Source organism: Oryzias latipes, chromosome 17 (assembly GCF_002234675.1).
Source record: "Oryzias latipes chromosome 17, ASM223467v1".
Classification (NCBI taxonomy): domain Eukaryota; kingdom Metazoa; phylum Chordata; class Actinopteri; order Beloniformes; family Adrianichthyidae; genus Oryzias; species Oryzias latipes.
In genome coordinates this window covers 29,837,268-29,974,925 of record NC_019875.2, presented here as the reverse complement: position 1 = coordinate 29,974,925, position 137,658 = coordinate 29,837,268, and the positions used below count along the sequence as shown (strand labels likewise).

At 44.0% G+C, this 137,658-nt stretch overlaps 6 protein-coding genes and 2 long non-coding RNA genes across 16 annotated transcripts; 5 read left to right on the top strand and 3 right to left on the bottom strand.

The window, feature by feature from the left end:
- The first annotated feature begins 9,298 nt into the window (after positions 1-9,298).
- Positions 9,299-11,930, top strand: LOC110016933. Its single transcript, XR_002292251.2, has 2 exons — positions 9,299-10,066; positions 11,617-11,930. It is a non-coding gene; the product is annotated as an uncharacterized LOC110016933 (long non-coding RNA).
- Positions 11,931-12,158: 228 nt separating this feature from the next.
- On the top strand, positions 12,159-22,375 carry LOC105357957. Its single transcript, XM_023965139.1, has 2 exons — positions 12,159-19,789; positions 21,356-22,375. The coding sequence occupies exon 1, from the start codon at positions 12,641-12,643 to the stop codon at positions 19,784-19,786; it is 7,146 nt and encodes a 2,381-aa protein (XP_023820907.1). The 5' UTR covers positions 12,159-12,640; the 3' UTR covers positions 19,787-19,789; positions 21,356-22,375.
- A 19,544-nt stretch (positions 22,376-41,919) lies between these two features.
- On the top strand, positions 41,920-59,308 carry LOC101164255 (rab effector MyRIP). Of its 7 annotated transcripts, none has more exons than XM_020711239.2 (17): positions 41,922-42,042; positions 42,613-42,751; positions 43,282-43,503; positions 45,253-45,389; positions 48,366-48,446; positions 49,488-49,585; positions 49,794-49,874; positions 49,989-50,126; positions 50,267-50,393; positions 55,022-55,312; positions 55,442-55,683; positions 55,830-57,209; positions 57,691-57,867; positions 58,102-58,263; positions 58,386-58,484; positions 58,562-58,622; positions 59,104-59,308. In XM_020711239.2, exons 2-17 carry the CDS (start codon positions 42,642-42,644, stop codon positions 59,118-59,120), a joined length of 3,423 nt encoding a protein of 1,140 aa, XP_020566898.1. In that variant the 5' UTR covers positions 41,922-42,042; positions 42,613-42,641; the 3' UTR covers positions 59,121-59,308. The 7 variants fall into 7 exon arrangements, with proteins under 7 accessions (XP_020566895.1, XP_020566898.1, XP_020566897.1 ...); XM_020711238.2 differs by having other exon boundaries at positions 58,559-58,622; XM_020711236.2 differs by lacking the exon at positions 59,104-59,308 and having other exon boundaries at positions 41,920-42,042; positions 42,581-42,751; positions 58,559-58,715.
- Positions 58,623-68,778, bottom strand: LOC101164006 (plexin domain-containing protein 2-like). 3 transcript variants are annotated; one of them, XR_002875055.1, is made up of 15 exons: positions 68,594-68,778; positions 66,794-66,948; positions 66,587-66,721; positions 64,038-64,107; positions 63,468-63,590; positions 63,279-63,397; positions 63,108-63,207; positions 62,943-63,038; positions 62,794-62,875; positions 61,341-61,401; positions 61,074-61,272; positions 60,728-60,763; positions 60,319-60,473; positions 59,845-60,121; positions 58,623-58,728 (listed from the first exon to the last, which is right to left on the bottom strand). XR_002875055.1 is itself a non-coding variant. In XM_023964858.1 (14 exons), exons 1-14 carry the CDS (start codon positions 68,661-68,663, stop codon positions 59,906-59,908), a joined length of 1,617 nt encoding a protein of 538 aa, XP_023820626.1. In that variant the 5' UTR covers positions 68,664-68,778; the 3' UTR covers positions 59,327-59,905. The 3 variants fall into 3 exon arrangements, 2 of the variants coding, with proteins under 2 accessions (XP_023820626.1, XP_023820627.1); XM_023964858.1 differs by lacking the exon at positions 58,623-58,728 and having other exon boundaries at positions 59,327-60,121; XM_023964859.1 differs by lacking the exon at positions 58,623-58,728 and having other exon boundaries at positions 59,327-60,121; positions 66,794-66,945.
- On the top strand, positions 68,679-71,680 carry LOC110016932. Its single transcript, XR_002292250.2, has 2 exons — positions 68,679-68,796; positions 70,630-71,680. It is a non-coding gene; the product is annotated as an uncharacterized LOC110016932 (long non-coding RNA).
- On the bottom strand, positions 71,272-73,873 carry LOC101166420 (peptidyl-prolyl cis-trans isomerase FKBP1A). The gene is made up of 4 exons (XM_004079451.4): positions 73,753-73,873; positions 73,630-73,677; positions 72,776-72,888; positions 71,272-72,107 (listed from the first exon to the last, which is right to left on the bottom strand). Exons 1-4 carry the CDS (start codon positions 73,787-73,789, stop codon positions 71,982-71,984), a joined length of 324 nt encoding a protein of 107 aa, XP_004079499.1. The 5' UTR covers positions 73,790-73,873; the 3' UTR covers positions 71,272-71,981.
- A 5,894-nt stretch (positions 73,874-79,767) lies between these two features.
- On the bottom strand, positions 79,768-108,914 carry LOC105358331 (MAM and LDL-receptor class A domain-containing protein 2). Its single transcript, XM_023965415.1, has 51 exons — positions 108,735-108,914; positions 108,477-108,605; positions 107,890-108,018; positions 107,707-107,809; positions 107,465-107,636; positions 106,021-106,234; positions 105,811-105,942; positions 105,587-105,711; positions 104,984-105,221; positions 104,634-104,902; positions 104,009-104,099; positions 103,792-103,932; positions 103,556-103,693; positions 102,607-102,740; positions 102,350-102,521; positions 102,120-102,239; positions 99,810-99,964; positions 99,635-99,730; positions 99,258-99,348; positions 99,060-99,179; positions 98,613-98,715; positions 98,384-98,534; positions 98,055-98,274; positions 96,635-96,749; positions 95,909-96,038; positions 95,752-95,830; positions 95,522-95,677; positions 94,539-94,664; positions 94,254-94,466; positions 94,060-94,179; positions 93,750-93,902; positions 93,581-93,672; positions 90,340-90,507; positions 90,079-90,255; positions 89,903-90,011; positions 89,498-89,620; positions 89,325-89,424; positions 89,000-89,159; positions 88,011-88,125; positions 87,742-87,885; positions 87,208-87,395; positions 86,754-86,919; positions 86,281-86,499; positions 85,234-85,412; positions 81,086-81,323; positions 80,849-81,008; positions 80,650-80,764; positions 80,441-80,558; positions 80,203-80,299; positions 80,053-80,119; positions 79,768-79,980 (listed from the first exon to the last, which is right to left on the bottom strand). The coding sequence occupies exons 1-51, from the start codon at positions 108,760-108,762 to the stop codon at positions 79,900-79,902; spliced, it is 7,179 nt and encodes a 2,392-aa protein (XP_023821183.1). The 5' UTR covers positions 108,763-108,914; the 3' UTR covers positions 79,768-79,899.
- Positions 108,915-110,933: 2,019 nt separating this feature from the next.
- LOC101163769 (macrophage mannose receptor 1) lies at positions 110,934-136,564 on the top strand. The gene is made up of 31 exons (XM_023965118.1): positions 110,934-111,068; positions 111,341-111,697; positions 112,574-112,744; positions 112,864-113,019; positions 113,546-113,656; positions 114,684-114,821; positions 114,896-115,072; positions 115,417-115,568; positions 118,327-118,440; positions 118,892-119,007; positions 119,093-119,241; positions 119,322-119,521; positions 120,142-120,257; positions 120,585-120,657; positions 120,756-120,909; positions 121,069-121,107; positions 122,809-122,972; positions 123,055-123,116; positions 123,801-123,901; positions 123,975-124,117; positions 125,145-125,250; positions 125,346-125,473; positions 127,098-127,142; positions 127,265-127,367; positions 127,589-127,821; positions 127,964-128,129; positions 129,455-129,619; positions 130,365-130,481; positions 130,586-130,741; positions 135,887-135,913; positions 136,025-136,564. Exons 1-31 carry the CDS (start codon positions 110,990-110,992, stop codon positions 136,267-136,269), a joined length of 4,263 nt encoding a protein of 1,420 aa, XP_023820886.1. The 5' UTR covers positions 110,934-110,989; the 3' UTR covers positions 136,270-136,564.
- Positions 136,565-137,658: the final 1,094 nt, after the last annotated feature.

Below are 137,658 nucleotides of genomic sequence, written 5' to 3'. Positions count from 1 at the left end.
AATACAGCCCGACATTGTCTCCAAGACTTAAGACTGTTGTCTATATAAAGAGCCACCCCCCCACCTTGCTTATTTTTCCTGTACTTAGTGAAAGTCATAGCTCTCCAGCTGGAAGCACTTTTAGCCAGGTTTATGAAATTGCAATTATTTTGAAAGGTTTGTTAAATTGCTGTAAGTATTCTTCAATGGTTTAGGCTTCTGCTGTTGAAATGTATGATTGAGAGTTCGTGATTAGGATTTGTGTTTCTATTGTATTCTTCTTCTGTGTAATAACTGCAGTGGTTATTCACAAAGTCAAAGAAATTGGCATCTGGGTCAATGTCTACGTTCATAGTTGTGTATTATTTTTTATTCGTGTCAAAGAGGACTGTACTTTTGCCGTTTTCTATCAAAATTGATCCAGTTCATCCATTTCTCTGATTGCACTTACTTTTGCCTGTTCAGGTGGGCCGTTTAGTTTAATGAAAAATTTACAGTCTGTTGTCCACGTTGATTGTATTTTCTTTTCTTTTCTGAGAAACCGTGCTTTCCGTGCGATGTCAGCATTTTTCTTGGTTAGATGTTCATTCATGTTCATTTGTTCCTTGTAGTTTTTTTTCCTTGCTTTAGGAGGGCATTTTTATGCTTTCTATTTGAAAATGGCATTATTATTGCTGGGGGGGTATTTTTCGTTTTCCTAGGTAGGGGATGGCAGGCTTCAAAGTTAACACTTTATATTAAGATTCCTTAACAAGCTTTAACTCATTAACAAGCATTATTCATGAGTTTATAGGATATCAGTAAGACATTTATTAGTACAATAAGTCTAATAAGGTTTATTATATGACTAAGTTAACACATTTAAAAGGATTATTAGGATATTTATAAGATGCTATAGATGAATTTTGTTCAAATAATCTTAATAAATAATCTTTTTTAATCTTAATCTTAAAAAAGGTGAAAGAAAATCTTCTTTAAAAAAACTTGCCATTTATCAACAAGCTGACTGAGAAGCAGATGCTTTAGTGGGAGGCAGCGTTTTTAGAGAGACTCCAAAAACTTCTCACTCTTTTTAAAGAACATAATTAGAACATCCAGCAAGAATATTACAGAACTATTTTCCATCTTTTAAGGTTTTTGTCAATTCAATTTTTAAAAAAATGAAGTGTAACCTTTAAAGGAAACATACATAATCCCATTATTACTTTAGAAGTTTAAGAATAAATGTATCACTTCTTATCTGTTCCTTGCTATTTTTTGCATGATTTCCACAAAAGTTTAATAAAATTAGATTTTTAACGTTTGTTGTGACGTATGTTACTTTGATAAACTACTATCTACTGTATTTTTTCCTTTAGTAAATCATTGACCCTTAATCATACATTACCAGTCAGCCCAGGTAATTTCTGTGAAAGTATGAAAAATTATATCTTATCTGAAGTCTCTTTGTATGCGTCACTTCTAAGGAAATTTGGAAGCTTGCATGTATATTTTATGAGTGTAATGCCTCATAAAAGATACCTTTGAATTTACTATGCAAGTGAATAATATGTAACCCGCAGATTGAGTCAGTTTACTTATTACAGTAAATCTGATATTTTCTGAGTAGAACAGCTTGGGGGATTTATTTTACCAAGTGTGATGCATCATCAGAGTTCCACCACATTGAACTTGATAAATAAAGCACCAATCTTCCTATGTAGCCTTTGCTGGTTCACAACTAGCAGAAGGAAATGCAGTTAGTATGGATTTATTCATTTTAGCATAAAAAAAACCTTATTGTGAACTACTATTCCAACTATTTAAAAGTTGCACTTATTTCTGACACAGCAATAACACAGATGACGAGCTGATCAGGTAGTTTCAGCAAGTGACCTCTAGCCTGCTGTTCCCACAGTCAAAGCAGTTTTGTTGAAAAGGTTGTCCAGTTTGTGAATAGACTGCTGGAGAAACCAGCACAAGCCGCAGATGATCCCTGTTTGGCCCTGCTGAAAAACTGTTTCTCCCATGGAGTTCTTCTGTACGCTGTGGTGTGCTGGTGCGGCACAAGCAAGAGAAACCTGACCCGACTAAACAAGATCATCAGGAGGGCTAGCTCTGTTGTGGAACTGAAGTTAGCCACAGTGGAGGAAGTGGCTGAACAACGAACATTGTCCAGACTTCAGGCAATTATGGACAATGTTACACACCCTCTGCATGACGCCTTCAGTGAAAGGAAGAGCAGCTTCAGCAGCAGATTTTTATCACAACGCTGCACCACGGACAGACTTAGAAAGTCCTTTGTCCCACGAGCCATCAGACTGCACAACACTCTGTGTTGAGAGCTCTTACTCTTGCTTCTGATTTTGATTAAGCTGAATTTCTGGGAAACTTGACACGTTTTTAGGAATTGTTTATACTTGCTTTTATTCTTTTTATCCTTTTATATTTTTATCTATTTATTGTGTTTTTATCTGTTTTAGGAATGATTGTGTTTTTAAGTATGGGCAGCTGGCCACTTATCTATCTATCTATCTATCTATCTATCTATCTATCTATCTATCTATCTATCTATCTATCTATCTATCTATCTATCTATCTATCTATCTATCTATCTATCTATCTATCTATCTATCTATCTATCTATCTATCTATCTATCTATCTATCTATCTATCTATCTATCTATCTATCTCTCTATCTCTCTATCTCTCTATCGAACATATAATTAGGAAACAGCTGCTCTTAGCTGGACCTTTGGACATCTCAATAAATGCTCTTTAAAATGGCAGCAAGTGTGTGTGCCATTCATACAACAAGGTTACAATTAATTTCTTGTGTTGTTGCACAGACAAGGTCTTGAACGCACTGTCGGAAAATGTTCTCACATGAAAACACAGAAAGGCACAGGCATGTACAAAACTGCTGTCTTAGACATTTTTCACAATCATGCACTGATATGCCAAGGCTTGTTTTCAACTGATATCTGAAAAAGAGCTCCTTACTGGAAAACATTATTCTGTGCCTTCCGCAAATATTTAGCAGTTAAACAGCATCAAGTGGCCTGTGTTTTTTTTTTTTTTTTTTTTTTTGTTTTTTTTTCTTTTAACTTGTCCTGTCCAACAGCTAGGCAAACAGATGAGAGCTGAGGGCCTCTTGTGTTGGACATATTTTATTTTAACAAGAGGGGTTATTCATCTTCAGACAAACCAAAGGTATGTCTGAATAAACCCCTTTTGTAATTGAGGCCAAAATTTATTAATTTCAATCATGTTTGAAAATCTTTGGTGTTGGACCGGACGGAAAAGGAAAGAGGGGAAGAAGAGAGAGGGACGTTAGAGAGAGGGGGGGGGTAGGAGGGTGATAATAGGAGGGGAAGGGGGGTAAGACCATGAAGCAGCATAGAGCAGACAGGTTTACTGGTTGTTTATCGTTACGGTACGGTTCAAATGTAGTACAAAAAGGGCGGGGCCTGTTCACACACACTCAAATATTATCAACACACCTGCTAGCCGCAAAAATGTCCACATGTCAACATGCACACAAAACAGATAGTGTTCAGGAACGCATACCTATGCCTTTAAACCAACCAGTGTGAAATCTTTCATTCATTCAATCATGCAAACTATTAGTGCAAAGGTGAGCTAACACCAGTGCTCAGGTGAGTGTTTATGTTCTTCTAAAATGGATGGTGGAATGTGAAAAGAAGGAGGAGGAGGAAAGTGGCCTGTGTTTTTATGTTGTTTTTGTTATCGGCTACCATGTGTTGCATCTTAACGTTTTACAGCAGTGAATCAGATAACAAGCCATCCTCAAAACTCCCCATCACCAGCGATTAGAAGACAGTAAGCTATAGACAAGAAATTGTGGAAATAAAGGGCTGTTTTTTCCCCACATTACTTACTGTAGCTTCTCCAGTTTTTTTAGGCCGTTCAGGAGCCTGAATGGTGCTTCAAAAAAAAGAGGGGGGGGGGGGGGGACACTAATTCTTTCCAGAAACAATAAAGTGTTATGATGAAGCAACGTGGCAGGGTGGAGGAAAGTTGCTTTAACCCTTGTGCTATCCAAGGCACTTTAACATTGGGAGTTGGGTCATCTAGACCCACTAGACATGCGCTGAACCTTTTTTCTTCAATGGTGATGAAATCTTTCCACCCTTATCCACCTTTGTCATGGTAGGGAGAACACGTCAATGTAAGGGGGGTCATCTAAGATAGCACAAGGGTTAATGTGGCTAATAGGGGTGTAACGGTACATGTAGTTGGACCGAACCATTTGGGGATGGCAATTTCAGTTCACGTTTGTACCGTTTTGCTTTTTTGTTTGTTTATTTTATCCCCCAAATGTATTAACTTTGCGCCGAGGCGGAACTATTGTTATTTGCGGTATTCCACCAAGACTCTCAATGGTGGCACTCGTGCGTCTGTAGGAAGAAGGGGGGGGGGGGGGGGGCAGAGTGTGGGAGCGCGCAACGCAAGAGTGTTTGTGTGAGCGCGCGTTCAGTTTGTGTTACTCACTTACGGAGAACAGCAATAAAAAGGTTTTCTCCAAAGAAACAGAGGCTGGCTCTATTATTAATCCGCTTTGGAGGCTCTGAGGGTCAGTACGGGGAAGTAAACTCTGTGAAGAGTTTTGATGTGGATTACCTGCAAGTTTGGACTTTTTGTCAGTCTAAAGGTGTGTAGACAAAGTTCTGGCCAGAAGCTTTCATCTGTGCTGATGCTCAAATCTGCATCCCATTTTGTTATTGGAAGTGAAATATTATTATCTAGGTTACATAAAAGTTTGTATATTTTGGAGAGAGTTTTATTCATTGAGAAATTAATCAGAGAGGTAACTACATCTGGTAGCTTTAAATCGTTGTCTCTGTATTTAAACTTTTTAGTAATAATTGATTTAAGTTGCTGATATTCCAAGAAGTTATTTATTCCATGTTTGTCTTGAAGTTCCTGGGGTGTAATGAATCTTCTGTCAATAATTAGGTGCTTTAGTACTGTTACGCCCCCTGCTTGCCAAGATGGGAAGTGTAACATTTTTTTATTTATAAGGATGTCCGGGTTGTTCCAGATGGGTGTCATTTAGCACGGTTGAAATTGACGATTTTGATATTTTGAGAAATTCCCACCAGCCTGTTAAAGTGGCGTTTATATTAATACTTTGGAAACAATCCTGTTTTTTAACTGTTTGGCTGATAAACAGTAGATCTGACAGGTTTATCTTTTCACATAACGCCTGTTCCAAGTCTAACCATGAGTTGGTTTCTGGATTATTTTTTAACCATTTTAAGATGTATTGTAATCTATTTGCAAGAAAGTACTTGTTGAAGTTAGGTAACTCTAAGACTCCACAGCTTTTTGCAGATTTTAAAGTTTTTAGACTAATTCTTGCAGGTTTATTGTTCCATAAAAAGTTTGATATGGATGAGTCTGTTTTGAACCATTTTAGTGGCGGTTGTGTGGGAATCATTGAAAAGAGATAATTAACTTTGGGTAAGATTTTCATTTTAACCGTGGCTACTTTGCCCATAAGGGACAGAGGCAGGTTGACCCAGCGTGTTAGATCGTCCCGTTTGCATTTCAGTAATGGGGTGTGGTTTAGCTGCACCAGTTCTGATAATTTAGGGGAAAAATAAATACCTAGATATTTGATATTGCCTGATTTGACTGGTATTGTGAGTCTTTGCTCCGCATTGCTGTTCAGTGATAATAAAACAGATTATGATGGCTGTGTTTTACTTAATTTCCTTTAATGCTCTCATTATGTCTTATTGCTGCAGCTAGAGCAGGGGTCGGGAACCTATGGCTCGCGAGCCATATATGGCTCTTTTGATGGTCACATGTGGCTCGCAGACAAATCTTTATTTATACTTTTTTTTTTTTTCATTAGACCAGTCATTCTCGTGCGCGATGGGATGCCAGAGGCGCGCAGCAGTATCGGTGCTTGGGGAGAAAAATCTGCACCGTATATCAGTTTACTATTATCTAATTTTTCTCAGAGTTTGTACCAGCTGGAAACCTGTGAATTGCCATGCCTAATACTGCGCGCTCTTTCAGTTGCGGGGACGGGAGGTGTGAAGAAGAAAGCAGAGGGTGGGGGTGAGGGGTTGTGGGGACCGGCAGCAGGTGAATTGCGCAGGGATTGTAATAACGTAAATCCCGCTGCCCGTCACTCACTGCAGCGTGTGGGTGTGTGTTTGGCTCCACGTCTGCATGTGATCAGTCTGTCTCACATCTAAAGTACATTCATACTAACCTAAGATCACGTTTAAAGTCTCAACGCATGCATGAAGCAGAAACTCACCACGTATCAACCAGACTAGACCATCAGCAAAACTACCACGAGAAATACTCATCATTTATTAGCAACAGCATAACGATGTTATTAAAAATAATCCACACACTTATTGTACTTTAAAAATGTTGAAATTACATCAAATTCACACATTCATTTGTATATTTACTTTTAAACATATTGTCGCGGACTGAGTTGGGCTGGGTGGCTGTTGGGCCGCGTTATAAGTTCTGGAGTTCATTTAACGCATCAAGCAGAGATCTGATTGGCTCTCAGTTCTGTCGCTCAGCCTGTTGTTAGGTAGTTTGGACCAATGGGGTTCAGCTATGGGCCGAATAAGGGAAATGGGAGGGCTGACGCGGCAGTGAGGGAATATAAAGTTGGGAGAAGCGCTCTTTTTCGTCTCAGCGGGAGAGATTCAGGAGTTGCTGAATTAATTTTATGGCGTTTGTTGCGGTGTGCAGTAACCAGAATAAAGAACCTTAAAAGAGGTTAAGTCTCCGTGCCTCAGTGTGGGAAAGAGACACCACATTATTGTATGGCTCTTTCAAAATTACAATTAAAAATATGTGGCGTTTATGGCTCTCTTGGCCAAAAAGGTTCCCGACCCCTGAGCTAGAGGCTCAATAAAAATAGCAAAAAGAGAGGGGGAGATTGGGTAACCCTGTCTGGTTCCTCTTCCGAGAAAAAAAAACCTGTTGGAAGTCTGTTTGTTAGTTCTGACTGATGCATTGGGGTTGTGATATAATATTTTAATCCAATTGATGAATGATTATCCAAACCAGGTGCTTCAGGTGCGTCCACGCTTGGAGGAGGGGGTGGTGGTCTTGGTTTTCCCCATGACGCAGGTATTGTAACACTTGTCAATGAATTTCTCCAGGTCCTCCAGGCTGAAAAAAGCTTAATAATCTTATCAGGTTTACAGTTTACTGGAATTATTTTAACATGGCGGAATAATGAAACAAGGTCGAAAATGTTTGTTCAACTTCTTACGCACCGCCAAGTTGACTCACCACACTCATCTCGTTGGGTCTCACGATACTACAGCATCAGTGCTCCATTTTATGTTTTGGTCGCCTGGGGATGACGAATAGATCGTCAGTTTCAGACGAATCGGAAAAAACCTTTTGTTGTCCTTCGCAACAGTATTTTTATGCTAACCAAGCCCACATTCCTTATATGTCCATATCCAGTGTTTTTCATTATGTTCAGTTCCTGACATCGATAAATGCATTAAATTTTTACTGTATTCCATTGAAAGTCATGGGTGTTATAACTGTGCGCCACTTTGCTAGCTTGCCACACGCACGCCGTTAAAAATCTACAACTTTTAATTCCAACATTTCTTTCACAGTAGCTTGCCATTGTTGCCCAAAAAGTTTCAAGTTGATCGATGGAAAATTTCCCGATCTCAAAGGTCGACGAAACTTGTCGACCTTTGTCGACCTAAACTTGTGATTGTAGACCAACTATAGGGAAGCGTGAGTCAAATTTCATGAAAATGGCTCGAAAAAAAGTTAATTTTTCCATATTGTGTAAAAATGCAAAAATCTCAAAATGGTCAATTTTGGCACAAAATGGCTACCAAACCGTAAGTTGTGTTGCCATCATGTTTTGATTTCAAAACTTCGTTTGGATATACCCCACAAAGTTATGTTGGTTACGTTAGCCGATTAATAAAAAAAAAATCCAAAATCTTCTTTTTTAGCCGAGTCAGCACTTTTTTTCTACAGTTTTTTGCTTACCACACCCACATTCCTTTATCCATCTTGTTGTATGTGACATCGTTTTGTTCAGTGTGGGCCAGGGAATGGCATATTTAATTGTCACGACATTCCGATAAGAAATGTGCGAGCTAGCTAAAATCGTAACAGTTGCAAATTCGCCATGTGCACGCCTTTCAAAATCTACAACTTCTAATTCCAACATTTTGTCCACAGTAGCTTGCCATTGATGCCCAAGAAGTTTCAAGAAGATCGCTAAAAATCCCTAGGACGAGGTTTCGTTTGTATCTGGTACTAAAGGTGCTTTCTTTTGAAAATTCAAGATGGCCGCCTCTTCCCAAGGTTAAAGGTCAACGAAACTTCTTTGGTTATTGTAGAATGAAGCTGGCGGCATGTGTGTGCAATTTCATGAAAATCGCTCAAACATAAGTGTTGTTTTCCCATATTGTCAAAAAACATAAAAATGATAATTTCTCTGAGTTTGCCACAAAATGGCCGCCAAGCCGTAGGTCGTGTGGCCATCCCATAATGATTTTAAAACTCCTTTGGGATATCTCCAACAAGCGTGTTTTGGTTTTGTAACAGTTTTTTGATATTTTAGCCCCATAAGTTATCTTCGGCCCATTCATTTTTATTTTTACGGGAACGCTCGCCGTGATGTCATCGTTGTGGGGGGGTGACGTTATCTTTGCCGATTTATCCTTGGTGCGTGCCAATTTTGGTGACTTTTCAGGTATGTGGCGGAGGTCAAATTTGATCTCAAAGTGAGCTCAAATTTGAAACGAAGCAGAAACAATAAGAAGTTTTTGTGGTCAGTTGGCCTATGTATTTCATTGCGGCTTGTCTTTTACTATAGGCTGGGCATGTCTTTTGGGCTTTATACCCTTCCTTTGAGGGCTTTTTGGGGCTTTTTTGTGTTTTTGTCGTCATGTTTGCGATTACAATTTAGACGTTTTTGCCGTGATGTTGTGCGTGTGTGTGTATTTTGTTGCGTTACACAATTGTCATGTCGTTGTGCTTTGGGCGACGTTTGACCTGATTTTTTTTTTGACGTTTTGAACCTTTTTGAGTGTTCGGCCCTCGTAGCAGTTTGTGACTGCTGCTGCGGGCCATAATTAAACAATAAAAGCAACAAAAACAATAAAAGAATATAATTAATAGAATTAACAAGCTGACCCTCTAAATCTGCTCACTGGAGTTAAAAGCCTGAGTAAAAAGATTATTATTTTTTATAAGTGTTTTAAAAATTACTGACGGTTCTGGTAGACCTCGCAGAAAAGGGGAGAACATTATAGTGGTTCTGTTGAAATTCTGTTTTTTCCTAAACATTTATAAAACTTACCAGTTTTTCAGAAAAACATTGAACAATAGTTTTTCTGAACACAAAAAGCTCTTACTTCCTCTGCTGAATTAAAGCCCTTGTCCCCTGGAGTGTTATTACTATTGGTTTCTTACATTTTTGCACAAGTAAGCACAGACATGTTCTTGAATGTATTGGCTACTGCCTCTGCTAAATTACAGCCCTTATCCCCTGGAGTGTTATTACTGTTGCCCTAATAAGCACAGACATGCTCTTGAATGTATTGGCTAAAAAATTACTTGCATTCATGCACAGCATCCGCAGGTACATTCTTACTGTTCTTAAACTTCTAAGGGAGGGTTCAAAAGTCTTAACTGTCCCATACAAATAACTGGATTCAGATTCTTCTTTTCCGGTATGTAAAACCATTTATCATCATACACTGCATGATACATTGAATGGGCGCACTCAGGGGCTTAGAGAATTCTGTCAAGAATGCTCCTGTGCAACAAGACAAGTCATGAAACTGCCAAGCTGCTAACTATTCCACTGTGCTTTTGCCAGAGACTGATTGAGTGTTTAAGTCATACCCAATGAACCACATCAACTGATTCTTGGAGCCATGAATGTTGAGCAATATGAACTGAGAGCAGGTCAAGAGATGCTGAAGAGAAACCACATGACGCCAGAGGAGGGTCCACCTACCTAACCCGATCCTTAAAAAGCCAGAGCCTCACTTGAAGTTCAGACACTGAGGCAAGAGGTCGTTTTCGTCACGTGCACTTACAGATGAAGGTAAAGTAATTTGAATGTACTTGTCACACAAAAAGAATGTAGTGATATTTCTATGGTTGTTAATGCAGGTGTGGTATAAAGTGTATTCTATTGTGTTATTGTAACAAAAGCCTATTCAACACCAGTAATTCTATTTATTTTATTATTTTTTTTGCATTCTTGCATAAATGTAAGATTTACCAATTCATTTATAAGATGATTTTTTTAACAAAGGCATATCTTGATAAAGGAAAAGCTGTTTCTTAGGTTTAGAATCTTTTAGTGAAAAGGAAGCTTAACAAGTAAATACGTTATTTTCATTTGAAATAAATAAAGAAATCTTTTGTCTAAGCTACGGTCAGATACACAACTACCACTGTATGATGGGGAGGCATGGGCAGAATCTTGAACATTAGTTGCTGCCACCGCCCAAGTTCTCTAAAATCGTTTGCATGGTCATGAAGGCAGACGGCGGCAGTCCAGCCTCAGTCAGTCAAGTGGGGATGATGTCATTGCAAAAGCGGGCAACAGCTGAGCGATCACAGCCGAATCTTCAGCCGCAGCAGCTTTGACTGGTCAATGTTTAAATGTCTGCGGACTGCAGTCGCCCAGTAGCCCGGGGCACTGTTCCCTGTGCACTGCTCGCACATTTTCAATACACAAGAAAATATGTGCAGCGCCCAAATAGAGGTACATACTACTCGCACACACAATAGTGCTATTTACGTAAAAAACTATATTATAAACACACCTTCATTAGAGATGTGGCATTCATGAACGAACTGAACAGATTAGGGCTTATTAAATATGGGCTATATAAATAAAATTGAATTGCATGCACAGACACATTACAAATTAGTGGTAACATTCCTGCCACCAGATTAACATCACACTACCGTCAAATGTGCAGTGGCTGACTGATGTCAACAAATTTATGGATAGTTTCTTTTTAAACTTAAAAAAAAACACTGCACTGTTTTAAAGTCAAGAGATGTGCTATTGTTTTCACTTTGTTTTGTGTCATAAATAATAAGGTCATAAAGATTTAATTTAAAAATACCAAATCTATCCATAAACATGAGTGTGTGATCCTGCAACAGAAAGGCAAGCTGTCCATGATGTACCCGCCCTCACACCACAGTAGCTGTAACCTTGAACTGGATAAAGCAGGTTAGGAAAATGGATGGATGGAGACGAAAGAAAACGTTTTTTTAACAGTAAAACATAAAGAAGATTACTCAAGCTTTTTTTAATGTGAGTTACTGTTTCAAAAGTTCACCTTCATTCTAATGGAAGACAAGATGCTGTTGAGATTTTTAATATTGATTGTATAAAGCCAGTTGGAATTAATATAAATAAATAAAAACACATTCAACTCCATTTTGATCTAGTTTAGTTAAGACAGCCTTACATTACCAACTTTAAGTACAACTGAAAAGGACACGCGGTCATACTAAAAATAATTAACGGTAATAGTTTTAAAATAAATATACAGAAGATAAGTAGTAATAGATTTTACGTTACCATTAACTGTATTCTATATTGAAAATTGTAATTGCCTTTTTTTTCAGGAAAGCTCAAATTTCAACCTTGCGACTGAAAAACTCAGTAAAAATGGGAAATGTACCATCAGAATGTCACATGGGAGACAGCCTGAGATGCCGCATTTGTAACAAAGTTCTCCCTCCATGCACATCCTTTGATCATTTAGGCAAAGATACGGTTCGTGGACAGTACGTCTATATTTTCAATGGAGGAGAATACTACAGACCAGTTGGCTATGATAATATGTACAAGTGCAACTACTGCTTTAACAAGGAAATCAATGACCAAGAAAACCTAAGGAGAGAAGAGGAGAGAAGAAGAGAGGAAGAGCAGCGGAGAAGAGAAGAGGAGAGAAAAAGAGAGGAAGAGCGGCAGAGAAGAGAAGAGGAGAAAAAAAGAGAGGAAGAGCGACAGAGAAGAGAAGAAGAGAGAAAGAGAGAGGAAGAGCGGCAGAGAAGAGAAGAGGAGAGAAAAAGAGAGGAAGAGCGGCAGAGAAGAGAAGAGGAGAAAAAAAGAGAGGAAGAGCGACAGAGAAGAGAAGAGGAGAGAAGAAGAGAGGAAGAGCAGCGGAGAAGAGAAGAGGAGAGAAAAAGAGAGGAAGAGCGACAGAGAAGAGAAGAGGAGAGAAAAAGAGAGGAAGAGCGGCAGAGAAGAGAAGAAGAGCTAAATCAAAGACTGGAAGAATCACAGCACCAAGCTAAGGAACAGTATGAACAACATCTGAGAACCAACTTATCAGAACAGGAATCCAAAAGAAAAGTTCTGAAAGGACATTTGGATGAATTTGAGTCAGACGGTGACAGTGATGACCTTTTAGAGATTCTCTCACTGAAATGTGGATTTGAGGTTGCAGATCTCAGTCTGGATGAACTTTCCTCTGATCAGCTGGGAAAAGTTGTGTCAGCTTTGGACAAACTCCTCTTTGAGGAATGGGTTCATGCTCTTCCATCCCTCACCACACTGAAGCACACCCAAGTCTACATCACAGAACTATGTGTGCTGTCTGTGGAAAAACTAGAGGAAGAGTCCTCACAAAGGCTTTGTGACCACATGCAGTTCCTCATAGGATCTATCAGCAAATCAGCAGGCAGTGCAGCTGACAGTTTCCTGTTGACCCAAGCTCTGTATCTAACCATGATGCACTTCTACAGTGACAGCAACAGCTCGGACACAGATGCAGTCCTCATAGCCAAACAATGGGCGGAAGATGAGCTCTCGACTGATCTTCTTTTCCCTGCAGAATTCCTGAGCATCCTCTTATCATCAATGCAGAATGCTGTTGAAAGAGAGTCTGTGTTCATTTTAAAGATGGAAATCAAATGCCTGAAGCTGCTGTTGTCCACGCTCACTGATCTACACACCAAGGAAACACACTCAGAGTCCACTGAAATGATCTTAAGACTTGTGCAAGAAAACCAGTGGACTCCAATGGAAGCACTAAATCTGCTTAAAGGACTGTCACAGAAATGTGCAGAGGAAGCTTCAATAACTAAATTACTGATACTGGTCAAAGTGTATGATGTATCCCCAGACTGGAGAGATGACTATGGACGGACCTTCACTGAAGCTATTGACTTTGCTGCAAACATCTCTGAAGATTTCCCCAAAATTCTCAGAAAAAGTGATGAAAAAAATCTCCTTAAAGCCCTTGCAGAGTTAAAATCGTCTCAAAATCTAGATGATTCCTTGATTGAAATGATAAAAAACATTACAATTGGTGTCTTAGTCTACTCTGAACAGCCACAAAAACAGTCAACATGCATGAGAGATTCAATAAAAAGTGGATCTTTGAGCACAGATGACCTACAGAGCTGTCTATCTCTGCTGTGCAAAGCAGTTTTTGACTCAAAAGGCTGGTGGCCTTCAGTGAAGCACATGTTACAATGGTGTGCCATGCTGCTGAAGGAGAACACCCAAGTACCACAACTGGTTGGTACTGAAGAAGACCCATGCGTGTTAGCTATGTATGCAGCTATACAAGTCTGCAAAGGAAACAAACTGGACATTGTTCTGAACTCTGATATTGAATCAGATCAGCAGATGAAAGAGTGGTCTGGCTTTTATAACTCCCTTGGAATCTCCTTTAACACAAACAAGACAACAGGAACTTCATTTAAGGATGTTTACGAAGCTGACATTGTGTACGGCACATTGAGTGACTTTGTGTCCGACTACATTCAGCATGCAAAAGAGGTTATGGAAAACCGGGTTCCTCCACTTCCTCGTGGATTTTTTATTGAAGAACAAAGTCTTGATTCTTTGGAGAATCTTGAATTTTTAAAGCTAAAAGGCAACAGTCCACTGGAGTTTGCTGCTCAAACTCTGCAAAACATCATGCAAAGATGTAAAAGTCTTGAAATGGAACCAAAAAGATGGTTTGTGAAAGCTTTGTTTCAAAACCTTAACAATAACATGAACAAAGGTTTGAACACCAAAAGTCCAATCATCATCGACATCTTGAAAAAGATTTCAGGACAGACGCTGCAGTTTAACGAGATCTTTATCCTGACAATTCTGGAGAATCTGGTTCGAGTCGTTTGTAGCGAAGCAGAAGCTGAGAAAGAAACGGCAGCACAAGCTGGCAGATGGTGTTTGGAGGCTCTGCTTAGCTGTGCAGGGCAATCCCAAGATTTAAATGAAGAAACCAAACAGATTTTGGAAATGGTTTTAAATTTCAGCAGACATGCTTGGTCACCAGTTGAATTATTAAACCTGCTTGGAGCATTAACTCAGCACCATTCCACTGAGGGCTGCACTTCCATCATGAAGATTTTACACCTGTTGGAAACATACCAGGTTTCTTCCACATGGACAGATGACAGCAATCAAACTCTTCTTGACCTTTTAGGTTCTTATAAAACTGAGAACCTTATCCAGCACTTGGACAAGAGCCTGAAAGATGAAAAAGGCAAAACCATTGACATGCTTTTTGAGGAACTGCGTCAGATGAAAGATATTGATGAGCAAACACTGACCAAGTCTTACAGTATTGTAACTCATGTCACAAACTTGATACAAAGTGGTGAAATTAAAAAGTACAAAGATATAACGCAGGCAAAAACTCTGAGTCAGAATATGGACAAAGAGAACCTTCAAGAGATCCTTGCATTCTTATGCAATGCTGTTCATCAGCAAGTAGCTGATGAAAAGTGGTGGCCCAGAGCCACTCAGATGATTAGCTGGTGCCTCTTGGCCTTGTCTGACACTGGGAAGCTCCTGGAAATGGGCACTGGGGAGGGAAAGTCTTGTGTCATTGCAATGTTTGCAGTGCTTCGTGTGTTGAGGGGAGAAAAAGTGGATGTAGTCTCCAGCTCGTCAGTGTTGTGTCAAAGAGACGCAGAAGAATGGGGTAAATTCTTTGAGCACTTTGGCATTACAGTTGACACAAACACAAACAAGACTGAGGACAGTGAAAGAAAAGAATGCTACCAGAAAGATGTGATCTATGGAACTATCGAAACCTTTGCTGCAGATCATCTTCGTCAGATATTTGAGATGAAGGATGTGAGGCCTGATCGTAAATATCAGTGCATCATCATTGATGAAGTGGACTCTCTGCTGCTTGACCAAGGGGTGCAGCTGACCTACTTGTCCAGTCCCATGGTTTGCATGCAGCACCTCAACACTGTTCTTGCCATGATCTGGGCTCATGTCCGTCAGTATGGCTATGTCTCTTCACCATATCAGTCATTTGTGCGAGGCCCTCCAGCTTCATTTTTCAAGGCCATTTATGACTCAATCGACACAAAAGAAACTGAAATAACAGACCCAATTGATATTTTACGTATTGCTGAAGAAACCAACACTGTACCCATGGGGTTTGCTGAAGAAATCTACAATAGTAAACCAGATGAACTTCGTGACAAACTGAAAACTGTGAGTAAAGAAACAGCAGTTAACTTCTTTAAAGAACTGGAAAACTATGTTCCCTATGGCTTTACTGTCTATACTTTGAATGAGAAAGGATTGCTTTCTCTTGAGAAACTCAGCCCTTATGATAAAAACTCAATTCCAGAACTAACATTTCTGGCCATGGAGGAAGGGTTTTGTTGTTCTCTTTACGACTCTGATGAAATTCTAGTTCAGCCAATAGCTGATACGATCTCCGAGAAAATTCAGTACACCCCATGCACAAACAACAAAGATGAAATCCGCATTCCTGGATTCTTGAAGAACTTGATTGGTGAAAAAATGTCCGTGTGGACTCAGAATGCATTTCTGGCTTTGCAACTAAGAGAGGGACGAGATTACGTTGTAGAAAACAATCATGTTTGTCCAGTGGATTTCAGATCCACAGGGATCGTGGAACTAAATAAGAAATGGGGAGATGGTCTCCAGCAGTTTGTTGAGATCAAACACCAAATCAAACTCAGCACAATTTCAACTGTGACAAACTACATTTCCAACGTTGCATTCTTTGAAAAGTACCAGGGGAAAATCTATGGAACGACAGGAACTCTTGGCAGTGAAAAAGACATTCTGTTTCTGAAGAACCTTTACCCAAACCTGACTGCCTGCAAAATGCCAGCATTCAACAGAAAGAAGTTATTTGAAGTCAAAGGAAAAGTGACAACCTCATCTGAAGAGTGGAAATCGGAAATAAAGCATGTGGTGATGGCTCAGGTCTCCAAAAATTCCTACAGGGATGGAAGAGCGGCTCTGATAATCTGTGAAACAATCAACAAAGCCAAAGAGATCTATGACGATCTAAAAAGCTGTGTCTCAGGTGATATCATTCTCTACTGCCGAAGCGACAATGACAGCTTGAGCAAAATAGAAAAAACACTTCTTCCTGGAGATGTTATAGTTGCCACCAACCTTGCCGGACGAGGAACAGACATAAAGGTTTCCAAAGACGTGAACAATAACGGGGGGTTATTTGTGATCCTCTCGTTCCTTTCAGACAACACAAGAGTGGAACTTCAGGCCTTTGGTCGAACGGCTCGCAAAGGCAAACCTGGATCTGCCCAGATCATCATGTCCACTGAACACCTTCAGCGAGGTTTCAAGACAGGGACCTCTCTAGAAGAAGTTAAGATTACAAGAGACACACTTGCAGAAGAAAGAATACGTTGCATGATGGATGATGTCCATGAAATGAAATTAAGGGAGGAACTTTTCTCAGACTACTGCAAAACTCTTCAAGAAGTTCACAAGATTTCAGATGAAGATGAAAAACGAGTTATGGTAGATATCATGAATGAGTTCTGGGGCATTTGGCTGCAAATTAAATCAGAAGACATTGACCAGTTGAAAAGGGAGGAACTGAAACAAAGTCTGAAGGCTGATTTGGCAGAGGCAAGAGATCAGTCTCAAAAGCAGGAATCCCCATGTTCAAGCATTTATCACTTTATAAAGTTTGGAAATGTTGCACTTGATGATAAGAAATGGGACCTTGGAGCCAGTCTCTTTCAGAAAGCCATGGACCAGGATAAAAGCTGGGCAGCAATTGCTTCTTACAATCATGCTTACTGTACTATTATGCAGAGGAAGAATAACTATCTAAAAAATGCCAGAGAAGATCTGAAGAAAGCAGAGGAGTCCTTACAGTGCCTTAGTGAGGAGTCTATGATCTGTTTGCAGTTTGTGAAGATGGGTTCTGTTGAATCAACCAAGAATGAACAAACAAGTCTGGAAAAACAATTGACAACTAGATGCAACATGTATGAAACTTGGGGTAAAAACATATCTGAGGCCATTACGAAGTTAGATGAGATCATAGAGAAGGATAAAAATGCTGTGGCCAAGAAATCTCCAGTTTTCTCATTGATTTCAAGTGCTGATGAAGAACTCCAAGTTGAAGCTTACAGCCTCTACAAAGGTGGTCTGCAGTATGCATTTGCTGTTGAACAAGAGCCCTCCATTTGGGAAGCTATTTTGGTGTTTTTTCTTGGAGTCTTACAGATTGTTGCTGGAGTTCTGCTTGCTGTCTTCACTTGTGGAGCACTAGCTCAAGTTGGCTTTGGACTCATTTCTGAAGGAGTGTCAGACTGCATCTATGGCATCGAGGCCCTAGTGACAGGAGAGTTCAGCTGGAAAGACTGGGCTATACAGAAAGCCATTTCCGTCGGTGTGTCACTCATTACATTCGGAGTTGGAAAGTTGGTTTCTAAAGGCTTAAAAGCTTGCAAAATGGCATTGAAACACTTAGGCAAAAAACTGAAGGCACTTCCAAAGCTAATCTCCAAACATGCTAAAGACAGTATGAGTGCTGTCACAAAGACAAACCTAAAAAATGCAGTAAAAGAGGCCAGTAAAAAAATAGGGAAAGAAATATTTTTCCAAGGGCTTGGAAAGGCAGAGGAAGAAATAATGAAACAGATATTAAAAAGTATAAAAAATGATCTGACCAAGACAATCACAAATGGGGTTGAATCCAACTTAGAGAAAGACCCACTGAGTTCTTTAGTAGATTCTACCATTGTCCTACACCTGGTAGATAAGGAACAACTTAAAGAGCTCCTCAATGATGAAAAGAGAAAAGCTAATCTCCTTGAAGTTTTCAAGAAGTTAAGCAAAACTGCACTGCAGCCATTCTATGCAGACCTTAGTTGGCAGAACAAGCTCAACTCATCCATTATCAAAGTGATAGACAGAGCTAAAGAAGAGGCCAAAGGAAAAGTCAAAGTATTTTTTCAAGTCATTCAAGTTGCACATCTTTCGATACTAGCAGCTGATGCTGTTGCGGCAGTATCAACTATCTCCACAAAATTCTTCTCAAATCTTCAAAAGGAGCTAGAATCATTCAAACAAAATACAAATATTACAGAAAAAGTGAAAGAAAATGAGCTTTCAGCTTCAGACTCAGAGATTTTGAAATCACTCAAGCAAGATATAGCCAATGCTATTTCTGAATTACTGGCTGATGCTATGGTGGAGGTTTTTAACCAGAAGTTCTCCAGTCACATTGTTTCTAAAGTACAAGATAAGGTGAATGGGGCCCTTGGAGAATACATTAAAAAAGGCTTCAAGAGAGCAGAAGACAAGCTTAAAGCTGCACGCAGTTCAACTGCAGACATGACTGTTAATCCAGATTCTCATCTCTCAAGGTCTTATGCAGAGAAGATCAAAAGCCCTGGCAGTGGGGGGACCATCCTTGATGTGAGAGTTCTGTCAGAGGCTACAGGAACTAAAGTTGTCATCCTAACTGAGAATAAACATGGAAGTCTTACTAAAATGCAGGAAGTAAACCCACGCAGCAAAACCTCTGATCAGACAGTAACACTGATCTACAGACCAAAGAGTGACAAACATCCTGATGGTCATTTTGACACTTACATTGATAACAAGATAGTGATCACCAACAGCAATGGAAAGAGCAGCCTGTTTTTGGCTTTGGCAAGAGCCAGAAAACCAACAGCCAATGAAGTAGAGATCTCACAAGAAGCTGATTACTTACGATCTGCGGAGGCCAAGACTTTACTTCAACGTCCCAGTCAGTGGGGATCTTTCATCAAGCACAAGCAGTGGGTTGAAAGACTCAGAGGTAGTGACTGGTACATCCCAGAGGGAAGTAGACCAAAACAGATCATGAATAAAATCCAGACAAGTCTTAATACACAAGTTGGAGAAATAAATTACTACATAAAATGGCAAAAACACTACCCTCAAAATCCAAAAATGACACAAATCTTTAACACAGATCACCAACCTCCACCCAATAGTATCCTGGAAGCTAGTCAAGTTAACCAGAACAGCAGACTGGCCAAGGCCATGCTTGAGGTAGGACCAAAACCCTCAACCTTTGACAGTGTGGATGTAAATGCTGATGTGGAGAAACATCATGGCCTACAACTTCAGAACGCTGGTGCACTTCAAGGAAAAAATCAGAACTTTCCAGCAGGAACATCTGAAAAATTCACAACATTACTCACCACTGCCATCAGCAGGGATGATGTTGAGAGCACCTTCAAACTGATGGTCATTGGTGCAGCAGTGGACTATGGTCATGTCAGCGGTGGCAGCAACTTCAAGAGTTCTCAGAACCTGAAGAAGAGTAAAACCAGGCTTTCTAGCTTTGAAAAGAGAGTTCAAGAAAACAGCAGAGATATGGTGGAGAAGTGGTTTGGCCTGCTTCAAGGTAAAGATGCCATGACCCAAGAACAGCTTAACACCATCACTGCTTGGATCAAAGATGAGGGATACAAGAACAAGAATGATCCTCAGAGGAGCCAGTTGTTCAGTTCTCTACAGTAAAAGGTAAGATTGTATTTTATCTTCAAGTCAGATCTGCACAATACATCGCAAAATTATCGTTATCGTGATTTCTAACTGTGCAATATTTATATTGCAAAAGTCTGCTGAACATGTCTATGAAGACTGTCATTCATCCAGGTTGGTTCCATTGTAGTAGGTTTAGGGGATGTCATCTGGACTTGGTTTTAAAGTTAGAAGACGTTTCAACTCTTATCCAAGAGGCTTTGTCAATTCTGAATTAGCTGGTCAAAGAGCTGGTATATATGCGCTCATGGGGGAGGAGTCGGACCTGAAACTGGATGGTTTTGTCCACTTAGCCTGCATGGTTTCGGGTCGTTAAGAGTCCTTTGTCCTCAGCTGGGGGTTGGGGAGCCAGTGACTCCCTCCCCAAACTGGTCCTCTCTTTCAGCTGTTAACGACCCAGGTGGAACTGGTTTGGTTTGTTTAGGTTTCAAAACACTGCCGTAGATGGATGGAAGAATAAACCTGAGACCACCATTCTTATTAAGAGAAGGTTTATCCTTCTTGACAAAGATGCCTTCTTTCACTCGTCGTTAAAATCATCCTTTCTCTCTGGCTAGAATTTGGACTTCACTGTCCTCGAACGAGTGGTTCGTGGCCTTCAGGTGGAGGTTTCTGCAGACTCAGGTCCACTTGGGTTGGCTCTGCGATGTTGGTAAAGCCGCTTGTGTAGAGGTTGTTTGGTTTCTCCTATATACTGTTTGTTGCAGTTCTCTTTGCAGTGGATAGAGTACACAACATTACTCTGTTTGTAGCTGGGAATTTTGTCCTTTGGATGAACCAGTTTTTGTCTGAGAGTATTAACTGGTTTGAGATGAACTGGGATGTTATGTTGTCTGAAAATCCTTTTAAGTTTTTCAGACAGGCCTGAGATATACGGAATTGAAATACTGTTCCATTTCGGCTCTATACCAGATCTTCGACCAGCTAATTCAGAATTGACAAAGCCTCTTGGATAAGAGTTGAAACGTCTTCTTACTTTAAAACCAAGTCCAGATGACATCCCCTAAACCTACTACAAAGTCTGCTGAAATCGTGATAAATGGTAATCCTTTAGTGTGCTAAAACAATCTTATCAAAGCGAATCAAATAAATCCCTTTTTGCTTTTGACCAATCAGATTGAGCTTTTATGTTAGATGTTGGCCTCCTCTGTAGACGAGGGTCATTTGAAGTATAGTTTAAGGTATTTTAACTCTTAATTGAAATTAAACTGTTGCAGTGAAATGGAAATGTGTTTGGATGTTTTGCTATTTGTTTATTTATTATGATTCTTTTTTTTTTCTTTCCTTTTTTTATTGAGATTCTTAATCTCAATGGGACATTTCCTGGGTAAATGAAGGTTAAATAAAATAAAAATAATTTCAAGTTATATCGTCATCGCAATATTGATCACTAATTTCGCAAATCATGAGTTTTACTCATATCATGCAACCCTACTTCAAGTCTAGAAAAACAAAAATTTTTGTTACTTACATTGAATGAGAATAAAACTTTTCGTTAAATAAAAAGTAATTCCATGATAAAGTGGTCTTGTGTTTACTTTACAGTGAGAACATCAGAGAGTGTCTTCATTGAAAGAGAAGAATGGGAGCAGAGATTTTCTACAAAGAACTTCTCTGGATCAGCATTTGAATCATTTCTTTCTGTCTGAGTAAATTAGACTAAATCTTGCTTTTAGTGTTGGATTTTTTGTAATCTGTTTTTTTCTGTTTTGTGTAAAACATTTAAGATATCAGAACTTCAATTGTTGTATTTGAGTAACTATCAACACAATATTAATTTCTTTAAGGAATGAAAATGTGCAATTGGAAGACTTTATTAAAAAAATATCATGTTATTTTTTTTATCCCTGCTATTTGATTAACAATAAGATATGATGATTAAATATCCTATCAAAATTCATTCTCTTTGATAATGATATTTGTTTGAATTAAAAAAAATACTTAAGACTTAAAATAAAATTCAGTTTCTCTTACTGTTAAGTTTTAAAGTGACCAAAACATTTTTATTGTGTAATTATGATTGTGCATTTTGTCTTTGTAAGCCGGTTTGCATTTAAAGGATGATCAGATAATTTCATAGTTTTGATAGTTAAAATTGTTTTAGTTCTTTTCTCTCTGAAATTTCTTATTTTGTCTTTTTCTTCATCAATTTTTCAGGTATATTATTTTATGTTGTGTTTAGAGGGTGTTCTCATTCATCTGTCAGAAAAGTAACAATAGGATTTTCTCTTGTTTTATTACTTTAAGTACTTGTTTTTGTGTAGTTGTAGATTACTTTCTTGGGTTATGTTCTTTGGGGATTTTTCTCAATTTGGTCTTTCTTGAGTTTTATTGGGGAAATGTTTAAGCATTTTTATTTTCAACATGACAGCATTTAGTATAAAACATACTGTAATAGTAAAACAAGAAAACTTCAAATAGAAAATTTAGGTATTGCTTTTAATCCTTTGGGGTTCATGAAAATGAAAACATGCAATGTTTTCTACAAACTGTTCTATAGTTGCCATTCAGTACATGTATTTTACGTGGGAAGGTTGATGGGAAAATAAATGTGACTTAATCACATGCAGTTGTCTGTGTTTTTTTTTAATCAAGAACATGATAAAAACTCTTTATGGCTTCTTTTAATGCATTTTAAGTTTGTCTCTTTAGTCACTTTAACCCTCGTGCTATCTTAGATGACCCCACCCTTCCATTGACGTGTTCTCCCCACCATGACAAAGGTGGATAAAGGTGGAAAGATTTCATGTAATCCATGGACACCAGTGAAGATCACAAATCATTGAAGAAAAAAGGTTCAGAGCACTGTCTAGTGGGTCTAGATGACCCAACTCCCAACGTTAAAGTGCCTAGGATAGTACAAGGGTTACAATTCCATGCGATTCATAGATAGATAGATAAATAACTTTATTTATCTCACGATGGGGAAATTGTTATCGGCGGTAGCAAAAAAAACATCCAAGAAATATAGCAGCAAAAGTGACATTCACTAAAAAATAAGGTGACCTTCAGTGAATCTACAGACACAATATTATAAACAAAACAGAAAACACCTGCAACCTGTGAAATAATGTTTACGGCAAGTAACTTAAATTTAAACAAAAATAAATTTGTAAAAAAAATATACACCAAAAGAAACAACCGTTAAGGAACAACACCAACTGAAAACAACAACTGCAACAATAAGTAAACAAATAAATGAGTGATTGAAAAACCCCTTTGGGTTTGTGGAGTGTCACTGTTACACGGTGTTGTACAGTCTGGTGGCTGTGGGGAGGAAGGACCTGCGGTGGCGCTCCTTGCACTGAAGGTGCAACAGTGTCGTGCTGAGAGAGCATATAACAGACAAAAACTACAGAAAAATAGCCAGCCAAGATTTTCCAGTGCACCTACTTTTCCCAGAAAGTTAACATCACAGAACGGAACTATGAGGTGGGGGACCAGGCGCTGCTGGCCAAGAAGGAGGTGTTCGCTGAATAGAGACATTGGCTTGAAGGGTCGGCTCAGCTTTTCCTGGTTCTCACTGACCTCAAGAACCAGGAGTATATAAAGTCCGCCAAACTGTTGAAGTCACTGCAGGCATGTTGGTTCCTGTTTTTTTCACACTTTCACTTCCAGATCACAAATCGCTCAGGCTCCAAGAACGGAAAGACTGTGCCCTGTCTTATTTATATGACACCTCTGCTGAAGGACCTGTTGCACCAGAACTCGTTGTACCCTCATCACTGATATAATGACGAAGTCGTCTGAACTCAATGCCACTGAGGCTCCACCGCTGGCCTACCCGGGTGATAGGGTGTACGTCCCCTTACCGACAGCTCCCAGCCGGCCTCCTGCATCCACTGCCCATACCTCGACGTCCCTGGTTGCGCATCACAGTGTATTTCATCACAGATCCACCCCATTGATGAGTTGTTCCACTATTCAGTGGAAAAGCTCATCAATCATGTGTTCCGGCACTATTGTCTTCCGGAGGACATTGTGTTGGACGGTGGCCCCCAGCGTGAAATGTGCCAAGGTCTGGGCATCAACGTGAGTCTGACCTCCGGCTACCATCCTCAGTCCAATGGCCGATTGGAATGAACCAGGAAATGATGCTTTTCCTCCCCATCTAGAGGACTAGAGTCCGTTCCTGGTTCTTGGTTTAAGGAATGAAACAAAGAAATACTCTTATAACTAGGGCTGGGAATCACTGGGTACCTCACGATACGATACGATTTGCGATACATTGCTCTCGATAACGATACTATCACGATATGGCGACAATGTGATAATCGATATATCTCGTCTCTAACAACTCACGATTTATCAAATTTTAAGAAAGAAGAACTTGAAAAACAGTTTTTTGGAAAATATTTCTGTGAAGGTTCACAATTAGTCAATGGACAAAAATAGGGGTTTCTTGCAAGATCTTTTAATATGTTTTTTTTTTTGTAGTTTTTTTCTTTGTAAAGGAAGATAAAAAGGTACAAAAACAGAATAGTTTCAAAACTAAAGTAATTTGGGCCCAACTGAAACCATAACTAAATGAAACAAAACAAGTGGGACTAAACTGAACAGGCCTGACCAGACTTAGCCCTTAAACTGACACACTGGGGAAGCTTTATAGTCGGGGACAAACCATACTGGACACATGAGGGAGAGGAAACTGTCAGGGTTCTGACTTTTTCCTTAATAAAGAGAAGAACCACACAGGAGATGAGAACTTTTGCTAGACTTCTGCAGAAGGAGAATCGGTCTGTGACAGCGCGAACTGTCGCAGAGGAGTTCCGCCATCCTAGTGCATGGAGCCTTATTTTATTGAAAACTGAAGGTTGCAGACATGAATGTGGGTCATTTAATCAGAAACAACAAGAACATCATATTCTCGTATAATCACAACTTTTCAGGTCATTGTTTTCTTACTGACAGATAGAAATGAGACAATCATATTATGGAGATATAGTGTGCAAGCAAATGATAATTATTTAACTCTAACATCCCTCCCTTTTTATCATTTCAAACATGTCATAAGTAAACACCATAAGGGGAAGGTACAAACGTGAAACATGGTTTTTAATCATAAGAACAGGGCATCACAACATCATTTCACCACTTGCTTTTGCACTTTCAGTGTGAGAGATTCATACGATGCCTCTGGAGTAGGAGCATTCACGTGGGGAGGGGTCATTTTCAGCTTGTTGGACAAGCTGGTAACGAATGAAAGTCTGCATGGTGGCCTTTGCGATCATGAACATGACACAAGGCAGAGCGCAGGTTGTAAAAAGACATGCACAAAACGATGAGTATAGGGGTCAATAATTTCAGCAGGAGGTGCCACCATGGGCCTGATGTAAGCCAGGACCAGATTTCACTGGTGGGACTGGCACCAGGAGTCGCAGACTTAACGTAGGCATGCAGCTCCGTTAAGTCATGCAGTGCGATAGAAATTTCCTGTCCATCACTGGTGCTGTCAGGGATGAAAGTGCAGCAGGTGTCTCCAACCATTTTGCACACACCTCCTGATGATGCAGTTAGAAGGTCGAGCACGAGTCGATTTTGCAGAACCATAGATCTTATGGCCGACATCTCTGCTGCTGATACATTGGAAAACTTGTAGGTGGTGTTAAGGAGTCTCAGCAATGCATACCTGTTGATCTCGATGTGGACTCTTACTTCTGCCACTCCGATCCATGGAAGGAGTGATTGTCCGAATTTTGCTCCTCCACCCCAGATGCGGAACTCCCATGGGACTCAAGTAGTGGTAGTCATTTGTAGGGCGTTCATGTGGAACTCTGGTGCAGCCAGTTTCCGTCGTGTGGGGTGAAGGTTAGGGACAGTTATTCATGAAGATGCGTCTCCGTTAGATCGGTAGTAGCCAGGATGTGTGCTGAGTTCATGCAGGCAATCTTGTCTCCTGGTTGTTGTCTGGGTGGAGGCCTGTATTGGGTGAGGCATACAGCATGAAGGTGCATACACAACAGCTAGTGATGTTGCTGTCGTGTGCAGTTCTGTTCATCAGTTGCCACCAGTGATTGGTACTGTAGGAATGATGGTGGGTGGCAATATTGAGGTGAGTTGTCTTTTCATACAGATCCCATGAGCGGTGGACGAGGTTGATACCGCCTTCTCCTGGTCTCTCCATTGCTAGGAAAGTCAGTGCGACTAGAAGACATGCTACAGTCACAGCGCAGCTCCGCGCCCACCTGCTGCGGTCTCCCAGCAGTGGGCCTTCCATGCTGCTAGGTTGCAGAGTCACTTCAAAGATCCAAGTTCTAATGGATGTTGGGTTCGGCTGGTTTCTTCGCTGACGATTGAGACGAACCGCCACTAAAAGACGGAACCCCTTTGTAGTCAGACTTCACCACAACAGCCTCCTTTAGGCCTCTGGTGCACGCTGCAACTTACAGTGACTGAGATGTATCCAGCTGGGGCGTTCAGCTATTGTCATTGCCGTGGGTGTTGTTAGGAGGACTTGGTATGGTCCCTCCCACCATGGGCTGGTCCAGTTCTTCCTCTTTTGGACCTTGATGAACACCCATTCGCCTGGTTTCACTGGTGAGCTTTCCTGTGGAGATAAAGAGTCAGATGGCAGTAAATTTGCATTGGACACCTCCTTCTGGTTTATCATTATTATGATCAAATCTGCTACTGTTTGTTCTTCATTTGCTTTTTGTAAGTCTGTGGCTACTATAGGTAACCTATAGGGCCTACCATAGACTATTTCAAAGGGTGTCAGGCCATCTGATGTAGGTGTGATTCTCATGTATAGTTTTACTAGATCTAAACACTCTGGCCATGGTCTTCCTGTTGTTTCCATGCATTTTTTGAGTCTGCTTTTTACTCTTCCAGTTGTGCGTTCCACAAGTCCTGCACTTTGTGGGTGGTATGCACAGTGATTTTTCAATGTCATTTTTTGGCTGGCGGCCATATTTTGGATGATGGTGTTAACAAAATGGGCTCCATTATCACTATATATAATTTCTGGTATTCCATAACTGGGAATGATGGTTTTACAGATACCTTTTGCTACTGATATCGCGTCTGCTTTTTTTTTTGGTAGGGATTATTTCTACCCACTTTGAGAATGCGTCTATTAGCACAAGGCAGTACTTATAGGGGCCACTTGCAGTTAGTTCAATGAAATCCATGTGTAATACCTGGAAAGGGTAGGATGGCTTAGGAAAAGCTCCCCGCTTTGGTCGCATGTTACCCTGTGGGTTTTCCGTATACAGGTAGGGCATGTTGTACAAACCCTTTTTAAGTACGATTGTAGGCCAAATGCTGTAAAATAATTTTGTATGAGCACTGTCATTCCTCCTGTCGACACATGGCATGGCCCATGTGTCGCAACTGCTGCTGCTTTGAACAATGATTTCAGGAGTACAGGTTCACCATGCAGTTCATAAATTTGTTTTTCAGTTATTTCTGCTCCTTTTGATAACCACAATTTATTTTCCTGCAGTGGAGCTGAGCTTTGCATGTCATGCAAGATGCTAGTGTCTATGAGTTGTGTGTTTTCTGTTTCTGCAGAGTATGTTTCTGTGTTGTGGTGTCCTGCTGCAGCTTGTTTTGCAATTTTATCAGCAAGCCTGTTCCCTATTGAGATTGTGTCTGTGTTTGCAGTGTGTGCAGCACATTTACAAACTGCTAACCTTGATGGGGCCTTTATGGCTTGTAATAGGTTAAGTAAAAGTTGTGCGTGGGTGATGCGTTTGCCTGTGGAAGTTTTCATTTCTCCGCGTTTCCATTGTTTGGCAATAAATAAATAAATAAATAAATAAAAAATGTTGAGAAAGTGTACTGGCTGTCTGTGTACTGTAAGGTCTTTTCCTTTGGCTAATTCACATGCTCTGGTTAACGCTATACTTTCAGCTGCTTGTGCTGACATGCTAGGAGGGAGCTGAGCTGCTTCAATGATTGTTTTAGGTAACTGGACAACGGCCTAATCAGTTTGCCTGTACACATGGTGGTAGAGATTGGGCAACAGGATCAAGCTTTTTGGAGTAAAATGTAAGGGGCTGTCATATGGCTCTGTGTTTTTGCATTAATTTAATCTTAAATTAAAATTAATCTTATTTCTATAGCACCTAATTACATACACAAAACAAACAAAAATAAAAGAGAAATGAATATAAAATCTTAATGAAGAGAAGTGATAAGTAAAAGAGCTAAAATATAAAAAACAGCTAATATATGAAAATATAAATTAAAATAAATTAATGCTAAAAAGTGCATAAAAATGTCTAAAACACCTAAAGTATAAATTGGAACAAGGTAAGACATAAATAGTACAACATTAGCATTAAACAACTACTGTAAATATGTGATAAATTATAATATAACATTTAATGTTTTTATTTTTATTTTTTTAAAACCTCAACAGTGGGTGAGGCCCTTACATCTTCAGGCAGGCTGTTCCACAGACGAGGTCTGTAGTATCTAAACAAGGCCTATTCATGGATTTTAGTTCTGACCTTCAGCAGGCCCGCGCCTGAGGACCTAAGGGCTCTGGGGGGTTCAAAAGCTAAAAGCAAGTCTTAAATAAAAGGATCAAGAACATGAACACTTTTATAAACTATCTAAAAGATCTTAAAATTGATCCTAAAGCTGAGGGGGAGCCAGTGCAGTTATTCTAAGATTGGTGGAATGTGCTCCCTCTTCCTGGTTCTCGTTAAAAGGCGTGCAGCAGAGTTCTGGACTAGCTGCATGTGATAAGAGGGGTTTTCTTTACACCAAAAAGGAGGGCATTACAGTAATCTATTCTTGATGTGAAAAAAGCATGAATTAAGATTTTAGCACTGGTCAAAGCTAAGGTCAGCATCTAAGATCAAACCAAGGTTCCTTACTATCACATACAGTTGGTTGACAGATAATAAAAATACCTTATCTCTCTCTGCTTTAGAACCGATAACCAAGACTTCTGTTTTGTCATCTGTTTTGTTTCTGAGCTACAAAAGGTTCTCTCCAATTCATATTTTAATGTCTGAATTACAGTTTAAAAGCACAGGCTAACACAAAAAATTACTTTTAACAGTTCTCTCCAAACTAAAAGAAAAGCAAAAAATACACAACACAACAACTAATGGTATATTAACACTTAGCAAAATAAACCATTTCACTGAAATGAATCTTTTAATGTAAGACTAGTCATGTTTTCCTTATTTTATTTGAATTCCTCTTTTCTCTCTCTCTCATGGTCACACACACACACACACACACACACACACACACACACACACACACACAACACACACACACAAACACACACGCACGTCTGCGCGCCTACAGCGACAGCAGAATTTCACTCAGGCGCACGCGCAGCTGCATTATCTCACTCATACTGTTTCTAGTTAAACAAATATTTCTTTTCATTCTTTTATTTTTAGCTGTCCTTTCACACCATACTTTATCTTTTATTTTAACATATATTGTAGGCTGTTAGGGTGTTGTTGCGCCATTTTTTTTTTTTTTTTTTTTTTTTTTTTTTTTTTTTTTGTCCCCCTGTAAAGGAGCCCCGTCAGGGGATTTACTCAAGTTACTACCCACAGTCACAACTGTAGGCCGATTAATTTACACACAAATCAATTTTAATTTTCCGCAGTCCACACTTGAGGTTGTTGAAAAGATGCAAAAAAACTCCGAGATTACTTTGGTGACCTTGACCAACCAGGAGGTATGGCACGCTATGTCCCGAGTTCCTGGTCCAGGGAGATCGAACTAGCTCAAATCTCCGACACCAAGGTCACTTTGATATTTATGCGGTAAGGAAGAGAAAAAATAAATAAAATGGAAATAAAATGCATCTATAAATATGAGTGTGTATATAATAATACAATTTTATATTTTTTTCACTTTTAAAATTTTTATTTTTATTTTTTAATGTTCCCTGCCACCTGTACTGCCTTTTTACAGGAGTACTACAGAGAGGGTCTCTAAAATACCTCTCCTTCTTTTTTACTTTTGCATGCTGGGACTGGTTACCCGTTTTAGCCAGAAACCTTTTCTGCTATTTTTTCTTAGCGCTTGGGACTGGTTACCCTTTTTAGCCAGAAACCTTTTCTGCTATTTTATTCTTTGCGCTGTGATCGTAAGCAAAACTCACTCAGTCCTGTGGTTCGTCACTTCCGGTCGGATCTCGTCAAGCCACCGCTGGCAGATGAGGGTTAGACCTATGACGCTGGCCCGGCAAAGAATTCACCTCCCGGGACTTTCTTCCGGACAGCCTATAATGTCCGGGCGTGCGCACGGCTTCAGCGCGTCATCCTCAGTCCACCACCGGTGGGTATGTTGAGATCCGGGTCACGGCACCAAGATGTCAGGGTTCTGACTTTTTCCTTAATAAAGAGAAGAACCACACAGGAGATGAGAACTTTTGCTAGACTTCTGCAGAAGGAGAATCGGTCTGTGACAGCGCGAACTGTCGCAGAGGAGTTCCGCCATCCTAGTGCATGGAGCCTTATTTTATTGAAAACTGAAGGTTGCAGACATGAATGTGGGTCATTTAATCAGAAACAACAAGAACATCATATTCTCGTATAATCACAACTTTTCAGGTCATTGTTTTCTTACTGACAGATAGAAATGAGACAATCATATTATGGAGATATAGTGTGCAAGCAAATGATAATTATTTAACTCTAACAGAAACCAACTAATGAAACATTCAAACTAATTAATCTGATTACAAAACAGAGAAACAGAAACCAAACAAAATTCATATGATACAAAAGTAGTCTTCAACAAAAAGTGGACTAAATCATTTCATTTAAATATCAAAAGTCCATGAGGAGAGTTGGCAACCCCTGCAGTTCCCCAATCTCCTCTGCTGATTACTATGGATGGCTCACCTGAGATGGACTCAGAAAACAAAAGTGAATAAACTACTTTTTCTCACTTAAAACAAATTAATCAAATGTGTGCACCCATTGTTAATTTATTTTAAGTAAACAAAGTAAAAATTAATGTTTTAATTTAAAGAAAAATAAAGAAATACTAACACCTATGTGGTGGTTTGAGGTTGAACCACCACAATTTCCCCATTTATTTTCCAGTTTTTAAACACAATATAATAATAAACAACTTGTGTTATTTGGTGTAATAATAACAGACTTTTGTGTAACATTGCTGAAATCAGTAATACTCTGTCTTTGACAAACAATGACAATTTTCATTTGGAAATATCTGTAAAAGTCGGTTTAAACAATAGTGAACATGAACAGCAGCCATTATTTAGTACAGAATTGCTGTAAACGGGATCAAAAATGAATAAGCCAGGCACATTGGTATTAACTTTTGAAAAACAAAGCCATAGATATCGCATTATTTAAAAAATATCTGTAAATCAGATATTAATTATGTGAAGAAATTCTAGTGTCTTTGTTAAAAATAAATGACACCATTAAGTGCAAATGTGGTGGAAACAAAAATAAAATTCTCCCAGGAAAATAAAATCAAGTAGTTAGAAACTTTCCTTTAAGTTATTTAAGACATAAACTGCTTTCAAAATAAATGACCAGAGATAAAATACATCAAGAACTTAAAGTGCATCTAAAAGTAAACATCTTTGTGAACAAAACGTTTGGGGAAAAGGGTCATGCGATTTATGTTTAAATGTTCATGTTTTTCTGGAGAACCACAGGCTTTTTAGCGTCAAGTCGGCGCTCGTCTACCTTTTGAGGAGAAGGGGGGTCTAAGAGCGGGAATGCCACTCTTTCTGCTGTTTCCATCTCAACCATAGCTCTGGTCTGGGCGTACAGCGCAGGGATCATTGTTTCAGTATTTCCTAGAGGGAATGTCAAAGTGCGGCTCTAATGCATTCAATAACAGCCGAAATCTCTCGTTCTCCACCTCGCTGCAGGGACGGAGCCAGTTTCCCGTTTGTTTTTGTCTCTGCTCTTGCAGAAGACGGTGGTAGCTTCGCCTGGAAAAAGGTATCCGCGTCGGGCTGAGTCGGCTTCAGACCAGCAGCAGCCACGGCTTTCTCACACAACTCCGGGTGATGCAGCTTCAATGCTGCCGGCGCATCTTTTAAGTTGCTGCTCTCGCTTATTCTCCTTGTTTACAGGGTCTTTAAACATAAATAAAAGGTCGATACTTGATGAAGACGCATCGAGAATCAATCACGGGACTAAATATCGCGATATATCCCCATATCGATATTTTGGCACACCCCCACAACATCTCTTTGTTGTGCACTGTGGCACAAAAGCTGCTGACCAGAACCTTTTTTTCTGTGCATCATTTGTAATTTTGTGAAGAGTTTGACTAAATACAAGTTTACACTTTTTCCCTTTTTCAGAATGCAGCCGTATGATTGGAGGAAAAGACGGAAAATGTGGTTTTGTTATTATTTTTAAGTACAACTGTAATTTACTAGAATGTTTTTTGCGTAGGATTTGCGTCAGAAGTGGCGTACGGATGAAACATAGGACGTGCGCACGCACAGAAATATTCGGATTTATAAAACCGTGCGCACGCACATTCTACGCATCTTTCCCTTAATAAATCACAACCAATTCTAAATGCAGCGCAGCTTTTGCGGCTTCATGACACGCCCATAGTTGCCCATAAATAGTCTGTGAAACGCCCACAAATGAATATTCATTGATTGCGAAATCATGACAAACACCGAGAGGAAATAAAAAAAACGTAACTTCACTCAATGTGAAGTAGAAGTTATCGTTGGCGAGGTGGAAAAGAGGAGAAAAGTGTTGTTTGGAGGGCACAGTGTGGGCATTACTAACGCCAAAAAGGCACTTGAGTGGCAGACGGTGGCAAACGCCGTTAATGCTGTAGCCTCACAACCTCGGACCGTGACCTAAGTAGAAAAGAAATGGTCGGACATCAAAGTTGAGGCGAAAAGACGTCTAGCGCCGCATCGCCAGAGTGTCTCTGCCACGGGTGGGGGAAAGGGGACACCGGAGCTGACCCCTCTTGATGAGAGACTGGCGGCTATTATTGGGGAATCCCTTTTAAGTGGAGTGGAGACTGAGGCGGGGGGGACGCCGACGCGCCAGATGCACCGGGTGACACAGGTAAGAGAAATAATTAAAATGAATGCAGTCAAGTCACATGTATGCAGGCTACACAATTACAGTTTATTAATATAGAACAATTTTATTTTAGCTGCTGGGTTTTCCAGCGGGGCCAGTGGTTACGATGCTGCAGCTGAGCAGCCGTCTGGACCCAGCGTCTCCACGGCACGCGGCTCTCAACCCTCCAGCAGTGGACGTGTCCTCACTGATGCAGTCCTTGAAATGCAGAGGGAAGTCATTAGTTCAGAGAGGTTGTGAAGGAGTTGGGCGAAATCAAGACTGACTGAACTAAACTGCACGATGAGGGAATTCTTGAATAAATAATATTTTCCACACCTCTTGTTGTTCTTTACAAGCGACGCATCACTTCCAAACGCTGGCGCACAGCAGCAGCATTTGGCTCAAATGCGTGGGGATGAGGTTCAGGGTCGGGGTCAACACAGCAATCGGCGCCAGGGGGTAGAGGCACGTTTTTAAGCTGTGCCACATTGTGTAGCACAACACATGCCGGCACGATTTGGCACACACTGTCACTTTCACGTGTTTCTTCCATCTGCCGACGGCGTCGCCGTTTCTCATTTCACCCGTTTTTGTGCGTACGCCTGGGTCAGAGCTTGCGTGAAGGACTGCAAATATTCCCGTCAAGTTTGCTTTTTATAAATATCAACTATTGCGTAGAGAGTAGCGTACGCCTTCTTTTGTGCGTACGCAACGTTTATAAGTGAGGCCCCTGGAGATTGTTTTGAGTAGTAAACTTTATTATTATGTCTCTGGAGAACCAAATGGAGTTGATGGAGTGCTGGCAATGTTTTATGCATTATATATTATTAATGAATTAATTGAATTATTCAATTGTTTATTTTGAAGTAACTATTACCAAGGTGGGGTTAAGGTTATGGTTAGGTTAAAATAATGCAGTTATGTGTATCTTCAATATAAATTTCCATCCTTTTTTTTTCTTGGTTGCACATAAATACGTCCGAAATAACATCAGCCTTATTTATTTGTTCGTTTGTTTTTTTGGGCTGTTATGTGAATAAACACAAACCAACTCTCGATAAATCATTCAAAATTGTGAAGAATAGTTAGAAACTGCCTTTAACTTTTATTACACTAATGGTTTAAACTTAATTCACTGAGCATGTATTGTCATCTCAAAATTATATTACATTTGAAGAAAGCACAGCCAAACTATTGTTTTCACAGTTTTTCTCATCCCCCCTTTTTTCTGTGCATGTGTTTTCTGCTGAGCAGGCCTCAGACTTATCTTCACTTTAGGCTTGGAGCTTCTCTCCAGCAGTAACCTGTGGGCGTGATTTTCACACGAGGTCCATCGGACGATCTTCTGAATATGCAAATGCAGGGTTTTTATACCAAAGCCCGTCCCTGAGCTCGTTGGTTCGGACTTTGAATGTACCATGTTCATGTCTGTCCCCTTCGTGTTTGTGCGAAGTAAAACCTCCACAAAAGCTAAGTAACTGTTTCTGAGTCATTATTCATTATTTCTGTGTGCAAGAAACTGACGGGGTTACGAACTAATACAATACAGTCCTTTCTAGAAAATCCAGTTTCTTCACAAAAATCATGAAGACGGATGTGAAGAATGCTTTGATGGACAGCAGATACATTAAAATTTCTGCCACGGCACTAGCGCTCATCATCATCTATCAAAGGAGACGTCTTCTTCAGGCCGTGGAGCGGCAACCTCCGTACATGTGGGAGGAGCTACTGATGAAGCCATTTGGGGAAATAGTGGTTGGTGATTTTCCAGAGGAGCTGTGGATCCAACAATTCCACATGACGCTCAACTATTGATGAGCTGTGTGAGGTTGTGAGACCTCTGGTGGCGCCCGCTGTGCAGCGCTCAAGGCCGCCAGTTCCAGTAACCCTTGTGCTATTGTAGGCACTTTAGGCAAGGCAAGGCAAGTTTATTTGTATAGCACAATTCGTACACAAAGTAATTCAAGGTGCTTCACAAAACAGAAAAATGCATTAAAATCACAATACATCATTGAAATCAACGTAAAATTTACTTTAAAAGAAAAGAAAAAATTTGAAAAATGATTTAAAAATAAAAGAAGGAAAGGAAAGAAAGGTGCAGATAGGACCTTTCAGTCATATACACGGCTGAACAGAAATGTTTTAAGTCTAGATTTGAACATGAACACAGAAGAGGCCTGTCTTACGCCTTCAGGGAGGCTGTTCCAGATTTTAGCTGCAGAATATTGAAACGCTGATTCCCCTTGTTTAGTTCTGACTCTGGGAATCAACAGGAGGCCGGTCCCTGAGGTCCTCAGAGTACGAGATGGTTCATATGGCACTAACATGTCAGAGATGTACTTTGGTGCGCCGCCATGGAGAGACTTGTACACAAGCAGAGCTGCTTTGAAGTCTATTCTTTGAGGTACAGGGAGCCAGTGCAGAGACCTGAGCACAGGACTAATGTGATCATACTTCCTGGTTCTGGTCAGGACTCGAGCAGCAGCATTCTGGATGTACTGAAGCTGTTTTACAGCTCGTTTGGACAGGCCGGTGAGCCGGCCGTTACAGTAGTCTAACCTGCTGGAGACAAATGCATGAATAAGTATCTCCAGGTCTGGCTTTGACACTATGTTTTTGATTTTGACAATGTTTTTCAGATGGTAAAATGCCGCTGATGTTACTGACTTGATATGGCTGTTAAAGTTCAGGTCAGAGTCCATGATTACCCCTAGGTTTCTGACTTGATTTGAGGGTTTAAGAGAGTTGGGAGTTGGGTCATCTAGACCCACTAGACAGTGCGCTGAACCTTTTTTCTTCAATGATTTGTGATCTTCACTGGTGTCCATGGATTACATGAAATCTTTCCACCTTTATCCACCTTTGTCATGGTAGGGAGAACATGTCAATGTAAGGGGGGGGGGTCATAGGATGGCACAAGGGATAAAGAAGCGCGTCACCATCAGGTTGTTGGTCATGTGACTCATTTAGTTTGAAAAAAGTGTTTCCGTTACAGTTTTGCCAAATATGTCAATTTTGATATGCCTGAAAAACCACCTCCTCCAAACTTTTTTTCCATAAATGTGAGATGTTTTTTTCTCAGAATTGTCATGTGTCTATGACAGAGTTTTAGGGACACTTTACAGAATCTTTTTTTTTTTTTAATTATGACTTTTAAGTCGTAAATTTACTAGAAAAAAATCTCGCAAATTTACGATAAAAAAAGTCATAGAATGACTAAGAAAAAGCACCAAAGTTTTCCATTTATCGGAGCCTAGCTTGAAGCTGAAACATGTGGAGCCTTTTGTGAAGCTTTATTTAGGTTTAAAAAACAAGGAGATTCTGAACCTTTTGGCGACTCAAAATCAGATTATTGTCAGTGGAGCCGGCTTTCTGGGGTTCGGTGTCGGTAAAGCGGAGTTTCATCTGTAAAATAAGGAGCTCAGAGACACGTTTGGGTGTAGAGAACCGCTGCAGCCTTTATTCTCGTTTTCATTCACAAACCCTGAAGTTCATCTGTCACATTATGTCATGAACATGTCATCCCAACACCAATGCTGAAGTAAACAGTGTTCCATACGCCCCCTGCTGCAGACGAAACGTCCCGTTTCAACATAAAACAATAAAGAGGAATGAAAATAGTCTGTCATTCTGCTGCTGCGCGGCGTTCACCTGCTGCTCTGCATGCTCACTTCCACTAAAATCTCGTAAATTAACGAGTTTTTTTCTCAGAAATTAAGGACATTTTTTCTAGTAAATTTTAAATGACTTAAAATTCGCAAGTTTTTTTTTTGGTGGCCCTAAATTTCCGTCGTATGTTTACATCAAGCAAAAGAAATATTAACTTAGCAAAGTTTGTGTCATGGAAAATCTGACCGCTGCTGTTCAGAAGAACGTAGATGTTTGATGAAGAGAAAAAATATTTGCATTATGGAGTTGAAGTAAGAGTTAATGATCGACAAAGTTTCTATTATCAGAAACTGACACGTGAAGTGAAAGTCTGATCCCTCTGACGCGAAGTGGAGTGTGCTAATGCTGATAATCCACACTTCAAAGGTCATTAACCCGCTTATAGCATGGTCAGTTACAAAATAAAAAATAAATATTCAAACAGTTTTTAGTTCTTTATTCTTGTTATTCCAAATCATGGAGGAAAACACTCTCCCTCGGGGAGACGTTTGGACTCTGATCACAGTCAAATAATCTCACTTCCCATCTCTGCTCCACCCAAACTGCCCCCGCCAGCCCACATTTCCTCTGGGGGGCCAGCAGCTTCTTTTCAGCATCTGGGCTGGATTTCACATCACCGACAAAAACCCCGTCTGCACTCGACTGAACCAGTTTGTTCAGATTCTGTTCAAAGCTCTGGTTTTGATCAGTAAACATGCTTCTGCTGCTCCTTCTTTGTTGGCGTCACAGACAAAGCAGGACTTCAGTTCCTTTACATTAATGTATTTTCTGACATGTATGATGAATAATGACACCTGATAAACATCAGAGAATGAACACATTTGATTGTCAAAATGGATGAAACAGAAGAATCTTCTCTCCATCCTCCTCATGCAGCTGCAGTGAAGTTTGATTCTCCTTTTTCAGGACAATCAGAAAAAAGTTGGGATTATTGGGATTTTGGGACAACAACAATATTTTTGTGTTATATGGTGAGGAAAAGGTCAACTCAAGGGTTCTGGCTGCTGCTCTACCATAGAAGTCCATCTGCTCCACCTTGTGTTTGTTTAGTGGAATCTGCAGGGAAAAAGGAAGTTTTCTACAGTTCTGAAACCATGAAGATGCAGACTTTGTCTCTTCTCTTTACATTTCTGTGAACATGTAATCTATTTACCCATCTGTTCTGAGACAACATCTAGATGTTTATCAAATAATTCACTTTCAGGTATCAACATAGGTTTGGAAAATAATGATTAACCATAATATTTAAATATTATTCTTTTAGTTTACTTTTGTAGTATTTTGCCCCCCCCCCCCCCCCAAGGTGCACCGCAGGCTAAACCCCCCACCCCCTCACCCTATTATGAGATTATATGAGGAAGGGTGTATTTTGGCAATATTTTTTAATCCGGCAGGCAATTTAGCATTTTACCATCTTTTGTCTGTGTTCTGTCTGGCAACCGCTTCTACCCACAGAGGGAGAAAAACTCAAGAACGTCATATGATTGTAAATATTACGTTTATTTAATGTCAGCTGCGCTTATACAGACCCCCCCCCCCCCCCAAAAAAAATAAAACTCACATCAATTACGTTTATCCCTTGTGCTATCTTAGATGCCCCCCCCTTCCATTGAGGTGTTCTCCCTACCATGACAAAGGTGGATAAAGGTGGAAAGATTTCATGTAATCCATGGACACCAGTGAAGATCACAAATCATTGAAGAAAAAAGGTTCAGAGCACTGTCTAGTGGGTCTAGATGACCCAACGTTAAAGTGTCTAGGATAGCACAAGGGTTACTACAACTTAAAAAAAAAAAGTACACACGCGTTTGTGTGTGAGGACTATTTTATTGGGAACTGCATCACACCAGTCTACCTCCGTGCCGCCCCGTTTCCGTTTAGCTTAGGCGGAGATGCTGCTACGTAGTCCTGAGAAGCTGTGTACAGTCATCAGGGGGGCACAAACGTCACAAAGCCCTCTCCTCTGCCGCGAACACAAAACTGCTCCTAGACATGTCTGTGTCTCTTAGCAGCCGGACACACGGAGACGCACTGACGTCATCGCCCCGCCTCCCCTCTGGAAATGCTAAGTGGAATTGAATTATGAGACACTTTTCGCAGGAATGGATGTGACAACGCAAATGCAATCCCCTCTTTGCATTTTCGTTTTAATTATGACACAGAATAAGTGGTTTAAAAGTATAAAATGAAAAAGTATTTTGGTGGATTGCTTTTTCATTTTAATTTTGAGTCAAAAAATGCAGCTTCATTTTGAAAATGAAAAAGCATTTCTGGTTTTGACTTTATTTTTAGTTATGCTACAGAATCGCTTCCATACCAACCAGGGTTGCCCACTCTTCCCTTCTCTTTTTGTTATATTTATTGAGCCTCTATAAAAAGACGGCATGAGAGCAGTAACAGGAATTAAAAGCAAACACAACCATCATAAAATCAGTCTCTATGCAGATGACTTATTACGGTAAAGTGTTACCAAATGATCAAGAATGGAGAGAAATAGATGAGAGTAGAGAATAGATGCACAGCAATACAAGTTAGACACCGTGAATGTAAGCAAGTTTTTCAAGAAAGTAAGTCTTCCTCACTGCTCACACAATGAGTTAGTTCCAGCTAACAGCAGGAAGTCCCATGTAAATAATGAACTAGGTGCTCCTCATTTTGATCAATACAAACCTGACTATAACACCAAGTTAAATGCTTTGATTCTTTCTCTTGTTTTAGCTCAGAAAAGTCTATGTGCTCATTAAGGCATGGCTATCATCGATGGAAATAATAATAATTCACTAATAATAACCACTCCTTCATCCCTGTTAATCTAAAGGAGTCAGGGCAAAGGGGTACTGGGGTGGGTCAAGGATTTCACCGAATGCTCTTTTGTGATGCAGAAAGTCTAATTAGAATTTCATGGAACTTAATATGGATTTGAAACACTTCCATCATGCTGCAGCATATAAAACAGGGGTGGGCAAAAGACAGCCTAGGGGGCATATGTTAAATTATTTAATCTGGCCTGCCAAACTGGGATTAATTGTTTTATTTTCCATGCACTTCTGGTGTCTCCCTGTAGATGATGCACTAGATAAATGGACCTTTGTGTAGGCGCAGAATGACTTTCTGCATTCTGGTGGTGTTGGAAGATTTGTTGTTTTCCAAGTCGGACAGTCGTTTTCCCATCATTCCACCACATGAACCCAGCACTGTACTTTCTATGAGGGACATCAACCCATTGGTGCAACTGTCACTAAAATTCTCTGCCACCTGTTTGCACCAGGAAGAGCTCCACAGGACAGCGACCAGTGAAGAACTGTTGGTTGTAAAACTCAAGCATTATTTACAGCACTATAGGCTATATATCATTTTTATTATTTTTTGTTTGTGTTTATATTATAAAGTATATTATGCTGTTTACATTTTCTTTTTACTCCGATGTATGAAAGTTACTTTATGTGTGTGAATGATAATGGTTAGAATTTCCTTGGCAGTATGAGTGCAATGTGTGCTGTTAAACCTAAGAAGCTACTCTCACCCTAAGATCCTTTTTTCCCCCAGTTTTATACAAAATTGTATTCTGTTAGCTACACAAAAACAGTACAGTTACCATTGTCAATAAAGGACTGAGCTAAGACTGAGAGATGGACATTTCAATGGTCCTCTGCTATAGTGACAAAACATCGAATCATTTTGACTTGCAGTGCCTACACAAATGAAGTTGTTCTGCATTATGCTCATAACTGCACCTTTGTACAATGGGGGGGGGGGGGGGTCTTCTTTCACGTCCTCTCCTCTCTCCATATCGTTCTCATGCTGTTCTCTCCTAGATCCTCTTTACTGAAGTCACACATTAGGGCCACTCTGTGTACATTTTGGAGAAAATATAAAACTTTCACCTTATGGTTGTGAAAGTTCTGTATTTAGAAACCATGCAAAAAGGCAGAGAGCTGCATCAAGAGCCTGTTAGCGCCCCCCCCCCTCTGAAAAATGAAAGTCCCGCCCCTCTGCCTCACCCATAAGACATGCAAATTTCGGCCAATCAGATCAACCAGAAAGGTTCCTGCCCCACAAGTGACAAAAACGCCCCCTTAGCACTGAGCGTAAATTCAGGTGAGCGCAAAAAGGATCTGACCCAGCCAGATCAATGCTCAGTTAGGATTGCAGCCGTGCAATTGTGAAATACGGGGTCGCTGAGTTAGAATTGTGCCAGCGCGGTTGTAAGGTTCACTCACTCAGTTCCTGAATACGCCCGCTCAGTTGTCTTTACGCCCTTTCAATTAATGGCAGAAATGTAATCCCACAGTTTTGCCAAAGGATCTTAGAATTTTCTGAATGTAATTTCTGTTTCAAGAAATGAGCCAAACCAATGGAGAAAAACTGAAATGCTGTTGTAACTGTGGTTGTTACTGAAAACAATGAAAAGATGTGAAGAGTGTGTGGCACTCAACAGTCATGTGTGGTAATGGACGCTGCCATCCGTTAACTAACAATCAAACAGTTAGCTTTGGTTTGGAGGACTCTACAATTATAAACGGTAAAATCAGCAGTTAAAAATACATGCAGGCTGCAAAATAACTGAGCAGATGTTTGGTTCAAGTCCCGGCTGGGGGACATGAAAAATACATCAATCGGGGACCTTTCTGTGTGGAGTTTGCATGTTCTCCCCGTGCATGCGTGGGTTTTCTCCGGGATCTCCGGCTTCCTCCCACCGTCCAAAAACATGCGACATAGGTTGATTGGTAACTCTAAATTGTCCATAGGTGTGAGTGTGAGAGTGGATGTGTGATTGAGGATATTCTACCCTGCGACAGACTGGCGACCAGTCCAGGGTATCCCTTGCCTACGCCCAAGTGGCCGGGATAGGCTCCGGCAACCCCGTGACCCCGAAAGGGAATAAACGGTTAAGAAAATGAATGAATGAATGAATGAATGTTTGTTTCTCTAATGCAGGAAAAAACTTAAATGGTTTAAATCATTAATAAAATACTGCAGAGTTGATCTTGTGTGTACATTCAAAAAAATGCACATAAATGGTGTGTCTATAAACAGATGCATATATTTCCAAATCTTTTGTTCGCCTATTTTTCTAACCCATCGCCTCTCTTCTGTGTGGTTATGTTTTTCAACACAGTCTTTCATATTACTGATGACAAAGGATGCCCACAATGTGCTCAGTTACGTCAGTCTGTAGTTCTCCTGTTGACCACTAGATGTCCTCAGACATCCAACTGCTTTGGATCTCCTTTTAAATGACCACTTTCTCAGTTTTATTATACTTTTCTTTATTGTATGTTACCATCTCTAAAAAAACTTTGACTTCAGGGAATTTTATATATATGTAAATTCTTAATGTATCCAGTTTTCCTTTCACAAATGGGTGTGGTCACTTCACATGTTTGCTGGAAAATGAGGCTTACTCCGGCTTTGTGCTGGTTTCCCCTCACTCACCGGATGATTGCAGGAGCCAAAGGAGAAACAGAAGTTTGCTTCATTTGTGTTGTGAACGCACAGCGACAACAGTAAACAGGCAACACTTTTATGCCCAACACAAACCAACAGGTGAGTTGTTTTTAAAGTCATCTTACTTCAGATTGAGACATTCAGGGGGGGAAAAAGTCACATAAGCTGTGAGATTTCATTTAAAATGCCTAATAATTCATCAAACAGTTTTATTTTGATTAAACTAATATAGTTTTCTGAATCTGATCTGATGTTTAAGTTAAGATTTCTTATAAATTTTTTCTTCACCCCAGACAGAAAATAATTGACTCTGTGGTGCTCCTAAAAGTCTGTGCTGATATTTCAGCTGTTACTGCTTTACTGCAGATAAAACCCAACTTTTTTGTTTAATTTACTTCCAGTTAATGTTTAGTATCTATTAGTTTGTGTGTTCTCTGACATTGAGAATTCCCTTCAGAAATGTTGTTTAAGTTAATGTGTCCACTGTGATATGTAATGATGTCTGAAAATAAACCTTTTTTTTCTCAGAATTTAGAAACGAGAAAATCGATTCCTGAACTGATCTGAATGTTCTAATGATCGTATGTGCAGTCAGACGTTTGGTCCAGGTACCTGTCATGTTTATGTCTCTGCTTAGATCGAATGCACACGGGCTGTTTGTGATCTTAGGGGTCCAGTGTCATTGAGGGGGGACCGTGATGGGTCGGAAGCTGGACCTGACGGGCCTGACGGAGGGGGAGGCGGCTCACGTGCTGCAGGTGGTGCAAAGAGACATGAAGCTTCGTAAGAAGGATGAGGAGCGTCTCAGGTTAGCTCTGAACATTTAAGGGTCTGATTTAGTCCAGGAAAAGCTGAGGGAAGGCGCAAAAACAAAACAGAACATGTCTGCCGCAGACACGCAGCCCGTCTGCCGCAGACACGCAGCCCGTCTGCCGCAGGCACGCAGCCCGTCTGCCGCAGGCACGCAGCCCGTCTGCCGCAGACCTGCAGCCTGCCTGCCTGCAAAAGTCTATAAATATAAAGACAGCAATAAGCAAAAGATGAACATAAATGACCATTTCCCCCTACATACAGCCCATATCCCCCAGTAAGGGTAGCTGGGACAACAAGAGCTAACAGATGAAGACTGATTTGAAAAAAATGTACAGATATTTGCACTTTTATTCAACATGTTTGAAAGTTATGGGATCAAATGTGTATTCTAGGTATTTAATGTCTATTAAATGTATTTAATGTTGTTGCAAACACACCAGCATCTGTTTCCACATCTGTAGCTCTCGTTCTTCATGTCACCAAATCTCCCCCACCCCATCCTCCTCCGACTCCTCCTCCCCACAGCGAACTGAAGCAGGAGCTGGACGAGGAGGGCAGTCGCTGCCTGCTGCTGTCAAGGCAGACGTGCTTCAACCGCCGCTGCTGCATCCGCTGCTGCTCGCCCTTCTCCTTCCTGCTCAACCCCAAGCGCCAGTGCAGCAGCTGCAGCTACAACGTCTGCAAGGCCTGCCGGGTCTACAACAAGCGGGACAGAATCTGGCTTTGCTCTGCGTGCCAGAAGAGCCGGTAAGGCCGGTGCCCCGTCCGTGTCTTTATCTGTGATGTAGACGAAGGTGAAGCTGAGGAGGTTCGCATTTAAACTTTGTTGGAGATGTTTGTGGAAGGGTTGATAGGTTTTCTCACAATTCAGTCCCCCAACTCCTAAAAAAAGGTCTTCTTCTGGGATCTTGTGAGGAAGACGAAAGCTTTACCTAACCTGCTAAAGCAAAGGAGAAAATATGAAGCATTCCACAGGACTACAATCTGCTTGGTATGTAAGTCTGGTCACATAAAAAGGACCTGGATGATAACTAAACCCTTTTTGACCTGAGCTTGATGAAGAGCTTGTGGGTTCTTCAGCGTTTGCTGCTCCTGTTGGTTCAGGTTTACCTCCAGCTCCTCCCAATGCCAAAAAAAACCCCCCAAAATATTTCCGGGTTTATTCCTTTTCTTCAGGGCATCAGTGGTTGGTCGAATTTGGTGTAGCAGATGAGAGACACATCAAGCTCAGGAAATACCCTCTGAAATGTCAAGATGTCCAGCAGTGCCATCAGCTCAGAAACCAGCGGGGCACAGATGAACCCATCTACAGTCCAGAGAAGTCTGGACTGAAGCATCTTCATGAAAAGTTGCAGCCAAAAATTCAAACGAGGCCAAGAGGCTCACGTCTGCAGGACAACACAGGAAGTGGGGTGCAGAAAAATGGCAGAGGGTGAAGCATGGTGGAGGTCTCTAGAGGGGAAGATTTTGATCAGGACACACAGGTAGATACTAATCCACCATGCAACACCATCAGGATAGATATAGAAATAATCTCCATTCATTTCCAAACCTGCTCAGTCACAGTTACTGTCTGATGAAGGAATCTGAATCACAGAAAACTGCACATCCATCCACACTAAAAAGACGATTCAGAGTCACCAGAAAACCTACCAAGTCTGTTTTTGGACTGTAGGGAGCTTGAGACAAACCACAGGAACGAGGAGAACATCCAAACTCCACACAGAAAGAACCAAACCGGGATGCACAGGTTTATAGTAAGTTACTGTAAGATAAGAGAATTTAACATTTGTCTTCTGATTCTAGGTTTTAATGTTCTCTACCCCTTCTTGTGACATAAACACCTTTTTGTTATGTCACATTAATCAATCCTAATTTGGAGAAAAGCTACAGATTATGTGAAGCGAGTCACTGCTGGTGTTTTTTTTCTGAAGACTTTGATCTGCAGCTTCATGAACAATGAATCCAGATGTAGAAACGATAAGAGCACCGAGTGAATCTGATCTGTTTAAATCACAATAATCTGGTTTTTATTAGTTTGTGGATCTCTCAGGCTTAATCCAGCTTTGGCCACTCAGCCACTTTCAGATTTACTTCACAGGGTTTCACCAGTAAAATCCCCATTTCATGGTTTGTTTTTTACATTGCAACAAACAATTTGTCGTTACTGGAGCATACAGAAGTGTGGAGCCTGGAGGGTCGTCTTGCCCCCCAGCAAACAGATGGTAGCTCGCTTAACAGGATGGAGTTCCTGTGGAGAATCCTGCCCCTCCCGACACAACCCTTTATTTTATCCAGGCAGGGGACTGGCACAGGGAAACCCAGACTTAGGTCGTGTGGGCATTAGCCTGTTGCTCAAAGACACTGATGAAGCTCATTGGGCTCCCTGGGAATCGAACACAAGTTTCCTCCGGCTGTACACTGAGCCGGCTGAGCGATCCAGCCGGTTGTCTGTCCCCAGCATCGCTTGATTGGTCTGTTGCCGTCTCTTCTCAGGCTGCTGAAGGCCCTGTCCCTGGAGTGGTTCTACTCCAACGTGAAGAAGCGCTTCAAGAGGTTTGGCAGCGCCAAAGTGCTGAAGACGCTCTACAGGAAGCACCTGGCAGAGCACATCGCGCTGTCAGAGCTCACAGGTACGACGCCTGGCTTTATGGAGCGTTGGCGTGTTGAGGGGGGGGGGGGACTGTACCATAGCTTCTCCAACGTGATGAAGGGAGACCCTGAAAACGACCAGACAGATTTATGCCTGCTGGAGGCTGAGAGCAGATTACCCACAATGCTCCAGTCAAAGTTCAGGTTGAACTTCAAATCAGTAAATATATTTAAGTATAAAAACACCAAATCAGCTAAATGTTTATCAAAATCTTTATGGGTTCTGTTTCACTTCTGGCTTTTCTTCTGGACTCGACTGCTGGCAGAGAGGAAATGAAATGAAAAACATTCAGCTGGACCCTCCAGGGAGTCAGAGCCCCCCAGTGCTAATACTGAGGCAGGATTAGGATCTTTGTATTATGCAATCATCCTGAAAATATGGAGTTCTGCTGATTTCATCCTGCGGCTTCTACTCCAGCATGTTCCTCCGTTAAGGTGGAACGATGAGTTACTATGAAATCCTGTCGTTCCCGTTCTGAGGCGTTTTAGTGAAGCAAAGATGCAGGGCTGTGACCTCAGACAGGGACGCCTCCTGAATGTCAGCTCCCACGAGCAGCATCAGCACCAGCAGAGTCCTCCTGAGGCTCGAGGGGGGGTTCACATGGAGGACTCAGAGATGCTCAAACATGGCGTCATCCAAAGGGCAAAGCAAAAGAGCAGAGAGACCCCGAGGAGAGCGCTAAACACAGATCAGTGAGGAGAAACATTTCCACAGCTGGAACACTGGATGTGTTTGTGTTCTGTTGATAGAATCACTCGACAGGTTTCTTTTTCTGATGTTTGATGCTGAAAAATCCTGATGATGGCTTCGCTGTAACACGCAGCCTGGCGTCTGCACGTTTCTCTGCTGTTTATGCTTTACTTAAGCTGATAGTTTGACACAAGACGTTCTGAAAAATGGACGCCTTATTCATTGACTGTATCTAAAACACTGGACCGCGTGGCCCCTCCCCCTGGCGTTCCAACCAGGAAGTGGATCCAAGAAGCCAAAATCTCATAGGCTGTGTCTAAATTCCCACCCTAACCCCTAACCACTGAAAAAACTATGAGGTGCCCTGGATTCTAAAAGCAATTCGACCAACATGCTCACTACTTTTTTTGTTTTTTGAACGGCGGATGTAGTCATCAAATTCATAAAGTTCAAATCTAATTGATATGAGTGTTTTGCAAATTATTTATGAGTTCACTGTCTTCTGAAAATAAAAACACTGATGGCTTAGTAAAAAAATACATTTAAATACATTTCTTTTGGCATTGTGGTCTACATTCACCGATCTGGTGAGCATCGATGCACACTGGTTTTTCACAGGGACTTCTGGGAAATTTCTTGGGCACTGACACAACTAACAAACAGCTGTTACTCTGTCATTCTATTGGTCAGAATGAACATACCCGTTTTTTAGTTCAAGTTACAAACTGACCAAACAGATGCCTCAGTAAAAGTAGGCGGAGCCTGCCGGCCCCCACTTCCAACATTCAAAACATTTGAGAGATTTCCTGGATCTCGCTTTCTAGTTGCCTTCCAACAAGCTCACTGCTGATTGGACCAATCACTGCTCACCTAAAACGCCAACATGGCGGCGTCCGTATGACAAACTATGCTAATGAATTGAGCCGGAACTGAACAGTTTTCTGTTGATGACATCACGTTTACTCGCTCCAGTTCTCAGATTTGGTCGGATGGTCGGACGCCATCCACAGGAACAGCTAACATGTAGGTCTCTGCAGCACGTTTTCATGCTTCAGCCTCACATCAAACACTAGAATTAGGATTAAAAAAAACAAAAAATCTTTTATAACCTTTTAACACTAAAACTGTCACCGCCTCTCACATTCTTTGAACAACTGCAACTCTTCCGTTGTTTACCGATATTCCAACGGATTCGGATGTAAAGACAAGCAGCTCGAAGCTCAGAGTTCCGGTCATTCAAAGAACAGCAAGACTGGAGCTAAAGCTCCGGCCTTAAACTGCTTTTTGATTTCCAACACAAATGGGAACTTTTCACCAAAATAAATGAGTAATCCTGGTAAAGCTTTAGGAACGTTCACACATTTTGGTAACCACTACATGCATCACAGAGCACTGCGATGATCACACAGATAATGTCGCTCAGCCAAAGCGCTGCCTTCGCCCCTGTCGGGTGATTGGCCGTGACTCTGTGCACCGCGCCGTTCTGGCCGGCTGCACACAGCTCAGGTCATCCAGTAATGCGGCACACGAGCCGCTCTAATGCACTTACGTAAGCACAAACGGCTGCATTGTTGCAGGGCTGTTTCAGGACGAGGAAAGGTCTTTCGACTCCTTTCTTCTGTAATCTTTATTTTAGCTGCACATAATGGATCAAATACATTTCATTGACAGTTTTACCATTTAAGGCCCTCATAAACATTTAATAACTTTCTGTACTTTTTCTGCATCTGAGAATTCTCTGAATTCTCTGTTTTGGGGTTTTAAATGCACATAAAGAGATTATGAATCTCAGAGATCCGAGGTCCCGGTGACCTTTCGGGGTCATTGGAGCCTACCCCGGCCACTGTTGGCGGGGAACGTCCTGGTCAGGTTGCCGGTTTGTTGCACAATCACACATGCACATTTTGGGAGCATGGAGCGTGTTTGTGGATGAAAAGCCACACATCCACACAGGAGGGTCCCTGCCAGGACTCAAACCGGGGCTTTCGTAGAGTGAGACAAGAGGGTTAACCACTGCACCACGCAGGCGACTCGAAAGAGGAAACTGGGAGGAAGAAAAGAGGCCTAAAGCTCTGAGTGAATAGAAAGAAAGACCAACAGTGAAAACAGTTTTTGATTGGTCTGTTGTGATAAACTTTACATTTTAGGTTTTCATTATCTCTTAATCACGTTCCTTTTAAATGAGAAATGAAGGCTTGAACTAACTTAACGTCTCAGCCCTTAAGCTGTGTCTGTCTCTTATCCGCGTGTGAATGTGTGTCTGCAGACGGCAGCGCCTGCGGCGACAGCGTCTGCAATGAGGGCAGCGTCTGCGGGAGCGACTCAGCGTTCTACAGACAAACTGAAGGTTTCATGGTTCTGACTTTCATTCAGAGTTCTGTTGTTCCACAGTTAGAATCCAACCGTGTGAGCGCTGCGGCACAAACCCGTCCGTCTTTGATCTAAACACTCTTTTCAGAGTGTGCATTTAATTTTTTTTAATTTGATCAACGACGTCTTGTTGTGAGAAAGGCGTCAAAAATATAAAATGTATCCTTAGTAATTTACCCCTTGTGCTATCTTAGATGACCCCACCCTTACTTTGACGTGTTCTCCCTACCATGACAAAGGTGGATAAAGGTGGAAAGATTTCATGTAATCCATGGACACCAGTGAAGATCACAAATCATTGAAGAAAAAAGGTTCAGAGCACTGTCTAGTGGGTCTAGATGACCCAACTCCCAACGTTAAAGTGCCTAGGATAGCACAAGGGTTATTATTATAATGCGATGAAAAGCATTTGGAAATATTTGCAGAGAATTCCATCCAAAGGTCTGGTGGTTTCCTCAATGGAGCAGATTATTGGCTTATCTGAGTCCAAAGACTGTAAACAAGAGGAAACTGGCTCCGCCCCACCCCGTGGACACATTTTACTGTTGGTTCACATGCCTATTGTTTCATGTGCAGACTAAATATAGTGCATCATTTCCTTAGAACGATCAGTGGCCCCTCCAGAAATGAGGCTTTTGGAGATCTGGAGACCAAAGGGCTCCCCCTGGTGGTTACTCAGGTTCAGTGAAGGCCTTTGAGACGCGTTGGATCCTCCTGAACTCTTTTAATTACGATGAAAATGTATTTCAGTGTTTTTTCCTCTAATATAGATGCATTTATTGCAGCTTTATTACAGAATTTTGCTAAAAAACAGAAATAATTTACGACTAGCGTTTCCTTCAGGACAAGAGCTCCAGCTAATATCATCTAAATGCTCTGTAGAAAAAATTATAATATAAAAATAATATTGTCCTATCAGTAGGAAACTACTTTGGAATGAAACACGTGTTTAAAATGATCATATTTTCATAGTTTTTGTAAGTAAGAAAAGCTGAAGGAAAATCCTCTTTGTGTTCAGAGCACAGCATGGCGGAGATGCTCAGCGTGGCCACACGGGTGGCGCAGGAGGCCATAGATGAAGCCATCTCCAAGGCCGAAGCCGACACGTCCACGCAGGTTTTTTAACTCTGAGCGTTTCTGTGTTTGTCAAAGGAAACGCTTCAAAACATTAAATCCACACAGATGCTTTTATTCTGAAATCACAGCGAGGACGCTTTTTTTTTTGCTATGGTTGAGAAGCTTGTGGATCGGAGCAAAAATGAACAAACAATGGAAGTGAGACATCAGCTGAAAGTTTAAAAGAGAAAGTTTTTGTGTTTTCCAGGAGAAGCAGAGTGAGGTTCTGTATCTTCATGAGCACAGAGCGGAGCTCGTCCAGGAGCTCGCCGAGACGATTGTGGAAAAGGTCAAATGTTTTCTGAGAGTCTCTGTGGGATTCACACACTAAGCTGAGGAGATAAACAAACTGTTTGCTGCTTTGTTCTGAATTAAGCTGCTGATCCTGATCTACGTGTTTTAGATCATTAGCAGAAGGAAAACGTTGGCACAGATAAAGGCTCAGTGTGACCAGCAGTGGCCTTTTGGCTCCAACATGGACCTTCAGCATCAACCGTCCGATCAGGCCTCCAGCTCCCTAAAGCACCAACCAGACCTCTGGGTAAAAACTCCTTCGGTTTCACAGAAATCTGTCTGACTTTTGTTGTAGCTTCCAGTTTGGCCACAGGAGCTAAAAAAGCAGCTCATGAATAAGAAACACGTTGCCGTCGTGGAGTTTCAACGTGTCCGACGTGTTTTCAGAGATCGCTCCCAGCTTTCTCTCTGTCGAACGAGGACCTGATCCAGGACACTCCACCCGCCCTGCAGAAGGAGGGCGCCGGGTCTCCCATGGCGGGATGGAAGGGCGTGGAGCGACTCGACAACGCAGGTGAGATCCTGAATGACCACGAGAAAAACAAGGAAAAGTCTGTCAGGTTGAATTATGGGTAAGAAGGAGACGAGGAACTACTTTAAGATTCGGCCTTTTCTGTATCTATTAACACACTTGACTTTCACATCTACTCACTTTATTGTGTAAAGAAGAAAAGAACAAACCGACCAGTTTGAGTTTGTGCTGCAGAACCGAGATGCAGCAAGTCTCTGACAAGAAAACAGACTATGTGAGGATTAACACTTCCCTTTAGAAGGCTGGTTCCTCTAAGACCGTTTGCAGGCTGGTTCCTCTCAGACCGTTTACAGGCTGGTTCTTCTCAGACCGTTTGCAGGCTGGTTCCTCTCAGACCATTTGCAGGCTGTTTCCTCTCAGACCGTTTGAAGGCTGGTTCCTCTCAGACCGTTTTCAGGCTGGTTCCTCTCAGACCGTTTGCAGGCTGGTTCTTCTCAGACCGTTTGCAGGCTGGTTCCTTTCAGACCGTTTGCAGGCTGGTTCTTCTCAAACTGTTTGCCGGCTGGTTCCTCTCAGACCGTTTGTCGGCTGGTTTCTCTCAGACCATTTGCAGGCTGGTTCCTCTCAGACCATTTGCAGGCTGGTTTTTCTCAGACCGTTTGCAGGCTGGTTCCTCTCAGACCATTTGCAGGCTGGTTTTTCTCAGACCGTTTGCAGGCTGATTCCTTTCAGACCGTTTACAGGCTGGTTCCTCTCAGACCGTTTGCAGGCTGGTTCTTCTCAGACCGTTTGCAGGCTGGTTCTTCTCAGACCGTTTGCAGGCTGGTTCCTCTCAGACCGTTTGCAAGCTGGTTCCTCTCAGACCGTTTACAGGCTGGTTCCTCTCAGACCTTTTAATGGCTGGTTCCTTTCAGATCGTTTACAGGCTGGTTCTTCTCAGACCATTTGCAGGGTGGTTCCTCTCAGACCTTTTACAGGCTGGTTCTTCTCAGACCGTTTGCAGGCTAGTTCTTCTCAGACCGTTTGCAGGCTAGTTCTTCTCAGACCGTTTGCAGGCTGGTTCTTCTCAGACCGTTTGCAGGCTGGTTCCTCTCAGACCGTTTGCAGGCTGGTTCTTCTCAGACCGTTTGCAGGCTGGTTCTTCTCAGACCGTTTGCAGGCTGGTTCTTCTCAGACCGTTTCCAGGCTGGTTCCTTTCAGACCGTTTGCAGGCTGGTTCCTTTCAGATCGCTGGCAGGCTAGTTCTTCTCAGACCGTTTGCAGGCTAGTTCTTCTCAGACCGTTTGCAGGCTAGTTCTTCTCAGACCGTTTGCAGGCTGGTTCTTCTCAGACCGTTTGCAGGCTGGTTCTTCTCAGACCGTTTGCAGGCTGGTTCTTCTCAGACCGTTTGCAGGCTGGTTTTTTTCAGACCGTTTGCAGGCTGGTTCTTCTCAGACCGTTTACAGGCTGGTTCCTCTCAGACCATTTGCAGGCTTGTTCTTCTCAGACCGTTTGCAGGCTGGTTCTTCTCAGACCATTTGCAGGATGGTTCCTCTCAGACCATTTGTCGGCTGGTTTCTCTCAGACCATTTGCAGGCTGGTTCCTCTCAGACCGTTTACAGGCTGGTTCCTTTCAGACCGTTTGCAGGCTGGTTCCTCTCAGACCATTTGCAGGCTGGTTTTTCTCAGACCGTTTGCAGGCTGGTTCCTTTCAGACCGTTTACTGGCTGGTTCCTCTCAGACCGTTTGCAGGCTGGTTCCTCTCAGACCATTTGCAGGCTGTTTCCTCTCAGACCATTTGCAGGATGGTTCCTCTCAGACCGTTTTCAGGCTGGTTCCTCTCAGACCGTTTGCAGGCTGGTTCCTCTCAGACCGTTTGCAGGCTGGTTCCTCTCAGACCGTTTACAGGCTGGTTCCTCTCAGACCTTTTAATGGCTGGTTCCTTTCAGACCGTTTACAGGCTGGTTCTTCTCAGACCATTTACAGGGTGGTTCCACTCAGACCTTTTACAGGCTGGTTCCTTTCAGACCGTTTGCAAGCTGGTTTTTCTCAGACTGTTTGCCGGCTGGTTCCTCTCAGACCGTTTGCAGGCTGGTTCTTCTCAGACCGTTTACAGGCTGGTTCTTCTCAGACCGTTTGCAGGCTAGTTCTTCTCAGACCGTTTGCAGGCTAGTTCTTCTCAGACCGTTTGCAGGCTGGTTCTTCTCAGACCGTTTGCAGGCTGGTTCCTTTCAGACCGTTTGCAGGCTGGTTCTTCTCAGACCGTTTGCAGGCTGGTTCTTCTCAGACCGTTTGCAGGCTGGTTCTTCTCAGACCGTTTGCAGGCTGGTTCTTCTCAGACCGTTTGCAGGCTGGTTCCTTTCAGACCGTTTGCAGGCTGGTTCCTTTCAGACCGTTTGCAGGCTAGTTCTTCTTAGACCGTTTGCAGGCTAGTTCTTCTCAGACCCTTTGCAGGCTGGTTCTTCTCAGACCGTTTGCAGGCTGGTTCTTCTCAGACCGTTTGCAGGCTGGTTCTTCTCAGATCGTTTGCAGGCTGGTTCTTCTCAGACCGTTTACAGGCTGGTTCCTCTCAGACCATTTGCAGGCTGTTTCCTCTCAGACCATTTGCAGGCTGGTTCCTCTCAGACCGTTTTCAGGCTGGTTCCTCTCAGACCGTTTGTATGCTGGTTCCTCTCAGACCGTTTGCAGGCTGGTTCCTCTCAGACCGTTTACAGGCTGGTTCCTCTTAGACCTTTTAATGGCTGGTTCCTTTCAGATCGTTTACAGGCTGGTTCTTCTCAGACCATTTGCAGGCTGGTTCCTCTCAGACCTTTTACAGGCTGGTTCCTTTCAGACCGTTTGCAAGCTGGTTTTTCTCAGACTGTTTGCCGGCTGGTTCCTCTCAGACCGTTTGCAGGCTGGTTCTTCTCAGACCGTTTACAGGCTGGTTCTTCTCAGACCGTTTGCAGGCTGGTTCTTCTCAGACCGTTTGCAGGCTGGTTCTTCTCAGACCGTTTACAGGCTGGTTCCTCTCAGACCATTTGCAGGCTGTTTCCTCTCAGACCATTTGCAGGCTGGTTCCTCTCAGACCGTTTTCAGGCTGGTTTCTCTCAGACCGTTTGCATGCTGGTTCCTCTCAGACCGTTTGCAGGCTGGTTCCTCTCAGACCGTTTACAGGCTGGTTCCTCTCAGACCGTTTAATGGCTGGTTCCTTTCAGACCGTTTACAGGTTGGTTCTTCTCAGACCATTTGCAGGCTGGTTCCTCTCAGACCGTTTGCAGGCTAGTTCTTCTCAGACCGTTTGCAGGCTGGTTCTTCTCAGACCGTTTGCAGGCTGGTTCTTCTCAGACCGTTTGCAGGCTGGTTCTTCTCAGACCGTTTGCAGGCTGGTTCTTCTCAGACCGTTTTCAGGCTGGTTCCTCTCAGACCGTTTGCAGGCTGGTTCCTCTCAGACCGTTTACAGGCTGGTTCCTCTCAGACCTTTTAATGGCTGGTTCCTTTCAGACCGTTTGCAGGCTAGTTCTTCTCAGACCGTTTGCAGGCTAGTTCTTCTCAGACCGTTTGCAGGCTGGTTCTTCTCAGACCGTTTGCAGGCTGGTTCTTCTCAGACCGTTTGCAGGCTGGTTCCTCTCAGACCGTTTGCAGGCTGGTTCCTCTCAGACCGTTTGCAGGCTGGTTCCTCTCAGACCGTTTGCAGGCTGGTTCCTCTGAGACCTTTTACAGGCTGGTTCCTTTCAGACCGTTTGCAAGCTGGTTTTTCTCAGAGTGTTTGCCGGCTGGTTCCTCTCAGACCGTTTGCAGGCTGGTTCTTCTCAGACCGTTTACAGGCTGGTTCTTCTCAGACCGTTTGCAGGCTAGTTCTTCTCAGACCGTTTGCAGGCTAGTTCTTCTCAGACAGTTTGCAGGCTGGTTCTTCTCAGACCGTTTGCAGGCTGGTTCCTTTCAGACCGTTTGCAGGCTGGTTCTTCTCAGACCGATTGCAGGCTGGTTCTTCTCAGACCGTTTGCAGGCTGGTTCCTTTCAGACCGTTTGCAGGCTAGTTCTTCTCAGACCGTTTGCAGGCTAGTTCTTCTCAGACCGTTTGCAGGCTGGTTCTTCTCAGACCGTTTGCAGGCTGGTTCCTCTCAGACCGTTTGCAGGCTGGTTCCTCTCAGACCTTTTGCAGGCTGGTTCTTCTCAGACCGTTTGCAGGCTGGTTCCTCTCAGACCGTTTGCAGGCTGGTTCCTCTCAGACCGTTTGCAGGCTGGTTCCTCTCAGACCGTTTGCAGGCTGGTTCCTCTCAGACCGTTTGCAGGCTGGTTCCTCTCAGTCCGTTTGCAGGCTGGTTCCTCTCAGACCGTTTGCAGGCTGGTTCCTCTCAGACCGTTTGCAGGCTAGTTCTTCTCAGACCGTTTGCAGGCTAGTTCTTCTCAGACCGTTTGCAGGCTGGTTCTTCTCAGACCGTTTGCAGGCTGGTTCTTCTCAGACCGTTTGCAGGCTGGTTCCTCTCAGACCGTTTGCAGGCTGGTTCTTCTCAGACCGTTTGCAGGCTGGTTCCTCTCAGACCGTTTGCAGGAGTTACGGTGTCTCAGAATCCTCAGAACATCACCGATGACATGTTTGGAACCCGGTGCTGGTTTCGTCTCGGCCTGCAGCTGTGTGTTTTTTTGTGGGTCCATGTTTGCTCCTTCGTGTCTTTACCCTGTGGGTTGGGGGGGGGGGCTGTCCTCAGTTCTGAAGAGTCCGGACGGGAACTGGCTGGCCCTGCAGAGCGCACAGTTGTCCCGCCCCGGCCTCCTGGCTAGGAGGAAGAGTCTGGTCTTCAGCGCCCTGGAGAAGGAGTCCGGAGTGAAGTCTGCATACGAGGGACTGGACTCCGACAACGAAACCAAACCAGAACCAGAACCAGAACCACAACCAGACAGCTCCTGGGGGGCCGTCTTGCAGGAGATCCACAGGAAGATGACAGACTCTAACCTTCATTCAGGCGGCGACCAAATGTCCCTGGCAGCGATCCAAAAAGGTGACAAAATTCTTTTCCATCGTGTGTTTCTGTTCTATTTCAGTTTTTCTGTGGTCATTTCTACCTGCTGAAGAAGAGGAGGCTGAAGACATTTTTCAGTAACTTTGAAGAAAAATCTTCTTCTTCCAGACTCCGAGGGGAACTGGAAGTTGGGTAAACCTCTGCAGGCCCTCCTGAAGAAGAAAGTTCCTGCAGAGCTCAGGAAACCTTCATCGTCCCGCAGGACCAGCATCATCGACGTGAACTTCTACCTGACAGGAGCAGGAGAGGAAGATGAAGAGGAGAGGACGGAACCTGGAGAGGAGGATGAAGGAAAAGCCCTTCAGTCTCAGAGGAGTAACAAAGAATCTGCAGCTTCTTCTCCTTTAGGGGTAAAATGTTCACTTCTGTATCTTAAACTGCGTTTTTGTGTCACAATCGTAAAAATCTTCTCTGAACCCGTTTGTGACGCGTGGAAAGAAAGTTTTCATCCAGACGTTCAAACAGAAATCTGACTTCTAAACTCTGACATTCACAGGACGTCAATCATAAAGGCCGCAGGTCTGACGCTGTGACCTCTGACCTCCTCACATCCGGAGCCCCGAGCCCCGAAGCTCCTGACCGGGACGACGCCGCCTCGGGAGGAGGGGGCGAGCCGATCCAGAGGGGGAGAGGTTCTCCTGTTTCTGGAGGAGATGAGTTTGATCAAATGAGAGATGAGGAAGAGGAGAGGTTTGGTGAGGAGGACAGCGACTGCACTGAGGATAAAGATGAAGAGGAGATGGAGGGCAGGTTGTACAGGCTTGTGGCGCGGTCCAGCCTCTCGTATTTTTCCTCCACTGACGAAGAGTTGGACAGAGACGAGCAAAGTGATGAAGATTGGAGCAGATCCATTGACGTGGACATGGAGGAAGAGGAGAAAGCGTCAGACGAAGTCACCTTCAGACTTTGTCGGCTGGAAAAAGGAGTCGGAGCGGCGCGGGCCTCCTCCACCGAAGACGAGCTGGACAGAACCGGCACAGAGGACGAAGAGGAGGAGGAGGAGGAGCATTTGTCCATGAAAGTCTGCAGATTAGTGAATCAAATCAACGCCGCCCAGTTCTCCTCCACCGAGGATGAGCTGGACAGAGCCGGGGTCGACGAAGAGGAGACGGACGAAGGGGCGCTGTGGACGCAGCTGCAGAAAGATCATCTTCGGGATTTGGCCAGTTTGGTCAGCGCCTCACAGTTCTCCTCCACAGAGGATGAGCTGGACCGGGCCGGGAAGAGCGAGGAGGTGGAGGAGCTGCGGGGAGGCGCAGGGTTCACCGGGGGCATGGACATGAAAATGTTCGATTCCAGGGATGAAGTGCAGAGCAGAACTGAAGAGGAGGAAGACGAGAAAGGAGGAGATGAGCCGAGGTTTGAGGGCAGAGAAGAAGCAGATATTTGGTCGAAAACATCTGTGGAAACGGAGGAGAACAGAGGAGAACAGGAGGAGAGCGGAGCAGCACAGAGCGATGAAGACGACGGGGAGTTTGACCGAATCATCGGCAGCATGTTGACAATGACCCTGGAGGACATGCAGGTGGAGGACAACAGAGGAGGAGGAGCTGATGAAGACCATGAAAACGGACTGAAAGAGGAGGATGCCAACGTCTTTAGAGTGACGGCGGAGGAATCTGGAGAGATCCGTCTGAAACTGGAGAACAAAGACAAGGGAGGAGGAGAAGAGGAGGCACAGGAAGCAGAGACAAAGACAGAAAAAACAGACGTCTGGGATGGAGAGAAGCTGGAAGAAAACAGGCTGACAGCAGGAGATCCGGAGTCATCTCAGGCTCCAGGAGGCGCTGCTGACCGGGAGAAGAGGGAAGAAAAACCAGACAGAGCATCCAGAGAAGACGCAAAGCCTTTTCTCCCCCCAGAGGAGATTCAGGAGGTGAGTTCTTCTGAGCTTCATCCAGAGTTCAGCAGCTTTCCTGCAGACTCTTCTAAGCCTCGGATCCTTTCTTCTCACCTGTTGGACCTGCATCTGTTCTTCATCTCTGCTGCAGCGCTAAACACTGTAAAAACAGAAATAAGTCCAACGTTTAACAGCAGATTTTCTGTAAAGAAGCCAAAAATCTGCCAACGGGGTCTGAAAACCACACATTCTGATTTTAGAAATAAAATTCTTCTTAGAAGTTTTCTCCGATTAGTTTGCTGTTGAAATCTTTCTTGATAAGATTATTTACAAGTCAGAAAAGGGAAACAAGGGTTCCTTTTTCCTTTCTGAAGATCCTGTTTCTGCAGTGAAGCTGCTGCATGAAGCCATCTTCCCTCAGATCTTCTCCCGTCTGGACTTCCTGAGACATTTTCCACGTTTTTTAAGCATAAATCAATCATAGTTTGTGCCGCTGAAGCCTTTCTGTGCGCCACAGACTTCCTCGGCGGCGTCTCTGCGCAGCATCACCACCGAGGTGCTGAAGGTGCTGAACGCCACGGAGGAGCTTCTGCAGAGGGAAGAGGGAGGGGACAGGCGAGACCCCGCCCCCTCGCTGCCCCCAAATGCAGACCCCTTAAAACTGGACCAACGGTTCTGCAAGCTGGAGGAAAGCGTGAGTTTGAGCTGAATTCATTTGTGATGCAAAGAAAAGCAGGAAATAATCGTCACCAGATTCATTTATCAGACGAGGTCGTCTGCTGACAGGAAGTCACAAAAAGAAGCAGCAACTCTATAATCAACTTTTGTGTTTTCCTTTGGAATCAATTTTTATTCAAACAATATTCATTTATGAGAAGATTATGACGCCGATGATCCTCTGAGTTCCTGGAAATTCTATTGGCTGCAGGTTTACGTGGCGGCCAGTGCGGCCTACAGTCTGGAGGCGGAGCTTGGAGAGCTGGAGGGCTGCGCCCGAGGCATCAGCAGCTCCACCAGCGTCGTGGAGCTGTCCTTCCTGGAGGAGCAGGTGGCGGCGGCGGCTGCAAAGGTTCAGCATTCTGAGCTGCAGGTGAGCTGCAGAGACGGGGTCCGAGCCCGGAACCGAGCCCGGGGCCACAGGAGCGGCTCCAAGTCCAAACCCTGACACCGCTTCAGCTTTCCGAGGTCAGGTTGTGCTTTGTTGTGTCCCAGATCTGCGGCATCTCCTCAAGGATCGCCGCTCTGAAGAGCGCAGGCCTGAACGTGGACCCGCAGTCCCGCCTCTCCAAGACCCGGTCTGCCTGCGAGCCGGTAAGTTCCCGAGCCTCAAACCTCAACCGGTAACCAAGGTTCTGATCCAAATGAGACGTCTCTGCTCCCCACGGCAGGCCGTGACGCTGGACTCCTCCAGACAGCTGAGACGGCGGTTACCTGCAACACCTGTGCAAGGTGGACCTCACCTTCCCCACACGCCTTCATGACCGGCGCTTTTTTCAGTCAACAGGAAGTGACGTCCACGACGGAGTGTTTGGGGCACCAGAAGTGAGAATAAAGTCTAAAGATGATGAGAAAATAACATTTCAGGAGGAGAAATTCATGCTTTTACAAAAACAGTAGATCCTTGAGGAGTTTCTCTGAATCCTAAACAGATCATTTCTTTGTTGAAACATTTACAAAGCTAAGTTAACATTTCATTTTTTCAAAAATCACAATTTTTATCTTGTAAAATTATGACTTTTTCAAGCATCAATTTATGACTTTATTCTCCTAAAATGTTGACTTTATTCTCATGTATTTTTATGCTTTTATTCTTCATCTTATCGTCATCACTTCCTGCTCAGAGTCTGGATTTTCTGTCGGGGATTAGAAAATTACAGATTCATATTTCACAGCTGACCTCACACTAATGTCTTTTCAATTCTGTTTGCAGAAAACAAAAAACTCTGACGCACCGGCACTCTGATGTCCGATGTTACCTGAACTCATCACCTGAAGCTGTGCATCCCAACGCCGTCCGCCTTAAAACTGTTTCCTGTAACGACCGACAACTGATTTTTGTGCTAAAAAGTAGATCAAATAAATATATTTTTTAAAAATTGACAACAGATGAACGAAAATAAATGAACATAAAGTGATCAGAGATTCAGAAAATCTTCATTTGAAAAGTGGAATAATTATTTTAATTTACCCACAATTCTTTGATCCTTTCTGGTTGATGAAACATTAAAACGTAGAACAACAAAACAGAAAAAAACTGCTTTTTCCAAACTGACTGAAGTCTGGAAAGTGTCGTCAAAATAATCTGACTTCCTGTTTGTTGCTGTCGTTTACTTTGCGTACCGAACGAAGAGCAGAGAAAATAAATGGAACATGTCCACAAACGCCGCCGTCAGCCCGCCAGACGGAGGCGGGCGTCCCCGTCAGGAATGCGGTCTGTGTTTTTCAGGGAAGGAAGTAGCGTCCAGGTGTGACATTCCTGCGCGTGGAGGTGTGGAATGGGCAGATATGGAGCGGAAAGCCCATCTTTGAGAGGGTTCAAAACCCGTGGCGGCGGCGGCAGCTTCTGTAAACCTTGAACCTCCTGAGCAAAACCACGGGAAAAACGTTCCGTCCAACTCTCATTTCCGCCTCTCAGAGGTTGGACAGCTTTTCTGTCTCTGACTGAACAAACCTGAGCATCAGCTTGAAAGAAGCCTCTCTGCCCCAGAGCATTCTGGGATTTGTAGTTGTGGTCAGGAGCTCTCCGGGCGCAGGAAGCGCTCCCTCTGGTCGGGAACGATGAAGCCCTCCCTCTGCTCGCTCTCTCTCCTGAAGGTCACCTCAAAGGAGGGTTTGAGGTCGATGACCACGGCGCCGTCTCTGTCCTGCCCCGGGGTCTCCACCTCGGCGTAGGAGGGGCGCCCCGAGCCCCGCCTGAACTTCAAGATGGGCCAGTGCGTCGGCCGTCGCTGTGGGAGGTTGGACACAAGGTTTTGTGAGAACCGATGTTCAGGTTCCTCGTCTTCTTTAGACTCTGAACTGTTCCTCGTTGGAACGTCACCAAATATTTCATCCGTTTGAATCTCAATAATCAGAGAAAAACCAAGTAGAAATGATTGAGATTCTGCTGAGTCTAAACAAGCTAAACAACATCCGTCTTCCTCACCTCCATGAAGAAGAGGCTGGCAGTGGAGGTCGGGTGGCTGTAAATGTAGACGGACGCCAGGACGGCTGCTGTCACGACGAGCATCACGATGACCACGGCAGCCAGGGGGCCGCTCTGCAGCCCCCCCTCGCTCCGCTGTCCGTCGGCGTTTCCTGCTGCATCAGATGATCAGACGATCGTGAACCGTATGTGACACGGATGCTCAACATACAAACATCAGACGTGTTTCTGACGTTTGCTAGATGATGGTCAGATGTTGCTCAGGTGTTTGCCCGTCGCTCATCGGACGTTCGTCAGACGTGAATCACACGTGATCATGTAGGTATATCTGATATGATGCATTTGATGTTTGCGAGGCAATCGTCCGGCGATCATCAGACGTTAGATCAGTCCTCTGAGCAGCACTCACCTGTTTCACTGATGTGGAGCGAGATCGATGCATCGTCTGCAAAAGACAACAACAGCGTTGTCATGGAAACGTTCAGCTTTGACCTGAGAGCCTTTGGGTCACCTCCACAACAACCAGAGGAAGAGGTCACCGGAGGTCACCGGAGGCCTGACCTTTAGAGGAGGCCTCAATGTCTGCAGAGGCAGCTCCCCGGAAGGATGCACATACATGAACAAGCCTGCTGCACACGCTCACATTGCATTGGTCTGGAAAATAACTGACCACATCGACCCCCCCTCCCCCCCTCCTGCTGTCACACCACGCATGGCCGACGCCCAGAAACGAGGCGTTCCTCTGACATCATTACCATCCGCAGCTTTGCCGGCTGGTTTCTGAGACTTATCCTTCCAGCCGCTGCCTGGCGGGGGGCCGGTGGAGGTCCCGCTGAGCCGTGTGGGGGTCTCCCCTGACCCCCCCCACTGCCGCGAGGATGTGGGGGAGGGGGCGGCATGTGTCAGTGGGCGTGACGTGGCGTCCGGCGTCAGAAGGCAGCGGGGATCCCGTTCCTGGGAAACAAACGCTGAGTCAGTCTGAGGGTTTGGTTCCGACTCAGCGGCTGAAAAACAAACAGAACCTCCTGTAGGCAGCCGTGGTCCACCCAGTCCTGCCGGTTACGGTCGAAGCCGCTGGAGCATCTGAGAAAGGAAGTCGGGGGGGGGGGGGGGGGGGGGGGGGTCACTCCTGCTGATTCTGAACAATCTACTGATTATCATAAATGTTTTACGTTAAGGCTGACGGTACGGCTGCACGCTGGTCCAAGGCGCTGGCTCAAACCCTGGCTGGGTTCTTTCTGTGTGGAGTTTGCGTGTTCTCCACGTCCACATGTGGGTTTTCTCCAGTTTCCTCCCACAGTCCAGACACATTTCATAGCTTCACTGGTGTCTGCCCCTAGGTGTGCATGTGATCGTGTGACCCTGCAACAGACCGGTGACCTGCTCAGGGTGAACCCCGACAGTAGCTAGGATAGGCTCCAGCAACCCTGTGACCCTGAAAGGGATTCAGCGGCTTCAGAAGGTGGATGCTGACGGTTAAATCTTCTCGGACTGACTCTGATGGTAAAAACCTAAAGTTCTTCTGCATCAGAACATCGTGGCAGGAATCCGTCCTGATCAGAATCTTTTTGGCTTTCCTGGCGTTATGAGCTGCAGCGTCTGAAACTTTGATTCCCCTCACGAAAACCGTTGAAAAAGTTACAGAAGAAAGTCGTGCGAGGCTTAAAAAAACTGTGAAACATCTACACAAAATAAACCAATCAGGCTTTTTGCGGAAAAAATAGCTGTTTAAAAAGTTTCCCTGAAACCCTCATGAATCTGTTTGAGCTTTTTTTCCACTTAACATTTTGCTCTGATAAGTAATAATTAATAATACTCCATATTTTTAGTATATTTTTTCATTATATCACACAATAATTTCGAAATGAATCTGAAACTACACAATAAAATCAATTCTTAGTTGTAAATTCTGCCATTTTTTTACTGCCAAAAGGGCAGAAATTGAGATCAAAGTGTTTTTATGTTTTATAAGAAATGTCTTATTTTAATTCATACATTCATCATCTAATCCGTTTTATCCCTTTTGGGGTCACGTGGCTGCTGGAGCCTATCCCGGCCCCTTGTGGGCAAGGGAGGGGGCATCCTGGACAGATCGCCGATCTGCCGCAGGGCCACATATCAGACACTCGTGTTACCTTAGTATCCAATGACCTGTGAAGAATGTTTTTGGACGGCGGGACTCCGGATTCCCCGGAGAGGTCCCCCATTGGTGTTCTGGTCCCAGCCAGGACTTGAACCGGGGGCAAGAGCGCTAACCACTGCTCCACCGTGCAGCCCAAGTGTTTTATTTAAATTTAAAAAAAACGTTTAAATCCAAAAACAGTCAACGTGAAAATGTCTAAAAAAAACAGGTGAAGCTCCACTAAACAACAAAGTTCAAAGGATTTATGAGTCATCACTGTGAGTTAAAAACCTTTATGTTAAAACTACACTAATGTGTGTGTGAGTGGGGGGGGGGGTCTCCTCTGGGTTCACCTCTGCAGCCGGCGGCACCATCTGCAGTCAAAGCCGATCTGGGAGGAGACGCATGGACCACAGCTGGAGAACTGCAGACAGGCTGCCGACGAAGACAGAGTCACCGAATGCAGCCGGACAACAAGTTCAAATGACAAACCGCCTTTTACTGGGGAGGGGGAGCATCTCCACCGCCGTGCAGCTGCTGATCTGGGATTTTAGGATGTCCACTTTGTGATACTCGTAGATGGTTCTCCGGCGGACATCTGGAACAGAGAAGGAATGAGGAGGCGGCCGCCGAAGAGGGCGGACGGAAACCACAACCATCCCCTTACTGGGGATCTGCTCCATCTCATGGAGGACGACGAAAGCGTCCGACAGCCCCACTTTGACCGGATGGTCTTCCGAGGTGATGTCACGGATGTCAACGGGAACCTGAGCGGAGGAGATCGGCATGAAGGCCTCGCCGCTCGGCGGCAGAGGGAGAGCGGCGGCGCGAGAGTCACCTCCTTGTAGGCGAAGACGATGCGGCCGTCGCTGTGCAGGACGGCCTGGAAGGTGAAGCCTCCCAAACGGACGTTGCCCTGCAGGTGGAGCCCGTTCCACTCAACCACCAGCGCAGTTCCTGAGAGGAAGACAGGAAAATGCTTTTTCCCCAAAAAACAGAAGCAAAGGAAGCCCCGCCCCTTTCCTACCGTTGTCATGGAGCATCACGGTGGAGTTTGAGGACAGGCTGGGATCAAAGTTGGCCATCAGAGGAGCGATGTACTGCGTGGCTGTGAGCATCCTGTGCAGGATCGCTCCGGTGTAGATGAAACCTGCGGGAGGAGGTCGGGTTAGGGTCCGGCAGAACCGTGACCCCGTAAGGGATGAGACGGGTCCAGAGAATCCACGTCAAACCCAGAAACCTGAAGACGCTGAAGTCCCAGATCCCACTTATGGTAAATGGTGTATGCTGGTACAGTTTAACTCATTCAAGTTATAAACTGAACCATCAGGGGCGTGGCCTTCCAACAAGCTCACTCCTGATTGGTGAGAGTGGTTGCCATAGAAACTCAGAACAACCAATCACCGCTCACTGACAACGTCTGGCTTCAAGATGTTGGCCGTATCGTTAAAAAAACCTGCAACTGAATTGACTTAATTTGGTGTGAGCCGGAATAAACCATTTTTCATGGATGGCGTCACTCTCTCAGATCTGATCAGTTCAGACTAGAAAACCACATTTTAGTTTCTCTTCAGCCTCGTAGATGAAAGAGTCTCACCTCCTGTTGCCACGGTAACTTCTTTTAGAGGATGACCATAGAAGGGAAAGCTGAAGGAAAGATTTACTCTCTGGAAACGGAAAGAAAAAGAAGTTAGGGCTAATTCCTGATGAAACATCGTCTTCTGAGTTAACTTGAATGTTAACTGCTGATCCTTCTGTCTTAACGTTCCACTCCGGTCCTCAATCTGACACCAGAACCAATGAAATAAGGTAAGAAAGTCTGCAAACACTTACCCGTCCTAACAGTGTGAGAAGGAAAACATTCCTGATTTCCACTCTGATCATCCTTTGATATATTTACAAAGCCTTTCCAGTCGTCTCTCAATAAGGATGATGCCCTTTTTAGCCATAATCCAAAAATCTGTGTGGTTTTCTAGGACATAGTTTCTGCAGAGCAGCAGGAGTTTAGTAGAAATTCACCTCTGAGTTGTGACTGTTGGCACAGAGTATGCCTGCCCCCACTTCCCATCTGTTCACCTGCTGCCCCGCTAGCTTACAGCCCCTCACAACCTTAACCTAACATGAGCGGTGCAACAAAAACAGCAGCAGTTCCAGATCCATCCATCCGTCCAGTTCTGATCCAGATTCCAGCTCAGACCAGGAAAACAGAGACCTTCATGGATCTGTTGGTCTGCAGGTGGAGGATCAGAATGGAGCAGAGCAGGGAGCCCAGCGTATTTTCTACATCACAAATACTATCTTTTTTAAACAACGTTTTCTACTCTGCTCCTGATTCACAACAAATAAAAAAAGAAATAGAACTGCAGTTTTAAGATGAATTGTTTTATCAGTGGTTGCGGTTCTATGTGCAAAATAGCTTGATCAGATTAAAGATCGGATTAGAATTGAACTGTGTACATGGGCCCAGAAAAACGTTCTCTGATTATAACAAACATTAACACACGCCTCACTTTAATAAATCATTTGGACACGTACGGGAAACGACCGTAGAAGAAGAAATATTGAGTTCCGTTGTAAACAAACAAGCTGCAGCATAGAGCAGATGATCTTCTAAACATGCTTTTATTATAGTTATGATTATTATTGAGTGCCTGTTTGCTCATAATTTTCTGCACGGAGCCGGAAGAAGGATTAGGTTGATGCATGCTGAAGGAATTTATTTTTTGTGGTTCTCATTTCTCCTAGGCTTTTATCTTATCTTTATTTCATTGAAGGTTTCCTCCAGGTTTACTGTGTGTGGTTCCTTTGAAATTTCAAAAGGGCTTCCTGAACATTGCATATGTAAAGAGGTTGTGATCCTGGAGCTCCAATCTCAACCCCCTGCAGGAGAAAACGGTCTTTGATCTTCTGAGGCCATTTGGTTGTAGGTCTGACTTGGATCATAAATCAATCATCTCTGAGACTGATTTCCATCCCTGGGAATCGCCACAGGCATCTGCTCCCGTGTGGGGAACAAAGGTGTATTGTCTACTGTATGTTAAGAAGATCCGGCCACATGGGGGGGCCACCTGGGGAGCCATTTGGTTGCGGGACCATGTCAGTCTGGGAGGTGACTTCAGACGCGGGAAACGGATCCTGACTCCTAATATGGACTGACAGAAGTAGGCAGGTTCCCTGCCAGCCAATCCGAGCGTCCAGAGGAGGAGTCTGGACGGCATGCTGTGTTACGGAGGAGGAGGCTGAAACCGACATGTTAAAACAGCTGGACGGAGGAACTTTCGCTGTTCCCAACAGGCTGACACGTTAAGACGTTTGTAATTCGGCGCTGTGTAAGCTCTGAAACTTTGGGAACCCAGATGATCTGTTTTATTTTGTTTTACTCTGTTTTTAGAAATATTGTTAGGGAATAAATTTGTTAAACTTAATCCGGTCGAATCCCGTGGTTTTCTCCTTCTCGACTTTATTGAACATGCAACAAGGAAAAGTAATCTCAAAGCGACAGATTATTATTTCCAACAGTGCTAACAGCATTTAGCCGTGGATGAACCTAAATCCATGCTGTCAAAGCTGCAATCTGCACCGAAATATGTGGGAATAACATCAGCCTCTTTTTATCTGAACACGACGGGAAACACAAATCCACATGATTGTTTACAAGGTTTCTCAGGCCGGCCCGGTGCGCCGCCTCCGTTAGCTCACAGAGCACCCCAAAGCCGCTCCTCTGGTCGGAGACCCAGTTCTCCCGAGTCCGGCAGCTCGCTGACGCAGAGCGGCTGGATGGACTGCGGGCCCGAAGCCTCCTCTGGAGCGCCGCACCGTCTATGCATGACGTAAACCAGAGCAGCAGAGACCCACGATCAGAATAAACTGTCTCTATGCTCAACGATCGGATCAACAATCGGTATAAACCACCCATCTCCATCGGAAAAAACTTTTGATCTGAAAGAGTCTGACCGAGGCAGTGTATTCCGAACGGCGTGTTTACATGATGCAATTTTATTCTGATCAGGCGTTCTTTCCGATTACTTTTGTCCACGAAACCGCAGCTACTGTTTCCATCCCCAGAAAATGTTTAAAAAAAAAACACCAAAAACAACATTTTCATTGAAGTGAGTCATTACAATATGTCACATGTTCAAATCCCACCTCTGCGTGTCTGTGTGAGTTGGACAGGAACCTGAGGACCTTCCACTGCCCCCCCTGGATGTTTACCCACAGGTCTTTGGCTGGAGCGTCTCCGGGGCCGTAGACCTTGGATGTGTAGTACGCGTGGTCGCTGCCCTGAAACCACATTAGTTCCTTCTTCATCCTAAAGGAAAACTTCATTTCCTCGCCGCGTTTAAAGCGTCTCACCACAAACTGCGTGGAGTTCTTGTGTTTCTCTGCCATCAGCAGATCCGGGTCCGGGTCTCCCGGCCCGTGTTGGTCTCTGTAGAGCCCCCGCTTGTCTGCTGCAAAGCCAGGGGCCCCGCTCCTGTGCCTGGAGGGCCACATCCGCTCTGCAGCTGCTGGGAGACAAGGAAGCAGAGCGGGTCACACAGAGAAAGGCCTGAGAACAACTTTTCTGTCACTTCGGTCCCAAAAGAGGGGTTCAGAGGTGAACTAAAGCGGGAAGACGTCTCCGTCACGTCATGGAGGGAGGTGGAGGCAGTTCCTGCACAGATGAAGTAAACAGGAAGTCAGCCCTCCCTGCCAGGGACAAGCATCTACTCTTCACATGGGACGGTGAAGGCATGCTTCACATTCTTGACAGCAGGCAGGAGAAGCCGGCCAGCCGTGGGTGTTGGGTCCACATATCTGTCACTGCGGCGTGGATGCTGGCTGCTCTGCAGACGGCTCTGCAGACGGCAGATGTTTCTGCTGCACATCTGCATCCATGACGGCTGAGGGTCCCGGAGCAGAGGAGCCTCTGTGGGTTCAGACGGTTCTGGAGGACGGGTTCCTTCAATAAACGGTTTACTGGGTTCCAACAGTTAAAGCAGGAATGAAAAAATACAAGGAATAAAAAAACAAATGTGGCCAGAATCTGCAGGGAAGAACATCCAATTAGGATTTATTACATTGTGAAGAAGATGAAATCACTGACATTTTAACATTCTCATCAACATATTAGTTGAAAAAATCATGACTAACTGTCCTATCTAGGGTGGATATATCTGTGTTTGCAGATCTGTTTGTTTGTCTTCTTTAGTTTTTTTCTTTTGTTTTGATTGGTTGAAGTGAACTAAAGCCAGTAAATAACAGAAACAGAGGAAGTGATGGATGGAAATTAAACTCAAAGTGACAGAAAAAAGGTTTAAGAAGAATAAAGAAGAACTAGTGAAGCTAGAAAGACTGCAAAGCAGAGAAAAGCTTCGTTTTGGGCGATTCTCTGAAATCACTGAAAATTTTTAATCCCAAAAGGGGAAAATTTTATGGTAAACCATTTTAAACCAAGAAATGAAACCATCTGTGCATTATCGCACACAAACACATTTAGGAACATTTCATGTGTTGCTGAGGTGTAGCGGTCAGCCATTGAACAAAGAAACTTTTCACTAAATCTAATCATTTATTTTTCTACTTTCCCCTAAATAAATGTAAAATGAGAAAAATACATGAATTATCGCTAAAGTGGCTCCATTTGTTCACATACCTCAGTTTCTCTCAACCCTGTGAGTGTTTGTTTCCAAACTTTCTCACTTATATTTCCTTGGTTCTGTTGTCCGATTTACACTTTCAAACTCAACAATCAGTTTTGTTACATAGAAATGATATTTACTGTTGTTTAGGGAAACAATTGTCTTGGGAAAATTTATAGATTTGTTACAATCCTCGTTTAGTTAAAATCTTCAACCCTGTAACAAAAAAAAACATTTTTATGGGGACTGTATTTTGGACTTAAAATCAAAATAATTTAAAATAAAATAAAATAAACTCACGTTAAGTTTATTAAGTGAATTTAAACCAAAAAAAGTCACAAATTAATTTCTAGTAATGTCATTTCTACTAGAAATTAATTTGTTACTCTTTTTGTTCAAACATTTTGTGAGAGGTTCAGATTCAAAGTTCAGAGAAACTCGTTTAGGGAGCAGAAGTGAAGGTGCAGAGAATTCAGAGAGCGGCTGTTTTCCCGGCGCACTTCTGCCGGATGATCTTTGCGCACTCACTCACCGTCCGCAGATGCGCGCTGCGCCAGACAGCGGCCCAACAGGAGCAGAGCGGTCAGACAAACGGCAGACATCCTCCTCCGAGCGGAACCAGAACTGAATCCTGGCCAGATCCGAGACCCGCTGACAAACAAAGAAACCCTCCCCGCTCAGGAGCGAGGCGTCCACGGTCACCACAACCAGCCTTTATCACCAGGATGCGTTCAGGTACCGCTGGAAGTTTGAACATCTTTGCAGAGACATCAAAATGCCACAAAAGTAGCAAGCAATCGAACGTTTTTATTTCATTATTATTATTATTCCTGAGCCTGCATAAATTACACAATGCACGTGCGCGTGTCTATATTTGTGCAGAAACACTTTAAGGAAAAGCTAAAATTGGAATAGTGGATTTAAACATTTTACAGTAGAAATCATGAAAAATGTGAACTGAAGCTGCTTTTGCTGCACGCGCTAAACTCCATTTCAAAACATCAGTGTTTGCAGTAATAACGGAACTACAGGACAGCTGCTTTATACTGACAAGGACGTACATGAAAGAGTAACACGTGTGTAGAGGGAATAAATGAAAACATCTCAACAAATATGTTGTTAAATACTAAGTACGTCCGTTTTAGATCATGATGAAAGAAACGCTGCAGTTCTTCCGTTTGACCGCCAGATGTCGCCAGAAACAAAAACGAACTATTGACAAAATTGTCTCCTTCAAAAGACAGAAAACCTTCCGTTCAAACGTCAGATAAAACCAGGACACGTGCAGGCTGTGATACCATAAAAAGGAGTGGCATCAGTGGAACCTCAGGCGCAGGTTTTCCTGCAAAACGAGGATTTCTGCAGGATTGTTGTACAGAACACACAACAGAAAAGGAGAAGCAGCAAGAAAGACGACTCTTACTCCTCATCAAGGTTGGAGGGTGATGAAGGCTGACTTTTTCTAAACTAATCCAATTGTTCCTTTGAAAAACTGCAACCAAACCAAACATTCTGTTGGTGGAGGATGCTTCTGCTGTTAATGGCATAAGTGCTGTTGCGCAATTCCTTTTTGTGCGCGAATAATGATGAATTATGATGAACCTATGATGAATTAATCTAACTAATCTTTTCTAACTAATAGTTTTCAATCAAACCTAATAACTGCTGTGAAAAGCCTTACTTTAAAGTAATTTCATTTAAATGTGTGCTATTGTGGTGAAGCTATATGCTGTCCCTTTTGGGGTCACCAGAGCCTGTGCTGTAGGAAAAGGATGGTCCAACCTGGACTCCAACCCTGTTCGTGGACTACCGGCCTGCTTGTTGAGCAGCTAACGCCGCTTCATTACCCATTAGCTGAATTCAGTTTCTGTTTGACTGAAGACACCTGATCCAGGTAACCAATACTTACTGGAGTCAGGCCCAGTTTACACTTCAAAGCGATTCGTCATCGTTTGGGACTTCCTGCTTTCGTAATCTCAGTTATAATCTCACTGGTTTCAACACCACAGTAAAAAAGTCGAAATCTCTAATCCATGCGGTGTAACCTCTGTGGTTTGAAATAAAAGCAGATGAGAGCAACACAAAGCTGTTTTTGTCAAACATTACAGACATTCAGCAAACAAAACTCGATTTTAGAGGCTTATTTGAGAGGACACAAAAAAGCAAATGTTTCCTCTGATTCTGTACTTTACAAACAAAAAAGCAGAACAAATAGTCTTCGGAAAAAGTGCGTTTAGTAGCTGGCAGGCGGGCCGCAACTCAGGCTATAGAATAAAAGTCTGTGGTTCTTTACATGGTTTTCTGTACTTCAATGACTTTTCTGTAATGTGTTTAAAAATATACATTTTTAAATGAAATGAAATAATCTGAAACACAGACGTGACATGAAGGGAGTTTCCTGCTTAGCTTGTAGAGGTGTGGTTGCTGTGGTTCCCGCCTTCAGCTGTCATCTCACTTCTTCAAAGTTCAAACATTTCAGGACAAATAATAAGATAAAAGTCATTAAAACTCATAAAGAAGCACTTTTTAAAAGTCCAACACCTGCATCAACAGAAGTTTCATTTTCAGGTAAAGTGGAGGTGCGTGGTGGTGATGATGTCATCGCAGGGTTCCTCCTGGACAAACTGCAGGCTGACTGACTGAAAACGGCCTTTGAGCAAAGCACATCCGTGCATGACGGGATGTGAACGGACGCCACGGAAGTAACAAGAAGTGATCCGTGTCGTCCTTTCATCTACTAAAGCAGGAGTGGAATTATACTCGTTCACTTCCCCCTTTATGACTAACTTCCTATTCTCATATTCGGTTCGATTTACTGCGTCTATTTATGATGAAGTGACAACTGAACTATTTACAAATGTATGTGGATGTTTGTTATTTCCAATCAATGTCATGTTTCATTATCCTTAATTTGACACGTCTGACATAAATGATCCCCCAACTCCACAGATACATTTTAGATTAAAAATGGGATTAACATGATTTAGAAAATGAATGCGCTCATTTGTAACTCAGCCATTAATGTGAAAATGTGAGTCCAATTGTTGTAATATCTACAGTTTAAAATCAATTCTGGAAAGAACATTTCTAAGGATGAACGGGGAAAAATGTTCCAGATATTCAGGTGACAGATCTGCTCCAACATGTGATTGTAATCTAGAATAAAGGCTCTGGTTTAACTGGTGACGTGGAACAAAAACAAACGACGACTTGGTTTGTATCCTGGCTTTATTGTAAGACTGCAATACCCACAAAAAAAGATCTGAGTGATTCAGTGAGGAAGAGGAGACGAAGGTTTTCATCGCCACACGGACGAGGACGGGTCCAAGAACACGTGTCAGAATCTTTACATGAAGTATGGCAACACGAAGGGAAGCAGAGTGAACAACTGGTTCAGTGGTTTCTGTTTGGTTTTTTTTAATTTGTGCCGACTTTTTTAAACGCAGAGAGAAAAAAACGACGCAGGAAAAACTCGTCTGTCACTAAAGCGGCGAGACGTGAAGAACCACCACGGCGCTGGAAAAAGACCCACGAGATCCCAGACGGATTCTGTCCCGTCAAAATCATTGGGCCGATTTGTTCCCAAAGTTTCTTTATAAAGAAAATAATGAAGGAAAAACAGATCCGTAAGTCCAGAAGCTCCGCCCACCGTCACCTTAAGACTTATGAGGAGCGGCAGAAAAATGAGGCTAAAATTAGAACTTTCCGGTATGAAACCCAAAAGCAGTTCCGTTTCAATGTGAATCAGCTTCTGTTCAAAAACAACAAGAAGGTGGGATCGTCTTAATTTAACTCTTAATTCTAGAACGGCTTCAACGGCAGAAAAGATTCCTGTGGCACTCTGAGAAACATCGGCTTGTGAGGAAGATGAGGATGTGGGTGGAATGGAAAACTCAGGAGGAAGTCGCCGCTGAAACCACTCAGCATTTCAGGAGCTCCACCTCGAAGATGAGGGTGGAGTTTGGAGGGATGATGGGCGGGTATCCTCTGCTGCCGTAGGCGAAGTCCGGCGAGCAGGTCAGCTTGGCCAGCTGACCCACGCTCATCTGCAAAAACGCCAAACAACAGAGACGCCACGTCAGTCGCCATCGCAGACCTTCAAACCAACAGGAAGAAGAATTCAACTGAAGGAAACTCAAACACTCCAGCCTGAAGCTGAACGCTGGAGTCTGAGGTCTGAGTTATCCAGAAGAAAAACGGCATTTCGAGAATCTAAAGGAATCCAAAAATCCACATTTCACTTCCCGCCTCCGTTTGGCTTTCACAGCTCAGCTGATCGGCTTCAGAAGTAAAACACAACGTTCTCACAGCAGTTTCGGCAGTTTCTCTGCTCCATCTGCGCCGTGAAACTTCCCCCCCTCCCACTTACTGAGGGCAGTAAGACGGTTTCCACAAAGTGAAACAGAACTGATGAAGAGCAACGCCGTGTTTCCCTGAAGGAAATCATCGCTGACAGCTAACAAGTTGGACTCAAACTGACTGAGACTCTGAGACGAGTTTTGGTTTTCGTGAAAAAGCGTCCAGCAGTGCGTCTGCATCGTTGCAATCATCGTAACCAGGTAGACCAGGGGTCCCCAAATCCAGGCCGGGAGGGCCTTCTGGTTTTCCTGGACCAGGTGTGTTTAGCCCAATAAGGAGCTTCAACGGCAGGTTGGCTGGAGAACACGTACCGGCCCTACAGGCCTGGATTTGGGGACCCTTGAGGTAGACTCACCCGAGCCACGCCATCATCCCAACCGCGGATAACTTCCCCAGCTCCCAGTTTGAACTGGAACGGCTCTCCTCGATCCCTGGAGGAGTCGAACTTCTTCCCGTTCATCAGCGTACCTGTTCAGGATCAGAACACCTTTGGTTTAGCCTTGGAGACCCCCCCACCAACCAAAGTCTAACAGGCCATAAATGATGAAGGGAGGAGAAAGAACCAAAATCTGAGGAGTTTGTAAAGATGTTTGCTGCTAAAGTTTGGGTTCTGCAAGAACAAACACATTTTTATGAATGCACATGGTTATTGATCATTTCCATTAAAACATATATAAATTCACAAAAACCACAGAAAAATAGTTAAAAATCTCCTTAAGCAGACCTTCATTCTTCTGCCCTTTGGTTCGGGTGGAACGCGGCAGCAAGAACTCGCAAATAATGCACGAGTGCGCGTTCACGCGAAGGGGCCAGACTTTCTCGGGGTAACGAATCGCGCTAGCCGCTGTTAGCATCGGTTAGCTTAGTGCAAAACAAAGCTGGTGAATAAATACGGGGACGTGGGCTGGTTCCCGCCCCTTACTGTAAACCTTCTCGTTGATGGTCAAGTTAGAGGTTTCCTGGCAGCGTTTGTTCCCATTTGTTCCCACATTAGTCGGGTTTTCCGCCCCCGTGTCTGTACGAACGCGCTAAGCTAATGCTGCTAGCCGGAGCGCTAACTTCGCCATGATCACCGCCCTCATTCATCACTTTAACGGCTTTCCTCGACCACAAAACGAACATTTCTGAGCCTTTTTTCGGGCGCAGATCGAAGCTAACTGCGGTTCACTTGACAGATACAAGGATGAAGTAAAAATAAAGGAATCTTACCAACATAGTGCACGAAAACCGTGCGTCCTTTCTGCGGAAAAGTCTTTCCTGAATCGTAAACACACAATTACAATTAAAGAAATGAAACCTTTGGTAAACACAAAGCGGCTTTAAAACGTTTACCGTCTCCTGGTCTGATGGTTTCCACGTCCACTCCCATTGTTCTCTCGCTGCAGTCCTCACCTCTCTGAGCAGGATGTGTTATGGACCGCGTCGTTAGGGGGCGCTGTGGGTCCGCGAGTCAGGAGGCCTCTGGCCACGCCCACAAAGTCATTTACATTTGCATTTACATAAGAAAATTAAAAAAAACGACTGAAAATGTAATTCATATAATTTGTTCATCTAATATTTGAGTGCCTTTTAAACCAAGGATATTATAGAGGATTAAAAAACAAAACATGAAGATTGAAATGTATAATAAAACAGAAAAAAAACTTTTTTTTAATTAAAACAAAAGAGCAGTGAAAGTTAAATAGAAGGTGAGTTTTTAGACTGGCTTTTAAAAACGATACTGTAGACCAGGCATGTCCAAAGTCCACAGTCCACATTCAAAATTCTACCAGCCTGCAGGCTCATGTGATGAAATCAGAAATGTGCGGCCCCAACACTTTCTAAGAACTTCCTTCCTTCTTGTGATCGGCTAAATTCTGTTATAAGCTGAAGTAAACGTGCAACAGCAACCTTTGACTGCTTGACCGTCAGAGCCTTAAGGGCCAAATGAGAAGAACAGGGTTTTGAGTTGGTACTTATGAAAAACTATTCCTGTTATTTTCCTGTTCATAGGATTTAAATGTAGACGTTTCATGTTCATAAATTTAGATGTGAAATATAAGTAACATTTCATATAAACCCAGATTTTATGTAAGCGTTGGACAGTTCAGGCTTCCACATCACCCGCTAATTTCTAATAATGGACACCCCATCGACCGTCGTCCCTTTCATTTTCTTCAGTGTTTTCCTTCTTTCAGCGTGATGCCAACTTAATTGAAGTCCTGGATTTAATGGTGTGTTGTGAATTAGCAACATAAAGCATGAAGGGTGTAACCCTTTTGCTATTCCGGGGAATTTAACATTGGGAGTTGGGTCATCTACACCCACGATTTGTGATCTTCACTGGTGTCCATGGATTGTATGAAGTTCTCTTCACCTTTATCCACCTTTGTCATGGTAGGGAGAACACGTCAATGTAAGGAACAGGGGCCTCATTTATAAAACTTTGCGTAGGATTTGCGTCAGAAGTGGCGTACGGATGAAACATAGGACGTGCGTACGCACAGAAATATTCGGATTTATAAAACCGTGCGCATGCACATCCTACAGAGTTTCCCCTAATAAATCACAATCAATTCTAAATGTAGCGCAGCTTTTGCGGCTTCATGACACGCCCATAGTTGCCCATAAATAGTCCGTGAAACGCCCACAAGTTAATATTCATTGATTGCGAAATCATGGCAAACACAGGGAGGAAATCAAAAAAACGTAACTTCACTCAATGTGAAGTAGAAGTTATCGTTGGCGAGGTGGAAAAGAGGAGAAGAATGTTGTTTGGAGGGCACAGTGTGGGCATTACTAATGCCAAAAAGGCACTTGAGTGGCAAACGGTGGCAGACGGCGTAAATGCTGCAGCCTCACAACCTCGGACCGTGGCCCGCAGAGGTCCAACAGGACGGCTCGAGGAAGTCGGAACCGGCTCATAAGCCACTCGTCCTCGTTTGCCAGCAAGTCTTCTTGCTGTCTAAAGATGTGTTCACTCCGAATTCTTCCATTTTTACATTACATTATTTCGTTCTGTCAACTATATTATTTATGAGGAGGAATTGCACAACATGCCAATATTGCAGAACATATTTCATTTTTCCTTTTGCAAATATGTGTACATTTGAATTTCTGTTGTAATTTTCGTTTGATTTTTTTTGTTTGTTTCACTGCTGATCAATCAAACGGGTGTTCGTGTAGGCCAGAGGTCGGCAACCTTTTTTACTCAAATAGCCATTTGGGACCGCCCCTAATAAAAAAGAAAGCACCCGGAGCCACAACCCGTTTGGACATCATTATATATATTATGCATGTATATATTATTCAAAGGTGCTCATTACGTCGATCGCGATCTACCGGTCGATCTTCAATGACATGAGTGTAGATCGCGGGTCAGAAAAGATAAAAAAAAAAAAAAAAAGTACTTCTTTAAAATCCACCAGCCAATCAAAATCCTCACTGAGAAGTACGGGACTTGATTGACATGTAGATTGGCCAATCGGACATCGTCTGAAGCATACGTCGCTGCAAATGCACATTATGTTCTTTGAAGGATGATACCGCGGCCGCGTGTGGGAGGAGCTACTGGTTCTGGTCTGATCGATGCATGGAGCGATGTGTTTATCATTGCATGGTAGACACTGAGAATGTGGAGAGATCAGGTTTATTATTTTGAAGAGTTCTACTTGGTAATCATATTTCCATGTTTGGGTTTTTAAAATCATTCCAGGGAAAGTCTCTGCTTCAACTCCTGCAGTGAAAGCCGCGTCTCAATCTGACGTCCGTGTTTGCATCTCTGACAGAGTTTGAAGCCAAAGCCCCTCTCCCCCCTCTCTACCTGCTTTTCCTCTCTACCTGTTCACCTGTTTATATCCTCTGCAGCTGAGAGTTGGTTTCCCCCGCGCTCCTCAGTGTGTCCTACACAGAGAGCGCAAAATACGATAGTCGGGGCGCTCCAGGATGAAAGAGCCGGATGCAGGTTATAGCGGGGATAGAGCGTGTTAAGAAACTGAATGGAAGAAGGTGGCCTGCTGAAGAAATATTCAATATTGTACACATTTTGTTATTGGTCTGAACTGTCTTTTATTTAGAAAAAACTTTTATTTTAGTTTAGAATCCCAATTCTTCCCCTATGGCAGGGGTCGGGAACCTTTTTGGTCAAGAGAGCCATAAACGCCACATATTTTTAAATGTCATTTCGAAAGAGCCATAAAATAATGTAGCGTCCCTTTCCCACACTGAGGCACAGAGCCTTGACCTCTCTTAAGGTTTTTCATTCTGGTTACTGTAGACCGCAACAAACGCCGTACAATTACTTCAGCAACTCCTGAATCTCTCCGGCCGAGATGAGAGCGCTTCTCCCAACTTTATATTCGCTCACTGCCGCGTCAGCCCTCCCATTTCCCTTAATCGGCCCATAGCTGAACCCCATTGGTCCAAAATACCTAACAACCTGCTTGATGCGTTCAATGAACTCCAGAACTTTTAACGCGGCCCAACACCCACCCAGTCCAACTCAGACCGCAACGATATGTTTAAAACTAAATATAAAAATGAATGTGTGCATTTGATTTAATTTCAATATTTTTAAAGTACAATAAATCTGTGGATTTTTTTAATAACATTGTTATGCTGTTGCTAATAAATGATGAGTATTTCTCGTAGTGGTTTTGCTGATGGTCTTGTCTGGTTGATACGTGGTGAGTTTCTGCTTCATACAGGCGTTGAGACTTTAAACGTGATCGTAGGTCTGAATGTTCTGTAGATGTGACAAAGACTGATCACATACAGACATGGAGCCAAACACATACTTACACGCTGCAGTGAGTGGTTTTACGGGTTTTACGTTTTTACAATCCCTGCGCGGTTCACCTTACTGGCCGTGCCCACACCCCCCCCCCCCCTGCTTTCTTCCTCACACATCCCGTCCCCGCAACTGCGCGCTCTTTCTCAGGGGCGGGAGCGCGCAGTTTTAGGCACGGCAATTCACAGGTTTGCGGCTGGCACAAACTCTGTGAAATAATAGATAATAGTAACTGATAGTGCTGGCGTAGATTTTGTTCTCCAAGCACCGCTACTACTGCGCGCCTCTGGCATCGCATCGCGCCAGACAAGGACTGGTCTAATGAAAAAAAAAAGTATAATTAAAGATTTGTCTGCGAGCCACATGTGACCATCAAAAGAGCCATATATGGCTCGCGAGCCATAGGTTCCCGACCCCTGCCCTATGGCTTCTCCCTACATTTAGCCCTATAAATAGGGAAATTATTGTGTCTTTAAATTCGGACATTGCTGATGTCTCGATGACATCATCAATAGTCGCAGGTGAGCTACCATCCGGTTCCGGGTTACGGGCAGGACGCGTGGCGTGCCTCTCTGCGAATACAACTATCTTCAAATTACTTAAAAGGTTGATTTTCCCCAAAAAAGAGAGCTGACCATGCCCCAGAAGAAACCCCAGGAATACGAAGACCTCAAAAAGACTCTTGACATTATTCAATAAACGCTGAAAAGTTTTATGGAACAAGTGTCGGCTAAGCTAACGCCACTTTGGGAAATGATGGAAGAGTTCCAAAGATTTCGGGCTCAAAACGAGCAGCGAGAAAACCAGGTCGAGATTCTGGAGAAAAGACTGGACGATGTGGAACAGCAAGTAAGGATGAATAATGTCATTCTCACTGGAGTACCGATCATCAAGCCTCAAGCCAAACTGACAGCAGGAGCTAGCACTGCTAATGCTAGCGCAGCGTAGCTAGCAGTGATAATACGGAGATCGGTGCAGAGTCTCTTGAGCAGCAAATACATTCATTTCTCACATCTAAAGGGATTTCCCTGGATCTCAATACCATCGAGACCTGCCACCTGCTCCCCAGGAGAAAGGAGACGGATAAACCAGCGATCCTCGTCAGGTTTGTGAATCACAAACACAAGCTAGCTTTGATGACCCAAAGGAAACACCTGAAAGTTCGGCTGCTTATCTGAACGACCATCTGACCAGAAGGAATGCTGAAATCTCAAAACATGCACGGCTTCTCAGGAAGCGTAAGCAGATTGAGAACACTTGGGTTAAAGGCTGCAGGATTTACGTCAAACCGCTCGGTCCAGAGGACCGGTCCAAGGTTCTGGTGGTGAACATAATGAAAGACTTTGAAAAGTGTTTGATCACGGTCGTCTGAAACAACATGGAGTAATAAACCAAAGAGCCAAATAATTTCAAGAAATATGACACGTGGATTCATCACTTTCTCTGTATGTCTGACGTCACCTGAATAAGTTCTGACCTGCAGACAACTTGACCTCAACTTTCACCGTCGCTGATATCAGCTGAAGAAGGATATGGACCTGAATCTAATGTCTGCAGTCATAACATCGAAGAGAACTATTAACTCTGTTTAAACCCAGAAGAACGGCTGTTATCAGTAAAAGAAGAAATACCAACCTTGGACAATCGACAGTTATGGACCCTTTTTACTTTTCCCCTACAGCATTACTTTATTATTAAAAAAAAATAAAAATACAAAAAAAAAAATATTAAAAAAAAAGGTAAAACAAATGATTAATCACTTATTGAAAATTGTTAAATTGATTGACTTTTAATAATATTACTTCACTTTCTCCAAAAATTGATAAATTGATTCAAAAATCTTTCCTAATGTAGCATAATTTTGCACGTTTTTAACTTTTGATACTTGATGAAATTTTGCTATGAAAATTCCTGAAACAGTGTTGTGTCTATTTTACAGATATAGTATTATGTTTTATTCATATGAATGACTTTTATAAGTAACATAATCTGCATATATTTCAGATGACTGATCTGCATTTGCCATGTTGATTTCAAAAAGTTATTTTTGACGTAATACTTAAGTAATTCATCTTTGTCATGTGCTTTATTGATATCTTATGATTTTTAATTCTGTCTGATAAAAACTGGGAACCGGATATTGATAAATCATGTAATAAAATGGTTATAGTATAACAGGGTGGGATTATATAAGTTCGCTAAAATAAAAAGTCTTTACTTACATTTACATGTAAACCTCTGTGCTTCGGAGCACCCCCACATAAAGAAATGGATTTCTCCACCACGCCGCAGCGCAGCGTCAAGTCCCTTCCCCTTAAAAAAAACAAGTTCGGACACCACTACGGCTCCAAATGTCCCTACAACTTGGGTTCATCTGGCTTCTAAAAGAAGAAGTTTGAAATTCAGGTCACTTCATCTGCTGGCTTGGTCCCTGTGAACCTAAACCAGCGGCCCTCTGAGATGAAACATTATCCTCACACTATAACCCCTATCAAGAACTCTGAGGAACAGAGACGCAGATCAAAAGAACTGGATTAAACATGAATCTGAATCTTGCTAGAATAAAAATACAGTTCAAATAAAATACATAACTTTATTATGAAGCTTCTTTTTACATTCAAGAAAAACGTCACATGAAAAAGTGAAGTTTTTATCATCAAACTTTGGTGAAAACAAACATTCTTCTCTGTTTCAGACCAGGCAGCGTCAGGCTAGGTTTCAGAGTGGCTCGGTGACGGATCATAAAGGATGTTGTCGAAGGAAATGTGGACTCCTGGGCTGTGAAGTGTGTCCTAAAATAAAAAATAAAAAACCCTTATATTTCTGTGAAGCTGGACGTTTAATCCCCAATCCTGATTCCTCACCTCCGTGTTGCTGCCGCAGAGGTCAATCACGTTGCTAACAGTCTCTTCATTTGTCATGACTGTTGGCCTACAAAACATAAAAAAACAAAGTCAACGTTTTTCAACTTCCTTTTCTTTCATGATTTTTTAATGGATTAAACTGTTCTGTACATAATCTTCTGGTTTCGGTTCAGGAAGTAGAGACCAACAGCGATGATGAGTCCAACCAGCAGAGTCAGACCCACCGCAAGGCCGACGGTCAGCGAGTCTAAGGAGACAGGAAACAGATTCACATCACTTCCTGCTTTTTAAATGGATTAGTGTCTGTTGGACTGAAATGATCCATATAAAGATGCATCTGCAGGGGCCTGGCAGTTTGAGGGTGGTTGCAGTTTGTGAGGAGGATTACGGTTTTTATCAGACGGTTTGATGGGAAGCTCTGCATAGCATTCGCTGGGAATGATGGCGATATCGTCAAGAGCAACATCTCCACCTGCAGCCTTCCCCCGCTGATAGACAAACACAAACTGTGGAAGAAAAGCAGACAACAGCAGGAGAATTACATCCTGGATTATTGTCAATCTAAAGCTTCCAGATAAAACCAGATTGCATGCCTACCCAGAATGCCTCCTGGTGTTGAATAGACACGTTTGCCTGCTGCCACTGGTCTCCTTTGTTTCCAGTTTCGATCCATTTCAGAAGTCCTTCTTCATTTCCTCCAGCATTCATTTTCCTGCAGGGAGAGATTGGTTTAGAGCAATTAACATACCGGGTCATGTGAGGGTCACGTGAGGGTCATGTTCAGTGTGATACCAACCTGTCATTCAGGTAAACTCTGAGGGTCCCCACCGAGCTGCCGTACATGTGGTACCAGAAGGTGAGGCAGTGACCTCTGGTGGACGGCTGGAACACGTCACTGATCAGAAAGGACATGTCTCCCCATTCCCCCACCGAGCTGTCCACGTAAACGTAGTGACCTGAAGGGCGCACGCAACATCAAAGAAGCCCCTCCCACTTTGCAGTTCATTTCTGTCCACCGTGATGCTTTTACTACCGTGAATGGAGTTGGTGGTGTGATCAACAGTGGGACCAGTGTGGGGATTTGGAGAAGCTCCAGCCCCACGGAGCCAGTCGCCCTGATCGACGTCTCCACCGAGGTTGGTCCACCCACAGAAAGAGCTCTCAAAGTCACAGAAGCCATGAGGAGGACAGACAACGTCTGTCAGCTGCACGTCATCAAAGGCCATGTCCCCGTCTGTGGTGGGACCCGCCTTCACGCCCTCCACCACAACCTGAAAGCCACAGACAGCAGCAGCTTTTACAGCTTTGTTTAATTACTATTTTACATTTGACTCAAGAATGCATGCAATGTTGTTTTTTGTGCATTTTTCGAACAAACATCAACTTTATTTTATTTTAGGCCCATCAGTCACCCCTCCCCGCAATGTCTACATTTTCTGATGCAAACTTGGACTATATAAGAGAACTGGACTGAGGTAGTGTGATGTCATCCATAAAAAGCAGTTTACTTCCTTTTTTTTTTTTTTTTTACCTTGTCCTGTCCAACAGCTGGGCAAACAGATGAGAGCTGAGGGCCTCTTGTGTTGGACATATTTTACTTTAACAAGAGGGGTTATTAATCTTCAGACAAACCAAAGGTATGTCTGAATAAACCCCTTTTGTAATTGAGGCCAAACTTTATTAATTTCAAACATGTTTGAAGATCTTTGGTGTTGGACCGGACGGAAAAGGAAAGAGGGGAAGAAGAGAGAGGGACGTTAGAAAGAGGGGGGGAAGGAGGGTGATAGTAGGAGGGGAAGGGGGGTAAGACCATGAAGCAGCATAGAGCAACAAGTTTACTGGTTGTTAATCACCATGGTAAGGCTCAAATGCAGTACAAAAAGGGCGGAGCCTGTCCACACACACACCCAAGTGTCAAACACACCTGCTAGTTGCAAAAATGTCCATCTGTCGACATGTACACAAAACAGATAGTGCTCACACACATACTTATGCCTTAACACCAACTAGTGTGAGACATTTCAGTCATTCAGTCACGCAAACCGCCAGTGCAAAGGTGAGCCAACACCCGTGCTCAGGTGAGTGCTCATGTTCTTCTAATATGGATGGTGGAATGTGTAAAGAAGGAAGGAGAGCGCCCAGCCATCCCCACCCCAAGACCACCACCGCAGCAGCAGCGGCAGCCGGAATCCCCCCCATGCCACACGGAAACCGGCAGGGAACAACCGCCGCCCGGGCGACCAAGCCCGCCACCCAGGCCAGGGCCAGCAGGACCGCCGCAAGGCCCCCCAGAGCCAGAGAGCAGGGAGGCACAGAGGGAAAGAGAGGGCCGCCCCAGCCCAACCAGGAGAACAGCCCCCCCGCCGCGCCGGGAGAGCCCAACGCAGGGCCCCACCGGAGAGGGACGCCCACAGCCCCAGACGAGCACCCCACCACCACCCAGGAGTTCCGGGCATCCCCCCGCCCCAACCCCAGGTACGAGCCAGGACCCCCCAAGGGAGACCCGCCCCGCACTCCAGGCGGCCATCCGCCCGGCCCACGGTTGGTCCAGGGAGGAGCAAGGCAGGGGCCCGCCGCCCCCGCCCAGGAGGGGGGAACCCCGGGGAAAAAAGAGGGCCCACAAGGGGTGTTGTAAATATGGCCCGACCAGGCTCGGCCACAGTTGGAAGTTTGGCGGGGCCCAGCGCTCAGGAGCAAGGACCAGAACCCACCCCCCAGGGACACCAACACCCCCGGCTCAGATGTAATGTGAACCCCCCCACCGCGCGGAGAGAGCACCGCCGGGCCCAGGAAGCCGGCACCCCGGGGACACGGCCGCCGCTGCAAAGGGGCCCGTACCCCCCACCAGGGAAGAGGCAGGGGACAGATGGTCCTAGGTCCCACCTTCCTTGCAAAAATGTGTGTGCGTATATGTGTGTTTAAGAGGGTGTGTGTGTGCATGTGTGTGTGTTTATGTTGGGATGTATATATTGAGGGGGGAGGGGTGTGTGTACTAAGGGGGGTGCAGTTAAAATTGGCGGGTAGGGCACTAAGGGGACATCTCCTGATTACTCACAGTGATGTCCCCTCACCCTCCCCACCAAGGGGCCCTAAATGTCTAAGGTGCGGTTAAAATTGGCGGGTAGGGTGCTAGGAGGACATCTGCTGCTTGCTGGCAGTGATGTCCAAGCACCCCCCCTACCAAGGGCCCTACATGTCTAAGGTGCAAATAAAACCGAAAGAGGGGGGGCCCACTCCATACGGCAACCATAGGAGGGGGGGCCACTGCCTAGTAAACCCCCCCCCCCCCAAGGCTCATCGCAGGCTAAGCCCCCCACCCCCTCACCCTATTATGAGGTTATATGAGGAAGGGGGTAAGTTGGGGACAGCTGGTAGCTGTCCCCCGCCCCCCCCCCCCCCCCCCAGCAAGGGGGCCAGGCCCACCCAGCCCAGGGGCCCCACCCCCGGAGGCGCCGACACCCCAGGCCCAGCACCACCCACCCCACACAGAGGGAGAGGAGCCAGAAAGCGCCGGCCCCCCCTGGAGCAAGCCCAGGCCCCCACCCCCAAACGCCGGCCCTAGAAGAGCTCTGGTCAGGCCTCGACGGGACCGAGGCAGCCAACCGGCCGGGGAAACCGCCGATGGCCTCAGCGGAGACCCCGACCCGTCAACCCCCCCTGCCCCGTACCAATAGCGGCCCCCCCCCTCCCCCAGAATGCCCCCCCACAGGACAGGGCCGACAAGACCCCCCACCCCAGACCCCGCAGCCGAAGCGGATGACACCCAGAGCGCCCGGGGGCCCCAAGAGGGTTGTCCCGTCCCGCCCCAGAGCCAGGGAAGGGCTGATCCCAGCCCCAGGCGTAGATGGGAAGCCCATCCAGTGCCGCTGGGCCCCCCCCCCCCGAGCAGCGCCCCCCGCCAACCCCCCCCAGCACAGGCAAAGGGACCACCCCCCCAAGCCAAGCCGGAACACCACCCCACCCCCCCACCACGCACCCCCACACCCAAGCCCAGAGGACCACGCAGCGCCCCAGCCCGCCCCACCCCGGCGCCGGACCCGACCCCCCGACCAACGGAGCCCCCACCACCCCCCGCCAGGCACCGGAGGCCCCGGCCCCCACCCCAGCCCACGGCAGAAGGGCAAGGAGCAGCGACGACCAGGCCCCCCCATCCCCTAAGTCATGGAGTCAGCTATGGGAGACCAGAGAGACCGAATTCTTTCAAAGTTACTTGAACCTTGGGCTGACATTTTTTCCAAGCTGATCTGATCAAGCAGCAGATTTCTGTGTTGACTTATATTTATATTTTTCTTGCTTTTCCAATTTATTAAAATAGTTTTTTTAGCAATGCAAAGAGTTATGAAAATGATAGAGCCTAATCCTCCTTCTACATCGATGGCACTCATGTCACCAAGCACACAAAGTGACGGTGAAGCTGTGATTGAAACCTTAAGCCAGACTGATAAATCGGCACATACCTGCTGCCAGAGAGCCTGGACAGGCGTGCAGAACCACAGTGCATGCATGTAATTGTCGGGTAGATTACTGTCACAGTGCTGAAGCAGTTTACTTCCAACTCCAACCAAATCAAGTCAAATCAGACGCCATTTTTCTATGATACGGACGCCACCATGTTGGAACCAGTCATCGTCAGCAAGCAATGATTGGTCTGCATCAGACTGAGCTTCTATGGTAACCACTCACACCAATTAGGAGCTAGCTTGTTAGAAGGCCACACCCCTTTCACTTGAAAGTGGGCTACACGTTTCGAACTTTGGACGTGGGGGACAGCAGGCTTCACCTACTTTTACTGAGGCATCTGATTGGTCAGTTTATAACTTGAATAACTTGAACTACAGAAAAAGAGGATTATCAAGTAGATGTTAAACAAGGGAATCCGATCCAGAAGGGTTCTTCTGACCAAAAGAACGACTGAGGAACAGCTCATTGTTTCTCTATAAAAGTCTGTGGGGTTTTGGCTTCTTGGAGCCACTTCCTGCTTGGAACAGCAGGGGGCGGAGTCAAGTCTTTGGCAAAGACGTCCAGTTCTAAAGAGGGGGCATGTTCCTGCCTCTAGCTAATGAAATCTGGCTGCAGATGCACATCATGTCCCGTCGTTTAAAGATTTCCTGAACAGTCTTTGCTTTTTTCAGCAGAAAAAGCTACAGATCTTCCTCATTTTGCTGAAAAGTTTTTACTCACCCTGTAAGGCTGCACTCGGGGGAGAAGGGAGGCCTGAGCAAACCTCCACAGACGACCCTGGTCCCCCGTTTGGGAGAAGATCACCACCGTCTTCTGGTCTTCGCTCTGCTGGTAAACATTGAGCGTCCCCACTCCTCTGCCGTTCATGTGGTACCACAGCTGCACACAGGACGCCTTTCCTGAAGGGCACAAAAAAACGACGACAACACCTGAGTGATCTCACTTCTGCACATTAACGCCGTGTCACACAGCCACTACGTACATTTTCCACGTATGTCATTTTGGCCTTTCATGATCCGTGCGTGATATACATCACTCATAAGTGTTTCTTGGGTTCGTCATTCGACGATGAGCGCAGATGTCTTTCGAGGGTTTTGGCCGACGGCTCTTTACGTAAATTCGGTTTTGAGCTGTTCACAATTTTTGGTCGTTTGAGAAATACATAGTTTACTTGTATTTCACGTAGTTTATACAGAAGTATTACGTAAATCATTTTTGTGGGATGCATACGGAAGTTTGTGTCTTTTTTCACATTACCGTTCCACATATGTCTAATGCACTTTTCACACATGAACCACAGATGTATAACTTTTATATCGCGTATTCAGTGCACATATATGAATCACAGATGAATTGCATATAAACAGCGGAATAATCACGCATGGTTCCTGTTCTACATTGATTGATGTGTTCTTTGCGTGGTTTAGTCGTGCTTCTTCTGTGGTTTTAACGTGGTTCAGTGATAAATCTGTCAAAATTCAAGTAAAAACCACAACTTTTTTCACGTATATTCACGTATGACCGATTTTAATTTGTGCAAAATGCGCAAAATGTAGGTAGAGGCTGTGTGGCACGGGTGACAACCTTTTAACATGAAAATATTTTTTTAAATTTCATATTTCTGTCATTAAAGGAAGTAAAAAAAAGTAAAAGATTACAAGAATCCTTCAAAAATACAAAGATGTTTTCGTATTTTAGCTTTTGAATGACTTTGATTTGCATATTAAACCCAAAAGGTAAGCCTCCCTGTAGGTCAAACTCTGCCACCTGCTGGGTAAAGGGGGGAGAACATCAACGCTTTCTGTCCCGCTTGGTCGCCAGCAGAGGAGGGCAGGTAGAAGTAATGTCCCGCCGCCGTGTTGGTGGTGTGGTCGCTCTCTGGTCCTGTGTTGGGGTTGGGGGTGTGGCCTGACTGCCTGACCCAGTCAAAGTCATCGGTTATGTCTTGTTGCCAGTTGCAGCTCCCATCTTCAAAGTCACACAAATCTGCAGGGTGAAATCAAGCAGTTGAAGCTTTTTTTCCACTTCACATGGACCCCCAGTCACTGAAAACCTGCTTTAAGGGCTGGGGGTGGGGGGGGGGGGGGGGGGGGGGGCACCTGAAAGGGCAGAAGCTTCTACTGTTGAAAACCAACTGTGGAAATCTGATAAAACATTGTTCAGTGCCCAAGATAAATGAAAATAGATAAGAAAGTAAGAGCATGTGAAGTTCTTGAGCTGAGTTATGGACCATGGGTTACCAGAAGCAGGACACAGCCCCTCCACGAAAGCGATGTCGTCCATTGCTATGTCTCCAGCCTGCCCCCCCACCGTGGCCTCCAGAATCACCTGGTGGGCTCTCTGTAGGGTCACGTGAGTCTGAGACAGAAGCCACTCGTCCTCTTGGCTTCCTGACTTTTGCCAAATCTACAGGAAAGACAGAAATTCATAATGAGGATGTGAGGATGTTTTTGCAACACACTGATATTCCTCTGCCGCGCATCTTTCAGCCGCACATTAATGTAATTTTGCAATCACGATTTCACAACTTTAAAAAAAAGTACAACAAGGAGAAAATCAAGAGGAAACAGCCACAAAATTGCTCAGTCAGTTCCAACAGTGCAGGAAGGGGAAGTCAGGCATCCAGGTTTAAATATGAATGAAAGTTGTTTTTCTTGCTTTATTGTGTTTTTAATAAATAAAAAAAAAGGGTACCAGTTCTTCCTCCAGAGTGTCGACTGTTCGCAGAAAGATCTTCAAGTCTCCCACAGTCGCTCCAAACATGTGGTACCACAGAGTGAAGCAGTACCCATCTTTACCAGCAGGTGGCAGCACTGCAGACTTTAACTGAGCTCTGCTTCCCTTCAAACTAGGATGCGAGCTTTTGATGTGAAGGTATTTCCCTGGGAAAGAAAAGAAGAGCTCTGACCATCAAGCCAAACTTCTGTCCTGTTTTCAGACATTAGAGTTTAAGAAACGTTTTCTTTGGAAAGGCTTAAAGCTTCTAACTTCATCTGAGCTCACAGCTGCATGATGAGTGGTTAAAGATAAGATAGATAAAGATAAAGACAGCTTTATTTCACTCTGACTTCTATGACTGACTATGACTGTATTTTTACTGGAACGGTTTGCGGCGATCATTTCCCAACGATGGTCACTTCTGGTTATAGATGATGATGATGCTCAGGAATAGTAATGACGGTCAATACAGCCAGACATGAAGGAAGTAGCAGCACAGAGAGGGCTGACCTTTGCCGGTGGTGTGGTCCCCCGCGGGCCCGGTGTTGGGGGTCTCTGTGGGGCCGGACCTGCTCAGCCAGTCCAGCTCATCCTCGGCTCCCTGCATCCAGCCGCACATCCCATCATCAAAAGTACAGCTGAAGGAAGACAGAGCTGAAGGGAGGAAGTGTAAAATGTGACCTTGACTGAAGCTGCAAGAACTGAATGAAACATCCTCACATCGACCCAGAGGCTCATGCTCCATCAGCCCATTCGGGTAGAAACACCTTCTCGTTTACCTGGTGACTGGTATGTTTTTTCACAGTTAAGGAAGGAGATGTCGTCCACGGCAACAACAGCCCCCCCAGCGGCGTGGAGCTCCGTTGTTTCTTTATTTGTGCTGCTAAACCAAACCTGAGAAGACAGAAGTTGTAAGAAGATGCATATATGATCACATATGTTAATGCAACTCTGGAGAATTCCACAGTAAATTTATTGTCATCTCTTCACCCCCCCCCCCCCCAACACAAAAACACAGACACAGGTACAACTTTTGATAGACTAACACATTTTCTGTCACCATTCAAAGCCAAAATGAACTGAATGTTTTAAATATTAAAGCATAACTGATTCTTTTATAAATGCAATAAAGACCCACACCGATGAAAATGGCGTTTTTCACGTTCTTGTGGCATTTTTCCAATGATGGAGGACATATAGAAAGGAATTTCTGAGAATTTTTTATTCAAATCACTTTGAATCAGGAGCGAATGAATAAAAAAGTTGCTTGAAAAAGATCACATTTGTGACGTAGAAAATACGCTGGGCGGGGCCACAGGCTCCCTGCTCCACTCCCGTTCTGATCCATCCACCTGCAGACGAATAGATCCATGAACGTCTTTGTTTACCTCGTCTGTGCTGGAATCTGGATCTAAACTGTTCAGGTGGATAGATCTGATATTGCTCGCCGTTTTGGTTGCATGGCTAATGTTAGGATGGGGCTGTGAGTTAGCTGGAGAGAGTGTAAACAGATGGATGATGGATGGATGATGATGATGAGCGGGACTGTAACACATAGTTTGTAATTCAGGAGAGTGTTTTATGTCTCTGAGGTCAGTTTCAGAGTCATTATGTAACAAAAACTGCTTTTCATGTTTGGCTTTAGACAGAAGATAACTGTGAGAAATCTGCGGCACATGTTAGCTTAGCCGTAAAACGTCCTTTGACGGAGTTTCAGTGCAGCAAACTGGAAGCAGACGACCGTTCAACGCCATCCCTAGCAGCTGACCTTGTACGGCTGCTCATGCAGGCCTACGGGCAGATGCTCCGGGGTCCAGTGGGAGACGGTGTTGTGACTGCGTGACCACAGGATTGCTTCACCGCCCCCAGCTTGCTGCATAAGCACTCTGAGTGACCCAGCGCTCTCTGCGCTGATGTGGAAGTGAAACCTGCGTCCAGGAAACAAGGAAGGAGAAGAGAACGCCAGATTAGGAAGAAAGTTGCGTGGCAGTAAGACAGGCGGACAACAGCAGTGTTAAGCAATTCATCCACTGCTTTGTTCCGAACCACGACTCTGCAGATTTTTATGAACCCCAGCAGCGGTGAGAACTCACTGAATCAGGCAGAAGGGGGATGATGGGGGGAGCAGAGGACTCTGGAGTCGGGCTTCGCTCACGTTGGATCCCTGACTGACATCTGCCGTCATGAAGTAGCCTGAGAACGAGGAACAGCCGTTTGGCCTTCACGAGTTCACGTGCACCACGGTCAGAGGCTTTAAAGTGGTCACCATAGTCTGTGGTGTGATCTGCTGGAGGCGCAGTGCTGTTGCTGGCCTTCAGCCGCCGCCACGCGCCCGGGCCCTCGCTGCTGTCGGTCCACTGGCACTGATCCCTTTCAAACGTGCACGGACCTAAAATAAAAGTATGTATGGAATAAGGGTGCAAATCAAAGGGAAAAGCTGGTGGAGAAATCCTCTCATTTGGGGGAATCGGGGCTGCAGCGCGAACCGGGGTGGGTGGGTGGGTGAAAGAGCATCTGCTCCTCGAGCTTCTTCAGGAAGTGTCTGCAGTTTCAGCAGAGAGAAGTGAAGCCGCCTCCTGAAAACTCATGCAGCCCAAATTCATGCACAGACATGAGAAATGTTTCTGCATCTGCTGAAGGTGCAGAGCGGAGTTCAATCAGCTTCTCTCACCGCAGACGGCCTCGTCTTCTCCTTGGGGGCAGTCCGGCTGATAATCGCATTTCAAAGCGGCAGAGATGCAGACGTTCCCGTCTGACAGGTGGCAGAAGAATTCCCCGTCCTGAAACAGCAGAGGAGCTCCTCAGACTCTCCCCGACAGCCGAGTCTGCTCTCCTACTGACGTTTACCTGACAGGGATCCACGGGGGAAGTTGAAGGGGTGGGCGTGTCAGATGGTGGAGGTGTGGACGAAGCATCAGGTAGATGGTTGTTGTCGGGATCAAATGTGCATTCTTTAGAGAAGGAGACGTCATCGAGAGCAACCAGACCTCTGGACTCCTCCCTGAATTCATACCTGAAGACAATCTGAGGAGGAAACCATCCTGAAATGCTCGTCTGAGGTTCTCTCTGCACGCTCATGCAGGAGGTTGTTATATCCAAGAGTCAGACCTTGCTGCTGGCTGCAGAGGAGAACGTGAGCTGCACCCTCTGCCAGCCGAAGCTGGGGGAGGTTTCCATGAGCCACAGCTCGCCGTCGCCGCTGCCGGATCCGTGAGTCCTGGACTGCACCGTCAGCCTGCCGGCGGCGGCGTCCATGCAGAAGAAGAAGAACCTCAGCTGTTAGGAGACAAGATGGACGTGTGTTTAAAGCCAAACCTGTCTCCAGGGCAAAGGTCAACCCAGCGAAGGTCACACACAGCAGAATATGGGTGATTATACAGCAAATTCCATCCACTGATGGAAAATCAAATAAACTTTATTTATAAAGCACTTTACATACAAACGTAACACAACGGGTGTGTCCACATTCAAGGGCGCATCCTCCAATGGCCAGATGTTAACGGCTATAAATTCGGACGAGTCAGGTCTTTAGATCCAGCCGTTACATCGGCGAATGTCCTGTCGCCTAGCAACCGTGAGTCCCGAACAGAGAGGAGTAGTGAACAGGGCATGGAGCTCAAAATTTTCCTGGCTTGTTTCTATCCAACTTTTAATCTTTTAATCTTTTTACTCCGCTTCACAGTCCGCCATTGTTGTCAGAAAATCTCAGGGTTTGGCCGCATTGCATCATGGGATATGGACAGCATAGAAAAAACACCAGACACATCCTAAAAATCGGGAACAAAGGCCATATTCGTCAGCCACATTTGAAGGAGTGGGTGGCTCTGTCCGAATTCCCCCCCTAACTCTAACTACTAAAAAAACAATGTAGTGCGGCACTAGGTAGCAATTTGGACACCACGCTCACTCCTTTTTTTTTTTAACCCTTGTGCTATCTTAGATGACCCCCCCCCCCTTCCATTGACGTGTTCTCCCTACCATGACAAAGGTGGACAAAGGTGGAAAGATTTCATGTAATCCATGGACACCAGTGAAGATCACAAATCATTGAAGAAAAAAGGTTCAGAGCACTGTCTAGTGGGTCTAGATGACCCCACTCCCAATGGTAAAGTGCCTAGGATAGCACAAGGGTTAAACGGCGGATATGACGTTATCTATTTCACAAAGTTAAAATCTAATTAATATGAGCGTTTGAGATGTAAATTTATGAGTCCACTGTCTTCTGAAGATAAAAATCTTGATGGTTTATCAAAAAAATACATTTAAATACATTTTTTTGACAAATAATTTTCTGAAGCAATGCATTGTGGTCTATATTCCATATAGTGAGCATCAAGACTGGTATATTTCTAGGGCGCTGGATTTGGGAATTGTAATTTCAGACAGCACTACAAAATGGTGAACTCACTATATAGTTAGTAGGGAAGGAATTTGGACACAAGCACGAATTTGGACCGCACTTGTCACGGCGCCGTAAAAAGCCGCCTTCAAATGCAACCCCGGAAGAAAGCCGCCCTCCAATTTGGACACAACTAAAGTGCTTTGGTAAAAACATTTCTCAACTCAAAAACTGGAACTAAAAACTAAGAATGAATCCCAATTCTTCCACCACGGCTTCTCCCCACATTTAGCCCTATAAATAGGGAAATTATTGTGTCTTCAAATTCGGACATTGCTGACGCCTCGATGACATCATCAATAGTCGCCGGTAAGCTACCTTAGCGTGTAGCTGCCAGTGCTCAGAAAATACAGAAAAATGTGGGTTTGATAACAATAAAAGTCACGCTAAAATAAAAAGTCTTTACTTACATGTACATGTAAACCTCTGTGCTTCGGAGCACCCCCACATAAAGAAATGGATTTCTCCACCACGCTGAAGAGCGGCGTCAAGTCCCTTCCCCTTAAAAAAAACAAGTTCGGACACCACTACGGCTCCAAATGCCCCTACAACTGGAGGGGTTGGGCAAGAATTCGGATTCAGCCCAACAACTTTACACACAATGCCCCCCCCTCATTCTATCTGACAAAGCTTCGAATCATCAATAAATATAATAGAAACGTAATAGAAATCTAGCTTGATACTGAAGTGGGGAAATGATATTTTGGTGACATGTCAACACCAGTAACCCCCCCCCACTCATATTTACAGAGGGCACTACCACAGTCTTAGTTCCATCTGTCCTTACGGGGTGAATACGGGGTGGATACAGGCGTCATATAGTCAAACCTGTACAGGTGCCCCGCAGGTGGTCTACACAAAATATCAAGGTGGTAGACCCCACAGTGAACCCATAGAGAGAAAAGGGTCATGCACATTTTTCTATACGAGCAGGGGACAGGAACACACCGTGCACTCACGTGCACAACAATGGTACATTCCATTTTCATGACGTCCCTTGAGGTGGTTGTATGAAAGACACACCTGCACTCCCCCCTAAGATGCAGCTCCTCCTCTCTATCACCCTCCACGGACCCGGACCACCCAAAAACCTGCAGACAATCACGGGTCAACCCCCCCACAAGGATGCATGTGACTAAGGCTTTAGCTCAGGAATCATTACGAGGCCTGTACCAGATGACCTTAAGGTCAACGAGGGCTCACACTGTAAAATTATATCAGATAGATATGATACTACAGACCATAAAAACATTTATTGACCAATAAAAATGGCGAATCACACGGAGCCAATGCAGCGTTTTTAAAACGGGTGCAATGGGTTCCCGCCCCCCCCGTCAGCACGCGTGCCGCTGAATTCTGCAGCAGTTGAAGGCCATCATAATAATCTAATCTGCTAGAAATAAAAGCACGCATCAGCACCTCTGCGCTGGCCAGAGAGAGGAACGGGCGGAGTCCTGCAATGCTTTTAGGGAGACAAAATCCTGTTTCCTAATTTGTGGAATAAAGTTCATCTCAGGGTCTTAGATAACAGCCAGGTTTCTCCCACACAGAGGGGTTTGATCTTTTTTTTGTTTTGGTAAAACGGTCACTAAAACCACGTTAAAACTTTATGTCTAAAACAAATCATCGTCAGATAAAAAAGAACACGAAGGGAATTCCTTTCTGTGGGTTTGTCTTCAAATCATCTAAACGACATCGCAGCTAATCTGCATCTAAACAAAGAAAACTAACAATGATGTAAAATACAGACCAAGTAAGCCAAGAAAAGCCTTAACATGTTGGAAATATCAGATCACTGAAAGTATTTGTTCAAAATTTCGTAACATCACTTCTCTTTTTTTCGTGTTGTGGTTTGCTTTGCTTGGCCTCTCTTCCCCATTTTGGAAAAAAGCCGTGAACAGTTGGTGGAAACCGCCGTCTTCTTCAGATCGCCAGCGCTCCCAGACTCACAGTGCAGTTGAAGCTGGGCAGCAACGTCCTGGAGAGGATCTCAGCGGCCTGGCCCTTCAGGGTCAGGTGGGTGGGAGGGGCGACGTAGTGACCTGAGGGAAGCATCAGAGCCTCTCAGACGAAAGGGAATCACCACAAACACGGCCGAGCAGCTGAAAGGGCTTCAGACCTGCAGCGGAGTTTCGGGTGTGGTCCCGGGGGGGTCCGCGGTCGGGCCACGCTTCCTCGCCGCTATGATGTGTCCAGTCAGCTGCAGGGGTGTCCACTTCACTCCTCTCCCAGAAACATAAACCTTCTTCAAAGTCGCAGCGCTCAAGGTTGTCTACACGACCAGCAGAGACAGTGAAAAAGAAGGCCGGTTCTTGTTAAAGTGTAAAAACACAACAGAACAGCAGGTAGACGTGACGGCCCAAAGGGAGGAGCCAAACCCGAAGGTCGCCCGTGGCTTTATCTGCCGCTCAGCAGCCGTGATGGCTCACCGCAGAGGTTCTCATCCGACCTGTCCCCGCAGTCGTCGCTGAAGTCGCAGACCTGCTGGGGGTCCACGCAGACGCTGTTGCTGCAGGTGAACACGCCGTCCGGACACTGAGGTTGGGCCTCTGTGGGAGAACCCAAAAGCTGCTGGGTTAATGAACGCCACCTTCACAAAGGTCAAGGAGGTCAGCGGGCGTACCAGGCAGGGCGCAGCTGGAGAAGGAGACGTCATCGATGGAAACGTGGCCCAGTTGGTTGAAGTCTCTGGAAGCTTCAAACAGAAGGGTGAAGTCCGTGGGGACGCGGCCCACCAGGACCTCTTCGTGCTGCCATACGTCTCCATGGTTACCAGACAGCCACCAGAGCGTGGTGGTGTGGGAGGCGTCCTTCAGCAGAACCCTGAGCTCTGCGTCTTTAAAGTGATAAACATGCAGTCAGGAATCAAAGAGAGCAGCAGCTGGGATGGTTGCTCCAGCTCACGTACCCTCTCCATACGTGTTTTGATAGAAATGCAGCGTGCAGGTGGAGCTGGCCTGTCGGCTGACGGGACTCTGCAATGAGGCGGCGCTCACATGTTCTCCACGATGAGGCTCCACAGCCATGTACCATCCTGCAGGAATCATTTCAGAGCTCGCTTAGACGCAGCCAGCGGATCTGCACACCCAGAACCGGCGTCGCTGGTGCACAGGACTGCACAGGACTGCACATCCGTTACTCTGACACGGGCAGACGAGACTGTCCACGAGAACTGGACTGACCTCATCCAAAGAAAATGGTTTACTTCCAGCTCCAACGAAAGGAAGTTCATTCAGTCGCCATTTTTGAACAATACGGACGCCGCCATGTTGGAGCCAGACGTCGTCAGTAAGCAGTGATTGGTCCGAGTCATTTCTATGGTAACCACTCTTCCCAATGAGGAGTGAGCTTGTTGGCAGACCACACCCCCATCACTTGAAACCCGCACCAAGAGAATCTGTCAATCAAACGTTTTAAACGTTCGATATGAGACCATCTACTTTTATTTTTACTACTTTTACTGCTAAAAAAAAAACAATTAAAAAAATGTGGATAATCAAGAAGCTGTTGAAAAAAAAGATATCAGATCCAGAACGGTTCTCCTGACCAATAGAACGACTGAGTAACAGAGAGAGAAGTCTGTGGGATTTAGGTTTCTTGGAGCCACTTCCTGTTTGGAACGCCAAGGCGGCGGGGTCACTCAGTCCAGTTCTCATTTACAGTCAATGGTTTGAAGGTCTGAATGCATTTGTGAATGCTGCTGAAATTCACTTCATTCACTGATGAACTGCAACAGCAAAGCTGCAGGACAGATGAGGACAAAGATCCACCTCAAAGGTGCCTCTGAACCTCAGAGGTCCAGGTCTGCACCCCAGAAAACGTACAGATTTCTGTCTCTAACAGTGGCGTAATCTTCATGATGCTAAACATCCATCTGGATCAGCGTCTCACCCTCCTTGGTGCCCAGCGTGTTGTCCACAGGGGGCCCAGCGCTCCCAGTAGCATTTCTGCCTCTCGCCCACTTGTACTGGCCGCTGCTGACGTCCTCCCATCCACACGTCCCGTTTTCAAATGAGCAGCCCTCGAACCCTGAGGTGGTTTCATTGTCTGGATGGAACAGAGAACATTTCTGTTATTTCAGGAAACCTGATTCTGGAACGGTTGAAGAGAGGCTGCAGTACGTTTGCAGATGCCCGGTGTGAGACTGATGTCATCGACTGCAACAAAGCCGCCGCCGTTTGACTCTGCCTCGATCAGAAACTGTAACATCAAGTGTAATTACTGACCCTTTGGCTCCACTTTCATCTTATTATTTGTCTCTGGATGAAGTCTTTGTACCTGGAACAGGCTGGACGTGTTCAGAGTCTGAGAGAATCTGCTCCAGCGACTCCCACTGCTGTTGCTGTGGAAGACCAGAGTCTGATCCGACGGACCTGAACGTATGAAGACCCGCAGGGACCCCGAGGCGCTGACAGACGACAGGAAAATGATCAGAAACAAACTCCAAGAACTACATCAATTCTCAGATATATCGCCAAGACGTTTGTGAGATTTGGCTTTGTTATTATTTCACCCTCAACCTTTTCTTGTGTTTTTATCTTCAAGCTTTCGTTAATTATTCGTTTTATTGTATTTAACCTTTAACTTGTAATTGTGTTAAAGTGCTTCTATAAATAAAGGTGATGATGGCGATTGATCCCAACAAGGAAGTCCGACATTTTTAACCCTAAAAACAGGAATTTATCCTTTCACTTTCCTAAATTTGAACCCAAATTAAGTCAATGTGGCTTGATTTCCTTAATATTTCCTGAATTTTGGTCTGTTGTGAAAGGTTGAATGTGGGTCAATGTTAGCAATAAGCAGCAGTAGTGTCTGTTTCAGAGCTTTTCTCAGTCTTGCACAAAGTGAAGCAGGTGATTCATGACAGATTGACATTTGTTCACACTTCTTGAGGAAGTCCGTGAGGAAACTGAACAACAGGATGAAGTGCATCCTTCTTCTGAATTGTGGCATCATGTAAGCCGGTGCAAAAAAGCCATGACTCTGCAGTTTTTTTGTGCTGACCTGTTTTCCATGTGGTACCACAAGGTGAAACAGGAAGCTGTTTTTTCTCCAATCCATTCAGAAACGACTTGAGCCACAGAGCCGTGCTGCTGTGATAAACTCAATAAAAACTGACCTGCATACAAAAGGAAAAAACAAAATTAACAATTCAAAACATGTAAATCTTAGATTTTAGATCATCTTAAACTTTTTTCATAGATAAAGGTGTCCTCTAAAGTCTCTCTCTGGTCATCTTCTGATCTATTTTCAAAGTGGAGTTCTTTCGATGATGATGCAGTTTTTAGACCAAATTAAAAAAACCTGTGTCGTTTTTTTGGGACATAGTTTCTGCAGAGCGGCAGGAGTTCATCAGAAATTCACCTCTGAGGTTCGGCCGCTACTACTGGTGCAGAGCAACCCCACCCCCCCTTCCCCTCCCTGTTACTGAGAACTCGGAGCGGTGGCCCGTTCAGCGTATTTTCTAAGTCAGATGTAGAGGTTTTTTTCGTCTGCTCCTGATTCACAACAATTTAAATAAAGAAATACTCAGAAATGCAGTTTTAAGCTTAATTTCTTAATATATGTCCTCCATCATCAGAAAAACGACACAAAAACACTACAAAACAATTTTTTCAGTTTTTGTTGTTTAAGGGCCGATCTAAAGTTAACTGTAAATAAATCACAGAAGTTTTACACAACCTTCCAGGGGTGGGTGGGGTAGGGAGCTAACCTTCCAGAAACAGTAAAAGCAAAGAATGAGAAACAAATGTTCATTTTTTTGCAGATGACCTCCTGGCGTTAGAATGACTTCCAGTTTGTGGCTTCTTTTGTTTTGAGACAGACTCTGTTCAACCAAGAATGGGACAAAGTTAACAAGAACCTCTTGTGTCTCACATGGACACAAATAGTTGCTGATGGGTTGGAGGTCATTTCTTTGGAGGGAGGGGGGTCAGGGATAAACAGCAGGCTGACCTCGAGTCTGGAAATAGAAGTTGGGAGTGTAACTTTCACAGAATCTTTTTCATGTGTTCATGAGCTCTGAATTTAAACCTGGAACAACTTCACAAACCCAGAAGACCAAGCATTAAGCATTCAAGAGGACCCACAGCACAAAAATGCTCTTTAACACCAACTGTACCCTGGAAAAACTGGACCTTTTCAAGACAAAGTGAAATAAATAGCAGGAGGAGGCAGATATTTTCATACAAAGACTTAGTCTCCCTAAGGAAGAAATGGAGAGAGTAGATACAAGAATCTCTGCTGACACCTGAACCCTTTTTTGGGAAAAATTATAGTTGGATAAATGGATGTTGTTGGGAATGGGATCAAGATAAAAGATTTAGCTTAAAGGTTAGCTTGCTGCTGGTTTTGACCCGTCCAAAGAGGACATTATGAATGACACCATCAAATCAGTTTACAGATCTTAGCAGAGCCTTCGTACCCTCTGGGGTATGAGTGGTATGATCCGTAGGTGGACCGTGTGATCCTCCACTTGCCAAGACCCACTGATGTCCAGCGTCTTTGTGGATGTTGACCCAAGTACACTGTCCAGACTCGAAGTCACAGCTGCCTGCAGGACTACAGGCTCCGTTTTTAAACGAGACGTCATCTATTTTCACGGAGTCACTGGTGTCAGGAACATGATAGGCTCTAAACGCCACCTGTACAGGAAGTTTAACGTTTCTGTTTTACAGTACATAAAAAGTATGCGATGGATGTTTGAATGAAAAAAATCAGAAGAAAATGAGAATTAATCAACAAAAATATTACATAAAATGTTGCAGGAGAAGACACGGTGACCTCTGCCACCTCCCAGCCTGTAGAGGGCGACCCCGGCCGCTGCCAAAGGGCGTCGCCCGACTCACCGCCTCGCTGCACATGAACCGTGAGGCTGTTCGAAGGATCTGCAGGTAACCAGTACCTGTAAAGCAATACAGCAGCATTGAAGAACCGCTCCAAGGGGGTTAACGCGTCAATGCCGTTGTAGAACCGAACTCACCAGAACCGCACACACATCTCTGCAGAAGAGGAGAAGATTGGAGAAAGCAGATCTGCTACTTCAGGCTGAGTGGTGTTTGCGCTTAAAATGGTCATGTAGAAACCTAACAGGGGAATTATTACATTTATAAATGATTCAGTAGGATGATTAATGAAGGACCAAAACTAGAATGTAGTTCTCAGATGGAGTTACAACAGGCCGAAATGACATGGATGTGTCTGCTCGGAGCTTTACTCATCGAAGACAAGAGTCGTTTCAAAAACTTTCAAATATTTAGAGATTTCAAATGTTTCCACTTCTGTTGTCAGTGACAACCGTTGCTTTGATTGGCGTCTGAGCTGAAGCTCACCAAAACCTTCAAATTTGTAGTCAAACCAAACACAGACGTGATGTTTTTGCAGATCAGTGTTGGATTGTATTTATGTTTTTGTATGAGTCTTTGCTCACCCTGTTCTGTTCCATAGGTGTGATCCACTTGATGCTCGGCCCCCTTCCTGCGGCCCCAGTGCCCCCGCTGACTGACACTGTTTTCAAAGCCACACCAGTCGGAATCGAACCCACACACGTCTGAAATGTAGTTTTAAAAGAACGTGAGACAAAAATAAATAAATCCCTGAGCCTCATTTTACACTAGTGTTTACATACTCAGATTACTGCAGGCTCCGCCTCTCACTGTGACATCATCAACAGCGATGAAGCCCCAGCTTAGTGTGTTTCTGTGACCAGTAAATGTTATCTGCACACAAGAAAAGCTGAGTTAAAGCTAAAGAAAAACAGTAAAATACTTCACTTAATGAGGTAAATACATTTTATCTGTGTTTTAGACAATATCTGCTTTTATGCAACACAAGAAGTTCTTGTTTATAGGATGGATAAACAAATATTGACTCATTTAACTCAGTAAACATTACTTGAAAACGTGAGTAGTTGATCAAGATAAGCAATCGATTATTGAACCAATCCTAATCTTGTGATCAAAAAGTTGCATTACTGAAATGATGAAGATTCAGTTTAAAGTTGACCTTAAAACTGTCCTTCATATCGATGGTGAGTCTTGCGTTCGTCCATTCTGGGTTTTGGGTTCCGTGACGAGTCCAGACCAACAACTCAGAGGAGTTCTTCAAGAAAAAACATTTTTTTTTACTCTTTTGGTGAATTAAAAGGTTTACAGATCATATTTTTTAAAATGATACAGACAGTCTGAAGTAGCAGATCCAGGCTGGATACTGAAGGCCCGAGCATGTAGTACCAGAAGTCCACACAGGTTTGGGACTGCAGAGTGAGGGCCGGGACCGAGACGGCGGCTCTCTCAGCGTCCTTCAAACCCGATCCGTTCAGCAGTAAGAAGACACCTGTGCACAGAATGACGGAAAAAAAACAAGAAAACCGGAACAAAGTGATTTCTAAGTCTTAATTTTGCTCGTCAGCCACATCAAATTCATCCACAAAAAATGTTACAGACCAGAACATCTTCTGTTTTCTAAGCGTTCCTGTGGATTTTTTTTGTTATGATTGTAATTTTCGCCAAAATCATAAAACCTTCTTTTCTAGGACATAATTTCTGCAGAGCGGCAGCAGTTAGATGTTCGCCTTTGAACTTTGGACGGGACTGGTAATGCAATCAAGTCAGAAATCTAGGGGTAATCATGGACTCTGACCTGAACTTTAACAGCCATATCAAGTCAGTAACATCAGCAGCATTTTATCATCTGAAAAACATTGCCAAAATCAAAAACATAATGTCAAAGCCAGACCTGGAGATACTTATCCATGCATTTGTCTCCAGTAGGTTAGACTACTGTAACGGCCTGCTCACCGGCCTCTCCAAACCAGCTGTAAAACAGCTTCAGTACATCCAGAATGCTGCTGCTCGAGTCCTGACCAGAACCAGGAAGTATGATCACATTAGTCCTGTGCTCAGGTCTCTGCACTGGCTCCCTGTACCTCAAAGAATAGACTTCAAAGCAGCTCTGCTTGTGTACAAGTCTCTCCATGGCCGAGCACCAAAGTACATCTCTGACATGTTAGTGCCATATGAACCATCTCGTACTCTGAGGACCTCAGGGACCGGCCTCCTGTTGATTCCCAGAGTCAGAACTAAACAAGGGGAATCAGCGTTTCAATATTCTGCAGCTAAAATCTGGAACAGCCTCCCTGAAGTCGTAAGACAGGCCTCTTCTGTGTTCATGTTCAAATCTAGACTTAAAACATTTCTGTTTAGCCGTGTATATGACTGAAAGGTCCTATCTGCACCTTTCTTTCCTTCCTTTCTTTTTAAATCTTTTTTTTTTCTTCCTTTTCTTTTAAAGTAAATTTTACGTTGATTATTTCTATGATGTATTGTGATTTTAATGCATTTTTCTGTTTTGTGAAGCACCTTGAATTACTTTGTGTACGAATTGTGCTATACAAATAAACTTGCCTTGCCTTGCCTTGCCCCCCTTCCCGTCCCTGTTGCTGAGAGCTCTCTGTTTACATGTTCTTCTGCTAGCTTACAGCCCCTCACAACCCCAATTTAACATTAGCGGTGCAACCAAAATGGCAGCAATATCAGATCTATCCATCCGTCCAGTTCTGATCCAGAGTCCAGATCAGACCAGGAAAACAAAGACGTTTGTGGATCTGTTTGTCTCCAGCTGGATGATCAGAAAGGGGCGGAGCAGGGAGCTTGTGGTCCCGCCCAGCGTATTTACTACATCACAAATCTGATCTTTTTCACCTGATTAACAACAATTTGAACCAAGAAATACCCAGAGATGCAATTTTATTCTCGATTTTCTGTCCTCCGTCAGAACAACGACACAAAACATGATGAAAACACCCAAAACACTGGACTGGGACTTTAAAAGAATAAATTAAAGGAAAAAAAAGACATTAATCTCAGATTTTTTGTTTTGTTTTCATCTGCAACAGCAGAGATTTTCTTTAAAAAAAATATAAAGAAAAGCATAACTTCTTGAAACCTGACTTGCTAACCAAAGCTTCCAGCTAAACTGCTTTTTGTGTGGAAATCTAACAATCACCAACCACTCCATTCTAATGTTTCCTATCGTCAATTAAAACCTCTAAAAGTTATTTTTGAAAAAAATAGATTGAGTTAGCTCTTCTTGAAGACCCACTCCAAGTAATATGGTGTTTTAGGGTTTTTAACCATCTCTTGTGGTATTCTTTACATGATGGAGGACATTCATTCATTCATTCATTCATTCATTCATTCATTCATTCATTCACTCATTCATTCATTCATTCATTCATTCATTCATAAAAAAATGAATGAATGATGGAGGACATATGAAATTAAATTAAGCTTAAAATTGCAAAAAAAAGAATAAATAATTCAAAGAAAGGTTATTTGCTTTTCAGTCAATAAACATTAATAAACATTTTCTCTTGACCTTTTGACCCTCCCCCCTTTTATTGTTATCTAAAAAAGATAAATGTCCCATAGAGAAACAGAAATAGCTGCTTCCTTTTGTTTTGTTTCAAACGACTGGAAGCGATCAATACCTTGATTATTCCCAAGTGTGTGATCATAATGAGGACCATCCCAGGGATCCTCCACCTGAAGCCCTGAATGAAGAGTCCAGTCTGCATCATCCCCGACCTCCTGGATCCACCTGCACAAGCCTGCAGCAGATCAACGCTGATGAGGAACGCAGACAACATGGAAAGATACACAGAAACTCGGAATTCATCAAGTTTTTGGAGGGAATTCTACTTTAAAATTTCAGGTTAACCTTTTTCAAAGTTGCAGTCCATGTCAGACGGGGGGGCTGCGGTGGTTGTGGTGGGGGGCGTTAGTGTGGTGGTCGGGGTGGTTTCATCACAGGACCTGCCCCTGATGATGTGGACGTCGTCCACGGCAAAACCTCCAACTTCTTTCGCCGGACAGTTGGCTCGTAAAATGATCTGCGGAGAAAGTCGTCGCTCAGCTTCATGTTGAAACATGTTCTGGAAAAGCGTCACAGCGTGTTAGAAATCTTAAATGTTGTGCCTGGTGAGGGCCTGACGCGCTGTAGTCCACCCTGTCTGGGATCCAGGAGTTGTTTCCGAAACCGCTGGTTTTCCACAACGGACGCAGCTCGCCGCCGTCACTGATTAAGACTGTCAGCGTGATGTCCGACGGTTCTGAACGCGCCAAAAAACAAATGTCAGCAAAAAGTCCATGTTGGCAAAAAGGCCAACAATAAACTTTGACAATGAATAAACAATGAACATTTCAGGTTCATCTCAATTACTAAAAAAGAAAGTATTTATTCTTCCCAGAGGATTTAGTTTAACCCTCCATCCTTTTTGGGGTCACAGGGTTGCTGGAGCCTATCCCAGCTTCTTTTGGGCAAAGGCGGGGTTCACCGTGAACAGGTCACCAGTCCGTCACAGTGCCACACAATCACACGTACACCTGGGAGCGGTTTACACTCACCAGTGAACCTATTAAGCAAGTCTTTGGACTTTGAGAGGAAACCGGGAAAAACCCACACAGGAATGAGGAGAAGATGCAAACTCCACATTGTAAGATCCAGACGGGATTCAAACCGGGGCTTTCTCACTGTGACGTGAAAGCGCCAACCATTACACCACCATGCAACTGTTAGTTTGACCAATCCTGACAGATAAATATTAGTTACTCAGACCTAAAACATTGTGTTTCTGTCTGTTCAACATTCATAAAATACAAATGTAACCCTTGTGCTATCTTAGATGACCCCCCCTCCCTTCCATTGACGTGTTCTCCCTACCATGACAAAGGTGGATAAAGGTGGAAATATTTCATGTAATCCATGGACACCAGTGAAGATCACAAATCATTGAAGAAAAAAGGTTCAGAGCTCTGTCTAGTGGGTCTAGATGACCCACCTCCCAATGGTAAAGTGCCTAGGATAGCACAAGGGTTACAATGAATAATTTCAATCACGTCTTTGATTAAAACAAACTTCACTCACTATGCAAGGCTCCAAAACCCTCAGCAAAATGCCAGATCTCCAGGCAGGCCCGTTCTACAGCGTCCATCGATTCACTCTCCAGCTGGGCTATTTTTCCATGAGGAGAAGATTCCTGACTGGAGAATATTGCAAAGTGACCTGTGGAGGTAAAATATGCCGCAAATGGTTCCATTCAATTCTACAGTATGAAGTGGAACAGGAGCAAAACTTCCAGTTTGGCGGCGGGTTGGTCTCACCCAAAGAGGAGCCTGTGGAGTGGTCTTGTCCTGGAACGAAGCGACCTTCACTCTCACCTGAGAGCCAGTCCCACTCCTCTCCGGATTCTGGGGGTGGATTGTTAACCCACCCGCAGAAGTCCATCTCAAAGTCACAGAAACCTGGGAGGAGAAGCACGGATGCACAGTGAGCGCACAAGCGCTGAACCTAAAGCCGGACATTGGCGTGGGCTCCTACCAGCTGGAGGACAGGCGCCGTTCACGAAGATGAGGTCATCGATGGAGACGTCTCTTTTCGGTCCACCGCCTGCTTTCGCCTCAAAAATGACCTGTCGAACAGAAGTCACAGTGTGTGACGACACTTTTGGAGAAAATGGTTTGTGTTTATCTCAGGCATGTCCAAAGTCTGGCCCCCAGGCTCATTTCATAAAATCCATTAAACAGAGCCCCCAGCACTTTCAGGAACTGTGAGCGATTTCCTGATGGCGATTGTCTAAATTACATCTTAAACTCATTGTAAACTTGTGGCAACACTGTTGTGTGACCTTTCTTAAAGGTCAGCTGAAAGTTGACAGCGAGCATCGTCACTAACCGGACAAAAGAAAATCAACAAATCTTTTAGTGTTATGCGAAACAACAGTGTCTGCCAAAGACGGTGGATGTTTTATGCAGCACCAGACCAGACATGCTAACTACAACAAGCCAACTGGGAATGATTGCCGAGAAAAAATGATTTGGTGATAAATGGACAGTAATTTTGGTAAAAACATATTTTGATTGTGTTCTTTGTGAAGACTTGAAAAACAAGCATTCACAAAACAAAATAGTTCCTCTTTGAAAACAGTTGCCCCCCCCCGGTTTACCTGGAACTGAGTGTCAGGCCTGAGCAGCGTCACTCTCCCGTGCCTCCAGTGCCTCCCCTGATCTCCTCGTTTGGTCCACAGTCTGCTGCCGTTTCCGTGACTGTCTGCAGGTTGAAGGAGAACACTGAGTTCTCCCACGTCTGCCCCCTCCATGTAATACCAGAACGTCAGGCATTCCCCGTCAGGGGGGGTGGGCTCCATCACCGCTGTCATCATTGCACCTCTGGACCCCTCAGGGTACCTCCACAGCTCAGCACTCAGGTAGTACCCTGCAGATAAGGCGGGGCGCCTCAGTGGGCTGAAGGCACGGACGTTTGAATCCGCTGAAGGCTTTTGGTCTTGGAGCAAACCTTGTTCTGTCCCAAGTGTATGATCTGCTGTGGGGCCGGAGGAGTTGCCCGGTTGGGAAGCCCCGGTGATCCGGTTCCAGTGGAAGTCTGCAGAGGGTTGGGGCAGCAGCCCACACAGGGAGCCATGGAAGCTGCACTCTCTCTCTGGAGGACAAGAACTGTCCACGCTGCCGGACACCACAATGTCATCCATGGCGATGTACCCCTGTTCTCCCCCCACCACAGCTTCAATGACGAACTGAGAAAAGATCCGAAATGTTAAGCAGCAACAAAACCTCAAAAATATAAACTATGTGTACAATCCAGAATGTTTATGAAAGCCCCGTCATGCCAGACTTTACTTCCAATTATATAAAAAAAGTACTACAGTTTCCTGCGACAGACTGGCGATCTGTACCTCGCCTTTACCCAACAGTAGCCGGGAAAGGCTCCGGTAACCTTGTGATCCCGGAAGGAATGATGGGGGTTAAGAGGAAAGATGGATCGTCAAGGTTTTTTCCAGTCGTGGCGATTCTAAATTAAGTGGAGTTCTGGATTTGATGGATGCGAATTAGCCACAAACGGCCTGAAGGGGCTTTAAACACAGCCATAACAACAGAAGACCTGTATTGGTTTGTCACTGGTGAAGGTCAGGTCTGCAAATCGCCATTTGTTCCCTTGGGTGCCGCTCCTCATCCACACAACCGTTTCTTCTTCACCAGAGCGCTTCGTGATAAACTTCAGAGAACCTGATATGAAGGACGAATCAACCAAACATGGCTGTAATGAAGAAACGATCTGGACTGGATTTTGGGCTGACAGGCGGCGGATGACAGAGCAGAACTCACCGATGCTGTTTCCAAAGATGAGGTAGAAGAAGCTCACACATATTGTTTGACCTCCAGGTTGAGGGAAACTCATGAGTCTGGCCACTGATGACGGGTCTGTGTTGTATTTGGCCTTTACTAACATGAAGTAGCCTTTAGAAAAAGAAACGTAAGTGCTGCAGAACTGATTCCATAAACACAAAACGCCCAGGTTCATCTGCACGGTTTTACCATTTCCAGACACGTCTTCAAACCTGCCGTTGTTCCTGTCCCACAGCAGACTGGATGAGTAGTCGTGGTACCATGAGCAGGTGTCCTGTTCAAAGTCGCAGGTCAGGCGCTCCGACCCGCCGGGGATGTCTTCCTGTCCGCAGTTCTCAAACGTGATGTCATCCAGCATGACCTCTTTGGTATCCATGAATGATGGGTTGTATGAAAACCGCAGCTGTGGAAAGAGGAAACATTTGCAGACAATTATGACCAATTCTCAACAAATTAATTGCAGAAAGACTTTTTTACATATCAAATTTGTAAGAAGAACACAACAAACACCTTAGAGCTACATACATCATGCCCAAAAGACTGTTGGCTACCCACTCCCCACTCACTGCACAGCCCCGCTGCCTCAACCGACTGAAGGAGCTCCTCAGTTCACCCATTGTTTCGATCCTCTTCCTGACCCTGTGAGTGCAGCCCCCCCCCCCCCCCCACCCCCAGCAGCTCACTCCATAGAAGAGGGCAGATTCAACAACAGCATCATAAAAGGAAGGATGCCAGTCTCCTCAGCCTCTCCTGTGATCTCTAGTTGCTTCTCCTGCAGCAACTTGTTGTTGCCGAGTGACAACAGCCAATTGTGTAAACAGTGCATCTGGAGACCGCTACAGATGTAGACGAGGGGAAAATCAGTCCTGAAAGGACCAGCAGGCACGACGCCACACTCACTATGGGTGAAAAAACGTCCACAACCATCAAAAAAAAGGTTACTATGAGAAGAACTATGAGACTGACATGGAGCCATGATAACTGGCAGCCCACTGTGGCGGTTGGAAAGATACCGGCACAAAACCGAGTGTTTTTTATTTAGTAATGAAATCCTATTTATCAATAATAATTCATTACTTTGGTATTTATTATTGCTGTTTGGAGGGAATTAAGTTATTTCCATCCGTCCATCCATCCATGCATCCATCCATCATCTGTTGGGCGAAGGCGGGGTTGACCCAGAGCAGCTCGTTGGTCTTTTGCAGGACCACACACACATTCACATGCACATCTGTATGGCCTGTGGGAGGGAACCGGAGACAGCCCACACGTGCACGGGGAGAACATGCAAACTCCACACAGATTTGGCCAGGCCTGGCCTCACCCTGGGCCAGGATTTGAACCAGGCCCAGGGTGAGAGTGCTGACCACTACACCACCGTACAGCCGTTATTGCCCTACTCCTGGAGTCAAATGAACATCTAAGATGCTAACAGGCGCACTCTCCTAAAGTGAGGTGTTCACATCATACAGAAACAGTCACACACAGGCAGCAAATGAGAAAAAAAAGGAAACAAAAGACGGAAAGAGATGGAGATGAAGCAGAAGCAGAAAGGAAAGATTTGGGAAACGTAAAGGCTAACTTTGCCACAGAAACAGATGGAGAAAGCTGTCTCAGCTCTTTTCTCTCTGACCTTGTACCCTCCTGGCGGGTTTCCAATGAAGGCGGTGGCGTTCTCCCAACTGCTCGTGTATTTTTTGTCAATGATCAGTAAATCTGTCTCTGCAGCATCCCTCACTATCTGTACTCTGAGGTCTGTGGAGGACAACGGTGATGACTCGCTGTCGTAAATGTAGAACCAAAAGCTGAAAAAAGGAGAGAACATGTTCAGAGACAGTGAGGAGGACATCTTAACATCTGCTGCTGTTTCTGTACCTCATCTGGCATCCCAGACCAGCTGGATGGGCCACCCAGAACTCCAGATGTGCCTTGTGGAAGAAGCCACTCCCCTCTACAGCAGGTAAGTACATGACACGCCCTGCGCCCAGCAGACAGGAATCAACCATGGCATCTCCTCAAAAGGCCACAATCATCGATCTGGTCAGTCAAGAAGGTTACCCCATGGACTTCCTGTGGTGTGGTCTTGACCAGGTGTGGTGGTGATATTCGCCATCTGCCGCCTCCAGTGAAAAGTGGAGTCGCTTCCATTTGTCCAGCCACAAGAGTCTTCCTCGAAATCACAGGAGCCTGAATGACAGCGTTCACCAACACATGACCACTTTCTGAGTCTGGAATTTACTATGTAAAACCATAAACTGTCATTATCTGATAACCCCAACACCCCCTGATGGTTCATTGTTTTCAATCATTTTTTTACATTTTCATTAGACAAATGAAGGAAAATAAAACACGGAGGTTCACAGTAAAAGAGCAGGAGAAAAGGTGAGAGGCTGTTTTATAACCAATGATTATTCCTCCAGGAGAAAAAGCAAAGATCCCTTCACGCTCAGCCGAACCAGACGGAAGGATTCTGGAGAACCAGGAAGTTTCCAGGTTTTCAAATACAACAAAACCGTGAACGTGTCAGAAAAGATAGCAAGCATACGCATTTAGCTGGATTGATTCTCTTTATTAAAGTCACTTTGAAGAACTGAATCCAGAAGCTAAAGATGAAACATTTCTGACAAGAAAATCTGAACTCTGACCACAAAGATCTTCATCAGAGACGTCGGGGCAGTCCGTCTGAAAATCACAGGCGAGCTGAACTGGAAGACATTCTCCAGACGCGCAGCTGAACATCCCATTAGAGCAGGAGGACGCAGAGGCCAGCCACACTGCAACAGAACACCTTCATTGATGCCCCAGCCACAGAGAGTTTGATCAACCGCTGCACCCAACTATGGGTAAGAACGGCAACGGATGCAAACCAATGAGAAGAAGAGGAGATGTGGCCGGCCTCTCACCGCTCAGGAGGAGTAAGGACTGCTTCATGTTTGGACAGACGCCGAGCTTTCCTGAACCTGAGCAGCTCAGGTGTCTGAAGGACTGAGCAGAGGATCAGCAGCCTCACAGGAGGATCCAGACTCTTATCTTCAGTTTAAAGTCCAGCGTGCACCGAGTCACTTCTCCTTTGTGAAAACTGCAAGCTCAGCTTCTTCTCTCTCAGCGAGGCAGAGGTTCAGTTAGAGGGACGACTGCAGGATTTACTGCTCGTGTTTGTCAAAATACATGCAAAAGTTTAAAATTATTATAGAAAAATTAAGTTAGATATAATAAAAATGTAGAATTGTTTGTTTTTCTTCACAACCTGCAGCTGTTTATTCACCAACAGAAGACTTTGAATCAAACTTGATTGTACATCTTATCACAGACACCCTCCATAGACAATGATATGAACTTATCAGAAGCAGAACTTTTACAGCTGGCACTCTGCAGGTATCTGAGCTGTAAAAGGGAGAAATTGCTCTTTTAAAAAAGCCATTTGTCTTTAAACCTCAGGTTCAAAGTTTGATTTTCCATAAATGACAAAGGAAGCAGAGTCAGTCATAACAGAGCTCTGTTTGAGGGTTTCTAGCTAAAGCTAAACCTTCCCAGAGATCCTGAAACAGCCACCCACGTCCAGATCACCTCTGGGATAGATTATTGCAACTCAGTGTACTTTAGTGTCACCTAACGATCACTTAACTGCCTCCAGATAGTCCAGAACGCAGCAGCTCGACCAGACGAGCTCACATCACTCCAGTTCACCTAACCGGCTCCCTGTTAATGTCAGGTTTCAGTTTAAACTTTAGCTCTTTAAGCTCCTGTTCAGTTAACTGACATTTGAACTGTCCACAGCCGTTCTGACCTCCGTGTGCCCGGGTCATGACAGAAACTAGTTGGTCATTTTCTATCATCCGAAAAAGTCTAAATTCAAATGAAATTTTTTGGATATCATTAATCCGTGCTGATAAAATTTAATGCATGGGGTTCTTCTAGAAAATCCAGAAAAAAACAAACAAGAAATGTTTTTTTCTTTCTATAAAGTTGGTTAACAAAAATAAATGGTAAATCGCATAATAACTGTCACATTTTTGAAAAATAACATTTTTGTTTTCTCTCTGCCAAGTTATTATGTTTTTTATTAGGTTTTATAATTTTAGGCTGTTTTTTTTTTTTACTTTTGTTGTTGATTTGCCTAATTTTTAGTTTTCTTTTGTGTATCTCTTATAGTAAAGCAATTTGGTACCATGAAGGAATTGTTGTGCCGTACAACCGAAGCTTCATTCATTCATTCATTCATTCATTCATTCATTCATTCATTCATTCATTCATTCATTCATTCATTCATTCATTCATTCATTCATTCATTCATTCACAGAAAGGAGTTTTTTTTGTACCAGAGCTGCAGAAAGATCCAGTGGTTTGCTTTGGTCTATAGGTTAAATGGTAAACGTTCAAAATACCTCAGTGCTTCAGTCACAAAGCTTCACATTTCATTCAGCTCAGCCTAAAAGCAGAAAAATCAAATGAGGAAGTGAAAATCCAAAATGCAATGAAAAATGTAAAGAAAGGGACTCCTGAGAGACTCCGCCCCAACGCAGGATGCTGTGTTGCTCCATCCAGGATGGACAGGCCGTCCTTTTCACATCAGCAAAAGATTTACGTTCAGAGGAGACTCTGCTGCAGATCTTTACTTCTGCTGAATCAAAGAAGTTCCCCCCCCCCCAACTGTCACATGCCTAATCAAACACATCCCACCAAAGTGGATCTTTAGAATCAAAGTGTTCACGTTATTAAAATGTGGGATTGTTTCCCTCCTAATTTAGCCTCTTTGTACATTTTTCATCAATAGAAGACAATTTTTTAATCTTCATATTTTTCAGTCCTGTTGGCTTCAGTTGAACAGAAATTTCAGCTTCTGCTGTGGTTCAATTCCTGACCTGAATGTGAACGTTCGGTCATCAAACACTATAAAGTTGCCTCATAATATCAGAGATGTTTTCTTCAGCTGATGACTGAAGCTGCTGTGTGGATCATTTCAACCTGACTTCCTGTAGCTGGAAGCAGAACGCTGAGATGTGCCAATCGGTGACACTGCGCTTTCTCAATGAGGGGGGGGGGGGGGGGGGGCAGAGGCATGGGTCAGCTGGGTATTAAGATTGCCTCCTTTTCATGTCCACGCTCACATGTCCTCTGCTTGCAATGCGTGGATGTTGTCTGGAGAGCCGTCTGAAGAATGCTGACTCTGCGGAAAGCTCTGGCCGCCGTTGTGCTCCTCATCACAGCGACTCTGTTTGCAGCTGCAGCAGAAAATGGTGCAATCTTTATGGTTTTTCATGCTTTTCATGCAGTGTGTTTGGGTTTTCTTTTCATGCAGATTCTTTATTTATTCAACATCTGTTTTGCATTTATGCATTTCACATGCCTCTTCTTTAAATAGCTGAACAGAATCAGAGACTTAAGGCTGCAGAACGTTTGACCCTAATAATTATTAAAATGCAAACTTGAGAAAGTCAAAATTGACGAATAAACCCAAACTGTTTGTCAAATTGAAATTGTAGTTTCTAACTAGAGGTTGTCTCTGCAGATTCCCCGTTTTCCCTCACCAACAAGGCCACAGGACTGTGTTTGGTGAGAAGACTGAGCCGCTGCCTGGACCTGCGCTGGACCACCGGCAACCGCCTGTTGGTCACCTCCACCAAAAAATGTCTGGGGGCTCAGGGTAAAAGCGTGGGGAGTGAAGTGAACCAGTATGACTGCGACGAGAAGAGCCTCCTGCAACGGTGGGAATGCAAGAACGACACGCTGCTCGCCCTCAGAGGCCAGCCGCTCTACATGGAAGTTAAATCGGACGGGACCATTGCTCTGTCGAAAACCGTCGGACCGAACAACCACATCACCATCACGGACACGGCCAGCGGTGCCTGCACCAGGACACACAGAGGTAGGAGGAACAGCCTTTCCCAAACTATTCACAGCCTTCCTTCCTCCTGAAGCTGCTTCAGACGTCAAACTCAGGTTGAGATGTCTGTCAGTTCCAGAAGCCACAGCGACTGTTGTGGTCACATGTCAGAAGCAAAGATAAAGGTTGTGTCTGAATCCCTCACTGGTCCCTAACCCCTGAAAGGCTGGGTAGTTTGGGACTTTTCAGTGTCCTGGATTAATGCATTTCAGACACATGCTCACTATTCATTCATTTTAAAACAGTAAAAATGCACTTATCACTGCACCATGGGCGGCTGTGGGCCAGCGGTAGGACAGTCAACCTCTAATTGGCAGGTTCAATTCCTGCTTGCCTTCCCTTGTGTTGAAGTGTCCTTGGGCAAGACACTGAACCACGTCTTGCCTCTGGTTGAAGGTTGGCACCAGAGGTTGGCAGTGGAGCTGCCATCAGTGTGTGCATAGGTGAATGGGACTGTGACTGTAAAGGTTGAAAGCGCCATACATTAAATAAATATGAACATTTGAGAAGAATATTTATAAATCCACTGAGTTCTGATGATGAAAATCTGGAGGGTTTATAATAATACATTTTTTCAATCTGTAAATTGTTCAACATTGTGGTCCATATTCACCTATCGAATGAGCATCGATGAACACTGGGTTTTTGCAGAGACTTCTGCGAAATTTCCAGAGCCCTGGATTGTGTAAAAATAGCTTCGAACAGACTGAAAATGTGTCCTTGATAGTGCACTAACGGGGGAGATGAGGGTGAAAGCCAAACAAATTCCAACAAGGAACCTCTGCAAACTCCTCATGCGATGCAACATTTCTCCAGTTTTGCTTTTCAGTCTCCATAACAAACCCCTCTGTCCTCCAGAGCTGTACAGCATTGGAGGAAATGCCTTTGGAAAGATCTGCATGTTCCCCTTTCTGTACAAAGACCGCTGGTACGGAGACTGCACCACCCTCGACTCCAAAACAAAGCGCAGCTGGTGCGCGGTGGAAACCAAGTACGAGCACGAACAGTGGGGGTACTGCCCGAGCTCCTGTGAGTGTCACAGAAACACCAGCATCTTCAAGTTAAACATGCTAGCATGCAGGTGGGGGGGTGGGGGGGTGAGCGAGTGGTTCGGGATGGATGTTGGAACTGTCTGTTCATCTGCGCAGCCACAGAGCACTGGAGCAAAGAGGTGGTGACGGGAACCTACTACCAGATCAACACGCAGTCGGCGCTGACCTGGGCGCAGGCCGACGCCAGCTGCAAACAGCAGGCCTCCTCCCTGCTCAGCATCACTGACCCCGTCCAGCAGGCCGTGATCTCAGGTGAGGAACCTTTACCACCGCCCACCAACTCCACGGAAGCAGTGAGGCACTGGACAAACTGGGATTTTTACCTCTTCAAAGAATAGAAAACCAAGTCACCAAGAGCAGAACAGCTTCCCTAAACTCTACTGGTTCAACGGTTCTTGTTATCATGCAAACTGCTGCAAGTGTTCAAAAGAAGGACTTTCAAAAAGATCTCCTTTAAAAGAGTCATTTCCAATCTTTGCACTACGACACGAGAGCCTCGAGTTAGAACACCATTTGTAGAGGATAAAACTTTAAAACAGACGTTCAGTACTGCTGTTTTCAATAGAACTCTACTCAAGGACAGAGTTCAAAGGTTTAAACAAAAATCTAATCCCATTGAAGACTTTAAATAATGTTTAGGATAAATGTCATGAAAGAGTGTAGAGCGAGAGGGTTTCTGTTCCAGGCCTGTTGTTGAGCAATACAGAAAGAGGAACAAAGTGTTCACTATCTGCTTTTCCTTTTCTGTCCTCTGATGCACAAACACACAAACCCGCAGCCCTTCTGGGATCTGGCAGAAACAAACTTTGGATCGGGTTGGTTCTGGACACAGAGCACGGCTGGAAGTGGACCGATGGGAAGCCTTTCCGGTACCTGAAATGGGACAGCGGTGAGTTTCGACTGATCTTTACATCTGAACAACTCAGACCCTGTACACAAAATACACAAACAGACAGTACACACAGATACACATACACAGACACTCATACACAAAAACACACAAACACACAAACACACACACACAAAGGCTAGCACACGGATTTATTCTTTTCAACGGGTGATGACTGTGTTTTTCATGTTTTCATGCACTTTGTGTTGGGATTTTTGTGCCAGTAACTGTGTAATAAACATGAATCATAAATAATATAAAGTCATAGAATTCAATAAGTAATGAAAATCAAATTCTAGGAGCCACAAGCAGTCCTGCATTTAGTGAGTGAAGTGTTGTGATTGGATGGTAAGGTACAATGAGGTCCTTAATATAGGACGGGGCCATTCCATGTAAGGCCTTCTAGGTTAACAGGAGGATCTTTAACTTGATTCTAGAATCAACTGGGATCCAGTGAAGTGAAACCAACACAGGAGTGATGTGATCTCTTCTGCTAGTTCCAGCTAACAATCTAGCTGCTGCGTTCTGAACAAGCTGGAGACTTCTTAAGGAACTCTTAGGACACGCTGCTAACAAGGAGTTACAGTAATCCAGCCTCGACGTAGCAAATGCATGGATGAGTTTTTCAGCATCACTCTTAGAAAGTATATTTCTGATCTTAGCAATATTCCACAGGTGAAAAAAGGCAGTTCTATACGCCTGAGATATGTGAGCCTTAAATGATAAATCCTGGTCAAATAAAACCCCAAGGTTTCTAACTGTGGAATTGGGGGCTATACTTATGCCATCCAGGGAGACGATCTGAGCAGACAGAGTATCTCTGAGGTTTTTAAGACCAAGTATAATGACCTCAGTTTTTTCTGGGTTCAAGAGGAGGTAATTAATTGTCATCCAGGTATTGATGTCTCTGATGCAGGCGTTCAGTTTCTCTATCTGGTCATTCTGGTCAGGCTTCATGGATAAATACAACTGCGTATCGTCGGCATGACACTTTAGCTTTGACTTCAAATGCTGTTGTTCTGTTCAGGAAACCCGCAGCCCAATCCGGGACACAACTGTGGACTCCTGGACTCCAGTGGTCAGTTTTTGTGGGAAAGTTCCTCCTGCACCAAAAAAATGGGCTACATCTGCTACAAAGGCGGCATCCCCCCGGCTCCCCCTCATGGTACTCATTGGTTTCTCCCCCTTTTCCAGATGGATATTCGTCCCTTCTAACAGTCTGGTTTTCTCCAACTTTAGTTGAAGAGGGCTTTTGCTCAGACCCCTGGATCCCCTACAATGGCCACTGTTTCCACCTTCACCGCACACTGCTGACATGGGCAGACGCCCTAAAGGAGTGCCGCAAGGAGGGCGGGGACCTCAGCAGCATCTACAATGTGGAGGACCAAAGCTTCGTCATCTCCCAGCTGGGTTATGGTTTGTGATAAATACATTTTCTCTTTTGTTTGTATTTTTACATGAATGGAAATGATTTATAGTCGACAGAAGCTGTTCTTTCACCTTCGGAAATACACTCTTTTCCTTGTAATTTAAATCCTCCTTTTTAACAAAGGTTTTCTTTAGATAACCTCATTCATGTACAATTTTTACAAACATATAAAACTGGTTAGAAAATCATTTAAAAATATGTTATGAATCTTAAAGACCCACCACTGTTTTCATAATCCGTCCCTGTGAGATAAGAAATACAAATCAAACGAATTGTGACCTGAAGCAGAAAGAACGGAGGGTCTGGATGCTGAAACTGTGACTGTGTGCAGCGTCCAGCGACGAGCTCTGGATCGGACTGAACGACAGAAGCACAGAGGGGCTGTTCGAGTGGAGCGACCACTCCACCGTCACCTTCACCAGCTGGGAATTTGGGAAACCGCTGAAGTCTACAAGCGAAAACTGTGTCCTTCTGAGAGGAGAGGTACGCAGCAGACACTGATCTATATGACACATGTCAGGATTTAGGGACACCCACACTTTAACGTTGAAGGTTTACATCAGACTGCGGCCCGGGGGGCCACATGTTAAACTACTTAATCTGGCCCGCCAAACTAAAATAAATTAAATTGATAATCCATGAAGTTCACGTGTGTTTTCCGAGTCTGATAGTCATTTTTACGATCATTCCAACACCACATGAACACAGCATTTCTCCAAATTTGTGTTTTAGTACCATTGGTACTAAAATGAGAACAAAAGCCACTGTTCTGAAATGTAGCATAAAGACTGGAGCAAATAAATCATTTAATATTTTCTAACAATTGAGTGGATGGCCGCCACATTCTGTTTTTCCAAGTGTTTCCTAATTAAAGCATTTTTTCGTCCAGATTCCATGTTATTTCTTTCTTTTATGAGGTAGATTACCAAAACACTCCACTGATCAGCTCCTAGTCCGGCCCTTCTGTCACATTTTAGAACCCTTTGTGGCCCACAAGTCAAAAAGTTTGCCCACCCCGGTTTACATCAATGTTGGAATTGTCCTTCGTGTCAAACCTGGACCGGCCTTTAGCCTCATACAGCTCTTTAAGCTACATTCACACTGGGAGTTTTGGTGCCAAATGTCACAATGCTGTAAATCTGATAAATCTTGCTCCAGGTGTTTTTTTTTTTCATAGCTCTATTCTGATATGTGAAGGACTTGCTGGTTGGTCAAAGTTCCTTCTGGTTTAACTTTAAATGTGCTTCAGTGGTCGCATGAGCCCGAAAACTGACCTACAATGTGTGTAGCTACACGTGAACATGCGTGTTTTGAACACAGAAGACGATTGCTTACCCTGAAATCTACGCACATGTACATGGACTTCCTTGAAGGTGGCTGCTTGATCGCCCGTTGCAGAGGCCACTTTGAACGTAGCTCAACGCCTCATTCACATGCACACGTATGGGGGGTTGACCTGCACCGGTGCTGCTGGTGTTTGGGTGGTCCGGGTCTGTGGAGCTTCATAAGGAGGAGCGGCTGCATCTGAAGGGGAGCACAGGTGTGTCGTACGGCCACCTCATGAAATTGGAACGTTCCATTGTCGTACTTGGGGTAACTATACTGTGAAGCATTTGTAAGGCTAATGGAAGTCGGACACACTTCTGACATACGGGTGTCGTGTGGTGTTGCTTTGCCACACTCTAGTTCAGGGGTCGGGAACCTATATCGCGAGCCATATATGGCTCTTTTGATGGTCACATGTGGCTCGCAGACAAATCTTTAATTATAGTTTTTTTTTTCATTAGACCAGTCCTTCTCGGGCGCGATGCGATGCCAGAGGCGCGCAGTGGTAACAGTGCTTAGAGAGAGAAATCTGCGCCAGCGCTAGCAGTTTACTATTATCTATTATTTCACAGAGTTTGTACCAGCTGGAAACCTGTGAATTGACGTGCCTAAAACTGCGCGCTCCCGTCTCTGAGAAAGAGCGCGCAGATGCGGGGACGGGATGTGTGAGGAAGAAAGCAGAGGGTGGGGGGTTGTGGGGACAGGCAGCAGGTGAATCGCGCAGGGATTATAAAAACGTAAAACCCACTGCCCGTCACTCACTGCAGCGTGAGTATATGTTTGGCTCCAGGTCTGCATGTGAGCAGTCTTTGTCACATCTACAGAACATTCAGACCTACGATCACGTTTAAAGTCTCAACGCCTGAACGAAGCAGAAACTCACCACGTATCAACCAGACTAGACCATCAGCAAAACTACCACGAGAAATACTCATCATTTATTAGCAACAGAATAACAATGTTATTAAAAAGAATCCACAGACTTATTGTACTTTAAAAATGTTGAAATTAAATCAAATGCACACATTCATTTGTATATTTAGTTTTAAACAAATTGTCGCGGACTGAGTTGGATGGCTGTTGGGCCGCGTTAAAAGTTCTGGAGTTCATTGAACGCGTCAAGCAGAGATCTGATTGGCTCTCAGTTCTGTCGCTCAGCCTGTTGTTAGGTAGTTTGGACCAATGGGGTTCAGCTATGGGCCGAATAAGGGAAAGGGGAGGGCTGGAGCGGGAGCAGGTGAAGATAAAGTTGGGAGAAGCGCTCTCGTCTCGGCGGGAGAGATTCAGAAGTTGCTGAATTAATTGTACGGCGTTTGTTGCGGTCTGCAGTAACCAGAATAAAGAATCTTAAAAGAGGTTAAGTCTCAGTGCCTCAGTGTGGGAAAGAGACACTACATTATTGTATGGCTCTTTCGAAATTACATTTCAAAATATGTGGCATTTATGGCTCTCTTGGCCAAAAAGGTTCCCGACCCCTGACCTAGTTGTTGCCGTGGTGAGAGTACTGATTCCTTACTGACTGCACTGATTTTCTAATTTCCTCATTTGTAACAGTTAGGCTGCAGCAAGGGGCGTGCTCAGGGTTTGGAGGGGGGGGCGTTGAAAAATGTGTACGACCCACCTACTTCCCTCTTACGTGTTAAGTGTTTACTGTGACCTGTCACTCGCAGCAAGACTGTAGAAACATGTGCATTAACTTTTTCTCTCTATGGGTTCACTGAGCTTCTATGACCTTGATATTTTGTAGAGGTCACGCAGGTGACCTGTACAGGTTTGACCATTTTACACTCACAGACGGCCCGTATCCACACGTAGGTACAGTTGGGACCAAAGCTCAGGTTTTTCTCTTCGGGTGTTTTTTTTTTAATTCTAAAAACAAAAAAATATGTGAAGATTTATTGTCTTTTTCTTGCAGAACGGCAACTGGGCAGACCGCTACTGTGAGGAGAAGCATGGATTTATTTGCATGAAGCAAAGTTCTTCTGAAAGAACCGGAGACGAAGTCGACTTAAACATCGGCTGCAAAGCAGTGAGCAAGTTTACTAAAAACTGCATCTCAGTGTCTCACATCTGACTCCTGTCATCAATTCAGCTTAAGAAATCAATATGAATAAAATGTAAAACATCAACTTACATTTATGAAGAGCCAATCCACAGCAGGGGATTTCTATAAGTACAGAGACTTAAAACAATTACAAAATTAGGAAAAATAAATTTAAATGAAGTAGAAAGATATTTAGTTTCTTTTGGTTCAGCAGGCAAAAAAAGCTTAATGGATCTATTGTGGCTATTGTATTGTATTGTATGGCTATTGTAGTTCTGTAAATTCTCGAAAAAGGGGTAATCATACTGAACACAGTATGAGGTTTTTAACTTGTAACCATTGACAAACAATAAAAACAAAGAATCTTGAGAAAAACTCTCTCACAATTGTTCCTTTAAACTCCTTGGTTCATGCCATAACTTAATTTTTGTTTCAGGGATGGAAAAAGCACGGCTCCTACTGCTACTTCATAGGAACTGAAACAAAGACTTTTGATGAGGCTAAGGACGACTGCAAGACCTCCAACTCCTACCTGGTGGATGTTTCAAACGGGTGAGGATGTCAGCGCTGTTCTTTAACCGAATGTCAAGCACGTTTGTGCTGCGCGGCGTCCCTGAAGACGTCCCTGTGTCTGCAGGGTGGACAACGCCTTCCTGGTGAGCTTGGTGGGACAGAGACCGGAGAAAAACTTCTGGTTGGGGCTTTCCAACCAGAAGAACATTGATGTTTTTGTGTGGACCAACACGGATCAAGTAAAGTTCACTCACTGGAATGCAGGGATGCCCGGTGCGGGAAACACAAACTCTATCATTGTACATTTTTATCAATGACACAACACCTGAACATAGTTTCCCTAAAATCTTAAGGTCACGCACAAGGCTGTGTTGCTATGGCAACTGGGATTTCCGCCGGGCTCTGGGATCTTCTTCCATGCACCAATAAGGAGAAATACATTTGTAAGCACCAGGCAGAGGGAGCGGTTTTGACGGTTCCACCACCGACTCAGACCCCCCCGCAGTGTGCAGAGGACTGGACTCGGGTGGGATCGAGAAACATCTGCTACAAGGTATGAGACGGGTCACAGACAGGAAACAGGATCTGCCATGCAGTACATGGAAATAGGTTACAAAATTAGATTGGACTGTTTTTCTTTTAAAAATAAAATATTAAAAGCTCTGTGGGCCACTGCAAGAATCTCTGACTTTCAAGCAAGGGATTGTGGGGGAAATCCTTAAAAGGTTCCTAAACGCATCTCTGACATCAGATTTCTGAGAACATTCACAGACAGGAAGTGACTTCTGGTTTGACAGCATCAGCTTCTCAGTGATTAAACTTGATTTATTGATTGATTGGTTTAATTGACAGCAATTTTAACCAATAAATAAAAATACATAAGTTTATTAAATCTATGAAAGGTGTGAAATCATAGATGGATTGGTAAATACAGAAAATAACAGAAGACAATGCGATTTTCTTGACATTATAACTTCTCATTATGGACATATTTGTATAAACAGTACACACACACACACACACACACACACACACACACACACACACAGAAACAACACATTGAGTCGATTAAATACGGATACTTTGATTCCCATGAGATAGTACTTTCTTTCCTCCAGTTGTGTATCAAAGTCGCATTTTTTTGCGTTTTTCTGAGGAACTTGGTGTTTTTAGTTTTTCACAGGACCTCGCTCAGAAGAGAAGACCTGGTTTGAGGCCAGAGATTACTGCAGGGCCATAGGGGGAGATCTGCTGAGCATCCACAGCCAGGCAGACCTGATCTCCAGAAGGTAAACTGTCACAGAAACAACCACAAAAAGTTAATGAGAGAAACAACACAAAAAATGGGTCTCTTTGTTGAAATCTAACATTTGAGACAACTTTCTGGTGGAGACAAACAACAGCTTTATCAGGAAAACATTTCGTTTTCAACTGAGGAAGCATTCAGAGTATTTCCTGACAATGTAACACTGTCTTACTTATCTCTGCACATGCAAACATTACATTGGTGAAAACATCTGATTCAAAAAGCTGTTTATGTGTTGTGAGGAGAAAACAAAGCAGGAGATTTGGTTAGAACCAAAAACATTTGGAATGACATCTTTTGCTTCCGACAGAGGTGGAAAAGCTTGGATTGGGCTTCACATTGCTGACCCAAACACTGGTTATGTATGGAGTGACGGAAGCCCAGTAAGTAAACTAGTTTGCCCCCAGTGCCCCTCAATACAGTTATATCCAATATGTACAGGATTGGATCAGATGCCTTCATTTTTCTTTTCATTTTTCAGGTAAACTTTCTGCACTGGCAGGAAGGAGAACCAAATAACCACAACAACGCAGAATCCTGTGCTGAAGTGCAATTGTACAGCTGGGACGAGAACGGCTCCTGGAACGATGCGAACTGTGAAAGTTACAACGACTGGCTGTGTCAGATCCGTGCAGGTAAAGTAAAAAACAAACAAAAAAAAGGTTTTATCTCTATGGCCCTCAATATTTATCCTCAATATGGAATCAGCTTTTAACTTCACCAAATAAAATAGTCATCTTTCTGCCAAAACGTCTTCTTACCGGTTGGGAATGATGTGTTTGTGTTGTGTCCAGGGGTGACTCCAAAAGCGCCTCCAAATAATACTGTAACAGGTAAGTCTCTTCTGTCTACCTGCAAACAACCAATAACACCCAGTAACTAGAACATGTAGTAGTTTAACAAAAAATATAACCGTATGCAATGATCTAACCGTTAGACCATACGGTTATAATTTGGGTTAAACCATTACACGCCATTATATTTTGGGTTAGAGTCTAACCCAAAATATAATGGTCTGAGAAAGTTTGGGCACCCCTGATAATTTTCAAGATGTTTCTTCATAAATCATTGGTTGTTCAGATCATCAATTTCAGTTAAATATATCATACTGCATAGCAAGTGATATTTTATATTTTATGATATTTTAGAAGTGAAATGAAGTTTATTGGATTTAAAGAAACTGTGCAATAATTACTTAAACAAAAATAGGCAGGTGGGTAAATTTGGGCACCCCAACAGAAACATGCCATCAGTATTTAGTAGATCCTCCTTTTGCAGAAGTGTCAGCCTCCAATGGCTTCCTATAGCTTCCAATAAGGGCCTGGATTCTGGTTGAAGGTATTTTGGACCATTCCTCTTTGCAAAACATCTCCAGTTCAGTCAGATTTGATGGCTTCCGAGCACGGACAGCCCGCTTTAAACCACACCACAGATTTTCAATAATATTCAGGTCTGGGGACTGAAATGGCCGTTCCAGAACACTGGACTTATTCCTCTGCATGAAGGCCTTTGTAGAATTAGAGCAGTGTTTAGGGTCATTGTCTTGTTGAAGTATCCAGCCCCAGCGCAACTTCTACTTTGTCACTGATTCTTGAACATTGTTTGTAAGAATCTGCTGATACTGACTGGAATCCATGCGACCTTCAACTTTAACAAGATTTCCAGTACCTGCACTGGCCACACAGCCCCAAAGCATGATGGGACCGCCACCAAATGTGACTGTGGGCAGAAAGTGTTTGTCTTGGAATGCTGTGTTCTTTGTTTGCCAAGCATTCCGTCCCTTGTTCTGTCCACATAACTCCATTTTAGTTTCATCAGTCCACAGCACCTTGTTCCAAAATCAAGCTGGCTTATCCAAATGTGCTTTAGCAAACCTCACATGACTCTGTTTGTGGCATGTGCACAGAAAAGGCTTCTACCGCATTACTCTTCCATACAGCATCTCCTTGTGCAAAGTGCGCTGAATGGTTGAACGATGCACAGTGACACCATCTGCAGCCAGATCACGTTGTAGGTCTTTGGAGCTGATCTGTGGGTTGAGTTGGATTGTTCTCACCATCCTTCATCTCTGCCTATCAGAGATTATTCTGGGCCGTTCACTCTGGGCCTTTGCTTGAACTGTGCCTGTGGTCTTCCATGTTCTCACTATATTCCTCACAGTGGATATTGACAGCTGAATTGACAGTTTCTTTAAATCCAATAAACTTCATTTCACTTCTCAAATATCACTGTGTTCATCTGCTTTACGATATATTTAACTCAAATTGAAGATGGGAACAACCAATGATTTATGAAGAAAATCTTGAAAATGATCAGGGGTGCCCAAACTTTCTCATATCACTGTATAATGGCGTGCAATGGTTTAATATGAATATACATATACATACATATTCACATATAAATATGAAATACACTAAAAGCCCCGAAAACATTATTCCTTTGACTTCAAATAAATAATCAAATAAGAATTTTAAAACTAAATAGTTTTCCAAACTCCACTTTTCTTTTTAAAACTCTCCTATAAATCTTTCCAGACTACAACAAGACTGCTGACGGCTGGATTCAGTGGAAAGGAAAAGAGTATTTTATTAACACAATGCCGCGGTCCATGGAGGACGCTCGTCATTTCTGCCAGCGGCATCACGCTGACCTGGCATCCATTGGCAGTTTGGCAGAAAACATCTTTTTATGGAAACTGGTACAAAAGAATACACACATATCTGTGTTTCTATAGGTTTGTGTGCTTGTAATGTATTTGTGTACAATGTTTGTGTCCACAGATATCCAGGAGCTATGGCGCTTTTTACATCGGTTTGTCAGTAGATCTAGACGGATCCTATTGGTAGGTGTTAAAAACAGGAAATAATAATAAATACTTGGTTTTAGACATTGACTGGATATAAGAACTGGAGCAAGTGAGTTTAACATCACCCAGGTTAAGAGTGATATGCGATAAGGACACTGACATAATGGAGCCAGTTGTTGTAAGCGAGCACTGATCTGTAGAGTCGATCTGAGTCGACGTTTCTACGGCAACCACTCTCACCAATCAGGAGTGAGCTTGTCAGAAGGCCCCGCCCCCACCACTTGAAAGCAGGCTACATGCAATCTGTCAAACGTTTTGAATCTGAGGACCAGCAGGCTCCTCCTACTGTTATTGAGGCATCTGATTGGTCCGTTTATAACTTGATTAACTTGAACTACAGAAGAAAGAGGATCATCAAGAAGATGTTAAATAAATCTATCAGATCCAGAACGTTTAATCTTACCAATAGTACGACTGAGTAACAGCAGTTTATTTCTCTATAGACGACTGTGGGATTTTGGCTTCTTGGAGCCAGCAGGTACTTCCTGTTCGGAACACCAGGGGGAGGGGTCACTCGGTCCAGTTCTCAGATAAAGTCAATGGTTTCAGAACTCAGAGACTAAATACTTAGAATGGAGCAATTGAATCACCTTTGAACAGTGGTTGTAGGTTGAACCGTTTTAAATCCCTAGTAAGTTGTAGTGAATTGTGCGTTTTAAGGTGGACGGATGGATCTCCAATCTTGTTCCAGCAATGGGACCAAGATCAGCCAAGTACCACGGCCTATGATCAGAACTGCGTTTCCATGAAGTATCAGATGGGTGAGAACCAAACCAAGTGTTCCCGCGGCAACAGCTGAGGCCGAACAGAGACGACTGACTTCTGCTGTGACAGGTTTCTGGAGCACCTACAACTGTGGCAGAGAACTTCAGTCCATCTGCAAACGGACGTTCTCCCCTCCCGTGAACACCACTGCAGCTCCAACTGCACCCCCCAAAGGAGGCTGCACTCCGCCATGGATGAAGTTTGACAAAAAGGTCAGAAATCTTTCTTCTTTTTCCTGCTGTTGGAGCCGAATTCACGGTTTATATTTAATAGTTATTGTTGAAGCCAAGTGCACTGTTTTCATTTAATAGTTAATTTAAATAATCATTGGTTCAACTTCCAATTCAATAACGCTACGTCACAGAGATGCTGTTGGCGAGACTCTTTGTTGATTGATGTCGTTTTTTTGACCGTGTGTTCGTGTAATTTTTTTTTTAGGAATAAAAAGTTGATGAAGAACACGTCTCACTCGCGTTTCAAATAACAGTTGCTGGACAGGCTTCAAACGGTGGTACAAGAGAAAGACGAGCAGAGAGAGTGCCACTACACCTGCCATTGCGCACACTTTGTTGAATCAAAGTTTCGTGTTTCAATATAAAACAGAATAAACCGGTGAAGTCTTTTTGACAGTAATGTAATGGGAGAAAGTTGTATTTAAAATAAATAAAAGGCGTTTTTTTCAAAACAGACATGTCGAACATAGAAACCAAATGCTGTATTCATATTATTTTGCAAGGCTGTGTACAAAGTATTTATTTGTGCCCGATTGTTTTCTTTTTGACACATATCTTTTGCCATAATTACCACTAAGCACAAACTGCAATTATTATTTTTTCTTCATGATCAATTTTTAAATGGTTGGTGCTTTGATGAATTAACGTTGAGCCAGAAAACTGACTTTAAAACTTGCATAGCGACGTGTAAACATTTATAACGCATGAGCCTGGAATGTGTATATATGCATGTTTACACACTCTTGGTGGGAAGCGGTCGCTTGAACGCACATTTCTGAAAGCCGGTGTGAACGTAGCATGAGAAAGCTGCTCACCCCCCCCCCCCCCCCCCCACACACACACACAAATTATCATAAAAGGTAGATACAGTACAGACCAAAAGTTTGGACACACCCTCCCATTCAATTCAATGAGAAGATGTGTCCACACTTTTTGTCTGTACTGTATATCACCTAAAATCGCTCTTGGAACTTGACATTAACTGATGTTCTTCCACTGTTGGTAGTGTTACAACATCATCAGTGACCGTAAAGCCACCTGGGAGGAAGCGCGGAAGCAGTGCATCCGGATGCGCAGCACCTTAGTCGCTGTTCCCTCCAGACAAGTCCAAGGTTTGTGTCTCCATTCTTTGGAAGAAGAAAAAGCAGTTTTATCAAAAACAGCCGAGTGATTGCTTTGAACGCCTCCACCGTTTTATCTGTTGCAGCATTTCTGACCATAAAAGCTGCATCAAACTTGGCATCAAACTTCTGGATCGGTTTGAGCTGTTTAAACCAGGACGGATTTTACTGGGCCGATGGAAGCAGTCGCTCTTACACTAACTGGGGTTATAATGTAAGTATAAAGAATGCATTGGGATGTGTATGTATAGTATTAATAATCTATTAATATGAATCGAAAAATACTAATGTATACAGTATTCCCATAAAATAATCTGCTGACTAGCAAATAACATTTTTTTCTTCAGTCAAAATTAGTTTCCAATTCACCAAAATAAACACAATTCCCAGAGCTCCGTCCCTTCACATTTGGTATCATTAAAAAGCCCCAAATGTCCTCTGTAGATCCTAAAAGGAGTCCATTCAGTAGTCTGTCCACTACACAAGACTCATTTGTGTTGCTGGTAGTTAGGCGGATATATTAATATGTATTATTACATGAATAATACAAATATTTCTATTTGCATGTCTCACACAAATGAGACAAAACGTTTCTTCAGTGAATGACTGGCCGGCTCAGCCCACCTGTGGGCCGTACCTGAGCCCACCTGGCCTCAGAAAAAGACTCTTTTGGTCGCCACAGGATAATGTCATGGTGAAAGGAGCAGGAAGCTGCCAGATGAACAGTTTATTGTCATAGAGGAAGACTCACCCCAGCCAGAAGTTTGTGAGGGTGGTGTCCCAAAAGGGGGAGGTGTCTCAGGGGTTGAACAGGCTGGAAGAAGAAGAAGGTAACAAGTAGAATAGATAACTTTTAGGGGCAAAAGTAATCTCTTAACCCCTTGTGCTATCTTGTGGGGTCCAGATGACCCCACTGAGGCACTTTAACATTGGGAGTTGGGTCATCTAGACCCACTAGACAGTGCACTGAACCTTTTTCCTTCAGTGACTTGTGATCTTCACTGGTGTCCATGGATTACATGAAAGCTTTCCACCTTTATCCACCTTTGTCATGGTAGGGAGAACACGTCAATGTAAGGATGGGGTCATCTGGACCCCATAAGATAGCACAATGGTGAATGGATCGGGCTCAATGCCACAAGGTGTTATTTGATGGACTGGCAGGTAAGGTCTGGTAAAGAAAAGAAAAGAAAAAAACAGTCTTAAATAGAACCTAGGTGAGTGGAGGTGGGTTACAGGTGTGTCTGGAGTCACTGCCAGTAGTCCAGCTCACCTGTGGAGACCAGAGTACTGCAGGGGCAGCCATGACCAGAAGAGGGAGACAGAGGGACCAGCAAAATCATGACACACACAAGCCCCCAACTACCTGCAGGGGGTTGCCGTGGCACCAGACTCCAGAGGGGCAGTAAACATGTGAGCGATGGGATGGTTTAAAAAAATAAAGGTGATGGGTGGAGCCTGAGATAGTGAGCAACTCACCCCCAGACAACCCCCTTATCGCCACAGCCCTGAGGCTGTCACTTGGCTCCAAGGAGCTTCTCTCTGGGCACCTGAGAGCTGCTTATCTTTCTGAACACTGTCAGGATCACCTGGATAAAGTGTGTTTTGGAATGATAAGGAGTGGCATCCATGCAGACAAGATGCCCAAGTCTTCCAAATACTCGTTGACCGAACACAGATAAAGTTGGTGACCAGCGGCACGGATATTGGGAAATGTGGAAACTAAGCAGGCCAGCAGCTGTTGGGCGCCAGAAAGGCTGAGCATCTTAAAGATCAATGTTTCATCTGTACTAGGATTTCAAACTGAAGACCAATCCGAATCCTGTTCTTCTCTTTAGAAAAACCAGCGGCGTCCTGGGATGTTTTATCAGAGATGGGGCGAGGTAAAAACACACCTGACTCAATTCTGTGAATTTCCGTTGAAGAAAACATGTTAAACAAACACAAAGCCCTTTGCAAACAACAGATGAAGCTTTTCTGTTGAAATCCTTTCGTTTGTAACCAGGAAGACTGTGTGATGATGAGCAGCAACGTTTCCAGTGGGATCGGTAAATGGATTATTAAATCCTGCAATGACACCTATGGATTTATCTGTCAAAAAAAACTTGGTAAGTTAAATGTAATGTTTTTAAAGTTTACATCAAAATATCCGTCTCTGTGTTTTTCTGGGCAGTAAAAGCTCAGTGAGATCTGCCAAAACTCTGACGAGCAGCTTCCTTTGGTTTGGACAAGAATGCCTCAGAAATGAACTCACAGTGACACCAACTAAATGGGTAAAGATGAAGTAATAACCCGTTGCTGTTTGCATTTTTGGTCTGGTCCTGCACAGATGAATCAACACAAGACCAAGGCGAATCCATAAACCCAAACATCTACACACGCTTGGGAAACGACAGCATCAAGGCTCTACCTCAGAACCTCACCTGGGAGGACGCCATGAAGGCCTGCAAAGCTGACAACGCCAACCTGGCCAGCATTCGAAGTGAATTGATGAAGGCTCAGGTTGATCTGCTGGCTTTTACCCTTAAAGCTCCACTCTGGATTGGAATCAACAAAAACAAGGTAGAAAGCTGTGAGCAACTGACTAAAAACCCAGTTCAGAAGCACAGAAAGCAAAACTTACTTACATCATTGAACCAGTAATTAAAGTAGATGTTTTGACCTAAAGTGATTCCCAACTGCATGTGAATTAACCTGCTTTCAGACTGGAGGCTCTTTTAAGTATGTTGACGGCTGGCACATGAGTTTTGCCAAGTGGGCTGAGCTGGAGCCGAGCAGAGACCGGCCATGTGTGTACGTGGACCAGGACGGAAACTGGAGGACTGCTTTCTGCAACCAGACCATGAAGAGTCTTTGTATGCAGACGACAGGTATTTACATTTACGCCATGCACAGAGAATAAAAAAACGGACTGAAATGAAACTTTAAAGACTTTTTCAAGTCACCAAAACAAATCAACGTCTGCTCAAGAAAAAGTAAGCTAGTAACCTTTGTCGGGCTAAGTTGGTCCATGAGTTCAAAATGTTCTAGCAGTAAATGGGCTGCAGAGAGAGCAGCCCATTGGGAACTGTTTGTGAAACTGCCAGTTGCAGAGCTGCAAAACTAAGAAAGGAACACCGCTGCCAGCTGATCGCTCCTCACCAGAACAGCAGAGTTAGCTGAGCATCAAATCTTCTGATTCGAGTCCATGAAAATATTACAAGTTTTGACAGTGTTATTGAAGCCTTTTAACTCCTTTATATCATGTCTATGAAGACTCTCATTCATCCAGGTTGATTCCATCATAGTAGTAGGTTTAAAGGTTGTCATCTGGACTTGGTTTTTAAAGTTGAAAACGTTTCACCTCTTATTTCTTCTTATTTAATTCTGAAATAGTAAAATAGTAATGGTAGTTGTAATGTATAAAATAGTTCTGGTAGTAGTAATTGTTAAAAGAGCTGGTTTATCCCTTGTGCTATCCTAGGCACTTTAACGTTGGGAGTTGGGTCATCTAGATCCACTAGACAGTGCGCTTAACCTTTTTTCTTCAATGATTAGTGAACTGCACTGGTGTCCATGGATTACATGAAATCTTTCCACCCTTTATCCACCTTTGTCATGGTAGGAAGAACACGTCAATGTAAGGGGGGGGTCATCTAAGATAGCACAAGGGTTAAATGTGCTCATGGGGGAGACTACATGGTTACAGATCGTAAAGAGTCCTTTGTCCTCAGCTGGAGTTGGGGAGACAGTGGATACCCTCCCCAACCTGGTCATATCTTTCAGCTGTTAAGGTCTGGGGTAACTGATTTGATCTGTTTGGGTTTCAGAACACTGCTGTAGATGCAGTTTCAGGTCTGACTCCTCCCCCATGGGCGCATATAAACCAGCTCTTTTACCAGCTATTTCAGAATTGACAAAGTCTTTTGGATAAGAGTTGAAACGTCTTCAACTTTAAAAACCAAGTCCAGAGCACAACTTTTAAACCTACTTCTGTGACTCCTTTAATCTGATTTATTTGACCCAATAGCTTTTAAAATGTGGTCTTCATATTGATTAGGTACTAGTTCAGATAAGATGGAGACTTTGAGAATCATTTGGTTCAGATTCTATGAAAAATCACACTGTAAAGGTTTCCACCGTAATGCCAGAAAACATACATTTTATATATCATACTTTGCAAATCAACGATAAACATTTCACTTGTCTTTTCCAGATGTTCCTCTGCCAGACACTGATGAATTTTTTGGGAGATGTCCTGAAGACACTAATGTAGAGTACCAGGAGAGCTACACCTGGATGCCGTTTTACGGTTATTGTTATCTGTTTGTCACCGAGGAGATTGAATGGGCAGACGCAGCTAGCAGCTGTGTCAGGCACGGTACGAGACGCTGTTGATGTTGCTGCTTAAGCCTTAGTCACAACTGTCCTTACGGGGGGATACGGGCTGACTGCAGGGCGGAAAATGGGCAAACCAGGTGACCCGCGTGAGATATCCAGGTCATAGACCGTCCAGTGAACCCTTAGAGCGAAGGTTTTCTCGCACATTTTTTCTATGGGCATGGTGCCAGCAATAGGTCGTAGTGATCACTTTTATAACATGTAAGGGTGAAGTAGGAGAGACGCAGGTGTAACCCGCCCAAATCCTGGGCAAGCAGCCCGTTAGAGCTGTTCACGGGATTTGTGAGCGCTCCTTGCTGCAGCCTTACCTTCAGAAATGAGGAAATCAGAGTTTACTTTGTCTGAACATCCTACGAGCGTGCTACGGGCAACAACATATCAAAATCACTCCTTGTGATTGCTGCATTTATGCGCGGTCAGTAAGGAGTCAGTCCTCAAACCTTACCGATGACTAGAGTAAGCGTAAGAATTCCGTATCATCCCTACGAACGCTTCATTATAAACTTCACGCACACACAACAATTGTACGTTCCGTTTTCATGACGTCCCTTGAGGTGGTCATATGAGCTGCTACCCTTCTGATGCAGCTGCTCCTCTTTGGACCCTCCACTGACCCGAATAACCAAAAAACCTGTAGCACTCGTATGGGTACATGTGACTAAGGCTTTAACAAGAGTGAAACTACAGAAAAATGTGTTAAATATTTTGATTTTGTTTTGTTTAAGGTGGAATTTTAGCAAGCATTGAAGATCCTGTAGAGCAACAGTTCATCAAAAGCAACATAGAAATGTTTCAGGATGTTCACACCTCTTTCTGGATTGGCCTGTATAAAACGCACAAGGGTACGCATCGTTGGCTCTGTGAACTAAAGAGTTAATGAAGTCAAATTAAAAATTGATTAAACAAAAGGGTGCCTTGGCTCCGCCTGTTTGTTTTTCTTTTTCAGGGGAGTGGCTTTGGTTGGACTATTCATTCATGACTTTCACCAACTGGGCTCCAGAAGAGCCCGATTCTGAATATGGAGCAATCATGACATCAGATGGATCTTGGACTACAGGTCGAAGATGGCATGACAAATCATACATCTGTAAAACTTATAAAGGTAAAACTCCTCACCACTCTTAAATTTGTGTCACCATCTGGAAAGGAGCTGCAATGATTCTATGGTTATCCATCCAGCAGGAGGCCCAAAGAAATACTCTTTGACTGAGCCCTTGTCCTGACATGGAAAAAATATATATATCTCGTTCCCACAAATTAATATCCGTACGCATGAAATAATGTTCCGTTCCCGCGAAATATTTTATTCGTGCGAATGAAATAATTAATTTGTGCAAAAGAAATAATTATTCACGTCATAAGTCCATAAGTCATTCATAAAAACGGATATGCTCTCCATCCGGCCACAAAAGCCTCTTTCAGCGGTAACTTCCATGTCTCTGTGACCCACATTCCATCAAGAAAGGAAAAAGAAAAACAAGAATGATCCATTTATTATTGTCTCAACGACTATAAGAAAAACATAAAAAGATTTAGGATGCCCAAGCTTGCAGCAGCGATTCACCGGAGTCCAGACATAGCTCCTAGCTCCGCCATGGAGCTCTTTTGCTTGTCATGCCGGCATTCGGGCAGCTGGCTGGCTGGTAGGCGGAAAGCCAGCGGATATTGTAGTTTAGGGTCGTAGAGGAATAATAATATTCAGGACTTGTCTTTTATTAACATACAGTTCTCTTTAGCAGTCACTTTACATCCGAAGGCTAGTAGCCTACAAGCTACGTAGCTTATCATTTGTCCCATTGTCTTTGAATGGATCACAGTTACAGGGCCACGGTGATTGGTCGAGATGCATTATGGGATATGTGTGATGGGATATGTGTGATGCATGATGGGATACGTAGCATGTAGCCTGCGATTGTAAAATGACTGCTAACGAGTATGTTAATAAAAGACGAGTCCATAATATTATTATTCCTATTTGACCCTCTTCTTTCTCTTTCGGCTTTTCCCATCAGGGGTCGCCACAGCGAATCATCGTTTTCCACCTCACTCTATCATGAACATCTTCTACCCTAACATTAGCCAACTTCATGTCCTCTGTTAAGACATCCATGTATCTCCTCTTTGGCCGTCCTCTTGCCCTCCTGCCAGGCAGCTCCATCTCCAACATCCTTCTACCAATATATCCACTATCCCTCCTCTGAACATGTCCAAACCATCTCAGTCTGGCTTCTCTGACTTTGTCGCTAACACAGGCAACATGAGCCGTCCCTCTGATGTACTCGTTCCTTATCCTGTCTAACCTGGTCACTCCTAAGGAGAACCTCAACATCTTCATCTCTGCTACCTCCATCTCAGCCTCTTGTCTCTGTCTCACTGCTACCGTCTCTAACCCATAGAGCAGAGCTGGTCTCACCACTGTCTTGTACACCTTTCCTTTGAGTCTTGCTGGCACTTTTCTGTCACACAACACTCCTGACACTTTCCTCCAACCGCTCCAACCTGCCTGCACTCGCCTCTTCACCTCTTTTCCACAATCCCCATCACACTGAACTGTTAACCCCAAGTACTTAAACTCCTGCACCTTCTTCACCTCAGCCCCCTGTAACCTAACGCTTCTACCTTGATCCCTCTCGTTCAGACACATGTATTCTGTCTTACTACGACTGACCTTCATGCCTCTTCTTTCCAGAGCAAACCTCCACCTCTCTAGCTGTTCCTCCACCTGCTCTCTACTCTCACTGCAAATTACAATGTCATCCGCAAACATCATTGTCCAGGGAGATTCCTGTCTTACCTCGTCTGTCAGCCTGTCCATCAGCATAGCAAACAAAAAAGGACTCAAAGCTGATCCTTGGTGTAGTCCCACCTCCACCTTGAACTCCTCTGTCTGACCTACAGCACATCTCACCACCGTCATACTTCTCTCATACATGTCCTGAACTACTCTGACATACTTCTCTGCCACTCCAGACGACCTCATGCAGTACCACAGCTCCTCCCTCGGCACCCTGTCATACGCCTTCTCTAAATCTACGAACACACAATGCAGCTCCTTCTGACCTTCTCTGTACTTTTCCATCAACATTCTCAAAGCAAAAATGGCATCAGTGGTGCTCTTACGTGGTGCTATATATTATTAATATAATATTATTATTCCTATTTGACCCTAAACTACATTATCCCATTCCGCAGCTGGCTGGCCATCTATTGCCGGCATGACAAGCTAAAGAGTTCTGTGGCAGAGATAGGAGCCATGTACGGAGAATCGCTTTGGTGTGGCAAACAGCAAGCTTGGGCGTCCTAAATCTCATGATATTTTTCCTATATTCATTGAGACAGTAATAAATTGATCATTCTTGTTTTCTTTTTCCTTTCTTGAACCAATGTGGGTCACAAAGACATGGAAGTTACCACTGAGAGAGGCTTTTGCGGCAGGATGAAAAGCATATCCGTGTTTATGAATGACTTATGACATGAATAATTTTTTCGTTCGCTCGAATTAATTATTTCATTCGCACGAATTAAATATTTTGTATTATTTCATGGGAACGGAATATTAATTTGTGGGAATGAGATACATTTTATTTTTTCCATGTCAGAACACGGCCTCCGTTCTTTCCTGTGTTTGTTTCACCAGTTTTCTCATATTTCATCAAATATATGTGTTATATGAGAACTCTATAGAGAGTTGGCTTTGAAGGACCAGTGAAAACAAACTCTACGTGTCGTGTTTCCAAGGCCTCTGCCACTGAAATAACCTTTAATCTGTTCTCTACGGAGCCCGTGTCCTGACATTAAGATATAAAAATATATCTTGTTCCCACAGATTAATATCTTTTTCCCACAGGTTATTATGTCGTTCGCACGAAATACTATTCCGTTCCCACAAGATACTATTCCGTTCCCTCGAAATGATTAACTCGTGCGAACGCAATAATTATGTCGTTCGAACGCAATAATTAATCCGTTCGAACGCAGTAATTATTCACGTCATAAGTCATTCACGCGGATATGCTCTCTGTACGCCGGCAAAAGCCGCTTTCAGCGGTAACTTCCGTGTCTCTGTGACCCATATTCGTTCAAAAAAGGAACATGAAAAACAAAAATGATCACTTTATTACCGTCTTAATGAATATAAGAAAAATATCAAAAGATTTATGATAACTAGGCTGCTTTGTCATACGATAGCTCATGCTAGGCTACTACTAGTTCCGCCGCAGAGCTCTCTGATCATGTATGCCGGCATTTGGGCAACTGGCTGGTCTGTTGTCAGACAGCTGATATTGTAGTTTAGAGTCGAATAGGAATAATAATATTCAGGACTTGTCTTTTATTAACTTTAGCAGTCAGTATCTTTACATTCGAAGGCTATTAGGCTACATGCTAACTGACTAGCCGATTATTTCCTGTTATTAATTTATGTCATAGATTTACAGCAGATACCTTCACATTTCTCTCTGTGTGTGTCTCATTACATTGCATTGAAGACACGGAGGATGTTTAGAGAACAGATTTATTTATTTCAAAAAGCACAAAAGCATCCATCGTATTCACGTTCATTCACATGCTGATCTGGTACGCCCTCAGTCATCTTGCTGCAAAAGCCGCTTCCTGCCGCTACTTCCGTGTCTCTGTGAGCATTCAATAGGGGTAAAGATAAAAGCAAGAATGGTCGATCTGTTATTTTCTCGATGAAAATCTGAAAAATATATTAAGCTGGATGCTTCGCCTAAAGCACTTACCTTTAGCTTGTAGCATAACAACAATAGCAGTACGTCCCGTTTCCCAGCGTGCTTTGCTGCCAATCACTGGCCAATCATTGGTCTTGTTGTTAGACCTTGGTCACAGGGACACGGTGACCAGACAAGCTAAAGGTAAGTGCTTTAGGCGAAGCATCCAGCTTAATATGACATTTTTCAGATTTTCATCGAGAAAATAACAGATCGACCATTCTTGCTTTTATTTTTACCCCTATTGAATGCTCACAGAGACACGGAAGTAGCGGCAGGGAGCGGCTTTTGCAGCAAGATGACTGAGGGCGTACCAGATGATGTGAACGTGAATACGATGGATGCTTCTGTGCTTTTTAAAATAAATAAATCTGTTCTCTAAACATCCTCCGTGTCTTCAATGCAATGTAATGAGACACACACAGAGAGAAATGTGAAGGTATCTGCTGTAAATCTGACGTAAATTCATAACAGGAAATAATCGGCTAGTCAGTTAGCATGTAGCCTAATAGCCTTCGAATGTAAAGCGACTGACTGCTAAAGTTAATAAAAGACAAGTCCTGAATATTATTATTCCTATTCGACCCTAAACTACAATATCAGCTGTCTGACAACAGACCAGCCAGTTGCCCAAATGCCGGCATACATCAGAGAGCTCTGCGGCGGCGCTAGTAGTAGCCTAGCAGGAGCTATCGTATGACAAAGCAGCCTAGTTATCATAAATCTTTTGATATTTTTCTTATATTCATTGAGACGGTAATAAAGTGATCATTTTTGTTTTTCATGTTCCTTTTTTGAACGAATATGGGTCACAGAGACACGGAAGTTACCGCTGAAAGCAGCTTTTGCCGGCGTACAGAGAGCATATCTGCCTGAATGACTTATGACGTGAATAATTATTGCGTTCGAACGGATTAATTATTGCGTTCGAACGACATAATTATTGCGTTCGCACGAGTTAATCATTTCGAGGGAACGGAATAGTACTTTGAGGGAACGCAATAGTATCTTGTGGGAACGGAATAGTATTTCGTGCGAACGACATAATAACCTGTGGGAACAAGATATTAATCTGTGGGAACAAGATATATTTTTATATCTTAATGTCAGGACACGGGCTCCGTAGTTCTCTGTGTTCACACCAGTTAGAAAAAAACAAGCTTCTAATTCAGCCTCGGACCCAAACTGTCTCATTTTATTCCTCTTAGTGCTTTTTGACAATAAATTTCTATAGAAGAAAACTACATGTAAAAATAAATTAAGTGGCATAAAAAAACGGTTAGTTGTTGTTTTTTAGGTCATTTTAGGAAGGATGTGAAAAAGCTTAAGGATGTCCATTACAACATTTTACTATTAGATAAAGGATTCATGTAGAAAGGTAACACTCAAAAACAAATAAAAGACTTATGTACAAAAATAAATAAATCAATATATTCTGTTGTACATGTGACATTGACATTCATGCATCCATCTTCTATGGAATCTAACAAACTGTTTTTTTTTCTTGTTTTTTTTAGTAATGCACCTTGATGAACTAGACCCGGGTGAGTTAAACCTTTAGCTGACTTTGAGAACTTCTTTGATTGAATTTTAGAAACATTTGATCAAATCTGAATAGAAATGATGAGTCAAATGTTTTCTTGTTAAATATGCAGAACGTCATAGAGATCCGACACTGTCAAACAGTCGAGTCCACTCCAGCCTGGTGGTCGTGCTGCTCATCGCCATCATCTCTGCTCTTATAGCTGTTGGATTCTTCCTCTACAAGAGGTCTCCTATTCCTCTCCCCACCTTTGAAAATCCTCTGTACTTCAACAGCGAGCCGTCTCAGCCGGATGTGGTCGACACCAACAGACTGATAGAGAACGCGGAAACCCCTGAGCCCATTGTAACTCTGTGATTCTGAAAGTGGAGCCTGAACTCAGAAGTCACACTGATGTCGTCTTACTTTGGGTTTTACACCACGCAGTGCATATTTGGTTATTTAATTACCAGTCAAGAGTTTCCGTGGAGTTGGGATCAACATGGAACGGAACTATTTAGGCTCTAGGATGTCCCAGTGGGAGGGAGAGAGGACTTTTCTTTGAATGTATATAAAAAGGTGCTGACACCTCACATGCTGTACATTGCTTGTATTTCTGAAATCTGTAAAAACCTCACTGATTGTCACATTAAAGCAAACGTTACAGAAAGCACACCGGCTGTGCCCTCATCTGTGAAGATAAAAGGCAAAGATCCTGTTTAAAATTGGGAGGTTTTGCAATAAACAGTACTCAGATATACCCTAGAGGGGTATTTTAAAAGAAGGCTACAACAGTTATGAGGACTAAGTATTTCAAGGCTTATTTTCAAACCTTTACTTCATAAATATGATCTGGTGAGACTCGGGGATTCATTTACGAGAGAGACTAGTGTTAACAGCAGTGATAGCAGCAATTTTTTGGCCCGCATTATTCCCAACCAAGGCATCAGACCAGACAGCAGAAAGGTGAATGCCATAAAAAACATGCAGGCACTCCAGAACGCCACGGACCTCAAGCGTCTGATGGAATGGTCCATGTCTGACACGTTATTTGCAATGAATAAAGGGGGATGTAGGGGGTCTGGCTTGGCTTGGGGGGATGGTCCCTTTGCCTGTGCTGGGGGGGGTTGGCGGGGGGCCCTGCTCGGGGGGGGGGGGGGGGGGCAGCGGCGCTGGATGGGCTGCCCATCTGCACCTGGGGCTGGGATCGGCCCTTCCCTGGCTCTGGGACGGGACGGGACAACCCTCTCTGGGCCCCCGGTCGCTCTGGGTGTCATCCGCTTCGGCTGCGAGGTCTGGGATGGGGTGGGGTGGGGGGCTTGTCGACCCTGTCTTGTGGGGGGGCGTTCTGGGGGGGAGGGGGGCCCATTATTGGTACGGGGCGGGGGGGCTGACGAGTCGGGGTCTCCGCTGAGGCAATCGGTGGTTGCCGCGGCCGGTTGGCTGCCTCGGTGCCGTCAAGGCCTGACCAGAGCTCCTCTAGGGCCGGCGTCTGGGGGTGGGGGCCTGGGCTTGCTCCAGGGGGGGGGGGGACGCTTACTGGCTCCTCTCTCTCTGTGTGGAGTGGGTGGTGCCGGGCCTGGGGTGTCGGCGCCTCCGGGGGTGGGGCCCCTGGGCTGGGTGTCCCTGGCCCTTTTGCTGGGGGGGGGGGCTGGGGGACAGCTGTTTGACCACTGGGGGACAGTCTACCAGCTGTCCCCAACTTACCCCCTTCCTCATATAACCTCATATTAGGTTGAGGGGGTGGGGGTCTAGCCTGCGATGAGG

Coding starts and splice junctions, on each gene's coding strand:
- LOC101164006 (XM_023964858.1), bottom strand. CDS start 68,663: ATGTCTGCCGTTTGTCTGACCGCTCTGCTCCTGTTGGGCCGCTGTCTG. Junction 66,949..68,593: donor GCAGCGCGCATCTGCGGACG/GTGAGTGAGTGC, acceptor CTTGTCTCCCAG/CAGCTGCAGAGCGGATGTGG. Junction 63,591..64,037: donor AGTTACCGTGGCAACAGGAG/GTGAGACTCTTT, acceptor CTCCTCCCGCAG/GTTTCATCTACACCGGAGCG.
- LOC105358331 (XM_023965415.1), bottom strand. CDS start 108,762: ATGAAGCAGTCCTTACTCCTCCTGAGCG. Junction 99,349..99,634: donor ATATGAAGGACAGTTTTAAG/GTCAACTTTAAA, acceptor TCTTGTGTGCAG/ATAACATTTACTGGTCACAG. Junction 80,300..80,440: donor CAAACCGTCTGATAAAAACC/GTAATCCTCCTC, acceptor CTGTCTCCTTAG/ACTCGCTGACCGTCGGCCTT.
- LOC101164255 (XM_020711236.2), top strand. CDS start 42,642: ATGGGTCGGAAGCTGGACCTGACGGGCCTGACGGAGGGGGAGGCGGCT. Junction 48,447..49,487: donor GTTCTACAGACAAACTGAAG/GTTTCATGGTTC, acceptor CTTTGTGTTCAG/AGCACAGCATGGCGGAGATG. Junction 55,313..55,441: donor CCTGGCAGCGATCCAAAAAG/GTGACAAAATTC, acceptor TTCTTCTTCCAG/ACTCCGAGGGGAACTGGAAG.
- LOC101163769 (XM_023965118.1), top strand. CDS start 110,990: ATGCTGACTCTGCGGAAAGCTCTGGCCGCCGTTGTGCTCCTCATCACA. Junction 121,108..122,808: donor TCCAAATAATACTGTAACAG/GTAAGTCTCTTC, acceptor AAATCTTTCCAG/ACTACAACAAGACTGCTGAC. Junction 127,368..127,588: donor TATCTGTCAAAAAAAACTTG/GTAAGTTAAATG, acceptor GGTCCTGCACAG/ATGAATCAACACAAGACCAA.
- LOC105357957 (XM_023965139.1), top strand. CDS start 12,641: ATGCAGTTCCTCATAGGATCTATCAGCAAATCAGCAGGCAGTGCAGCT.
- LOC101166420 (XM_004079451.4), bottom strand. CDS start 73,789: ATGGGAGTGGACGTGGAAACCATCAGACCAGGAGACG. Junction 72,889..73,629: donor GGTTTTCGTGCACTATGTTG/GTAAGATTCCTT, acceptor GATCCTGAACAG/GTACGCTGATGAACGGGAAG. Junction 72,108..72,775: donor GGGATGATGGCGTGGCTCGG/GTGAGTCTACCT, acceptor GCGTTTTTGCAG/ATGAGCGTGGGTCAGCTGGC.